The sequence below is a fragment of the Pecten maximus genome, chromosome 15 (assembly GCF_902652985.1).
Source record: "Pecten maximus chromosome 15, xPecMax1.1, whole genome shotgun sequence".
In the NCBI taxonomy this organism is placed as follows: domain Eukaryota; kingdom Metazoa; phylum Mollusca; class Bivalvia; order Pectinida; family Pectinidae; genus Pecten; species Pecten maximus.
Window position 1 is genome coordinate 29830269 of NC_047029.1, and position 144179 is coordinate 29974447.

At 33.8% G+C, this 144179-nt stretch overlaps 4 protein-coding genes across 10 annotated transcripts in view; 1 reads left to right on the top strand and 3 right to left on the bottom strand.

Annotated features, from left to right (window-relative positions):
• The first annotated feature begins 14972 nt into the window (after nucleotides 1-14972).
• LOC117343589 (polycomb complex protein BMI-1-A-like) lies at nucleotides 14973-45639 on the top strand. Of its 2 annotated transcripts, none has more exons than XM_033906019.1 (10): nucleotides 14973-15090; nucleotides 34447-34558; nucleotides 35785-35881; nucleotides 36934-36989; nucleotides 38460-38507; nucleotides 39501-39606; nucleotides 39883-39943; nucleotides 40931-41029; nucleotides 41216-41296; nucleotides 41709-45639. In XM_033906019.1, exons 2-10 carry the CDS (start codon nucleotides 34447-34449, stop codon nucleotides 42528-42530), a joined length of 1482 nt encoding a protein of 493 aa, XP_033761910.1. In that variant the 5' UTR covers nucleotides 14973-15090; the 3' UTR covers nucleotides 42531-45639. The 2 variants fall into 2 exon arrangements, with proteins under 2 accessions (XP_033761910.1, XP_033761911.1); XM_033906020.1 differs by lacking the exon at nucleotides 14973-15090 and adding an exon at nucleotides 29772-30085.
• A 24198-nt stretch (nucleotides 45640-69837) lies between these two features.
• Nucleotides 69838-115110, bottom strand: LOC117343809 (protein suppressor 2 of zeste-like). The gene is made up of 10 exons (XM_033906324.1): nucleotides 114814-115110; nucleotides 96259-96377; nucleotides 84624-84720; nucleotides 84148-84203; nucleotides 81260-81325; nucleotides 79475-79556; nucleotides 79132-79168; nucleotides 77625-77723; nucleotides 76848-76928; nucleotides 69838-74447 (listed from the first exon to the last, which is right to left on the bottom strand). Exons 2-10 carry the CDS (start codon nucleotides 96368-96370, stop codon nucleotides 73419-73421), a joined length of 1659 nt encoding a protein of 552 aa, XP_033762215.1. The 5' UTR covers nucleotides 96371-96377; nucleotides 114814-115110; the 3' UTR covers nucleotides 69838-73418.
• Nucleotides 115111-122938: 7828 nt separating this feature from the next.
• On the bottom strand, nucleotides 122939-129400 carry LOC117344335. The gene is made up of 7 exons (XM_033907066.1): nucleotides 129138-129400; nucleotides 128456-128570; nucleotides 127748-127899; nucleotides 127326-127410; nucleotides 126423-126496; nucleotides 124554-124680; nucleotides 122939-123397 (listed from the first exon to the last, which is right to left on the bottom strand). Exons 1-7 carry the CDS (start codon nucleotides 129281-129283, stop codon nucleotides 123347-123349), a joined length of 750 nt encoding a protein of 249 aa, XP_033762957.1. The 5' UTR covers nucleotides 129284-129400; the 3' UTR covers nucleotides 122939-123346.
• Nucleotides 129401-138867: 9467 nt separating this feature from the next.
• LOC117343979 (testicular acid phosphatase homolog) overlaps nucleotides 138868-144179 on the bottom strand; it is a 10597-nt gene continuing 5285 nt past the window's right edge. For 4 of the 6 annotated variants that reach the window (XM_033906569.1, XM_033906567.1, XM_033906566.1 and 1 more), the window contains 7 exons: nucleotides 144127-144179; nucleotides 143493-143573; nucleotides 142638-142761; nucleotides 142255-142337; nucleotides 141789-141966; nucleotides 139620-139727; nucleotides 138868-139262 (listed from right to left, as the gene is read on the bottom strand). The exon at nucleotides 144127-144179 is cut by the window's right edge and continues 40 nt beyond it. In XM_033906569.1, coding sequence (XP_033762460.1) covers nucleotides 139105-139262; nucleotides 139620-139727; nucleotides 141789-141966; nucleotides 142255-142337; nucleotides 142638-142761; nucleotides 143493-143573; nucleotides 144127-144179 — 785 coding nt within the window. In that variant the 3' untranslated portion in view covers nucleotides 138868-139104. Of the gene's footprint in view, nucleotides 139263-139619; nucleotides 139728-141788; nucleotides 141967-142254; nucleotides 142338-142637; nucleotides 142762-143492; nucleotides 143574-144126 lie in introns of those variants that run through there. The other 2 variants (XM_033906570.1, XM_033906571.1) reach the window with 2 other exon arrangements.

Genomic DNA, 144179 nt, shown 5'->3' on the forward strand with positions numbered 1-144179 from the left:
TATAGCTATACATTATATATATATGTGTAGCAGAAATATATTGATATTTACAATAATAAATGTATATATACGAAATGTATATATAAGAATGTACATCTACAGAAGCAGCATGTAATCTGAACTCGTCAAGGGCATAAACAGTAATAAGAAAACATACAATATGTGTTTATATATATTTATCTCGAAATATACATATATACATTTATTTTATTTAATTCTCTGTATTTCTGCATAAGGTGTTCACTATATTCAACGATTAATCAATATGCCTATAACATGCATACAATTAAATAATGAAAAGTAGAACAAAAATATTATCAATGATTTAAACATATTTATTAGTATAATCTCCACAATTCATAATGATACAATATAATATTGCTGTTCCAGCATAAACAAAGCCTGCTTGAACAGAACATTTGATTTCAAATATGTAACAAAAGTCACGTAAGCGTTTGTAAGCATAGGGAAAATGACTTAAACACCTCCACGGCGGCTGTTTCCACTGCAATTTACACACTGCACATCGCCACTGACATTGTGCATATGCCGAGAAACACACACAGTGCACGGACTACTGTGGTTGTTGTGTACACTCGTATCAAGCTATATAGCAGCGAACGGATTTCGCTTCCACAGCCTCAATAACAGCACAATTATCTGCAGCATGCATTGCTACAAAAATTGCATTGATATAATCCTCGGGAATAGTTTACTGCCTATAATTGGATAAGAGCACGTATGTGTTCACCAGCTATAACACACAACACACACACATAGCCACAACACTAGTGCTGGCTCCCTGGTAAATGCTTTGGGCTGGCCATACTGGAATGTCGAGTTGACGTATGTAGGTCAAAAGAAACGAGTGCATTTAGGGGTCATATTTTTGTTAGCGGGGGTCATAGGGGAGTTGGCTGAGGGAATTTTATTAAGGTCTATTTTTCTATGTTTGTTTGGCTAAGGCAAATTCTATTTCCGTCAGCTTTTGTCGGTCATTATCTAGGTCAAAGCTGTGCTTATACGACTTGACTTGCTACCAGCCTATCGCACGAGCTACTGTACAGGATAACATTGCGTATTGTAGTGTTGTAACGAGATAAAATTGTACAGTGGGAAATCAACCGTGATTTTTATTGGACGTTTCTGGGGCACCATGGGGAAATATTGAAGTAGATAGTCCTTTTGTTTATCTTCATATTGCAGAACCAACAGTGTACACGTATTTCTAAATCCTTGTTACAATAAATGCTATCAACAATACATCTATTTAAACAAAATTATGGCTTTGAAGAAAATATTTATTTCATGTAATGCTGGACATGTCAAGATTATTATTGAAGTCTTAAAATAAAATGTTGAAAATGCCCTTTAGAACCATAGCAATTAATATAGAGGCTATACTTTACATTATCATCTCAATTAACTGAATTGTTTCATGGTTATTGCGATTAAGTTACTAATGTGTTTTTCATTTTATCAATGTAAGAGATAAGAAATGTTTATATATTATTCATAAGCCTTGAGTTCATACAAAATCATTCGACAATATATAACAATGCTGCATTTGATAAATGATTCAAGTGATAGTACATGGCAAAATGATATCCAAATGAAGCTGTGGGTCCTGTGCCTTAAGACATATGTCAAGGAAATTTATCATGACAAATGAATTAAATTGAAATTAAATGAAAAATAAATCACTGATTTTTTTTTTTATAATTGACAAAAATATAAAGATATCAAAATAAGTTATAATGAAATGAATTAATTTGGTAAGTACATGTACATGATAATTTATATCCTTTTGTCTAAAAAATAGTGTATATCGTGAAGGGTTTATATAACCTAGCTTTCCATTATACCTAACTCCTGTCACTAATATCACCTGAGGTACACCTGTATGTGACTGACATGTTTGACAAACAGCATAATGACTACGTTACAAAGACAAACGTGCCGCCTACATGTAGTCCTTAGATATACCTGGTGTTACAAAATACAGGTAGATAAGTAATTATCTGTCATTTACCCTCGGGTCTACAGGTAATAATATGTAAACGCATGTATACATCTGTACATATGAACGCTAATGTTGATAATACCGGCACAATAAAGATATATTTTAGTAATTTTGTTTGCCAACAGTTACAAATGAAATGCACATCATACATAAGAATTATGCAATATGTCGGTATCTGTATCAAGTAAATATAATAGAAATAAGATATATAAATTGACATTTACTTTTGCAATTAAATATGGCAGCTTTTTCAATGGTACTGTAATTGACTTTAAGTGGCTGTCAGATATTAAAGGTACAACTTTCACTCAGCTTTAATTTAAAAGCAATGATACAAACCTCAATTAAGATATAGAGCTTAATGTATACTCAAATTACAAAATCAGTTTTGCTATGTCTGTATCATATCACACGCTATCCACCAGATTTTACAAATTCTAATACATGTATGTATATATTCATGTCCTGTCAAGAAATTAATACCGTCAGAATTTAAAAAATAACTACTTAACTCTCTGCAAGAGTCTATTAAGGTTGTCCTCATATATTTAGAAGACCGTTTGAAGGAAGGGTATTTAATTTGATAATAAAAACACCAATAAAAATATCGACGTTACCCTCAATATTAACCATGTTAACTAATAACTAAGTAGAGTATGACCTTTAATAAATAAAAAAAATTGCAAAGACAGACCTATTTATGATGTATATAAGTATATAATGATTATACATATGTTTGTATTCACTTCAAGTTCAGTGCAGTCAATTAATAAATTTGTGGACCATTGTGTGATAAATAGAACACGCACTTTAGTGCTTCACGACTTCAAACATATAGCTATGCAGCAGTCACCGGTCTCATCAAGTTCCTTAACTCAAAATTTACCATTGGAAAGCATGATTGAATTTAAGGGGGAAATCTTATTTAAGTAACCTTTCCTTAATTATCTAATGCTTTACTGTAGAAAATTTCAAGTTCAGTAATTTCCATACGTTAAAAAATACCATAGGAGATACAGAAATGGTAAATATATGATATAATACACCACCTTTCATACATTGCATATAATACAAACATGATTTATGTATAGGTAAATATATAATTTGATATACCATCTTTTATATCATGAAAGATTTAAACATGCTTTATGTGTAGATAAACAATATACTATAGCTCCAAATGATTAATATGATATAAGCATGCTTTATGTATAAATATACTATAGCTCCAAATGGTAAATATGATATACATTTTTTTATGAATAGATAAACAATATACTATAGCTCCAAATGGTTAATATGATATAAGCATGCTTTATGTATAAATATACTATAGCTCCAAATGGTAAATATGATATACATTTTTTATGAATAGATAAACAATATACTATAGCTCCAAATGGTTAATATGATATAAGCATGCTTTATGTATAAATATACTATAGCTCCAAATGGTAACTGATATAAGCATGATTTATGTATAGATAAACAAAATGATATAGTTCCAATTTACAAGGACAGAACACTAAAGGCACAGAGCTGGATATACAGATACCAAACCATGATTAAAAATCATAAAAATAGCTGCAGGGTCTACGACTGTCGAGTAAAGACAAACACAATTAAGCGTAATAGTAAGCAATGCCTTGGTTCTTTAAGGGCAAACTGTCACTTCCAGCGTGTACTTTGTTACATCCAGGACAACTGTCATTCATTATCTACTCAGTGAGGATTTCGTTATCCCAGTAACACCGAGATACCATCAATGTTAGAAAGCAGGTCATGACGAAATATAGTAGGTCAGAAATGAGAACAATGTTGTGGTCGAAGACATACATCAAATTCATGGATCATAACTTCATAGTAATATGGAGTAATATGGGTTCTTTGCTCAGCTTTAATTACTAACTAATATGATATCAAATATCTAAATTGTTCATTCAATATCTGTAAACCACACACTATACCATACGCTTTATACTGTTGTGATCAAGCGAGGGGTATATATAAAAATAAAATTAGTATCATGTTTAGTATTGTTCAACTGAATACATGTGATATAAGTAGGTTTATCATCATGATATAAACTCTTCCTGCTGTAACAGTATGTTTGTTTTCTTATATAATCTTATTTGTTACAAGCAATTTTATTGGCTTAAAATATATAGTGTCAGCCCATATTGTAAAAAACAAATCACGTTTGTAACGTCGCTTTTAATTGGTTTATAGAGCGGTGTCATAACGTCTAAGAGTAAAGAGTCCATGAATAAAAATGGATTTTCTAGGGATTGTGCACAGTGCACTCTCATTTCAAACCGTTTGGCGATGCATTTAGATTCTACTCATTCGGTTATTTTTCTTTTGATTTTTGATTTATTTATTTTTTCAATGGCTCAATAACATAAAACAAATATTCAAATTAAACCTTAAATAAAACATCTGTACCATGAATATGAAGTTTGGATGATGAATATACAAATTCGAATATATTGCACTATTATTAATAAAAACAATCATTCACAGAAACCATTCTTTTGCTATCTATATATTGCTTTGTATTTTGTGATAGGAGTTATTTCATTTCTCAGTAGAAGCACATGATTTCAAGCAATTATCTATTTGGTTCTTATAGCTATATCTATGGGTTGAAAAGCATTGTCAATATACATGTATCGTGCTATATATCTTGTTAAGCAAGAAGTAATTTGGCATATAACAAGGTCTGAAATAAGTCAGTTAATAAGATTATGTGTAATGTGCGTAAATTACGAGATTGTTCAAACTAAACCACAATTTGTCTCGTGAAATAAAAATGATGAGATTTCAAAAATAAAGAAAAAATTATTATCGACACAATTTAACCGATTATATAATACAAAGATTTTTTTTTTATATATTTCAACTACTTTTTATATATCAGATAATACAATATCTAAAGGCATAACACATTGTACAATTATATCAACATCACTTAAGAAGGGATGATACTGCTCTATATTACAGCTATCAGTATACATTTATTTTATATGCATTATATATTCAGACTATTGACATTAAACAAAAATACAGAGAATATCAATATTGTTTTCCGTCACTATATGAAATAATGCATATCATATGTGTTTTGTGGACAATTTATTAGTGACGTGTAATGCATGCGTAGCTAGAATGATTTAATTTGTTTTAATTAAGTGTATTCAAAGATATGTATTGTGCAATTCGTTTCTGAACCCTAATCTGTAGTATATCCTAATTAGCAACATTCATCTTACTCTTAGATCTCTATAGCCGTCATTCTTCTTTGCTTTTCTTTCTTTCTAATCATTATAAGTATACTGTATCGCTATCACAATCTTTGTAATATTTATTTGTAGAGAGGGCTTTCATAAGTTGTTAAAAACGTGTGCCCAATCAAATTGTGTCTGAACAATAAAATATGTTCAAATCAATTATTATATGCAATCTACTAGTGTGCTGCCTGTATTAAGATGTTCTGATTACTTGTATCATATAATTGTTTTTTCAATGTGTGGGTCGAGAGTATACTATTTGATAAAAACAATTAGTATGTTATTGTCATTGTGTGGGTCGAGAGTATACCATGTGTCCAAACTGCTAGTATGCTTCTACAATTGTTCTTTATAGCTACTTGTACAAGGTCTATATAAAACATTATTTGGCATGTACTTGGTTTTGGTTTTGTTTTTGTTTAGCGTCCTATTAACAGCTAGGGTCATTTAAGGATGTGCCAGGTTTTGGGGGTGGAGGAAAGCCGGAGTACCCGGAGAAAAACCACCGGCCTACGGTCAGTACCTTGGCATGTACAGAATATATACTTATGTAAATAGATTGTAACTAGCAGCATAGAGTTATGTAAGGCAGGTTTTGTAATGTATGGGATCTTAAATTATTTTTTTTATTTCATATGTGATTTTATGAAACGAAGATTAGAAGCATTTAAATTTACGACCTTGGCCAGCAAAAATTAAAACTTCGAGGCGATTTTTATAAAATCCCATATGACATAAAAACAAATTTAAGATATTTCTATCAAAAGTCTGAAAACTTCCATTTTTACAGGTTTAATAACAAAAATCAGGAGGACTTAATCAAACGCAGACAGCCAATTTGTTGAGCCATTCACAATTCATGACGTCACGTCATTGTCAATAATGCATACTGTATATGACGTCACAATCGATTTCTGACTGGCACAGCCAGTGAAAAACGCTCCCATGTATATAACACTATTTATTGCATTTTTGCCAGAGAAATATAGAAATTTATCCTACTAATAAAACTGATATTTTCACTGCAGTGATGAGCAGTCCGCAGCGATGAGCAGTGAAAATATAAGATTTTCCAGTGAAAATATAATATTTTGCTGTGAAAATATAATATTTTGCTGTGAAAATATAATATTTTGCTGTGAAAATATAAGTTTTGCAGTGAAGATACAAGTTTTTCGTTTTTGACCAATCAGAGCGAACCTTTGTATTCACCTCATTGAAACTTGCCGATTTTTCCAACCGATGTGAGGATAGATATATTGGATATTTTGTTTATTTCTGAAATATTCAGACTAGTTTTTGACAAAATACTCACTAGACGTTGGCAATTCATGTACAGATTCTCCGATAACACCAGAGAACGCTTACATTGTGTTGATCCGTCCTTTCAAAATGGCGCCGTCAAGTTGACGTGGAGTAACGTGACAAAGAGATGACGTCACGAATTATGTTTCCGATTCCCGCACTTTTTGACACTATTAGTTTTTCGATGTTTTTAATTTTGTTTTTAAGTATATAAAATACAATAAAAAGAAAATCTAATGGATTCGCGTTTAATATAACATATATTTCACTCGTATGACAGAATATTTCGATATTTTTCACAAATCGATAATCTATCATACTCGTGAAATATATGTTTTATTAAATGGGAAGCCATTTAATATCCTATATATATATATAGTGACAAATGCAAAACAAAAAAAAACCCAATAAAATAATTGAATAAGAAGAGCAAAGAATACCGACATAATAACGAAACCATAATTTATACTCAATGAACAGAAATACAGATTTGTCTGAAGACCCTTGACCAAATCTCAAGGAGGATAAGACCATGTGGCCCAGTGGAGTAAGCGTCCCCTGCTTCATAGTCGACACCCGCCATACAAATCTAGGTCAAATCCGGGTAACTTCACATTCTCAAACAAGAACTAGGGTGGTGACAATGGAATCACTTGGCATACCAATACACATCGAACACGTGTCACTTCATATCGATATAATTAATGTCATGGTAAATACTCAAATGTGATTGGTCGAAAAATTATTTTCATTCTCCCTATGAAAGAAATTCCGAGAATGGTGCGAAAAATATGACGTCACAATACGACGATTGACGTTGCGTATTGATTTGAGAAAAAGAATCCCATTTAAAACCAGTAAAATTGTACATAAAACATGTTTTAAATTAGAAAATCATTTTCAAAAATTAATTATAAGCGTTGATGTCAATTATTTTTTAGTTTCATCGGGGTATGAAACAAATTTTGTTTGTAAACTTCTGTAAGAATCCGCTACGCGGATTCATACAGTTTGCAAACAAAATTTGTTTCATATCCCGATGAAACTAAAAAAAAAATGACATCAATGCTTAATTGGAAAATAAAACACTTCCGAAAGAGATCATGCTGTCGACTAGATTACTTTCACTTGGTGTTTTTCAACCTGCATCTCTCGAGACTCCGTGTTGTTGATTTCTCCGTCAGTAGTTGACATCTGTCGTAGTGATACTGGGAACAAGTCCTCATGAGATTGATAGTGACGTCAAGTGGGAAACCTGTGATGAGTAGAAATATTAAATCAAATGTAGACTATATTATGAATGAACAATGTGTACGCAGACGCATTATTTCGTTGACATAAGATATGTTTGTATCATTTATGTTTATATATATTGTTATATGGAAATTGACAAATAAAACACAGTTTAAACTAAATAAAAGATTCTAATGAAAAAAAGATAATTGGTTTGGTTTGTATCGTTCTATCAATATAAGATGCACGCGTGTAGTGTATGTCTGTTTTGGAGGGCTGTGGTATGATCATGGCTGTCTCCTTGTGACAGCGCGAAACTGATGTCGACTTTATAGTGCTATCTCACTGAAGTATACTGCCGAAGACATCAGCAGGATACCCCACCCGGTCACATTATACTGAAAACGGATAAACCAGTCGTCCCATTCCCAAAATGCAGAGCGTTAAGCTTAAGTAGCAGCTATATTTTTTATAAACAGGATCAGAAGCCTTCCTCATAGGGGAGAACGCTTCACTAAAGCCAAAATTGAGGCAGTGTCAAGAGAGACATTAGGATGAAAAAAAAGCAAAGATCACAAATTTAGTCGCCTCTCACAGATCATGCTTTAGGGCAGCAAGTAGTACAATTCTTACTTACATCCTGCCTTCGCAACAGGCAAAACAACCAAGACAGCCAACAAAATGTGTATATTCTACATAGACAAAATATATGTTAGTTAACTCAATTCTGTAGAGTAAATATAAATAAAAAAATATGTCACCGCGTCTGCACAAACGAACACGATCTTATCTCAAAATCGATACGAGACAGACAATGATAACAAAGAAATGTATTCTCTCTGTATGAACTCCGACTAAACAGAGACAAAAGCGGAGGACCGCCACAATAAAACATCAATCGAGGAGAACCCCATCAAATCCATATTCAAAGACTAGAGTGTGTAATGTATCATTTTATTACTATCATACGGACTACAAGTGCCACCTTTTCAGAACACTTTATCCCTATCCTGTATGTGCATTCTCGCACTTAATTTCCTCGTTGAGTTATAGTTCGGATTTGTTTTCTGAAACACTTATTATCATTTTACACTTTTATTTGACTTGTTGACTAAAATCAGGTTCCAGTTTCATCGACGATCCTTAAATTGAGGAAATTCCTAAACTTATCCAATAGGAAGCAATGTTGGCTTTAAGGAAAATAATCTTTGTAAGGGAACTTTTTTGAATTTCTGTCATGATTCTTTACGGACACACAAGTTGAATTTTTTAAAATAAAAAGTAGTTTTTTTCTTCAGTTTTTTCGTGTTTTTGTTTTTAAGTTTAAGAAATATTGATGAAACCGGAGTTAAGATTTTTTTCTGGTTTGTTTCAGGTTAATTAAATACGTGTACAAATGGAGTAATTGCATTTCTTACTCAATATCAATTTCACTTATTTTCTATAACTGGCAAACGCATTCCCATATATTGTTACCGTTTTACTTCTATAGATAACTCCATTTGGACCGTGGTACTCGTATAGTTCACGTTCAGTTATATATCATCCGTCGAGATGCTGAGACAGGGGCCGGTCAATCTGCGCTGTCGAGACCCTAATTACACTTAATGGCGTACAACGGGCTTCATGTATGTTGTTCAGTGAGGTAGCCACCAGCTACTACAAGGAGACCCCATCTCAAAATGACTTTGGCTGTTCACGGGCCGATTAACCAAACAAACCCGCATACAAAAATGTGTTTACTTGTAAATAGTGCCAATTGCATGTGCTAAGTTTCGTAGTTTGAACAATCTTTTCTTGTAATCTGAATATGGTGGATTTTTATTATAAAAGATTTTGTTTGAAATATTGAAAAATGTAATTACGCAATGAATCCAATGATCATTGAGTTTATTGCTATACTTCTTTTGGACACATTGTATAACACATCTCAAAGATCTTTTTCGAAGTTTCTATTTTATATATATATATAAACGAATTTGAAAAATCTGTATGCAAAGTCAGTTTCATTCTATAATATAAGCATTAAGAAGTTTTCTTTGACAGTTGTTAGCTTGAACTTTCATTAAACTCATTGATACAACGTATCTATAATTAGAAAGCTTGACCAACCGTTTTGGGTAACCTAGTAACGAAGTCTGTGTAAAATTGTTATTTTTCGGCAGAGCCGTCTAATCTTCTTTTGTCCCCGGATATGACGCGACAGGTGGCGTTACTGGTCAAGATGAAGTATGTGATTGGTCAATGTAGCGGTAAATGCAAAATGCAGATATACAGTTAAAAACGAAACAAAGTTAAGATTGAATGCAAGCTGAATAAGTGGATCATCGGTATCTTTTCAAATGACATATTAATAAGATAATATTTCTGATTCAAATGCAGTCTTATTACCACCAAAAATGATTCAAACTGATATAATTTTGTTATCTGTGCTGAAGCGTATTACTTTGTTAATTTATTTCACCAGCAGTTTTACATTATAACCACCAGCATTAAAACTATGTCGTTTATCTTTTTAAAGATATTTCTTGTTTGGTAATGTTGGTGGTTTCTTTTACTTTCTATAATACAAAATAGAAATAGAAATAATTAAATGATTAAATTCATTGATTTAAATGTGTAATTAGTACCACAGGGACTTGACATAATTCCCAACCAAATATTAAGGTCCGTGGGGGTGGTCAGTTATTTAAGTCCGGGAAGGAAGTGGACTAGTATAAGCTTTCAAGCTTGTTTCCATATCCTGTTTCTGTTTGTTGTTGTTACAAAAATGTTGTCATATACTCTATCAAAAGAAACGAAATAAAGTTTACATCAAGTCCGGGTCGGTCCTTTTAGTACCAGGGTAATTACAGTACGATTGTACTATTTTATTTCTATAGTTGTAGAGTAAAAATGATATCTGAATACTTCGGATCTTGTATGACTTTTTATGATGACATCATCATTATCTAAATAAGTGGAATGAGTCACGCCAGTTCAAATCCATACACGGTATATTTATTCACTCATATTTTTTTTAATTAAACAAATTTTATTCGCTTTAAAAGCGTAAAGGATGAGGCACAAGTTATTATTACAACATTACTAAGGCACTCTCCACAGAAAAATAGCATAACAGGGTCATAAAGAATACTATATTATTCAAACAATTCAACACAGACACACACAAAAAAGGAAAAATATATATATCTTAGCATATTACCAAAACCTTTGGCTGGATTATATATAATTTTGCACACTCCTTAAAACTTTTGTTTTGATATCTTCCGTCAAATTTTCATTTCCATGGAGTAGTAAGTTTATATCAATCAATGACAACCTCCAGATTAAATTGTGTAAATTTGAGAAGAGAAAAGGATACGTCTTTGTGACATATAATGTGGGCGGATGAAATAGAAATGATAGGCATCCCCACAGGGATTTCAACAATACTCAGAAGTTTCAGTTACTCTATAAAGATCATAGTTGATTCACTCATTAGATAATATCGTTTTACCGAAGACTAATTACTGTATACATAAATACATTTCAGTCGTCAAACTGTTGTCATAGTATATGCATACTAGTATGTTAAATATTTTTGTTGGTTTTGTTTTAACCATTCGATCTGTCTTATCACAATAATTGTGTATTTTAGAACAAGTATAATTTATGTAAATCAGGAATGTGTATCCATGTGTAAATATAAAGCATATTTTTTTTCGTTCATTCGAAAAAACAAATCCGTAACATAATATATCAGATATTTATGATATACAGGGGACAGAAATTCCACCGTCAGAAAGTCAAACAATACAGCTTTCTGTACCAGGCGATTTCCAGTGTTAGGGAATTTCTAATTAATTTTATTTTTATTCTATTTTATGATTAAAAAAATTATCAGGTTTTTATGAATTTTATTTTTATTTATTTATTTTTCTATCAGGCTTCTGGAAACACTAAATGTATGTTATCCGGATTTTTGATGTTAAGACAGCTAAGTATTTACATAATGTTTCATGTTAATATTGATGAAAAATTTAATTTCATATTTTTCATATCAAATATACTATTATATTAAATTTCGTTAAAATGTTACTTTGTTACTGATATAACCTATGATATGTAAGATACTCTGAAATCACGTCGAGAGGATTAATTGATTCGGTCATTTTAATGTTCCTCTATATTGATGCGTTAGTTACAGAATATTAACTTTATCTTACTCTAAATAAATGTATAAATGTACCTATAAGTGTGTGTTATATATTATGGTATGAGGTACAGCCTTTCAGTTTTGTGTGTATAGCGTGATTCGTGCTAGATAAAACCGACCTGGGGCGGGACTTAGGGGGTCACGTGTCAAATACGAAAAGGAGACTCCGCCGTGGATTGCGTACGCAACACTCGACCTCACATGGGGTCGAGGACCGCACTCCTCAGTCCGGTGATACCCCCGATTACCATAAACGTTTATAGGTCAGACTTGTAACGGTTGTTCATTGATATATGAACGGCATATTATGAAATACAAACATTGTCCTAAACCAGGAGAGGCATCACACGTGCGTGTAAATATAATCAACAGCATCTATTGTAGCAGAGAAGCATATTTATCAATTATATAAAATTCGGTCGGGTCACGACCGTCGGTGTCCAATTATAAGTGTTGCTACTGTCGGCTAGGACAATATACTGGATATGTCAATTAGTATCAGAATAACATATACGTGGACTTTAGGTAGTAAAAATCCATGGAGGTATTCGTTACCACCTCCATTCCCCACACAGGGACGTACATATAAAGATATATACTTTTTAAGATAATATAACAGATTGGAATATTATGCAACTCCACCGCTAAACTTCACTACCTTGAATACCCCATTCCTACCCCTCACACTCAAACCCCAATCCGTGTCCCAAATTAAAAACAGCTCGCACTACTCCAACCTATATGTATATTATAACATACAAGGGTGTTCTAGATTCGAGATTCCGTTAACATGACCTACGGCTGTAGATTCGGAGCTTGTCTATTGTCTGTGATTTCGGTCCAAAGACAGGAGGCTCCGACTTATGTCGATTTGTCTCATGGATGCCACGCTTTTGAACACGTGATACGCCTAACGTGATGATTACGTTATTGGCTACAGTGCGGACTTCATATAACAGTAATATGTTCACGAAATTCGGTACTGTCACGTGATATAGTTCCAATTCAAATTCATGTGCGTGATACATGTCAAATAATGAATATATATATATACGTATATATGTTTTTTTTCCCCAATTAGGAAGCATACGATTGATATGATCTGCATCTAATCTACATCAAACAGTGACATTTCCGGTAATAACCGGAAACTGACGGAGAAACATGAACATCATGACATATAAACATGCTATGTTAGATCATGCATGTGAAACGGAAATCATGATATTCCACACGTGCATGAACTTACACATATAGATATACTACCATTATTTGCATGTGACCTCTGAGTAACCTTGCCGAACTTGCATCACGTGACAAATGGGAAAAAAATCGAAATAATATGTCTATCATTATTTTTGTAATCCATAAGATGTCGTAAATTCATATGACCCGAGCAAACCCCTGCTTTATCAAGTGCTGTGGATTGCAAAGCTTAATAGAAAATTTAACTATTTGGGATTCTTTCAAGAGACAAGTGTAATCGTTATGCATATTTCACAAATAGTAAAACTTAATTCAATATTGTTGGTAACAAGCTAAGTATGAAAAAATTGATATTAATGTATTTTTTTCAGTACAGAACTTTCTTTTACATGCATGTTGGATCATATAATTTTGTGGGGTTTGTTTTGTGAATTTCAGAATATGAAGTTAATACGGTTCGGGAAACTATTAAAACAATAGTTTCTATCATGAAAATATTCACATGTTCAGATACATGCAAAAATTTTACATATGCAAATTTTATCCTGTGTATTTTTAATATATTGTTTACAAATATAAATTTTATATTAGACTTGCTGTAGATTAATTGTTATTTAAATATGTAGCTTACAACATAATTTTTCTGTACACTTGTTTACTTATCAACGGATTAAAAAGTTAATCTGATAATTGAATAAATAAACAACTAAATAGATAAATATAATTTTTTTACTATGCATGACACTATTTATTGCATGGTCAACTTTAATTTAGACATTTACAATTCCTCTAATATTAACAATTGCTTACTTTAAAAAAATATATATTAACATAACAATATGTTAATGAAGAAATCACATGTTATTTTGCTATTAATTGATACCAATCGAGCTTCCCAAACTGATTTATAAATACATTTTATTGCTAGAATTTTCTTTTATTCAAATATTTTAAAAGAAAAAATAGTAAGTTATGTCAATACATTTCTGAACAATGTAGCTTTAATTATCAAAATAAATTAATTAGTAGTATTTTCTTATAAAAATTATATTAGCATATTTGAGTAAATATAAAAATAAATTAATATTATTCCACAACATTAGTTTAGGAAATATATTTATATATATTCAACCCAGACGTTAAACTATATTTTATAGAAATTTATCTACAAACAAAAATATAATAAAATGTGCCACTGTTAAAATATCCTCAAATATCCTAATCTATTTTTTATTTAATCAATTTCTTGTCTTCAGAGAAATCGACATTTTCTGACAAAAAAAAAATAGATAAATAAATATATAAGCATATACATCGCGTACATGGTCAGAATTGTGTTAACATGTATCTTATAAACAGATAGGAATTGTTATATTATTTCTAAAAGTATGCGATGTGTGTATATCGTAGAGTAGATCATCCGTGCCCGATGCAGGTAAATATTTCCACGACCCGACAAGCTATAATTAAATAAAGTATTTTTTCCACTCGACAGGTTCGACTCGCTCGACGAAGCTGTCTCAAGCACAGCGAGTATGTTTTTATTGGAAATTGTTGAAGCGTAAAACTTGGTCCCGGGCAAACCCACACCAGGCCGCATTTCATTGTTCGCTTCTCACGACGACCTGACATCTGAATGGCCAGCGATTTCTTGCTCGCCTCTGATTGGTCCGTAGGGAAAATCATCTATAAATAACGGCACAGCGCACATAATACCCCCAAGATAATGACACTATCACGTGATATGTAGCGAATTTTTGAGCCTGGAGTATATTAATTCGTTTAATATTTGAGGGTGATTTTTTACCAACTTGCAGCCTGATTAGGGATCCGAGGTAAGAACAGCTTATTTGTGATCTAATGTTCTTCTTAATTTCGTAAAATCCTGCTTTTTGCATGTGTGTTTATCTAGTTATGATCCGCATAACGAATTTGACCTCACACACACTCTAATCTGAACGTTTCAAAATGGCGTCACCAGTGTATAGTAGATCGCGGTGCGGAGAGAGCGACCAAGGCATTTCTTTGTGTGTGTGACTGGTGTTTGTCGTCAGCGGAAAACAGAGTTGATGTTGTGTATACTTACCTCATATAAATAGATACACGTGAGTCTCGTCATACGATAATCGTGTATGTGTGTGTAATTCAGGCTTTCCTGGGCTAGAGACCACACCGAACGATATCGGGCAAGCTTACAGGTCACCAACCAGGAGGTTCCACAAGAGGAACGGAGTGTAAACCGAAACTCCTCGTTTACGTCACAAAGAGTTAAAATGAATACAATCGCTTAAGATTATATTATGGATATACCAAGAGAAAGTTAGCTGACATATATCCATTGACGCAAGAACACATGCACATCGTTATAGACATTCAAGTTGAAATGTCATTCGAATTAACCTGCTGAAACTGAAGAACGTGCTGGTGTGTTATGAAGGGAAATGACGATTTCTATATCATAATTTTATGTAAGAAAATATTTCCCTATCAAATACCTAAATTATACATACTGCTAATATAATACTAGTATATAAGCCTTTGGCATTGGAAGTGCAAATCAAAATGAAAATAAAAGATACTAGATCTAATACAAGATATTGTTAAAAGCTTTTATGTAATATTAAGAACAAAGTTATAATAAAAATAGTTTTTGATTGATATTTGGGATGTTCTATATAACAATGTTATTGAAGAAAAAATGTTGTTTACTTATCAGTAAGAAAATGACAGGTTAAAATGTTACAACCAAATAAATTTAAACATGAAACTTTCAGTGATCATATATTTTTTAAATACATAAAAAAACTAATTAAAGCAACTTAAATATAGATAATAGTTTTCCCCAGAAACTTTCATAATGAGATATTTTTTTTACGTAAAAATTATCAATTATCATAATGTTAGTATAAAATTGTTAATATAATACACGGCCTTGGTAAAATCACTTAAAATTACGTAATAATTTTCAGAAAAAAATCGACTGTAAAAGTATTTTTAAACCATTTGCTATATATATATAAGTTAACAACGACTAGAAAAAATATCGAACCTTTCAAAAAATATATGCACTTTAACTATGAAGGTCATTATCGGTTGGAGGAAACGTCGCGGGGGGTAGAGTTACAAAGTGTGTCGTTTATATCGCTCAGCCTCCAGGTTCGACAATGATTCTCCACGCCCGAAGGATCCCGACCCGACTGAGCCGAGCTGAAGGACTCGCTCGTGATAAATGACAGCTGTGTTGTTTATAAAATAGCCGTCAATCGCTGGAGAGGTCGGCGGACAGACTCGTCCGGTATTGAATGAAACTGTGGGCTTTCGTGTGTCCACACAAAGCGAAATTAGAAACGAATTTTGCTTATTTTGTCTCGTTTCTCCTCTCGATTATAAAGGAACAGATGTGGGCTGAGATCTGGCGAACCCGAGAAGATGTTTGGTCCGTAACCAGGTGTGAATGTGTGCTTCCATAGGGGATTAGGGGGACAGGTTGACACGTAGCTGGAGCCATTGTATAGATGTTAAAATATGTTGAATATAAAAGTGGAAATTGAAGTAAAAATGAATTTCAATGAAGATGTTGACACTATATTATCAATCGATCATATATAACATAGTTTTTTTTTTTAATTGCATCAGTTATCAAATTAATGTCTCTGGCTCCGATAATTAGTTTTATTATACATATTTTAATTAAATATTTAAAACATACGAATATATTGAAATAGCCATATTCAAAATTTGTTCAACATAGTGTGTCTACCAAAATTAAATTGTGGTAATATATATATATATTTTCACGTTGGACACCTGTCTACCGAAATGCTATATATCCTTGCATTGCTATGGTAACGTAATGAAGCAACGCCATACAAAGCCCTCTGATTGCGCATGATCACGTAATACGGCGTTCCGCTACAGTGACGTACGGGCGCATATGGTGCACGAGGTTATCTCGTGCACTGAAAATACAACTATTTACTTGTATTCTACAGCCTGGTTAGTTTGATAAATCATAGGAGATAACTTTGATGGCTGTGTGGGTTATTTGTAAAACAGAATTCCCTCCATCTGATATAATTTAATTTCTGCACTGCAGCGCACACTGCTGGTGTATCGTGTATTGCGCATTGGAGCGAGGTGGAACTTTGTGACGTCACAACTACCAGAAAGATAATTCGTAGTGCAGAATCGATAATAATCTTATGCCGATTCATTACATATTTGATTATACGCTGCGTATGCACTTTACATTTGAGAACGATAATACTGAGGTGATTCTGTTTTCGTCGGTGGTTTGTAGATGACAATCCCATCTTGTAGCCAGAAATGTAGGTATAATACAATTATTGACTGACAATCAGCATATTTGTATTCTCGTGGAGTATCTCTCGGCATGGGTTGTTCGTCTGTTCTGTGTTCCGCATTTTGCTGGTTCCTTTTTATCCGTTCTTTGTATCGCCATCTACTGGGGTCATCGTTCGTCCGTTTTAGGTCTCGACCTCATATAGGGTCGGTTTTTGTCGGTTCTAGGTCTCGTCATCTTCCGGAGTTTTTGTTGTTAATTCTAGGTCCCAACCCTTATTAGGATCGTCGTTCGACAGCTTTTAGTCTTGACCTCTACTACTGAAATCTCTGTTCGTCCGTTCTAGATATTGCCGTCTACACGGCTGGTCGTTCGTCCTCTTAGTCTTGACCTCTAATACCGTAGTCTTTGTTCGTCCGTTCTAGATAACGACGTCTGCTCGGCTGATCGTTCTTTCTCTTAGTCTTGACCTCTAATACCGTAGTGACGTAGGCTTTGTTCGTCCGTTCTAGGTATCTACGTAGTCTTTGTTCGTCCGTTCTAGGTATCTACGTAGTCTTTGTTCGTCCGTACGCGTTCTAGGTATCTACTCACTCGGTAGTTCGTCCTCTCTTATACCTCTACTGCTGGAATCTTTGTCCGTGCGTTGTACGTCTAGACTTGGGCAGTCATTCGTCCGACCCAGATATCGACCTCTACCGGGACGTTTATTTACTGGCCGCCTCACGAGTCGAAGCCTCCATTTCGAGTAGCGATAGTTTCTACGTGTAACGATTGCAGACAAAACCACTCTTCACTCGGCTAACAGAGATGGTCGAGTTTGACAGGTTTCGCGGGATCTGAAGCATACATATTAGAACTCGGTAAATTGATTTCAATCAGAATTTGTTAGTGTTGGCACCATTTATATAGCCCCCGGGGGAGAAACTCATGACATTGTTGACGAAAAGATTCAATTCAAGCACTGTCATATATGTACAACTGATGTCTACACACGAACACCATGGAAATAACGTATATATATATAAATATATATATATAATACTAAATCAAAATGAGGAAGGCCCGGCTTCCTAAGTATAATGATTATATAATAATATACAAGGCTGAAGTATGATCTTTGTATTGGATGACTAGATCACTGAAAGTTGGGTTAAAGATTTCAGCAATCTGGAGATCAAGAGTTTCGGATCTAACCGATTGGTTAATTGAGCAATAGAAATATAATTGTATGCACCATTAGCTGAATTTACAGGTTAAACATAGTCTTTGCTTTCTGTGAATAGCTTTTTAATCTATAATCTTCAGCTATTTCGGGGGCATGGCCATACTCGCTAAACTTATTGAAAAGATTCGTGTATATTTTTATTTTAAGAAAAATTGTTTGTGTTTATTCCCGACTCTCTCTGTTATATTGTATCTCGTTCCAGTTAGATGACGGAGGACGTATATTTGATTATCAATTATTTCTAATGAATTGTTTTCAAGTGAAATTTGAGCCAGAACGTGGCTTTTGTCGATGTAATTTTCTCTCGTGACGTCATCTTCGAGGGTCTCCGGAGTCCGATAATTGTATGGGTGGGCTGCCAACACAGCTGGACATCACAGTATCTCTTTCAGCGCGAGCGGTCAGCCCAACTGGGCGAAGAGATATCTAATTTATGAAGTGTGGGGACGTTTTGTAAGCTAAACGTGATTTAAAACCAAGCCGTTTATTCTCCAAACTCCATTATTGACCTTCAACTGACGTTCAGTTGTACACTAACTAGCACAGGAGAGAATGTCTTTGTTAACTTGCCCGTGTCTGACTTCGAACCTCGAACTACGCTGAAGAGGAAATTCCCTCTAGTCTGAGTTTGTGTAATGTGTCTGATACTCTCCGGGTTCATTAATTACCTGAGTATGATCAATATACTTAAACCATGCATTCATAATTTTATAACTTTCTTTAATTTTCTGATCAGCATTATAAATCTTTAGTTTTGTGAATCAATTATTATTGCATTAAACAGTCGATCGATTGCAACATAATTTTAAAAAGAGTTATTTATGTACAATGCACCTATATATAATTATTTTAACTAGATACTTATATTGTACTCTATAAACTGTGATAGAATAGTCCTAGGTCATGACTGCCCTTCTCTACAAAGTGTTTCGCCCATTATCATGACAAGATTACTAAAATATTACTGTGACGTCATACAATAAGAAATATATCAATGGTTAAAAGGCACCGTTAGAGTTTAATAGCAAGTGAACATAATTGAATTTTTTCGTTGTCTCATCAGTTTTCGGATAAATATGTTTTTATCTACAATATTTACAGATATCAAAACCATCTGATCATCATAAGAGTTTTAAAAGATGATTTTTCATATGACACGGAGCTTAACTGAAATGTTATAATTAAGTGCCGTTATTGAAAGAAAGTTCACGTATACATATAAGTTCTGCTAATAAGGGAAAACATATGGTTTTATTGTTGTACTATGCTGATCTACTTTCGAGACTATACCGTGGCATGATTATTGTATTCATGTAAATAGGACGAAACTGTTGCATGTGAAAAAAAATCTACATTTCCAAAAATCGAATCAAATCTTAAATATGTAATGTAAATAATGACATATTCAAATCTAATGTTAGGCGCGTCATAGTTTGCCAATTAACCCATATAGTCGTCATAATATGAATAACGTCATAGTCTTTCAGACCATTCTATAGCGTCACAATGTAGAATATTAAATTGGGAGAATATTACAAATCGTGTCCTTCAATTTGGAGAAAAATGCATCTGAAATAATTTATCTAATGTTTTCGTTTAGTTGTGATTTATGGAGGTTGTCAAGGAATAGTCTTAAAATCTTAAATCTGATTTAAATAAAAAGACTGCCAGTATCTATGTAAAAAATATGTTATTTAACCGAAGGCAATCTATACTTATTATCTACTGCTGAGAAACGTGATATGAAAACATGAACAGATCCAATGAATGATATATAATTATATAACTAAAAAAATATTATACTAAGGACATGGTAGGTTGTAACTCGACAGCCTCATTTAAAACAAATACTAGGTATTTCCCAACATACTTACTAAATTTTACATATGGGTTTAATCTATATAAGATCACATTATATACTCTGCACTTTATTTCTCTCCTCTATTTTTCACGTCTTGCTCAGTGGAACTCTTGGGTAAAAAGGTGTGCCAGGTCCCTGTGAGATTTTTGTGTATTTTAATAATAACTTTGACTATAAATCTATTAAGTGAGCATATTGCTGACAACTTTATCCCATTTGCGGGATCTTCAAGCGAAATTACTTACCTCTGTATAGTGTATATAAAATTTGATACAAAACAAAAATAAACAAAATAACAAAAACAATAATTCCACAACTATAGTAAGTGGTAATTTAATGAATTATTGTTAAAGCTACTGCTAGTGATAATTTTAATGATGTATTTCTATAGCTAGTGGTAATTTTAATGATGTTTGCTATAATTAGTGGTAATTTTAATGAATTATAGCTAGTGATGATTTTAATGAAGTATTGCTTTAGTTACTGGTAATGTGAATGAAGTATTGCTATAGTTACTGGTAATGTGATTGAAGTATTGCTGTAGTTAGTGGTAATGTGAATGAGGTATTACTGTAGTTAGTGGTAATTTTAAGAGGTATTGCTATATTTAGTGGTAATTTTAATGAAGTATTACTATAGCTAGTAGTAATTTTAATATTTGAGTATTGCTATAGCTAGTGGTAATTTTAATGAAGTATTGCTATAGTAAGTGGCAATTTTTAATGAAGTATTTCTATAGTTAGTGGTAATATTAATTTGGAATTATTATAGTTACTGGTAATGTGAATGAAATAATGCTATAGTTAGTGGCAATTTTAGTGTTGTATTATTTAGATAATTGTGCAAGTATTGTACATTTCAATACCGAATGGTTTTTATTGTACTTTATATAGATCAGTGTTGCATAATGACTGAGTATCTTTGGAATTAGCAACATGGTCAATTTTGAAACTAAATTATGAATATTAGGACCAGTTATAAATTAATAATAGTATAATATCCGGCGTTTTTTTTATCCCTGTTTAGATATATCGTTGATTGACCATTTTTATTTTTAAATGATCTGGCTTTAATTGTCAAATTTCTATGATAATGAAAAAGTATAAAAACTAAATTTAAAAAATTGAACGCTTTATTTTGTCCAGTAGAAAACAGCTATTTCCTTCAAATAATCTCAAGTCATTGTTGATAGTTACAAAATGTCAAGGTTCTTCACAATGTCCATGAGTTGGAGAACAAAGTGGATATAAAGCATCGCATCCCGAGCAAACGAGAGTAAGAACGGACAATTCTGATTCTCACCCCGGTATACACAGAGTAACAGTTTCCTTACACAAGTATTTACACTTGTTATCACGTGTAAAAGATAGGGGTTAATAAATCTGTTTGTTGACCTCGCGTGGGTGTTCGGCTGGTGTAAAACCATGAGTTGTTACGTTGTGAGAATGTTTACCTTCCGAGGCGCCAATGGTGAGTTGGTGGAGTAACGATTTTGACTTAGAAGATAACTGGACTTTGGGATTTTTGAACTAGACAAATCGCCATGCATTTATACAATACAGTTACACCCGGATTGACCTCAATACCATCATCTTTCATATCATTGCTGCTGGAAGAAACTACCTCGATTCCACTCTCCGGAGGAATCCTTTGTTCTGGGGGTTTGAGATAAACTACGGGAAAAGTCTCGCAACTATATACTTTTCGTTCAAACTAGAAAATATCTATGTTTGACATGGTCAAGATGACCATCGCGATATGCTGCCCTGCCCTGATGTCATTGCTATTCTATTTTTGTGAACGCGAACTCCACATTCGCGGCACAAGCTGTACCTACTACCGCTTCCCCTATCGAGCAACACTTTATAGTACAGACTACAGAGGTACTTGATTTCAGGTTCCGCATATTGTACCGGACGGTAGGGGAGGGGGGGGGGGGGGGGGGGGGGGGGGGGGGGGTTCATTTTAGATATAATTATTAGCCATCAAGCATGATGCGATAACTGACCAACATTTAGACATATGATGTCATGTGACCAACGAATCACTGTCTCGTATCGAATGATTCGTTTGTGTATTGGCAAATGAAATCACTCTAATTTGAATTGCTCGGTCACTCAGTTCCGTCAAGGTTCAGAATCAGAACTTGAATGTTTGTTTCATGCAGTATTATTATGCAGTCAATATATCCAATGTGTATCGATGGAAAAAATGCGACATCCATAGACACGCCACGGCCCACGAGAAAATGCCGGCAAAATGTTCATCTCCAGTGTGGTAGTGAGCGAGGGCAGTCTGGACATGTCTCATCGTGACATGTATGTACACTTTTCGATTCCGCCATATTGATTTCATTAGAAATACAGATGTATATTGAACGGGTTACTTCCGGTAAAGGAAATGTGGCGATTACATTCGAGGTTGGAATCCGAGCCTTGACGGATTAGACCGAGATGATTACGCGGCGATTCGCAATTTGCTAACGAAAGGTACCGTCTAAAATTATAAATCATTGCAACCCATGATTCGTCATAGTTTTCAGCCGTGCGTGTCCCCTTCAGTGGTGCGAAGTGACCGTCACGTGATTACCTTGAGGCTGACCCGGTCGTTACCATGTCGACACTCTATTGTGAGAATAATAGCCTATTTATCGCCCATGTAAATATCATGTCACACCGGGCTCCGTACTTCGTAACCGAGTTCATTAAATAGACATCACTTCTTCATCTAAGCGTCATAAACGCTTGTAAATCATACAGCAGTGCGGTACTTTACAAGCTTCTCTGTGTATGGTGCGAGTATCATAAATCATGTTTTAACATTATGTAATATACGGAGTGTAACATCAAGTTCTGATCAAATTACACCGTCCTGACATTATTAGAGGTGTGTAGATCGCCATGTGATAGACAGACCGGTGGGTTTCCGAAGTTTACTATTGAATGTTTAGTTTCTGACCGAATTAAACTTTAATATACATCTTATCTGGCAAAAAACCCAGTAATGATACGTAATTGAACTTTATAAACTAAAATTTTTGAATTCCACATTCAGTTTTCTGGGTTTGAATATATCTGAGTAGAATGCTTACCGGAGCTCATCAAATCAATTTATAGAAACTAATAATAGAGAAACGAGTTATTAATATTTCTACCAATTAAATCATCACAGCTGCTAATTATTATACATTAGGTCACAGTTTATACCAGACAAATGCATGTTACTTTTGAATTAAATGTTGATAATCATATGTCCATTAGTTTGCTATATTTCTTGTGTATGTAATTCCGGACAAATTAAATCTCGAATTATACTTTAAATGACCTGTATTTTTTTTCTGATGTTTGATATTTAATATTTAAATTTAATTGAGATTGATTTAGTTTGCCTAGTCAGCGTGGCGGGTACTACAAATGTGGACATTACAGGCTTGTTAGAACTGGTGAGATCGTCTAACAAAATGATTTATATAAAATTAATTGGGATGTATGACTGGTTTGGGAAATTTGACAAATAATTAAAATTTTGTGGTTACTGAATAATTGCTGAATGAATTAATATTTAGAGTATTACCGCTGATAGGACATAATTTCAACCAGGAAACTTTCAAAATAAGGAAAACAAGTCTAGGAAGTTACAAGGTAAAAATACCCCACTCAACACCGCTTAGGAAGTTAGACACCTTCAGATCATTATACAAAATGTTTATTTTTTTTACTCGGTCAAGTCCTGAGATGTGACCTTGGTCCATTTTCCGCAAAAAAGGGAGAATGTAGATGTGAAATGCCATGTACTATGTATACTGTCATTTTATTATATATATATATATATTTTATGTATTTTCATTATTTTATAGACAATGAGCTTTCATATGTATATATATATTATATACAGAAATCTGTAATAGATAAAAAATGTAACCATTTACAATAGTTTTAATTACCAGAACAATGTTCCATATTTTACTGTTGAAGCTATATATTGCATCAGTATATTAGATAGGTACATTTTTATGAAATCATGTTATTTTAGAAATACTTGCCACCATTGTTCTCTAATTCATGATATTTTCCAAAGATAAAAAAATCAATATAATTATATTTTTTCAAATGCGTATAGACCTTTTATGAAATAATACTTAAACCATTTGATTTATTCCTCTGAGATATCTGTTAAAATGTTAGGAAACAAGATATAATTACTAAAGAACTCACCAAGGTGAAGTTTGGTACCACCAAAGAAATTATTGTTTTGGCTTCATTTCTTTTAAATTATTGAAATGAAGGTACCAATAAAATACATCAAGTTTACTTCTGTACCTGATATGTTGTTGGGCTATCTACATACACACATATGTGAAATACAACCAAAGTAAGTGTTTCTACAAGCAGAAATTGGAAAAGGGACAGAAATTATCATTTAAACTAACTATAAATATTTGAAAAGTTATACAATTTTGTTTGAATATTACTTTAGTTTCCTCCAACTCTTTTGAATATTGGATTATAAAAGAAGAAAAATGATAAAAACATAGAAAATCCGAAAATATACTCCAATGTTACAGTATATTTATTGATAATTAGTTTCGGATTTTTTATTTACGAAGTACCATTAGATTTTCAAGTTTGTTGTCAAAAAATAAAAGAAATTAACAGTTGAACAATTACTGAAGGTAGCATCTGAATTATGCATTAATCAATTGAAAAGCTATTGGAATAAGACTACATAATATCGCACTGCACCGATGCAGACAAATGTATATATTCTATACATGGTTTATATCTAAGGAACGTAAGATCTGAGCAAGCGTTACAAAGTTTCTGAATCTTGGGACTGCTTTACCACACCGTTGATTAAACAGTGTATAACCGATATGCACCAGTGGTGTGTCCTCTCAGTAGACACACGAATAAGCCAATCAGCGCACAGCTCAGTCAGGGTCCTCCTCGCAACGGCCCGACATTTGCTTTACAGAGTAATTTGCATACAACTTGTGTTTACCTGCTCTATACTGTGCTATACGGATCTAATCCTAGTAGAACGTCTTTGTTATGTTAATTTCAATACACAGCGACTATAAAAAATACACACGGCTTAACTAGATATATATTCATTACCTTCCCTTCAAGCAGAAAGATATTTTTGTTCACTTAACCTGAGCCATAGTTAGGTGTCTGAGTTAACTATGTCGATGTTTATCTATAATTTTCGTTAATCGTTTAAGCCCGGACAATAGTTATGGAGTTATTATTTAATAACTTTTTTACCAACCGTTGATACATTCACACGTCAGAAACAATGGTTGGATAAATAATTCATGAATATCCTATATATAGTATTCAATCAAATCGGATTAATTTCTACGACGAATCATGAATATTCACTAGATTGTTAAAGGACAGACGAGATGGCCGTAACAAAGGAATTTCTGTCTCCTTGTCACCACCCAGCGGGAATCCATGGTGAACTGTAATCTGTGTCATGACCTCACTTGACCTCTCAGGTTAAAATCAAAATTAGAATGGTACCGGAAAGACGGACTGTATTAATTTTTGTGTTTTAATTAAACATTTTTTTGAACATTTAATATTAAAAAATGCCACGCGTGAATTGACCTATTATGAAGCCATTCTTAGAAAAGACGTGATTTACATTACGCATATAAAATATATATGTTTATGTAATACTATTTTTGAAAAAAGATCATCTTCACTACTGCAATTTTTTTCCGGATTAACAGAAGTTTTGTGATGCAAACATTCAATAAGCTGAATTTTCATGCGAACCGCTGTCTGACATGTGTACACACAAGTTTTAAATCATTGCATGTCATTATAAAAAGATCTTTCTACGAATACAATAAATACTGCTTTAAATGGGAATGACGTATGCTATTTGACCATGCGTAAATGTTGTGTTTAACATGTTATCGATAGCCTGATTAATGGTGACAAATCCACTCGGCAGTGAAAATGCCATTATCCTGGTGAAACATAGAAAATAGAGTCGATCATTACACTTCCAAATTCCCATTTCTACTACCTTCCACCAGAAGCATATACAGTATTCTATAAATATATATATAACCCACGTTTTAGATTTCTAATAGGACTCCGGGAGTCGACTCAGTCGTTTTGTGGTTAGATTTTTCTAATATAACCTCTCTGCGGCAGATCGCTATCGGCTGGGTTGCTAGATCACGTGGTATGATAGATGAGAATTTAATGCATTGCCACTACAGGGTGGTCAATCGTGGCGACAGAAAGAATTGGTGTTGTTCCAATACCGCTGGGTGACCTTGCCTTACAAAGGTCACACACATTATGACGGAATCTGACGATAATTCGGGATATGATATTTAATTGCTGTTCTTGATTCAGCGGAACACTAGTTTGTACACAACATGCACATGTTTACATAAAAGTGAATATTATGGAGATTAGAAGAACCACGTGACACGGGATTTGAATTTGATTGGTTGCACATTCAATACAACAACTAAACTGGATATGCGTAATTTGCATACCCACATTACCACAGACGGAACTTTGTGCTGGTAATTTCAGATGTTGAAGGATTTAATGGACAATTTTAAACTAACCCACAGCTCTCCATTTTGGGTATAAAATTCGAAAATAAATTCGAAACTACGGGTGTAATCAAAGAGGCATATTGCAGGTATTTATGAAGAATTCGTGAACTTATACGAGATTTCTGTTTCATATATGGTTTTTTTTTCAATGAAGTTGTGCCTGTTTTATGGTTCAGTAATATAACTTATGATATATATCTTTAAGCTGCTGCGTCGCTTATGATTCCATATGATCGGCGACGAAATAAAATATGTATGATGTAGTGATAAAACATAGAAATGTGCAAGACATGTTTAGTTCATATAATGACCTAAAATGACGCTTAATGGACATATCTGAGGATTACTGGTAAAATGTATATAGTCGTAAAATAGAACTTGATGCATAGAAAATACACTTCAATAGGTTTTAGTATAGAATGATACATACAATATAATTCATAAGCATTTCTGAATCTTTTTTATTTGCTATAGTTTTAAAACAATATTTTGCAATCTAAGATGGAGTTTGGAAATGGCCTGATGTTAACTATTTATTCGTTACAGAGAGAATTCCACTTTTAGGAAATTTTATAAGTTGAAATATTTTCCTTCAAATAAGTATTGATTATCTGTCATATCCTGTGCTTGTAAGATGAATGGATTCCATAAGGCTCTGTTCATGATGTAATGCATGGAGGAAAATATGAAACATAAACGTTTGTGCTGTGGTCTGGTCTTAAAGTTCTACTCAACCACTCTTCATTTAACGAGTTAAAGTCTGTCTCTTAGAAACGTTTTAAATATGCAATATTAATGGGAGAATTTTGTGTATGTGTCCTCAAATGTTAATAAGAATTTTTGTTTTCTTTTAATATTTCATCAAATTATGTGCTGTTATCAATAACAAAGAAACAAAAAATCAAACCAACACCAGCATATTAACATTTAACCTGTCATCTGGTTATGCTTGATACTCACTCATATTATCTCCCAAGAGGGTCAATTCTTCAGTTTTCACTAATCTACTAGATTTCATATGGTTGGCCTAATATGACCAGCTCGGATGGGGGAAAATGCTGGAATCACCAAATATTTTTATTAATTTTAATCAAAAATAGACAATTTGAGTTCAGTTTTGTGTTAAGTATATCATCAAAATAATGTTTAAATACTGCAAGGAATATAATCTTAATACACATAGATGCCATAGGTCTACAATAAAATTGATTTTAATTCATTTTTGCCATGATCATGATCACCCTTTCAGTCTTGACTTTGAAGGCTGTGGTCAGAGCATTTGAAAGTTAATTGATAAGGCTGTGATTGAATATATGATCACTGCAGATTCACGAGTCTAAAAGTGTATTATTAATGTAGAGTTACACTTGATTTGTCCAAAATATAAACCACAGGGATTAGGCACAGGTTTCAGTTGTTTGTTTATTATATATAATATATATAATATATATATTGTCTATATTGGGAATGGGTGCCTAGTCTCTGTGATATAAACCTTGGACTGGTATTGAATGGTGACTTAAATGTGACTGGTATACATACTATGTATGTAAATATATATCATTTCATCTTAAATGTTACTAAGTTTTCATTCAAGCAGATGGGTATTATTTGTTAAAAGATATGCTCATATAGATTTGGTTTATCAACTTCTAAAGATAAAGTTTCTATTTCTTATAAGGTATTGCATTTCATTTAGAAAAAAATATCTTCTATAATTTCTTATTGCTCTTACATAACATAAAATTAGGAGAAAGTGAAAGAGGAATACAAAATATACAAAACGTTTTTTTTTAATTCATGTCAGTTCCACAATGAAATCACCAAGAAAAGGGGAAAAAAATAGTAATGAACCAATTTAAATGAATAAAATGAATTTTGAAAAATATAAATTTACAACAAGAAAGAAATGAATAGAATACTTTTTTATGAATAAAATAGAGTATTTTTTCAGAAGAAGCAACTCGGGTGAACAACCCAATACAAAGACACAGGATGAATATGTCTCCAATCTTTCTTTATTTATGTTTGACTTGGGCACATTAAACTTATCCGGGGCATAAAATACACACACAAACGTCAAATTGACTACATTTGTCTTTTATCTTTTCCTTGAAAAATGTATTTTTAATTTAAATTAGTCTGTCTGATGTCGATTGAAACAAACATTAATCAGTGATGGTTTTTTTCTCTGAAAAAAACCGAGAACTATTTGAAAATACCTCTTATGTTCTCATTTATGCTCAGTAAAACGTATGGCATTAGTTAAAGCAGGGTAGCCTGGGGTCTCTTGTGAATGCTGGTGTGATGTGTGTCCCGGTGTGTAATGAGCCTCGTCCAGAGACGGCTTTACCTATATATACATATATATATATATAAGTGTATGCTAACTCCTCGCTAAAACCACACACGCATTCGACCCCACAAATGGAAAAATCGACATTATGTAAATTTTTGAAATCACGAACCGTTGCTCCGTGTGTATAAAGTCTAAACGCGCTGTTTTGCCATGCCCAGCCAACGTAGAAAGCCATTAACAAGATAAAATACATAAATATATATACACACACATCTCGGGAGTAGCAAGTCCCCCACTAACTGCTAGCGTAAAACTTATCATAAAGCGATATCGAGAGACTTTTCATGCTCCGTCAATCCACGGCTTATTATCTCAAATTCGCTGCATTTAATAACAGTGCCATTCATCATGTTAGCGTTCTATGGTATGGAAATCTCTCTCCCCGACGTAAGCTGGCTTCTATTCAGCGTAGAAACCTCCGGAGGTGCTCACGCACTACTTTCACAGCGGAGTGCGAACGACGGAGAGATGGTAAATCGTCTATCAGGTTAGTAAATATAGCACAGGGAAACGAATCTTACCAATATCTCGTCATTTAGAAGCCGTAAACTCAGTACAAAAGTGTCTTTTTGTCTCGTCGCGAAATTGTATTTAATTCTTGCTCGAAATTTAAATTTAACCGTTTGTCTGTCGAGAATACAACGCTGTAACTTAAATTACTAATCGTATTCCATTATAGAATCATTGGATTTCGTAAATGCTTATAACCAGACGGATATGAGAATCCTAAATGTCACTGGATTTACGTATTTGACATAATAATTCCCGTGCTATTTTGTTACACTTCTAGTGCATACACAGGGACCCGATAATTTGTTACGGTCACTTCTAGGCATATTGCGAAATAAACCATTGACTAGCTATCCTGATATGTTAAAAGCATTATCATTAACCTTTTAGAGGGTTAGATCGCCATTGACGAGAAGTCACATCCGTCTATGACACAGGTGCTTGTGATGTTTAAAGCAATATGGGTGTCGAGAACAAAATCATAATTCATTATCTGACTTTTACATTATCAAAACGCTTATATCAATTTACAAGGGAGTGCTTTTATAGTAAACATTACGATAACATTTATAATGACTAAGATAAGGCGTCTTTACTGAATGAAATAAATGACATTAAGGGATAAACCACATTGAGAGGCTACTTATACCAGACTACCACATTGAAATATACCAGACAACCACATTGAAATATACCAGACTACCACATTGAAATATACCAGACTACCACATTGAAATATTCCAGACTACCACATTGAAATATACCAGACTACCACATTGTAATATATCAGACTACCACATTGAAATATACCAGACTACCACATTGTAATATATCAGACTACCACATTGAAATATACCAGACTACCACATTGAAATATACCAGACTACCACATTGAAATATACCAGACTACCACATTGAAATATACCAGACTACCACATTGAAATATATCAGACTACCACATTGAAATATACCAGACTACCACATTGAAATATACCAGACTACCACATTGAAATATACCTGACTACCACATTGAAATATACCAGACAACCACATTGAAATATACCAGACAACCACATTGAAATATACCAGACTACCACATTGAAATATACCAGACTACCACATTGAAATATACCAGACTACCACATTGAAATATACCAGACTACCACATTGAAATATACCAGACTACCACATTGTAATATATCAGACTACCACATTGAAATATACCAGACAACCACATTGAAATATTCCAGACAACCACATTGTAATATATCAGACTACCACATTGAAATATTCCAGACTACCACATTGAAATATACCAGACTACCACATTGAAATATATCGGGCTACCACATTGAAATATACCAGACTACCACATTGAAATATATCAGTCTACCACATTGAAATATACCAGACCACCACATTGAAATATACCAGACTACCACATTGAAATATACCAGACTACCACATTGTAATATACCAGTCTACCACATTGAAATATATCAGTCTACCACATTGAAATATACCAGACTACCACATTGTAATATACCAGACTACCACATTGAAATATACCAGACTACCACATTGAAATATACCAGACTACCACATTGAAATAAACCAGACTACCACATTGAAATAAACCAGACTACCACATTGAAATATACCAGACTACCACATTCAAAATATAACAGACTACCACATTCAAAATATACCAGTCTACCACATTGAAATATATCAGACTACTAGTACCATAATGAAAGACTTCTTATATCAGGCTACGATTCAAGAAATTGTTAGTGCAGAGTTTGACCAAATTTCGTACATTATTTCCTGTCACCTGTGTTACCAGATTTCGTACATGACTTCCTGTCACCTGTGTTGACCAGATTTCGGACATTATTTCCTGTCACCGTGTGACCAATTTCGTACTGATTGTTCTGTCACTGTTGACCAATTGTACATAATTTCCTGATCACCATTGGTGAGACCAGATTCGTACATTATTATGTCTGTGTTGACCACATTCGGCATTATTTCTGTCACCTTGTGACACCGATTTCTGTACTCAGTTGCCACATTCACATTATTTCCTGTCACCTGTGTTGATCAGATTTCGTACATGATTGTCTGTCACCTGTGTTGACCAGATTTGGTACATGATTTCCTGTCACCTGTGTTGACCAGATTTCGTACCTTATTTCCTGTCGTCACCTGTGTTGACCACATTTCGTACATGATTTCCTGTCACATGTGTTGACCACATTTCGTACATTATTTCCTGTCGTCACCTGTGTTGACCAGATTTCGGATATTATTTCATGTCACCTGTGTTGACCAGATTTCGGACATTATTTCATGTCACCTGTGTTGACCAGATTTCGGACATTATTTCATGTCACCTGTGTTAACATCGGGAATCGTTGTACTTGTTCTGGGTAATTCTCGAAAACCTAAATTAAAATCTCACGAATAAGTTACAAACGAGATTTATTGTCTTAACATGAAATCAACATATGAAATTTCCTTAAGACATTTGTATTCAATATTACTGAAACATAGGATATTACTTATTAGAGAGAAAAATAACTATGCATTTTTTTTTTAAATCTATTAAAATACAACAAATAAACAATAAAACAACACACAAAACAAAGGAATTCAATTGCAGATCTATCCAGTAAAACATTTTTCAGTTCTTTCAGTGAAAAATTAGAACCTAACCGGATATACAGACCAGTAGTATGAAAATTGAATGTCTGTGTTCATGAAGTAAAACGCGATTGAAAATTCTGTTTGATTTTTTTTCCGGACGAAACGGATCGATTATTGGTTCCGCGTTTTAGTGACGCCCTCGTAAACCAAACCCAATTAACGCCAGTTCCACGATAAATAGCGCTTTTTTGTGCTATTGTCAACTCCGCTGGGAACGATTTCCAGCTCTTGGCATGCTGACATAGTAATTTCATCGAAAATGATGCTTCCAACCACGAATTTCCATCTCTAACTCAACTAAGACACATTTCTTGCATGGAATTTTGCGACATGTCATAAAACGGTCGAGCAAATGGTGCTGTAACGGCTTCCAGTAACGGGAAGTAATTTGTTTAAAACGCCATTTTCTCCTGTCTGATATAAAATTGTCAATTTTACAGAAATATATTATCTTTGTGTTTTACAAGATGTTGCAGTTTGTTTCAGCTCCTCACTTCGAAGTTCTGGGTAAATCCTAAACCTTCGACTAGTCTTACGATGTTTCTACGTGTTACTCTTTAGGAGATAGTTTGACATTTAGTGAGGGTGCTCTGGGTTCTATCATTAGAATGTTTTCCCCTGTGTAACTAGTATTGTCTAAAATTCACTGTCTTTGTTATCAGAGATGCTGCAACGTGAAGACAATTTGTTCTTTGTACCCAAACAACGGTTAGTGTTGTCATTTGTAAAAGTGGTTGTGGAAATGGCGTTGCTTTTGACGGTCACTGTTTTATTGTGTGAAGCAGAAGGACGCGTGTTGTTACCGAAAGGTTAATCTCCAACGTTAATATGTTACCATATATGTCGTACGAAGAAAAACCCAAACAGAGGATATCTAACAGTGTCTTCAGTTATACCAAATATATTCACGAGTGGGCAAATATTTTGATATTTTTCACGTGTACGTAGCAGGAGTGATAAATATCAACATGTTAGCCACACGGGTGAGATACATTTGGTATTACTGAAGATACTGCTGGATATTCTGTTTATTACATTTAATAACAAAATCTACTTTGAAGTTCTCCCGTTGTTGTTTATAAAATCAGATTTATAAGTGTTGTTAATATCAGAAAAAGTTATGTTTTTTCACCAGTGAAAAATATGACTTTTGTAGAATAAATAAATTTGATAGTTCATTGGTAAACATGTAATTAACAAAAAATACATAAGTCATCAAATTTTATCTCAAGTTCGCTGCCATTGTCATTTAAAGGCCGATTTAATTATTATCTCAAGGTCAAATTAATTGTTATTCAGAGGTCACCATCATTGATAAGAAGGTCATGATTTTAGTTTAAATGTCACAACTATCACTATCTGAAATCTCGAAGTGTTGTAATCTGAAAGTCAAGGTCATTGGTATTATCAGAATTTGACCATTCTTTAAAGGTCACTATTCATCCGAGGTCACCGTATACCTATGTGTCACTGTCATAAAGGTCACTGTGTAACCTTGAGTCAATGTATCCTAACGCCAGTGTATACATTAAAAAGTCACTATATTTATCTGAAACTCACATGGAGTCATTACTCCAGGAGGCTAGTAGATAACATTAATATGACGATGGTTTCTTTTTACGGTTTCAGATGCATAGAACGACCCGGATAAAGATAACGGAGTTGAACCCCCACCTGATCTGCGTGCTGTGTGGGGGGTACTACATAGAGGCAGCGACCATAATAGAATGTCTCCACTCCTGTAAGTACCCACCCCGGCAATTTACGTCACCGGACATTTGTACCTGCCAATAGCTGATTACCACATTATCTCCCCTTGCTTTATTGTTGCTACAGTAAGGTGGCGCTACTAGTCTATAGTTCCGACTCTCTTGGCCAACTGAAGTTACCGTGTTCGTTTTGTTAAGATATCTAGGTGACGAATGATAGACTTTGAATAAAACAAAAAGACAATTAATGTATATATATACGCGATTGCTTATTTACATATCCCTACTATAACACAATAGTTATCAATGAAAAGTGTTTTTGGTCCTGTAATGGACATAATAATATTTCACATTACAAGAACTCAGTTGGATATGTCTCTTTAATCACAATCGCGAACCTCGAATATGTCTCTTTAATCACAATCGCGAACAGCAAAGTTGATGTTAGATCTTTACATCAGTCCCTATACAAGAACCTTTACACAGGTTATACTGTAAACTATTTATAATCGTGCCAAGCAAGGATGGAGGTCTTTCAGAATCTGCGAAAGGAATATGATACGTAGTCAAATTGAAGAGGACAATAATTACACTTTCATTTTGGGACAGTTTAGAGAAATAGAAAAGATATTTCAAAGCTATTCAATGACATCAGAACTTTAGAACATTAAAACAGTTTTCAGAACAATTAAATTATTATATTTTGGAGGTATTATCAATATTTTGGTGACATCGAAGTGATTTTAGGGTAATTTGGACCTTATACACAGTTTTTAATTTCACAGTTTCATAGTTTTATTAAGACACACAGACAAATGACTGGAGGAACATATCAATAAGTGATAAGCACATTCACGAGATTTCAGAACAATGACGAGATATTGGAGAAACTGTGGGAACACAAGGCTGTTCAAAAATGATATGTTCTCCCCAAAATATTTGTTGTCGTCTTTTCCGTTTCCACATATTCATGATCAGTTGCATAGACCTGATATTTGCATGCTAAACCCAACCTTGTGCAAAGATATTTTTAATGGGAATGTTCGATCGATTCAAGCGCCTTTGAGATGGGCGCTAGTCAAAGAATATGCAAAATTTGTATGGTTGACAATAATATCAAGTGCATTCTTCGAGGGAACAGCCGGAGAACTTTTTCATCCCCTTGTTGCAAAATGTTGCATTTGTGAATAAAAGTCTTGAATCTATACAACAGACCGTGTTACATTGATTATTTCGGATTTCCTTTGTATTTTTTCAGTTTGCCGTACATGTATTGTTCGCTACCTGGAATCAAGCAAATACTGTCCGATTTGTGATGTCATGGTGCATAAAACCAAACCACTACAGAATGTAAAGTAAGTGATACGAACAGAAAAATAACTCCAAAATCCAAGGTTTCCAGATCTTGCCAATGTAAACTCTTCTGAGCCCCTACAATATGTTATGGCAAATCTAAGGCTGGCGTTTTCCATTCGTGAGGTTCTAGACACGCTTTTAACTCTTTGACTTTGTTTGTATCTTCACGTTTGACGCTACAGAGATGCTACATCCAAATAAAATACGGCCCGTAGTACTTCTATGTAAACGCGTGACACCTTTTATCTTTATGAAAGAGATCACAGGTATGCAAGATTCCTAAACAAGATTCCAAACGAACCAACTCGCATCCAGCAAGATGGCGCCTGCACTAGCTACCAGTTTTGTATGAGCTTTTCACCCATAGTTTGAAACTTAGGATCAGAGAGATCTCTAAGAGATCAAAAATACAAGTCTTGCTTTATTTGTGATTATACATATTTTAGAGACGGGCCAGTCTGGAGAGCACGTATATACCCTTCGATTTGCTCATAATTCAATGCAATACAATACAATTCTTTATTAACGAATTCCGGTCCACATGGGGCAATATAGGAAATACAATCACAAAGAGGTAGAGTGGCCAAAAGACAGATGAATGGACATGTATTTATACTAATATAAATTACAAACACATAAACAAAATTGCTTGTAACATGCTCATATTGTAACCTATGACGACTTGTAAGTCAGCTAGATTGGCTATTACAAAATCAATACAAAATGGATACAGAAATAGATTGGATTATTTAATACATGTACATGTGTACGCCCGAGAGAACAGAAAAGGCGCACATACCATACGGTGGATGAGCCATTGGATACAAAGACGACGAAAATGCAGACGGGAAAAAGATAACAGCATTGAAATATCACACACAAATTGGGAAAATATATAGTATGATTTTCACGAAAACAATAATTGTAAATGTGTGTCATCCGTAGATGATTGAAAATCTGTTGCATACATATTGGTCTTTATAAATAATTTGATGTTTCTTTAGTTAATTATTACTAATTATCTTAATTATTTAGTTCAATTTAATTTCAGATCAGACAAAACGCTACAGGACCTTGTGTACAAGTTAGTTCCTGGGCTATACAAAAGTAAGTGATTCTTTCCGAAAAAAATATGGGTATAGAAAATAAAAGGTGGAAACTGGCATTGTTATCGCCGAACCGCGTCCGAAAACCTGATCCTGACAACATGAATATGAACATACATGTAAGATAAGATGTAAGATACCACGGGTCGACAATAGGTACAATAAACTGGGTTTTTTTTTCTTTTAATACTTTAACAATGAATCATATGCAATTAACAAAGGGCTATTTCAATGGTAGAATTACACGAAATGGATATTCATAGCAATTTAAAAAAAAATGTATAGAGTAAAGCAACACCATGTAATTACACAGCGAGCTTTATGTAATAAGCTTCAACTTGATTCAGTTGCAAAGGATTGATTGGGAATCCAACTTGTTCGCGAATATCCTGTTTAAAATAATTAAACAAGGCTTGAACATTTGAATATGTAAAAGCTATTATGTAAATATGAAGACACGGGAAGTCAATGAAAATACCATCTATTTTGTTTTTACTCTTGACTTTGTGACGTCATCATAATTGTACTCATGACGCCACAATCTGATACCTGGTATTTTATGTTAGATGGCGAAAATGAAGGAGATTGCACACAGCTATCTTCAATTAATGTGACGTGCATTCAAACGTAAATATTCTGAATTACCTTTTTTTTTTGTGGGAGATTCGGCAACTTCCAGTTTATGCCGGTTCCACTTAACTTTTAATCGGTTTTGTATTGAATTGCTTTCTGAAGGGCTATATTTTTCAGGAACTTGTCCAAAATAGTTCTTTTCTTGCCTTAAGTAAAGGCAGATTGGGCACTTTTTGTTCGGTCATTTTGATGGCCATTGTGAATGTACGGGTCATTTGAAATTTGTTGTCATTTGTAAGCCAGCTGTAATATATACCAGGGGAACTATTGTCACATTGTAATTACCTACATTATGAAGCATGCTTAGCTGTTCACAAGAGATAGGTATGATTAACGTCCGTGCCGCCCAAAGGGTTTCTGACTATTTATAAACATATACGAATCGTCCCATGCCATGTACCGTAATTAATGCGAGATGTCATTCAAACTTTGTAGAAGATACATGCGTTCTTTCAAACTGGAATCGTGGTTGTCCATACACAGTCAATTACACACAGTGCAGTGTAAACCGTAAGAACCACAAGCTGTCACGTTTGATTAATTGGGTCGTCCCTGTAGGTTGGTCATATCGACAAAAATATATGTAAACGATCGGCCTAGGTTTAATAGTGGTGTCTTTTATAGTATAACAAACACGTCCCACGATTCAGCAAAATTTTTAACCTTGTGATTTAACGCTAAGTTTTGTTGTTGTAAATTGCATACCTCGTAGGCATCTAGGAAAAAGTCACTCTAGACTGTCATTTACCGGTTCTGATCTGGGGTATTTCCTTAGAACATCGATCATTACGATAAATTGTTAATGAGACGTTTTCATAAGCACGCTTTGTTTTTGCAGGTGAGATGAAACGCAGACGTGACCTGTACAATGCCCACCCAGAAGCAAGTAAGACTGGAGATATAATTTCTAAAACATTTTAATTAGCTTTCATTTGCATACAATTTCAATAATAATTAAAATGGAATTGATATTCTCTGTTTTGAACAGAAGCATAAATAAAAATTCGAATTATACGGAAAATGTCGAAATGGCACGATTGTGAAGTTAATTGTTTTGGCACTTCCGCTTCAACGAGTTGTACTTTGTTTATGCCATGACAGAATGACGAATTGTTTGTTTATTTTATGTTAGCGGTTACGTAACGTAACACGTGTGTCTGTAGGAAATCTGATATAAGTTTATGTAGACAGTGATGATAAATTACTGTGACATGTTAGTTAGATTGGTGTTATTTTCACCACCCAGGCTGTCGATGTAGGCCGCACCACTAGTCACTCTTGACCTGGTGTATAAGTAATATATTTGACGATAGTATAATACTACTAACTGAAGGGTCCATGTTGCCATTTTATCATTCAGGATTTAAACGTAACACTTTATCAAACGTGTGGAGCGACAAGAATTATTTTTCAGAGAATTTGGAAACTGATTATAAATGTATTAATTAATTTTATGAAACAGACTATAAGTTCATTGATGTTATCTTCAGTAAATCCATTTTTCGTCGTTTATATAAACTTTGAAAATGCTGAAAAGCATAAATAATTGAAAATATTACCAGTGTACACATTATGCCATTCTTATTCGTATACCTTTGAAACTAGGCATCAGTCAGTTATCTGAAACCTGATTATTTTTGATAATCAAATATCTATATTTCTCAGGAGTTTTTTTTTGTAACGGCGATTATTTTTAGGGTAAATTCGTACTTACTCTTAGAGACCCTAGAATTGACCCGACGTCACCGAAGATTTATTATACATGGTTTTGTATATCGTCTAGACATGATATAAAACACCTATAAAATCGAATACGATTCCATCGTAAATGAAGTTTATATGAGAAGGTAAAGACAGTTTTATATGTTTCCATTGCCAGCTCATCATTGCACTGGGCCGAGCGAGGAGAAGGGCGATGAAGATCAAGACCGACTCATCTACACGTACGATGAAAAAATCAGCCTATCGCTTGAACTCTACTCCGAGTAAGTGTTCAACTTTTTTTGGTAATTAAACACACGTAGACTGAAATTGGAAAGATTTTCGTCATCCGATATGATGAAGTTTTAAATTTCACTTAGAGACAAGTTGATAAAGAGAGTCGATTGCTGGATTATTACAGTATTATCAATTACCCTGACACTAAAGCAATGATACTGCCAGCATCATCAGAATTTAGATTATAGTCAACACCAAACAGGGTATAGTTTATATTATTATTTATATTTCAAAAGGACTGAATATTTTCCATTTCTTTAAAGATGCGTTCCGGAAGAAGTTCTTGGTACTTATAAAGAGGAGGATAATCCCGACAGAATGAAGGTACAGTCGATCAGTATAACATATAGGGGCCGCGGTGACCCAGTGGTTAAGGTGTCCCGACACTTTATCACTAGCCCTCCACCTCTGGGTTGCTAGTTCGAAACGCACATGGGGCAGTTGTCTGGTACTGACCGTAGGTCTGTGGTTTTTCTCCGGGTACTCTGGCTTTCCTCCACCTCCAAAACCTGGCAGGTCCTTAAATGACCCTGGCTGTTAATAGGACGTTAAACAAAATAAACTTGACCAAGTATAACAAATAGAAAGTAAGAATACGTGACGTATGTCGGTGTCTAGGATTTCCCTAAGCAGGACTTGAAAGTGGGTTCAATGTAAATTGGGGAGATTCTTCTGTGACATCTGAGGGCATTGGAAGTGAGCAAACTCGAAACGCTGTTCCCATGGCAACATGGTATGTCTTTCTGTACTTTGTGTTATTGTTACTATGACACGGTGTTTGCTTTGCTGTTGCGAGGACGTCAACACTCTTAAAAGTAAAAAAAAAAAAGAGATTTCTACATTAACCAAGAATATACATCAATACTTATATTGCAACTGAATCATCAGATAACTATCACGAATTAATCAATAATCGATTTCCTGGCATAACTTGTACACTGATAAAAAGGAAATAATGTCGTAATATCATAATATAAAACACATTTTTAAGGAGCTTGTATTTTCCATTATCATGTGGTATTTATAGTGCATGCCAGATTGTATGGCATATGTTATCATTATTTGGTTTTAAACATACTTGTAAAACTAGTTCATTTACCTGTATAGCAAAAATCTATTTTTGTATAGAAAACTTACTTTATGTTTTGTCACCCACCAAATGACATGAGTAGGTTTCCTTAACTTTTCTCAAGCTAAATCAACTCCTAGCATTAGTTTTTCCGGGATACATGTTTATCAGATGGTGAACTTAGTATCATTTAATTTGTTTCTTTTTACATCCATATGTAAGTCATTATTAACTTGTTCCAGAAAAGGGATGTACGGTATCTGCAGTGTCCAGCGGCTGTGACCATTGGTCATCTCAAGAAATTCATCCGGATGAAATTTGACCTGCCATCACGCTACAAGGTACTTTCAATGTTTTTTATTTACATGATATATAACAACTTGAATATGAGACATCTATAAAAATCCAAAGATGTCACGTGGTTATGACATCCAATCAGATACAAGGTAGTAGCCGCCCACCAACAAACGTTTATATATCTTGGTCAAACAAGATTTTTATTGTACCGTAATTATTTGTTTTTCTAGATCGACATTTTTCACTCGTTTGAACCTTTGGATGACCTATTTACCTTGATGGACGTAGCATATATTTACACATGGAGGAGGGTAAGATTTTCATAACAAAATATAATTAACTGTCATCATCAATTGTTCTCTAATTAGTATTTATTTATACATTGATTAATCATAACGACATTTCTGTCAATCAAATAAAGTATCATTATCTGGATCAAATGAAAACCGTTTTATTTGCTGTCTTGTGTTAAACTACGCAACGTGTTGTAATAATCTTGTCCTTCAAACGTTAATCCTATTGTTGTTAAGCAGCAAAGCATTTGTCTTTCAACAAAAAAAACTGCATTTAGAAATAAATAAAAGATGTTGGGGCACACTTGTTTGATAATTTGCTAATGTTTACAAATATTTAACATCTACTTTGATCCGGAGGGTAGATGTACTGGTTTTTGGACAGTAGTTTTATACTGGTACTGATGCATTGGTTAATATTGTATTACAGCAATCGCCCTTAAGACTTGTATACACTGTGTTCGAATTGGCCAGAAACTACAAACGAAAATGCGAGGAAGTGCAGACCCCATGCATGGAGAAACACGCATCCGTCCAAGAAGACCTTCCGAAGGACACGCCAGTTGGGGAAAGAGACGCATCCCCTATGGAAGCAGCCACCGAAGCAAGTCCTCCGTCACAGACGACGCCGACGCACGCGTCCGCGCCCGCGCCTGCACCGACACTGTCGCCTGTGACGCGAGATGAGACACAGCATTCAAAAGAATCTCCATTACCATTGAAACAGAACGAGAAAGACCCCCCGCAAAAGGAAGCGAGTGCTCCGGTTATCAAGAAAAATACATCTAAATACATGGACCGATTATCATATCAGGCACCCACTTCTGTTAGCAAAGGACTCTTGAATAAACACACATTAGACAGTGCTGGATTCAAACCTTTGGAAGACGTTAACAGTTTCAGCAACAATGGCGGAAGTGTTTATGACTTTAACGATGGCCGAGATAGTCCTGTTTCAGCGTTCACAGCGCCCTCTGTTGGCGATGGTGAAAACGGTAGTAGAGGGGCTTTAAAACAGACATCGGGAAAGAAGAGGAAGATAGGCAATGGTAAACTTTCGTATATAGCTGATTCGCGCTTACAGGACAAAGTTATCTCTAGTAAGACAAAAGTTACGAAAGATTTTACAAAAACAAACAAACCACCAAAGGAAAAGAAACAAGGCTTGTTCGATATCAGGGGGAAAGTGAAATCATCCAAGTTCAATGGAATTTATACTCAGCATGTGCTGAACGGACACGTCGGTAACTAAGTCATGGCTGTGTGTAATGGTAGATTCAAGAACCATGCCCTGTGTGATTTAATGAAAGATGAAGAGCAGCTATATATTCGGATCAATCGTGCTTATGCTATGAGGAAAAAGTCTTTAATGTTATGTTGAAAATTCCTGGTTGGATATACGTTTCAGTTTCCGCGGGATTTTTGTGAGGATATATTTTTTGCACATTCATCATTTCGATTTATATCATTGTTTAATTTTCGTTACCTTGTTTTGAATGCTTTGAATAATTCTTACTAGATTTCAACCTGAGGAATTTCACAATCAATTTTGGATTTCTTCGCGGAAGTAGATCTTGGATATAAACTTGAGAAACATTGGCAGCAACTGGACCAATCCTGTTAAGTTTTGCTTTGCATGGCTGTTCTGTTTAACCTCCTTATTTCAATATTATTGCTAGTGCTAGACATATTCCTCGAACCCTCTGGACTACTCATGAAAGCGACAACAATAACTTGACGTCATATTGTAATGTTGCGAATACTGCAATTCAAATCTGATCCTTCAAAATGAAGCAAAAAGAAAAATGAGTAGTCAACTGTCTATCATAAGATTCTGTTCACGCCTATGTTGAGCGATGTAACTAACCTTTCATGATTTTATCATGAGCAGGAATTTATTTCTCTACACATATACTTGATTTGTGTTGATAAAATAAAAGGTGGGTCAATTAAAAATAAAACCTACGATTTCAAATATTTTTTTCGCTTTTTTAGGATCTTTATTTTGTATCAGGAGATACATTTTTTCCCATAAAATACTTAAAACATCAACCAAAACATCATTTTAGTGAAACCAATCATTATTTTTTACTTTCCATATACAACGACCAAAGATTTCTTTTACATTTCATTTAATGCCCGAAGTTGAATAAAAATTATATCAATTATTTGATGGCGATACAATATTCCATTTTCAAACCATACTCGGCTATTTTTGGGCTATTTATATACATATTTACAGTTAAAACGTTTTTAGAATCTTCTTATTTCATTTTACATCCCATAGTTTATTTCAATGTCCAATCTCTCGCTTGTCTTTCGTTAAAAGCATTAATCGTCATCAAACGTCTGCTGGACAAATAGTAGCACGACATAACGTGCACGTTCAGATGTCTTCATCTTGTCCTGAGCTACTGCCCCTAAGGTATATATAACAATGACCAACTGTTAGATGAACCTGTTAATGCATTGGTGAATGAAGTAAGGTGTTAGTTACCGCAATGCTGTCCGAAATTACTTATGTTAAAGATATATAAGTGAAATAAGTACCATCAACAAACTTAAATCTTAAACTACATATTTCAACGCTGTACTGTATATGTAATGTCAAGGAAATGAGACCAAAATTATCCAAACCGACGACACTAATGGGAAATTTGGTGATGTCGTTCTTTTGTTTACTATAGAGTGTCGAATATTTTAGTGAAGACCTTAAAATGCATTTAATAGCATCGTGGTAGGTACGTCATATGTAAAGCAGACCACACTGCGGTCTGTGATAACATTATTATTAAAATATAACTATAGCCAAAGGCCCTTACGACATCATGCTGCTACCAAGAAATACTTTTAACAACTTAAGCTTTTGGTTTCCACCTGTAGAGTTTTTACCTGTTCACTGCACATGTCGGCATTCCGAAAATTCTTTCATTGTCATAGACAGATCAATTTTCTTTGAAGTACCTTTTTAGAGCATTTTAACGATAGCTGCGTTATAAAATGGAACGAATGCCACCCGGGATGGCTATTTATAGATAAAGGACCAAAACAACGCTCCATATAGTGAGAATGGTCTGCGGTTTTAGAACGTAGATTTAATGTTTTGCTGTAATGGGGGTGGTATAAAACCTGAAGTGTTTTTTATCTATCTTACTGGTGCTCCATCACCTGGATATCATAGGTAATATTCGTTTGAAATGAATATGATATACATATGTATTTATGTTTCTAAGATCAGTGTTACGAGGTTAAACTGAAAGTGCATATTTCAGAATTTTTTTCTAGGTCATAACAAGATCAATAATACTCGCGCCCTATAAACAATTTTCTATTAAACACCAAAGGTGATTTCAACTAGTTCTTATAGATATGTCTGGCAATGAAAGGGTAAAAATTGCAAAGAAATTTATGAGAAAATATGTTATGAAATACGGACATAACTCGATGAACAGTTAATAGATTTTACTTTTAATGAATTTACTGATTTAATAGAATGACATGTTAATAATATCAAAGTTTACTTGGTATTTAATAGATTTAAAAAGAAGATCTGTTTATGAAATTATCATAGTTTCCTTATCAATTCCAAGCGAAATGTAATGGAAGGTTACACAAAGCGAGAACATTTCATCATAACTAAATGTTGTTCGATACAATATACCGCATTTAGTTTGTGCTCTGTATATTTGACTTTTTATATTGCTTCATTCTGTGTTCAAATAGCACAAGTAGTGCTTATATATTTCAGTACATGCAAAATTGCTTTTGTGATGAAATACGCTGCTGACAACTTTGTGATGAAAAACAACACGTGGTTATTCTAATCATGATTATATATTCTTTTTTACGCTTTCTCGCGGACCAAGATATTTTATGTGAAAATATGATTTTATGTTTAAGGTTGTATGGTTGGTGTTGTTAAATGATTCTTTGTGATGTTTTTCCATTTGATATTTGTGTTACAGAATACTTTGCAAGCTGTTTTAAGTCACGTGAATACTTTGCAACATGTTTATATCACGTGATAAATCACATGATCTTTGTATTTCTTAATGTTAATGTTACGTGAAGTTAAAAATTGTGACGTATCTGTTATTCTGTGTTCATCACGTGATTTACCATGAAGATCCCATGTGGTGCTATACGTCATTCGATTTAGACATCACATGACATTAGTGTAAAGTGATATATTAGTTGGCACTTGGCTAAATCGTCATGTGATGTATATCTCACGTGATACTTCAGCTGTATTTCAAATCACGTGGTTTGTAATGTGATACTTTGTATTTTACGTTATAAGATGTGTAATGTTCACAAGGACATAAATGTAATTAAAGAAAGATGTGGTGCCAATTTCGAGACAGATAGTTCTTGTTTTATTTTGTTTTATGCCTGAAACAGGACATGCGTGCTGTCAACGTCTTACGTTATAGAGCGGGACCAATTTTATATCTACTACGATATCTACGATCGTTCAATATCTACCCATCATTACAACTAGGTCATACCCAATCGAAACACGAAAAGGCCTACAATAATAGAGACTATAAATAAATCAGTTGAGGTATTCAGACCAGGTAAGTGATGGGGATACAAGTTGTGGAAGCAGTTTGATCACGTTTGGTGTTACAAACTAATTTTGTACTATATGTGTTTACTATGCAGAGAGCACGGACCGTTTTTATTCCTAGTTCTTGTATAACACAAAACGACTATGCATAGGTAGTAGTAGACTGGGAAGCCATTAAATACCCTTTAAAGAAGGTTGTGTTCGAGGGGTATCTTATATAATGAGCAAACATCACCTGTGGTCTTTGTTCTATCATAAAATGCTGTTTCTCTTTTTTTTTTTTTTTTTTTTTGGATAATCGCGCTCTTTTTTAAAGAGATTTGGTCATACTTTCGGTGTGAGTAAAGATGGTTTGATCAGCTGAAAATTAGCATATTGACCTAAACGGATCAGCAGATGTGAAGCGGAGTATAGATGACCTCTTTGGTTGCCATATATTTTTACTTTCGACAAGCTACATTTTTGCTAGATATGTAACATTTAATTAGGACAATCCATTTCTTATGGAGACCTATTTCTTTTCAAGATAGACAACACTCGTGTCAATACTAACGACAGAAATAATGATTTCTTAGAAGTCCTCTAAAGGAACGACAAATTACAATTTATATATGATTTAACTAAATTGAACATAGAACATGTAACACAGTTCGTTAATTCCACCATCCCATATGTAGTAGCAAAAATCGTATAGGGTGTTATACCCTGCCGGATGTAGGGACAAGCATCATTGTATAGGCATACTGTAAAGAAAGATAATGGGACAAATCAATATGATTGTCCTTAAGCCCTCCAAACAGCCGCCACCGAAAGCATGCCTTTATTCTCACATTATGTGTAATGTCATTGTATGCACTTTCTGCTCCTGCTAAACAGGTCATAAATAATCTATGTGTTCTACAGCCTGACCATTCTATTTGGTCAGCAGTGCCACGAAGGTGACTGGACTGTCTAAATAAGGACGAGATGCCAGGATTATCTACTAAAAATGACATTGTCTGCCTGTCTTGAAGAATTGCTATTTGGGACGCGGGTGACTAAATTTAATAATAGAAACAAACATGGCCGGAAGATCAGCTGGGGTGATTTCGGAGGAATACTGAATGTTCTACTAGAAACAGTTGGTTATCTTCTTAAGCCGATTGACTGAATATTTCGGGTTTTAATATTATGCTGATTCAACGACGTTTTCACGGCTGGGGCGTCTGGTGGTGCATCTCGTATCTGTTAGTGTAGTTCCAGTTGGGCTACGTAACAATCTACGAATATCATAGATTTGATGACTCCGGTGGATGATCTGGCCGTAGGACTACTTTATAGTGAAAACATTCCGAAATGACATAACACGGCAACCTTTCAACAAAATATCAGACGAACCAGTTTGTAGAGTTAACATTTCAGGCATAGTAATGTAGGGGTCGATCAGATAACAGAACCCGAAACGGTTCCCATCTCGGGCGGAAGATGGCCAAGCGATGCACCAGGAAAGGAAATGTTTCCGAATGACGGAGACGAATGTGACTGATGAATCTTTATGTATTGATTTTTAAGTGTTCGAGAACAAAATAAAAAAATATATATATTCATATTCATACAAATATTTATTTAGCTTTTTGGATATTTTACACTTTTTTTCTCCAACTGCTTCCCTCCATATTTGTTAGTTTCTCTTATGACCTTATTAAGGTCTACAGTTCAGGATTCACGAATCAAAATAAATTTCTTATTTCTGCCAAGTCGTTCTAGGCCTTCTGAGTAGTACAACATTGAAGCTATATAGAAGTGTGGGCTATTAAACATGGCCAAGAAATGTTTAGATATAAACGGAAAATGTATCTATCCCGAATTGAATAAATCTATATTAGATATTGGCTGATATTAACAACTCGCGTTTAATTTTTTTATTTAAATCCAACAAGGGTGATATAATTACATACATGTCTGAGACACTTGTTCCTACTTTTTATTGTTTTCTATATATATTCTATTGTTACAGTATTGCTTGATTTATTCGAAATACAACTTTTAACTAATTTGAAATACAAATAGACATATGTTAATGATACGCATGCCAAACTAACTCATAGGGTGAGATCTGCATATGAAATGTGTATATTGCGTTTGTGGAATGAAGAAATAAATTATCCTGCAGGGAACCCCAATGTATCATGTTCAAGTTAAAGTACACATGCACTTTAAAATACTGGTCGATGTATTCTTAAAATATCAGCATGTAGTTTAGGATAAGTACATATATATATATATACAAATAATTATTTCATGGGATGGTTTCGGTGCAATTTCGTATTACGATACTCCACCGGCGGCGATACAGGACGTATGCTTCCAATGAATGTGATGTTCCACAACACAAGTATAACCAACTCTAGCACCAAAATACCAATTATCATGCTTTCATATCAAAATTACTGACATGTGGTTTCTATTACAAAATGATGGCAAGAAAATGATTTTTGTTTCAAAACAAATATCCATGCATGTACAAGCAGAATGTCATTAAGTGATTCCAAGTACCTTTAAATCTATGACATCATATAGCCACATATTTATTAATTAGTTATTATCACTATACATACTGTTTTTCTCATTACGGCGGGCTAAGATTGCTATAAGGTATCTAATATCTACTAAATGTTATCAATGTACAGTAGTATACGATAAATTGTTATTCTAAAGGAAAATAATAAAAACAATCCCTTTGTAAAATGCGGGAAAATTTGAACCACAGAAAATATAACTTCAGAGTATTTAAACAACTGCAATGTCACAACTAGGTCAACCAAACAAATAGTAGAATACGTTGACAATGGTAAGACATTATCGTGATCAGTATCACAAGTTACGTTAAAGGCATACTTATGACCTAACGACATTCCCATTAAAAATAAATGTCTAGTTTTCAGTCAAACGAATTTCAAAAGTGAATAATTGATTTTATAAATACCTTACATTGTTTATTTTTCAATGTCATAATCGTAACTAAGCAAATATTGTTAATAGTTATCTACCAACTCATTTTTATCGTTTTTAACGGGCCGCGGTGGCCGAGTGGTTAAGGTGTCCCGACACTTTAACACTAGCCCTCCACCTCTGGGTTGCGAGTTCGAAACCTACGTGGGGCAGTTGCCAGGTACTGACCGTAGGCCGGTGGTTTTTCTCCGGGTACTCCGGCTTTCCTCCACCTTTAAAACCTGGCACGTCCTTAAATGACCCTGGCTGTTAATAGGACGTTAAACAAAAACAAACAAAAACCAAAATTTGTCGTACTGATATCATAAGTACAATTTCTCGCGTAATATTGAAGATTTTACATGAAAGTTTTCATTAAACATTATATGTTTAAATCAATGGAACATAATCTTGAGGAGATCCTACGCAACCAATTTATCCTGAGAAATATCACAAAAGTGAACGTTACAGATACCTTTCTAAAGAAATGATGGAAATCAGCCTATTTTATCTAATGGTTTATTCAACAACTTACCAGAAATATTAGGGATTTTTGCAATTACAAAGAACTATTCTAATAGCTGCAGTAAAACCTTTAGGCCATGGACGGAGCTGATGAACATTAAAAGAATATTACCAGATATTTATATTAATTACTGATAACTGCTTGCTCAATTGCACTATTTTGCACATCAGATGCTGTTGATAAATTACATATTCTTTCACCATATTATTTTCTTAGTGCTGGACAATTATCATATCATCCTCATAAAGTGTCACATCCTTACACACACCCATTGTGTAAATCTCATATATATGCAGCAATAGAAATCTAACAGTTATTTTGGTTTTGTCAACTTAAACAAGGTGACTACAAACGTTAAACTGCTGATTTACTGAAGATCAAAGACAATGTTACCGTGTATGAGCAATTACAACATAAAGAGAAAGCTTGTAAGCGTATTTCGTCCTCTCTACCTTGCACTACTGTTATATCCGGTTCGACACCTTGGGAATGTTTAATAATGACATCACATACTCTTGTGTGTTGAATTTGTAAACCATTACAGCTGAATAACACCAAAGTTGTAAGGAACATTGTTTATTTATTTTTCCGGCATATACTGTATCTATTAATAAATTCATATTCAAAAGTACTGTTGACATTTGTATGACGTATAATTTCTACTGTTCATCCTGTGTTAAAGAATTGACAACTTTGTTCAAGATACACATTCCCCCTAAATGTACTGATAAGTATTCTCTTGTAATACTTATGCCAATGATCAAATGAATATTTTATCTAAAACACATAACTTCACTCTTAGAAATGATGACTGAATGTCATACCATAGTGACGTCACACGGATGCTTCACTGTTAATGTACATTCTTAAAGCAACTTAGATACAACATAAGTGTTATATTGCTCTGTATACATTGTTGTATGTGCTCAAAACACCTTTAAAGTGAACGTTCACATATCCTTCTGCATTACAACGCATTTATTAAGGTCACGTGACTGAAGGAATTGTTGGAACGAGATTATCTCAAAGAGCAACACCTAAATCACTTTTTGACGATGTGGGATCATAATCAACAGAGAACATCACTATTCATACGAAAACTGTGCAACTGATTAATTTTATCGTTTCATTTTTAAAATTCTCGATTTATTGTTGGAAAAAGGTCCAAGCACGGCATTTGTAGCTGTGTAGTCGATATTTGCCAATATGTCACAGAAAACACCCATGTGCAGCAAACGCTACACAAAGGAGTTAATTTCCTTTCCAAGAAACCTTGTGGTATCATATGTTTATGTTAGATACAAGGTTGCACTTTTGGAAAAAAGACCCATCGATGTTAATATACAGGTTCCGATATTTGAACTCAGTGTTTAAGTATGGAAAAAACGTCGTAGAGAAACGAACAAATATTAATAAACGAATGCAACGGATCGTCGAGAACGTTTTCAGCTAGATAACTGTAAATATTTTATTTAATATTGATGGTCTTTATCATTTCCATGACAGCCGATCACGGCTACGATAAGGAATGTTGTGAAAGTATAGTAGACATCTTATGCCTAACTTGCCGCTTTTCGTAAAACTACGTTCATGCCTTGCATTGGTTAGTTTAAACTGTATCTTATTTTTGTAAATTTCAATAGTACACACATTAACAAACATGAACGGATTCATAAACAAGTACTGTACTGAGTACGTATGTAAGTCTGTCTCCTTGTGTTTATAGAATAGCTATAGAACAGTACTGACAATCTTATATGTATCATACAGTATATATATAACCAGTATTGTTTGATATGGCTTTACTAAATATCATTAATTCAAACATAGAAAACTAACAAAAAACACTGAAAACGCAAAATGCAGCATTCATGTCAGGCAGTACAGATACAACGTGGAACATGTTAACAGTATGACGTTATCGGAATTTTCAAGTTTCAACAATGTGCAACATTGTATATATTACATGAAGACACTAATAGGCAACATTAACAAACACATGTATTTGTTATACTTTAATAACTATCTAACGTCCACATTTTGCCCATTTATAGTAGGGAACGTATGTACCCTTTCGGAAATCATAACATTTTTAGAAGCATTTTGTTTCTTTACTTTTTCTTTTTGACCCCGTGCATCACCGAAGAATCAAGGAAGGATGAAGCAGGTATGTGGCCCAGTTTTACATTATCATTATTTTTTTGTGGAAAGGACTTACATAGATATGCAATCCATTTGATATACAATGTATTAAAATTCAATACAATTTTGTTGAAATCGACAATTTTATTATTTACTTAATATCTTAAAGTACATAAGAGTTTTGGTGTTGGGGCATTTGTACAAGGCTGTAAACCTTTTGGCCTGTTATTCACCGAATCGAATTCCTTCGCGTATTCATTTCCATAGGTAACTAGTGTTATAAACCTTAGTGTTATATACCTATGTGGTTTTTTCATAGTGCCAATCAGTAGGACGTTCCGTCATAAATTGAAGACATTAAAAATGCCATAGAGGATTTAAATCAGTTTTCATTTGATAGGAGATTTTATGAAAATTCTCCCGAAGTTTTACTTTACTTGCCAAAGCTCACGAAAAATAGAAACTTCTAAGAATTGATTCATAAAATTCCGTATGAAATGAAAATTTATTTAAAATCTCATATGTACTGAGGAAAAGTATATCATATCTTGTAGATACTGGATACCTGTATCATTGTAATGATGACCGTTACATAATAGGTCCTTATCCGTTTCAACACGATGATCAATGGCTAACCGCTACCGCTAACACCTATATTCCGCGAATATTTCAACATTTCTGTGTTTTTTATTATAGAATTTTAATGAATTTTTCACATGTGAATATCATCGATCTTTTGTACTTCACCATTTACATCACCTCCTCAGCAAAATGATTCTTAGTATTGTGTTGATGTTCCTTTAACATATTTTCCCTTCAGTTTTCAATAAATGTTCCATGATTATTTCAAAATCAATTTATTCAGTTTTACTAATAAAGCATTTTACAACCAGTTTATGGAGTATGTTGAGTCAGCGACTATTTCAATCGTTAATGGTTGAGAAAAAAAATAGATTAAAAAACCCCACGTCACACCACCACCATCAGAAAAGGATCCCTTAATGTTCCTGAATTCTTTCTGAATCAATATATTCAGTTTTGTAAATAAAGCATTATACACCTAGTCAATAAAGCATGTTGAGTCAGCGACTGCTCAAATCGCAAATGGGTGAAAAATCATATACAAAAAACATACAATGCATAGTTGCCTTACACCTCCTCTAGTGTTAACGATACCTTGAAGATATTGCCGATATCCCCATTACAAAGAATTACTAAACGTTATACAGCTTACAGTACGGCTAATATAAAACAGTTGTGGACCTCTGTTGAGGTGTATACACAGCATGTACTACCTACAGGTGTATGATGTGTACCTCAGGGTTTGCCCACACACAGGCAGAAGGTGAGAAGAGAGCCGGTAGTGAGTTTGTGGTTTTATATATACACATTATATCTACATGGATCCACAAGGCCAATAAAGGCCCACCCTCACCTGTATATATCGTAGATTATTTCTTTGCGCGACAGTGCGGAAAATTCAATGGCTAAAAAGGCGTCAAGGGACCTTCTATAGTCCAATATTGTCAACAGTGATGGATGGGGTATGTGGTTTTAGTATTTTTGATACATACTGGTAGGCATTTTCTATATCATTTTATTTCTATCTTCCAGATAGCCTAAAATACAGTATTAATAGAGGCAATAATAAATAAATAAATAGATAAATATATCATAACTAAGCAGTGCATTGATATATTTTGATTGTAAATAATTATATTTACATGCACATAATTGTATTAATCCAAAATGAATTATTTTATCATTGAATCTACTGAATATATCATCTGATATTTGTAATTTTCTGTTTTATATTATATAAATAAATATCAAAAACAGGCTTGATAAATTATGTTAAATTATATATTATATATTTTTGCATTCTTTGTATATTTTGAAGTATGCTTATGGAAATTTTACTAAAATTAGACATTACTAATATTTCCTTAAATTTAAAGCAATATATAGTATGAAACCTCAATAAATGTAAGATATTATTTCCTTGCAATATGTATAGTTTAATTAGTGTTTAATTTACAGGAATTTCAATTAAGATTCAGGTCTACATCAGTGATGTTAATTCTTTCTTAGATAGAAATTTTAAAACATACATATATAAATGGCAAAATTTGTGTTTGCAAACATATGTCCCTTTAAGATTATTATACATCCCTTCTGACATGAAGTTATTTACCTGACTTCTGAGAAATAAATAAAACACTACTTAAGCAAGATTTTAATGCCACCTTATTTATTGGCAATTTATGTTGAAAAAGACTAACACGTTATTCCATCATTCGGCTATACCTGTCGGCCTTGTGACTCTTAGCTATCAACTTTCCTCTACATGGCAAGACAAAGAGGCATTGTTGACTCACAATAATGAACAGAAAGTGCAAAAATGCGAACACGGTGACTGTTTTTTCCTAAGTAATTTTTAAAAACACCATCGCAATAGATTGCATAACTTTCGTGAATATGTAAATGGAGTTGTTATCGTATTTTTTTTCCAGTTTTGACAAAACACCTTTATATTGTAAAGCTGACACGTCATATTGTCTCAGCACGGTTTGATCCGATTCATAGCTAATTAAGATTAATTAAAGATAATGTGTATAAATTAAGATAATACAAAATTAACAACTAAACAAAGTCAAAGTCATAAAATGGGAAATATTAAATCAAAATCAAAATATATTTTTACCGCTACTCATTCATATTTTTCTCCATTGAAATTTCACAGTTACTGAGCAGGATTTTACAATAACATAGCGTCAAGGAACTTTATTATGACTTCCTAGTGAAGCGTAATTAAGTGTATTTAAAGACATATATTGTGTACATCGTTTATGAACTCTAATAAGTAGTATATCCTCATGTAGCAACTTTTATCTTACTCTTCGATCTCTAGATCTATATTTCTTCCTGTCTTTCATCTTTGCTTTTCTTTCTTTATAATCATTATAAGTATACTGTGTCACTATAACCATCTTTGTAACATATATTTGTGGAGAGGGCTTTAATAAGTTGTTAAAAATCCAATCCAATTGTGTTTACACAATGAAATACGGTCCAATTAATAAAATTGTATATATAGATATATATTTTTAAACATGGTATTTGAAACGTTTTCGTTGCTATGAAATAAAGAACATTATACCTGCTATTTTTGATCTATGTTACTATATCAATATGCTTCCTCCAAGGAAATGGCAAACACAGTCGCTGTAAAATACTGAATTTAATATTAATAGGTTTCCATAGCAGTACTGACACATATGTAGACTTTTTGTCCTCAGTGTTAATTGATATGGTTCAAATTTACAACAAAAATGGGTCTCCCGCTATAATATCAAAGATAAGTTAGACTGTATTTTCTTTTAAAATCAAAATATGATTTTTATCTTTATCATCTTGGTCCCACTGTCTACAACATACGACGCTCGCATGAATATTTTGTGGTTAACCTGAGTTAAACCATACCGGTCGTAAATATATATATTTAACGTTATTCGATAAAATCTGAACCCTTGAGCTTTTAGACTAATTTATGAATTTCATTTTTATGAAGATTTTGATAAAGAAGCTATACTCTAAAACACATTAATCAATACAGGTGTGACGGCGTCTTTTATTACCTGTATTCTGATTATAGAAACCAGGTAATTTCAGGAGCATTATTTGAAATATACAGACGAATAATGGAGGTATTGCATATTACATAAAACGTACAACATATTTATCGCGTGGAACTTCAGGTATTTAAAAAAAAAAAAAAAAAATTCATACGTCGATATCATATAACAGTATTATTTTTAATTGTTATACAAAAATACAGCTATATATCATATAGATAATGTCACACGTTCTATCATTTATGAACGTGCATATATAGATATTTGGATTTTAAGTGATATATTTAATATCAAGTAAATACTTATATTAATATGCTATATCGACAATGTGTTTCTATTTTAATGAGATGTTATTGTCTTTGTAATACCTTGTAAGTCCGATATTTGGGATAATTTATTCACAAAGCTTTATATTGGTTATATCAGAGATGTAAAAAAAAAACCAGATAACTTATGCAATGGTAAATCAGTTATATGTATTTTGGTATATTACTTAAATGCAAATTATTTCTTGTTTATGATGAAAGCCAACCTTTAGTTCTGCGAATTGCGAGACTGATGAACTATTGAAATGATATTACTTTCATCATGCAGTCCACCACGGCATTTGTTGACAACACAAAATATACATACATTTTGATACCCATTGACACTTAACATGTTGATATTAACGTGTTATGATACACCACATACCATCATAGCTAATATTGCTTTTATAGTCAATGCATATTACACTTACTATAGGCTCCAAGTATTTGTTGTGGATCGACATATGAAAATAGTATATTATTAACTGTCATAGAAATGTTACAAATAAAAAAGATATCCACAATGTCCTATCAATAGACAAAATACGAAATACAAATATTTAAGTATGGATTTGAGATGTTACATAGGTTGGAGTTCGTATTGAAGGCAGAAGTCAGACAGTTTTTACAGAGATGCTACCTTAGGTCCGGACCATATTTTATAGTTCCTGACGACAGCCTCAATCTGGAAGCTTTGAACAGAGATGTTACCTTAGGTCCGGACCATAATTTATAGTTCCTGACGAAAGGCTCAAGCTGGAAGCTTTGAACAAAGATGTTACCTTGGGTGACGACCATATAGGATACGTCTGAAAGTATGAAACACCAATAATACCTAGGGTGCGGACCAAAAGATTCCGATGAAGAACTAAATCTGAAATCTGACAGAGATTCCTGATTAAGGGATATGTGTGAGAGTTTGGAATAAAACATTACCGAGTATGATTACCATACAATACGTGATTCATATATATTATCTAGGGTGAGGACCATATAACTGCTGTTGTTTGGCTAAGCCTGAAAACTCGGAACACAGTTATTGCCAAGAGGAGGACAATATGATCCCAAATGAAGGGTTTAGTCCTATATTTTTATTATAAATATTACATGTAACCAATTGATCAAATTACGACAAATCATTTTACAAAATCAAAACATATTTTCATCAAGATTATTGCTTACGAACTACAATATGATTATGGAAAAAAATACATCATTTCATCATGTTTTGAATTTTATATGCTAAAATATAAAATTATTAATAGAAATGTTGTTAATAGTTATTCTAGCCTACAGTGTAGACGTTTAGGTCAAATTAATATCTAGCATCTGTCTACCTGAAAGATGGCAAATGAAAAACGATTTTATATATACACTTAATTTTGGTCTTATTTATAATTTAATTTTACTGCTTGATTTATTACATAATCATATCATTGTCTTGCCTTTATTGCCGACTTATGTTCTCTCATCTAGAAATGGACTGATTATCTTATTCCTAGAAAATGTCAGTGACTGATAAGGTAGACATATAGCTGTTAATGGTTTTCTTTAAGATATGCTACTAAAGCACTTAAGTTAAGCTACCAAAGGATGTAGAAAATATTATTGCATTTTAAATGTCGCGTTTCCTTGGGATATTTATATATAAAAAACCATATTGCCAATGTAGAACCGAAATTTAAATATATACTTCATACTATGACTTTATTTCATTTTTATTTTTGTTTGAGAAATTTGGGAAATAGGAAAATAGTGTACGCTGAATACCAAGAAAATACATTTTTATATTCAATGCGAACCGTATAGTGTTGTGTTTATAACATTTAGTTGTTTCATTGTTTTTAAACATGACTTTGGTGATATGCGTCAAGCATTTATGACACTAAATCACATGTTTTATTTGATTAATGTTATGTCATGTCCAAAGAAATCCATACAGAAATGTTAAAATGATAAAAACAATTTCCAATAAATAATCAATGTTACTTTGCAAAAGGATCAACCGAGGAAGCTTTAGTTCTATATTCATATATTAATCCTTTCCTGAAAGGCTAATAACATTTTTTACAGACTAGTTTTGCTGTGTCAGCAGAACTGTTATATTTATATCACTTGTTTTCTGCTCAAAAAAACAACAAACGTGTGCTTTCTGATGTAGGTACAAGGTGAATTGAAGGATTAGACTAATTGATATACATGTATAGTGTTTTTCTATTTCATCAACACGGTAGTCGCCTTGTTATCGTCTGTGGTAATAGCTCAGCTCATCAAGACATCAATTAATCATTTCTATTTTCACGCCATTGAGTAGAATTATATTAATATTGATATTTGCTGTCTGCACTCACTATAATTGTGTAGAGACACATTGCACATCCTTTATTACGTTCGAGGTTACCAAGAAACTAACTGAAATTTATTCGAGATATACTATGTGCCTTCTGTAACTAAAATATTATCTACAAATGATCACACACTTATTAAGTCGTGCAGTATATAAGAGTGTTTGAGGCAAGTGATGAGATATATACTACTGTAAGCAATATAGCCTGCTTTGTGATTGAATTGACAACGATGCAAGGGCTATATTGTACTGGGGTAGATCCAAGAACAGTTACTTCAGGGTAATTTTTACCTAAATTCTCATTGTGAAAAAAAAAGAAAAGGAAAATTAGAAGAATCAACTTACATTATTATTCTTCATATTTTGTCTGATATAATTCAATATAGAAAAGATATATAAGTATTTGCCAGCCCAGAGTAGCTATTTCCAGGGCATATCAATACGTCTTATCTACCGTATGTGGCAATGTTTTTACAAATAAACCAGAAATGTCCTATATACATATCTTAATGCCTATTGTATGAGTCTTTTGGTAATGAGATGCGTATTCATGAGCGTAAATTAATTAGAATAATGATAATTTAATATGACAATTTTGAATTAAATATGTCAATCAATATTACTTAGATAAATATTGTTTTAAAACATAACGTTCTCAATATCAACTTCTTAATTAAAGTAATTTCGTAATTAAGACGTCAATCACAAAAGTGATTACCGACATGTCAACTGGAGCTTAATTCAAAACAAAAATTCAGAAAATGATGGCTAACATGGTGAATCCTTAAGAAGATTGAGGAAACAGATATTTCCGGATAGTCAGCGTCTTCTGCTTCCTCGAGAACACACTCATAACACTAAAATGGAATTGTTCAGAAGCTGATTATTGAAAATGACTTCGAATTCATTTCGTATAATTACTCAGCTGAAGCGTTATGATAAAAACATATTTGTCTATTTAGACACACGACGTTGACAGGCAATATAATTAAGACTTATGAAGTATTATGTATGCAAAACATTAAATTTCCTAATCATGTATATACAATTACGTACGAAACGTAAGGTCATATGCTAATGTGTTCAGAACGAATGAAGTCCATTCTATTGTACAATTGTTATTTACATTTTATAAAATATCTTACATATTCAATTTGTGTTATTCTAGTTCAGTAAAATGCATAAACTATGTTTTGTCTTTATTCATATTGTAAGATAATTATTTTTGTGCTTGCTTTAATCTACGAATCCTTAATTATTCACGTATTATATCGCGATTATACATTATTATGTATTTGGTTTACTTATTTACATGAAGTAATATCAATAATATGTTAATGTCTTGGGTACTATTAATCCACTTACGCTAATACCAGAAAAATGATTTAACGCAAACATCGAAATTTGAACCCCGCAAAAATAGCTGATCTTACAGTAATAACAGTGAAGTTATCACTTAAACAAGAGCAAGTGTTGTAATTGTTATTCAAGTGTAAGTTTACCTGGTGGTCACCAGGTGTGTCGTGGCTGTCTTTCATACGACACGGATCCTGACTTTGATTAAGGTTTAACAGGAGCTCGTAAACCACACACGTTCGTCATCAGCGGAGTAGATAGACTGTGATTGTCACTACTATTACCGTAGCTGTCCAATTCACTAGTCCGTCGACAACATGAGCTGGTAACTGACACTTTAAGAGTGTTCATTTCACACTTAAAGAAACATATTCACTGATCTGTTTATGCGATAACTAAAATTTGATTATGCAAATCATCCCTAACATATTTGATGTACTACTTGTGACAGTGTTATAAACGATTGTATTATAGAATAGAATGACTTATTACAATTTAGTGCTTAAATATGCAAAAACTTAATAATAATATTTTGATCACCGAGATGGTGCTTTACAAATGTCTTATACTACATGTTGCTAGTAATATAATATAGCCATATTTAAGTAAATATATTGGTATTATTTTTATAATTCACACAATATGTCTATTGATCTCTTTCTTACGATACGATGTATCATATTAATTCTAAGACATGATTTACAGACAATTACAGCTAGATACTTAAAGGAATCATCACCTCCTGTAAGTTGGCAATTGAATGGCACTAAAGTTAGGCTACATCAAATATACACATTATATATTGACAGTGAAATGAACAGGAAAGGGGGAGGAATTGGTACAAAATAAAAAGACAAAGAAATAGTGAAATGAAATATATTGCTAATGAAACGAATACAAACATTATGTTGCTAATGAAACGTATACAATATGTTGCTTTTGATATTAAATCAACAAATATATAACAAAATTTTCATTTACTTACTGAGCTATATCCGATACAAAAACCCGTATTTTGTATCCGATATCTAATGATATGATTGTTAATTAAATTAAGTAATGTTGACTGTTTTATCATATATTTTACTAAGCATATAAGTAAATACTTTGATTGATTTGTTAATAGGAATTCATCAAACTTTTTAGATGATATATTGATTAATCACGTGTTAACGTTTTTATCCATACACAAGCAGATAACTATCAATTCCTAATTAATGTTTTATCGATACAATTTTTATTACATGATCTAACAGATGTGGGAATTATTGTTAAGTGAAATTCTCGGTATTAAAAAAAGAAGTGTTGTTTATTCCGCTAAATATAAAGGATGTTATACTTAAATAATTTGAAGAGAAATGCTTAAATGTATTTTACACATGTAATTAAATTAAGATTGATTGAGAACCCTTCTCATCTTATTATCATCATTATGCCAATTTGTAATCGGGAGATGTATATCAAATGGTTGATATTGCACATAAATAAAAATGTTAACTGAAACATGTTTCTGAAGATTATTTAAGATTATCTGAAGAATATATGCAAAACAAGCAAATATGACTAACTATTATAAAAAATACATGATATTTAAATTTGGCATCATTTGCAAGATATTTTATATCATTGTCAAACACACATCATTATTATGATTTATACGTAGCGATAATATATAGATATGTATGATATATATATTTACTTATACATTTCCTTTTCTTTCCGTTTGATATATTGCTATTTCATGAGCCACTGATACCGTCTGAGTCTTTGGTCTCCATATTGCCATTGCATGATATATGCGACTGCTAAATGTGTTACCATGACAACGTATTGAAATTTCCAACGTGTCAATACTAAATGATGATAGTACATGTATGATAGTTCGCGTATGTTTTACCAGAACATCGTCGTTTGTCGTTTTATTCCCTACAGGCCTATATATATATCACAACATAACGATATTTATTGTTGTTTATATCCACTATATTTGTGTCACTGTTCCATGTTCTATGTCTATATGTTATCGTTTGTAATTAACCTATGTCTTGATAAAAGGGCAGATTGCCTCGAAAATTCGACAATTTACTTGTCTGTACTATAGTTATTACTACTTGACAATTATATATATAAATATATATAGGATATTGAATGGTTTCACGGTGAAAATAACGAAATATTATGTCATACGAGTTAGATATGTTGTATTCAACGGGAATTCATTCAAAATTTTTTATTGCATTTAAATGATTTCATGATTATTTTTGGTCGTTTACCTCGAAAGGCGTAGGGTTAGTATCAACTTGTTACTGTTGATGTAGTAAATCTCTACACTTACATTCCATATGATATAGTTATAGAAGTTGTTAAATATTGGTTGAACAACAAAGGAGAAAATATTGATTCCCGCTTTAGAAGTGATTTTGTACTTGAGACTATAGAAATTGCTTTTAAACACAATACTTTTTTTTTATCAAGTATTTTTTTCAGCAGATCGAAGGTATTGCAATGTGAACTAAAGTAGCTCCCACATATGCGACTTAAGTCTTAGTATATTTAGAAGAAACTCTTTTTTTCTAAAATTGAATCTAAGATTGGGGATACTTTAACTGAATTTGTCAAAACTATTGATGTTCCTTGATTATTCTTTCATTATATGACCTCCTGATAAGGATGTACATGAATTTCACCATATGTTTAATACTCTTCATCCATCAATTTGCTATACAATGGAGTGTAGTGAGATTTCGATACCATTTATTGATGTTTTAATTCAGATAGATATTGATGGAAATATTACAACTGACTTGTATTGTAAAACCACTGATTCATATAACTACCTCAATTTTTACTCAAATCATAGTAAACATACTAAAGTTAATATACATGTACCATTCAATATAACTTTGAGGATTATAACAACTGGCAGCGAGAAGGAAGTATAGGACATTAGACTTTGTCAATTAAAACAGTATCACAAGGCTCAATGCTATCAGTCTTAGGTAGTAGAATGTGGTATAAGAAAACCTATTGAAAAGGGACCTTTTACATTCCGTGTATGTAAACAAAAATTACCAATTTAATATCATTCCTTTTGTTTGTACTATTAACCCTGGGAACTGCAATATTGATCCCGTGATTAAAACATAATAAGAGGAGCTAAATCAAAACAGTACTCGTAAGAGAAATATTTAAAAAAAAAAAAAAAAAACACCATAATATTTGAATAATAGACGTCAACCTAAAACTTTAAAACAAATGTTGACATCTTCTTAATTTGACAACTGAAGTGGTAACCCCTGGGTGTCCAAACGTAAGACACCTTGGTGCGGTACATGACCAATGATTATTGAATGCAGTACCTATACGTTTAAAACTGGCCTACACTTGACTGTAAAAGCCAATATAAATTGTAAATCAAAGTGTGTGATCTATGCCTGAGGAGCAGCAATAGCTGTTAAAGCGCTAGTAATTTTGCCGTTCATTTTTTATTTATTTATTTTTATATATATCCAATTCTACAGAGACAGATTGCCTCGAAAATCCCACAATTTACTTGGCTGTACTGTCGTTATTACTACATGACTAAATATATATGACTACATTAGGGCTATATGAACATTTTATATTATTTATTCTTAATTTACCTTTAACGTAACAGATGTTTCAAACATTTTATAGGTATATTTTCCGGAATTTTAATAAAAAATGTTTTCTGTTTGGTTCTTAGTAATGAACATTTTTGGAAAAGAATTACATTTCACTGGAAACTAGTACTTAGGATCGATGCTATTTATCACAATTGAGTCGACTTTTCGCTTCTGTAACACCCTTACTATTGCACCAGAATCTATTAAGCATAACTAGGTCCTGTGTCTAGTAAAACATATTGAGATTTTTGTATCAACTAGAATCAAATCTTTATAACGCAATTCTACCTGGTTACAGACAACACGATCAGGGCAACCTGGTGATATATCATCAGGTGTCAATCGGTACATTTGACATAGCGCCTTCCAGGATTGCTGTAAAAGGAGTTCCATCGACGGCTTGTGGTAATACTATTCCTGTCGCTGATGTCGAGTCGGGGATTGGTTTTACATGCTAATTAAAAACGAGAAACGTGATACAGGTGACGATATCAGTCTGGCAGTGATACGAAACCCAGGCTTGTGAAAATAAGGATGATTGTCTTAGAATATCGGTTCATCAGATTGCCATTACATCCAGATTGCTGTTTTTGTTTTTGTTTATTTTTTTTCAAAGCGTTAAATTTTTCGTTTAAAACGACAAATGAAAATTTTTAAACAAAATATTAACCACCATTTTGGCAGCGTTGCAAGAAATAGGAGAATTTACAATTTTAATATGTAAGTTGAATTAAAATATGTGAAATGTGTAATGATTTTTTTCTTTGATCCAAAATGATTCCTGAACTTGTCGTCAATGTATATAAAAAGTTATAATCTAAAACGATACAAAAATGTTTTCTTACTTAGAAATTGTTAGAAGCTGACGCTCATATGTAATAAAATGTGAATATTTTCGCCCTGTTATGTTATTTCGTTTATTCGCTTCATTAATTGAAGCAAGGCCTAGTCATGAATGTTTTGCAAATAACATATTGACAGACACGCTTATTGAAGACTGCATATTGTCGTTAAGACGAAACCTTAAACCGTAGGTAACACCTACAGAACACTGACTGTAGTCGGTGAGATAAAAATTAGCAATAGGTGAAGTTGTGTAGGCGGTTAAACCACTGGCTAAATACAGTAACTAGCTGAGGCTGACAGAACCCAACAATAGGCAAAGTCATGTAGACATTAAAGTAACTAACGCCGACAGAACACTGGCTGTAGTCGGTGAAACAATTAAACCTAGCAATATACCAGTAACTAACTAAAGCTGACAGAACACTGTCTATAGGCGATGAGATAAAACCTAACATAGACGGAGTCATGTAGGCGAAAACCCAGTAACTAACTAAAGCTGACAGAACACTGTCTATAGGCGATGAGATAAAACCTAACATAGGCGGAGTCATGTAGGCGAAAACCCAGTAACTAACTGAAGCTGACAGAACACTGTCTATAGGCGATGAGATAAAACCTAACAAAGGCGGAGTCATGTAGGCGAAAACCCAGTAACTAACTAAAGCTGACAGAACACTGTCTATAGGCGATGAGATAAAACCTAACAAAGGCGGAGTCATGTAGGCGAAAACCCAGTAACTAACTAAAGCTGACAGAACACTGTCTATAGGCGATGAGATAAAACCTAACATAGGCGGAGTCATGTAGGCGAAAACCCAGTAACTAACTAAAGCTAATAGAACAATGACTATAGTCGTGGAGGCAATAGGCGGAATTCAAAACATAATTTCCAGTTGGTATATAGTTCATGAAATGCGTAATTATTTTTTCCTACATTCGGTTATAATACGAAGATAAACTTCAACCACGGATTTCATAAACAGACGGGAAATTAATACCCAAAATGAAATAATCCATACCACTTACTTCCGCAGAAACAAAAATGTAAATTGTCAATATATTATGTTGCGATTCTGAAGAACCTTTGTTTGCTCATCCATGTAATACCTTATATCGATATGCGACATGTCATCTGCTTGAACTCTCCACCATCATACTCAAAACTTTTCTGACTGGTTAAAATACTGTGAAGAAGCAAATATATTTTACAACACGCCGCTTTAAAAAGAGTCAGACATTAATTGTTGGAAGAATAAACACAAAATCATCACAATAGTGACGACTGATCTTATAAATCATCTTGTTATACTGAAAACAAGGACCAAGCAATCAATCGCATTTGAGTTGATATATATTCTACCCGAGATTAAAAGTCGCCGCTGTATCCTGTTCCCGATAACCCATAATCTCGTACATCGCTGTATGGACTTCAAACAAGTCGTCTTTATCTGCAGCAAGCTGGCTTCACATCAGAGCCAATGCGCATTAAGCAGACCATAAAGGTCAAATCGACTAATGAACAAAGACCAGCATGTAAGGCGGCTGATTAGAAGAACTGGTTGTTCGTATTGGAATATCAATTATTCTGTAACGGAAAACCAGAGGTCGCGACTAGATCATTCAATATCCTGTAATTTTTGTATCAAATTAACAGCAAAGGGAGCCTTAACAACCATGTTTCCAAGATAACGACATATTAGGAAGAATATCTCAATATTAATACAGCCTTGTGTCCATTAGGTGTGACTCTTACGAGAATATTTGTCTGTTCTCAGAACCTGAATACATGCATATGGCGCAATCGATAAAGGAATGTTGATGATGTTGTTTTAGGTCAGAAATGTTGTAAAATAATGTAAAATGCTACAATATTCCATCATGTTATTGTGTCGTGATAACAAGACTTTAACATAAGGTACATCAATGATATACAGTGGGTTGCTGTATAATGATATTCGACCATGACACTATATTGTTATTGCTGTGTGATAAAAAGACTAACATAAGGTACAACAATGCTATATTTTCTTTATATACAAAGTCATAAAACAACCATTTCAAAAATAATCAAACGAAAAAAACCCCACGAAAACCAACATTCAACACCATTTAATTATCAATATTAAATTAGAAAAAGAAATTAATTTAATTTCAAATGAAACATGGACGATATTTTTTCTTCGTATTCTGTGGTTTTGTCACTTTTGGGCCGTTTTATATTTGGTTTATAAATATTATCATATTTTTTATATTATTTATCTATTTATTTTTTAATCTATTTATTTACTTGTTATTATTATTATGATTATTCTTTATTTTATTATTTTTATTATTATTTATGTTTTGCTTTTTGCTTTTTGTGTTTTCTCTTCAAATTAATAGAAGAATGTAAAAGATTTATCAACTGTCATAATTTTGCGATTAATTATGATATGGTTAATTAGCGGATATCAACCAGAATCATAAAATGACACAGCAGATAAGGAAACGCCTAGAAAGATAACACTATCTTTGGTAAAAGATTTTGATTACCCTACATGCACTGTCACGGCACTGCCAGACATCGATGTAGCAACGTTGTATAAGGATTCCGCCTAATGGCCGACTTAATCATTAGCACTCATGCGAGAAAAATCAAATGAGGACAGCAATGTTAACTTTAATTCCTAAACCCGCGAATGTAGTCGGATCAATAGCGAAATAATGCAAAACTCACAAAATTCGATAAGGGCCGAATTCAATTTGAGCTGAAGGACTTGTTGTTTTCCTTTATCAAATCACAATCCATGAAGGGATTTTCTGATAGACATATTTGGTAAAATGCAAATCATGTGTCAAGCAGTAATGAGAGAGCTGAAGTCCCAAGCACCACCGATTCTCCTGCCGAGAGGTCTAATGCATCCTTGTCGCAGTAAATCTTGTATTGGACGATGAAGCAGGAAGTCATTATTGACGAGGAATCCCTCGCGAGCATCATGACTCATCGATCAACGGAGTCCTGTGAAAGGAATTCGCAATATCACTTGGAAACCTTGAGCCATATTGGAGAGACATTTATCTATTTTAAGACGCATGAATCAGCTGACGTCTTTCCTTCCTTTCATCCATAAGTTTCGGAGCTCCGTATCAAAATGAAATGGAAACATATAGAAGTGTGCTGTAAACATGTGTATTCTAGTATGACCAAACCAGATTCTACATTTGTGTAGAAAATATCCATATTGAATGAATATCATGGAATGTTATAAGTAGGAATACGTGCATAATGCTAATACCCAAAAGCATAACGAGCATGAATTCAATCTCTCTTTTCAATGATTTCTCATACAGTCAATATTAGAGCAATGTCTTAGTTTTCTATAATAGATTAAGTTTGGATTCATGATAAAATATTGTATCTAAGACACATGATGTTAGTACCTTTCAACCCAACTTGAGGGTTAGATACAACTGCGTAAAATGAATTAGACCGCATTATAAAGCTGTTTTGCCCTATGATTCGTCAGTGATGACAGGGGCATCTTATAGCTGTATCAACCTTTTAAGGGTCCTCAGTAATGATAGGGGACATCATACAGATGTCTTGCCCTTCTAGGACCCCTAAGTGATGATAGGGGACATCATACAGTTGTATCGTCCTTCTAGGATTCCTCAGTAATGATAGGGGACATCGTACAGTTGTATCGTCCTTCTAGGATTCCTCAGTAATGATAGGGGACATCGTACAGTTGTATCGTCCTTCTAGGACTCCTCAGTGGTGATAGGGGACATCATACAGATGTCTTGCCCTTTTAGGACTCCTTAGTGATGATAAGGACATTAAACAGTTGTGTCGTCCTTCTAAAACTCCTCAGTGATGATAGCGGACATCGCACAGTTGTATCGTCCTTCTAGGACTCCTCAGTGGTGATAGGGGACACCATACAGTTGTGTCGTCCTTCTAGTGTTTCTCAGTAATCATAAGGAACATCATACAGTTGTGTCGTCCTTCTAGGACTCCTCAGTGATTATAGGAGACTTCATACAGTTGTGTCGTCCTTCTAGGACTCCTCAGTAATGATAAGGAACATCATACAGTTTTGTTGTCCTTCTAGGACCCCTAAGTGATGATAGGGACATCATACAGTTGTGTCGTCCTTCTAGGACTCCTCAGTTATGATAGCGGACATCGTACAGTTGTATCGTCCTTCTAGTACTCCTCAGTGATGATAGGGGACATCATACAGTTATGTCGTCCTTCTAGAACTTCTCAGTGATGCTTAGGGACATCATACAGTTGTGTCGCCCTTCTATTACTCCTCCGTAATAGTAAGGAACATCATACAGTTGTGTCGTCCTTCTAGGACTCCGCAGTGATTATAAGGGACATCATACAGTTGTGTCACCCTTCTAGGACTCACCAGTAATGAAAGGGGACATCATACAGCTGTATTGTCCTTCTAGGACTCCTCTGTAATGATAGCGGACATCATACAGTTGTGTCGTCCTCCTAGAAATCGTTAGTGATCAATGGACATACAGTGTTGGCTAAGAATGCGACCAAAGTTCGAAAGTTGTCGACAAAAATGTCAAAATCTAAATGGGAAGGGAAGGTATAAGGTACATGGTTTGTCATTAGATATCCGTTAGTTTCTATGATGTTATGTATATTGTTTTCGCTTATTCTTTTGATTGCTCTGATTATTTCTGACATATAATGTTAGCTAAGTATTTCAATTGCTATATAAACAACGGAAACACTAATGAATTATACCTTATTTTGCGGATATCTCCACGAAATCAAATGAGTTTGGTTTGACGAAATTAACGTAGATATCCGATGTCCATATTAGCGAATCCCGAAAATAAATGTAGCCGTTTTATGATCTCACTGGCATGTTTAAAAGGTCCAGTTTAAATCTATACATTAATATATCAATTTAAATTATCTAAATACAAGTACTCCTTACTTTTGGCGATATAGGATTCCCTATTTCTGCGGTTCATGGAACAGTATAACGTATTCTGAAGGCATGATTCTTCTTTTAGTTTAGTTTCCTTTAGGTAGAAAGAGGGATCACAATTCAATTACGTTTGATCAGCCAAAATAACCTATATCCACTGAGAAATACTGTATTACGCCTAGGCCCTGAATGCTATTCACACTTAAAAGATGTTAATCCTCTTGCTAATAATATCTAAGTTTAAAACCAATGATTTATACTAACAAAAGTGTTTCAGGAAAGGTTATCTATAATAACGCGATTTCAACAAAATAGAAATTTTAGCAAATTAACAGGTATTGCAAGAAGACACTGGAAAGAGTTAGAAGTAGAATAACGCCAGGCGTAAAGGAAGGTTTATGCTCATATTACTTTATTTGCAATACAGATATGTTGTTCGAATCAGTGTTAGGGCATATGTTTTGGAGAGGGAACTGTGTTTGTGCCAGCATCAAAAAAAGTTTCACAATCATCACGCATGAAGAATTGAATCGACTTAATTCAATGTGTTTTGCAACTTATCTTTGACGGAGCTGTATCATGCCTGACTTGCTTATATAAGAGGGTTTCCTTTGTATCGACATTTACAGCAATAGGCATCAACTGTTTGCGCCATTCTGCTACGCACTGGTATCATATTTCCTTTCGAAATAATAATACAATGTAACTCACGTGCCACCTGTAGCCGCCACATCATCCGTCCATAAGCTCTGAGACCAACCCACTAGCGGTATTCTCATACTTTACCATTAAATGAAGTTTGGCCAAAATCTGTTTAAAGATGAAGTTGTAAGAACGCTGACAGTGATTTTCTATAAATACCAACAGTGACCATATCCTTGGCCTTGACACACTGAAACTCATTGAGGTACATATTCTCTTGCTTGAATAACATATGTATTGTGTTAGAAATCCGTTTAAAATGAAGGCGTTAGAGCACTGATAACAGGTTGTGAGGAAATCACATATATTACAAGTTATATTTTCTACCGAATGCAAACACGATAAGTGATTTGATCTTGTCACCTTTTTTCAGTTAATCAACATTTCTTTGTGTAGTTGATTTGACAATTGAACTAGACTATTCTTTCTGATAAATATATTATATCTTAAAATCAAAAAGAATATTGAACATCGTGTAGAATTGATATTAAACAATATTCCACCAACATGTTTCATTATATGTTGGTCAGGCATGGGGTAAGTTCAATAAACGACAACTCTTTGAAGTTGAATTTTTAATAATTTTTTATTCTAAAATATTCAACAAACAAACAAACAATAGAGATATTTGACAATTAACAAAAGCCATAATAACTACGATGAAATAATCACCCCATCTGCTATAATTTCGGAAACAAAAATACAATGTATCTAGTATATGATAATGGAACTAGCAACTTTTCTCTGTGTGTTCTGCACATAACTCATATACATGTGTGTACTAACTACTAAAATGATAGAACAAACAATGTACTACAACGAGGATATGTCTCTATGCTAAATATAGCAATGGCGGCTTTGAAAAGGATGATTAAAGTGAGGACATCACTATTCTATGAATGTTCTGCATGGGTGGGCTACCATGTGTTTGCATTGTGTAATATGTAATATCATATTGAGCAAACAGTGTAGTGTTTCACTGTTTCTGGCCGAATTGCATTGATGGGCTGCCATAATAATAAATGCAGGTGTTGTTTTGATATTTTTGTACAGAATAATGGGATGCTTACATTGTTATATATGGTTATGTTTACGACACCTCGATAGAAATCACCTAGATGTCACGAATACTTTATTTCCTGAACTTACCTCTTCAGACAGACATATTTGCGAATGCATGCTTTCGCGAACGCTGATCTAAAAATAGCTTTAAATTAGTATATGATGAGCACTTAGGGTCATGGACACCTCATGGATATATCGGTGGCCGCCATCTAAACATGTTATTCACGTACAAATGTGATTATTTGACATGTTAACCAAATTCCACGATATGGAATGAAACAAAAGTTTTAACAAAATGTGTGATTTGTTTTTGTATAATGCTTATTTTATGTACGATGACACTGACAAAGTGGAGATATTGATACCATGAATTTAAATTGAGTTTATATTGATATCCCTACGATAAATTAGGATTGCTATATTTGAAATATGTTACTCTGCTGCAACTTACTTCCTCACTAACGCAGAGGAGAAAATGTGTATGCTAATTCTGTCTTGGTGATGCAAAGGGGATTTTTGTTAGAAGTTGGCTTTTGAGAATTCCTAATTTGTTATTGATAACATATCATTTTGAGAACACTTTAATACAAAATAGCGTGGTTATGTTTTCATTGTTAAACGTATGTGACATGTACATGTAAACAGTTCAAGATGGTATTTAAATTTCATCAATAATATCTCATGGTCATTTTTGTTTATTTGCTAAAAAAAGACAATCATCTCAGCGATGATCATCCACGTATGTGTCTGGTTTGCTTACAAAAATATTTGTTTAATTTGGTATTGAGAAATTAAGTCAATATGTACAATGATTTTTAGAAACATAAGTATATACATAATATGATTTCGAAGGTATTAAAATATCAACATAATCCAGACTACTTTCTATTAGCACCTTCTTAGCGTATATATTTTAAAATTGGTATTCTGCAGGAAAGGCATTAACGATGAAGATCATATTGTTATTGAAGAAAAGATATATGATAGGTTAAAATATTCAAGTTTCAAATTATTTTAAGCCAGTTACAAACTATAAAATGCATTATATACAAAGGTATATTTTTACGGAGAGCATAATTTGATAAGAATTGAGAAAAAAACAAACAGAGAACCTTTTGTTCAATTTTATAATTCCAGCAAAAATGAATCTTTTTTTTGGTACAACCACTAGAAATTATCCATAGAAATACCTTTCCAATACTAATCCTTGCAGTAATTGCGATAAATTCTATTACAATCGATATATATATATATATACATATTATACTTTTATGGTGAAAGGAAGCTTCTGATCTCTTTTGTTAACCATCATTTTATATTTCGTCTTTAATGAAAACTGTTGTGTATTTGTCTTGAAGAAATGAATCCTAAATTAGTTAAAGCAACATATATGTTATTCTAATTGAACAATGAAACAATAAAAAAGTTATTTGACACATTTTCAATAAAATTTACCAATTAATTTTTAACTATGTTTATTTATGCAATACTATTTCATATTTACAGAAACCGAATCTACCAAAAGTAGGTACATGTAGAAGTTATAAAGAAGATTAAATACGATTGAAAATCCCAATGACCAGGTATCATAATCCTATAATATCCATACTATGTTGTTTTGTTTTAAAATTGAAAATAACATGTTCAATATTTATTTTAAATTGATCATAACTTAAACCTTTGAACTGTTTTCAACAGGTATTTTTTACTTAAACGTAAAATACCCTTTTATTAATCATTACCATCACTTACGTATGAATAATATCATTGAGGAGAGCTTATCCACATCATTGTCATTTTAAGTCATTTAAATAATTGGAATTATGTAACAGTTTTATGAACATGTATGATGCTATATAAAATAATCTGCTTCGTGCAACCCACAGAATGAATAAACATTTTTACGCTAATAGGGTTTTTAAAGGAATGTATTCTAAACTATATGATGACTAAAACGGGATGTTGAATACATCAATGTAATAACACGATGTTTAACAATAGGAGTAACGATTTTGTTTGAAGTATTGCTTTCTCGATGTAACATTGTGAAATTTAAAGTTACTATGTATTCAAGATATTTTCATTGGACACACATAATGTTAATAACATCGAAAAAATAGTTATTTCATTAGGACTATATACATTTATACATTACGGAATAAAGAACAAAAAACTAAATAGTTTGTACACTTACATATTACAAAGGGTGATATCTTTAATTTTGATTTTCTAAATGCTTCAATTTCTGATAATCTGTGAATGAAAGACAATAGATTCTGATAAAACGAAAGTAAATTATGGTTGAAATGAATCTAAAGCTTTTAGTGTACTTAGTTCCTGTGAATAATATTTAATTTCAGATGTCATGTAAGTATTACAGTAACATGGATGATACATTACAGGACAGTAAGGGAAACAACTCCTTGGAAGAAATCAATTTCAAACTCGATTATAACATGTTTGATGGGTATTCTCTTACGCTTTAAGTGTTTGACAATAGGGAGGTGTGATTATAATTCATACTATGTTCAATCTATACAATTGTTTTTTTACTAGAGGCAAATATCATTTACTATGCTCAAAGTGAATTGGAAGTACAAACAAGGAGCATGAAATGCATTTGTGTATTGGTTTGCCTAAATAGATTTAACAATTTCAACAATCTATACTTCATTTATCAATATCACGGCAAATAGCACTTCATTTATTATGGTATCATCCTACACCATGGGAACATGTGAAGTAAATACGAGACACTTAGTTGAGACTCACCTATAGATGATACTTTGTATGTGTTTGCTATTAATTTTTGTAGTTGAGCTAATAATACAAATATTCCTTATAAAAAGAAAACTAAAAAATCATGCGTATTTCTATTTTTAGAAATGAACAAATAGATGATGTATCAATTCCATCATTTGCAAAACAGTGCAACAACTGTCTTAGTTTTTAATCAATGTTCATGCTCAGACCTATATATAGTCTTTGGTTTCTATTTTCAAATGATACACTTACATGTTACCTCTACCTAACTTTATCACACACGGACTCTTTTTTTAACAGTGACGTTCATATATGGTTTTCTATGAAATTGTCGCCGTATAAGATTCGGAATCCTTCTCCTTGCTGAGTTTGACAACTAGTTTTTCGTTCCTTGGTTTTACACTGTGACCATTGCACACACCAGAACACGACTTATCTGATTCCTTGCTTCCTTTATCATCGGTCTTGGAATGGGACTTTATCTTGTCCGGCCGTTCGGACTCACAACCGTTGTGCTGCGTGCCTTTATCCTGGACACTGCAAGGTTTCGCGGGAGAAGAAACTGGGGTAGTTTGCATCCCCACATCGGTAGAACCACCATTCGAACCGGATATACTGTCATGCGTCTGCGTACACGTATGCGTTTGTTCCACACTAATAGTGAGACCCAAGGAATCACTACAACATTGTACGTCCGTTTGAACAGACACACTCGAATCATGTGTTTCCGTTTCGGTTGAAGCATTAGAGAACCTCCTAACGTCTATTGTCTTTTTTTCCACGGAATGATCCACGGCATCGGTCTCATTGTCCGTCTCGGCGATAATCCTATTCACTGTTTCGTCTAGTTTGTCAATAACCACATCCTCCTCGTCCTTGAATAATGACTCCATCGCTTCCGGGCATTCGCCACTACCGGAAGTACGATCATTCGTATTGCTAACGGATGTTAATGATACGTCATTAGAACACATGTAATATGGCGCAGGATTTTCATTCGGAACACTTTCTTTATTTAGATCACACTTGTTTTCGGTGTCACTGATTGTCTTACTGTCATTCTGTTCACTGACAGCTGGCTCGACTGTAGTATTGCTTTCGTCCATAGAGTTATCAGCAGACATCTCTGAAAATTTCAAATCCTCGCTCTTACTCATGTCACACTCAAGACCCTGTCCGCTGTCATTAAGCAAGCTTGTATCGGCGCTTGGACTAGACTCGAAGCTCTGGTTACCATCCTCAATACCAGAATCGTCATTATTACATCTGACATTATCAATGGATTTCGCCCTTTTTAGTCTCTTTGCTGGGTTTTCATAGATAGCGTAGCAGAGCTTCAAGACATCTTTCTGCAAAGATAACTCAGACTTTTATTCAATCATAAGTCGGCATTATTCGATAAAATAAGCTATGACTCGATTTAGAAGAAACGTTATTTAAGGGAATTGCCTTCAAAGATAATAAAGGAAGATGAGTACGATGGGTAAGCAGATTCAATTTGTAATTTCTATTCAAAGACGAAGGTTATAGATTTCTGATGGAGCAAATTACAGTTTAAGGTATAACGTAATGGCAAGAGGGCAATCAGTACTGTCAGCAACAGACCTAATGATTATTTTTTATGGATCAGACATTAGCGATCTTCAAGTGGAAATAAAATTCTATCGAAAGATATCTCGACATACGATGCACGGGAACTAATCAATAAGGACGAACGATCTAATAGCATCCCTGCGTTACCAGGTATATTAAATTCATCAAATATCCGTCTAAGTATCTTTTGATATCACCTGTCTATAGCAATACATTGGCAAATATGCAAAGTATTACTGAACTGTTTCACTCAGATGAGAGCAATATTACTAAAACTACTAATCGAAATACTAAATGATATTGTATTTCACTCACAATATTGATAAGTTTTGAAATGGAAATACTGAACATATGTAACTGAGATGAAAGTAATATTACTTATATTCATCAATATATTTATCCATATAACAGAAACCGATTAAGAGTTTTAATTTCTGAATATATCAGGTATTTGACGAAAATACTATTTTTCAGTCGTGTTTAAGCAAAATTAGGAGACTCCAATACGCTTTAATTTCTTTATGCGTGAAATGTTTTTTTTTTCTGTAGGTCCAGATGGAGCTCCCGAAGGAAACGAAAGTACACGATAAAACCGATGTGGTTGGTCAGGTGAGATTTTACGCTACAAGACTGATCGAACCCAGTGAGAGGCGGGTACGTTACCACTGCGCCATCCGAAACCTCGACTATTTAGTGTTAATTTCACGATAACTTTTCAGTGTCATGATAAAATCTATACTGTTGTGCAGAGAGAACAAAACGCCCACAGCCTTAAGTTACGATATCTATATATTAAACTGCTTTATTCAATGCAATCTTTTTGTTGTGTTCATTGAAGCAATACAACACAGCACAGTATGACGCATTTGTGGTTTTTATCATGATTAGTAAACATTTGTGGTGTTTCTTTTAATCAATGTTACCTAAGCACGCCTCGTCTGATTGAAAGAGTGCCTGTCAGGTGGTGTGCTATTTTAAGGAATCTCTTGATAATTTATATTACCATGTTTTGTTTGATATTTACCAAAACGTTGCCTGTAGCGCTCAACAGTGGTGCAGTTTTTTAGTGAAAACTTTGTATCCAATTTCAATAAAGTCATCATTACCATATATTTTTCATGTATTCAAGAACAAATAATTTGAAGATTTAAACACCAATGACACATAACCTTATTTTTCAAATTGAAATTTTACACATCTGACCAAAGTGACCTTGAAAGTAGATATGAATCGTTTAAAAATGGTAGTATTTCATCCTAGCATTCTGCTTGACCAAAATGATTGCCATGATTCCCGTGGTCAAAAGAAAGATGTCAATTAAGGATTGAACACATCTGACTCCTGCGGTTGTGAAAGTGGTTAAGATAATTCATAGTAACACATTTGGCGGTATTTCATTACTGCATGGAACTGGTATTATATCTTTGGTTTGTTGTATTTTTTCTGAGAATATGTTGTTTAAATGAAGATGAAGGAGACAATGGTTTGACCGACGACAAACGCCTCACCATTACAAAATATCACTTACTCTTCGGACAGGTGAACTAAAACATTTTAGCTGAAATATTAAGCTTATCATCATAAAAAAACAACAACATTTTAACATTCAGAACAACAGATTTACAATTAGCAGTTTGACATACATGATAATGTAAAGACAAAGTTTTTATTGTTTTATCTAGAAAAGCATTATAATGTACGGCATAAGTGATTCAAGCAAGACCAAACGTTTCTCCACTTTCAATTAGAGAAAATTAATATCGAAATGTGTTACTAAATGGAAATGTGTTCCACTATTGAGGAGAAAGGTAATGCATCAATTTATCCAATATCATGTGTAACAATAATCAGATACCAGTCATATAAATGAAATCGTATTTCAAACAGTTTGTATAATCATTCAATTATTTTTCCTTATTTCAATTGCCACAAAATTAAAATGTATATATTATAAGGGAAATAATGATAGTAAAATATTTGAATTGCTGCTTATTTGCTGCTTATTTTATTTATATCAGTCATATAAATGAAACAGTTTGTATAATCATTCAATTATTTTTCCTTATTTCAATTGCCACACAATTAAAATGTATATATTATAAGGGAAATAATGATAGTGAAATATTAGAATTGCTGCTTATTTTACACCGCCTTACCCCGTTCCATGTAGAAATGTACGCTACATCCACCAAGTTATAACTGTCCAGTAAAACCTCGTCTTCATGGTAAAGATCAATCTGTAAAAACATACCACGCATGTTGTCGGTACACAAATATTCGAAATCTAGAGGACAATGATCGTGCTATTATTTTATGAAATCCCATTAAACGATTCTTTTTTATCATTTCGATATTGAGGTAAAATGAGGAAAAAAAGCTTCAAAAACCCGTTGCTAGAAAGACAATAAAAATTGTATAAATCAAATTAATGAAAAAAAATAAATAAAAGCTAATGGGAGCGAAACGAATGCAAGATTCTGTTTATCACATAATAACATGTTGACCGATATATACTCCAACATAGCGACATGCTCAATCTATTTTCATTACGTTTGTGACGCCAGTAATATATCACGTCACTATCAAAAAAGGAAACGTGTTTCTACAAGTGTATCCGTTAAAAATCCATGTGATGGATGTTCTGCCAGTAACAAAAAGATAATTATGTGATAATGAATGATATTAAACAAATTTTTAATGCATATCGATGGAAACTAACAATTAAAAAGTTCTCGTAATAGAAAATAGTATGAAATATACTAGTATTACATTTTTGAGATTTCATACATTAATATGTAAGTGATATACTGTATCTATGCATTATATATTCAAAATATTGTTTATACATGTATTACCCTTCATCATCATAATAGCACAATTAACGTTACATGCCAAAAACTGTAAAGTACAAACTAGTTGATAAAATATCTTACAAGATAGGTGTCGGCCAACGAAAATTTCAATCTCAGAAATTTCTTCAGATTCCCGATGGTCACTGCAGCCGGACACAGCAAGTATCGGACATCTATTGTCTGTAAAAAGAACTAAATATATTATAATTGCAAATCAAAAGAATTATAATCGATTATTATTAATTCAACGAGCCAGTAATAGTAATTGATGAAGTGACTTTCAGTATCATGTTTTCCCAAGAATTGAACATAAAATCACTCCTTACATATTTTGTTTCCGACAATCGGGAATACGTCATAATATGACGTCACACTGCATGATATTACTATAATGACGTATCACGCTCAGTTGTTCCCTAACGTAAAGGGTTCACGACATTTGGATTGATGGCATTTAATGAAATATATTTTAAGCTGCCACTATATCGGAGACACTACAGCGAGCTGTTTGGAGACATGTTTTATATCATGTAATATTTTCCCTTCACCTTACAAAGACATATAACACCATTGATTTCATACCGTAGGCGTTAAATAGGCCCATGATTAAATGCCTTCATTTTTTTCTTCAATCAATCAATCAATCAATCAATCAATTAATCAATCAATCAATCAATCGAGCGTCCGAACGTTAGTCGTGTTTAAAAAAAAAATGGTATCCAAAGTAACCAGTATTAGCTTTTGTATAGTTTCGATTTTTCGGGAGTTAAAAAAAGCGTCTAGGGAAATCTTTATCATGTTGAGACTGATATTGCTCCACAACATTACTTCACAATGTGCATGCATTCTACTTTCATTTGAATTTTATAATCATGACTTAGTAAATTATCAATAGTTAAGGGATTCATATATCTTTATACCTTCACAATGATTATGCAAATGATATTAGACATACCTACTTATTGGGTTCTCAAGTAAGTAACGATAGTGCAACCATGGTTGGGACCCTTAGTCGAATATCAATTCAAAACTACTTATTTCATAAGGTTAATGTTATCTGTTGTGTTGATATCACAACTTACAGTAACAATCATATCTATATCCAGGTGTTACCTGCTACTGACACATATATAAATCATTTTAAACAAATGTTATGCTCATTTGGCGATAAAGCCACAGATGTGCAGATGTAAGTGACAGGAGATTTGTCATACATGTGCAGATTAATTTCTCTCAAAATAATAATTTTCATAGATATATTTTCATAGTCTTTATTTAACTGACCAATATGTCTTTGAAAGTAAAACAAATGCATGTCGTCCTCAGTGACACGTGATTCATTTATGCGTTACCCCAATACTGCAGGTATACAACAAATTAAGGACCACTTTTCAGTTTTTTAAGATGAATTATTGTATATAATGTACATACAATTATTTTTTCCATTTTAAATATACATTGTCATCTGTTTATCTTTTTACAGTGCCCTAACATACACCAGCCTTCTGAAAGAATTCCCTTTTTGCCCATAACATTTTCAATAGAAATAATATACTGCGTCAACAAATTTCTTCAATTGATGGTATACCTGGTTTTCTCCCTCAATATCCTCACAAGATGTCAGACTGCAAAAATATAAAACAAAATTATATGTTTATACTGACGAGAGTTGCAATACAACACAAAGCGAAGTCAATCATGATGCCAAAAAGGAAATTGGGTCAATGTATTAATACAGACCGCTGTGATATATACAAAGGAACAATTCCTTGTGCACGCATTTTTTACGATCCTTTAAACCTTTTAAAACTATGATCAATTATGTAATTTATACATGTAAATTCTACCTGGTGATAATATACCTGTATATCTTGTATCGTTTACATCAAATATATATTTATTCATATTTACTGTAGTAGAAGGACACTTACTTTGTTGAAAATTCAAGTGAAAGACTAATTTTTTCTTCAGGGGAGATAATTATCCGTCTGCCGATCTCTACCGAGCGTTGACCTAAATGTCAGAGAAAAATCAATAGTATACCAGGCCATAAAAAATCGGAATTTTTATTGCTTATTTGTTGTTATGTATATAATTCATCATCATCAACACATTTCAAGCGTCAGGAAAGCTCTTCAAATAATACTGAATGAGGATATGTTGACTGTTTTGACATATGTGCTGACATGACCATTATACTCTTCCATGGTATCGAAACTGATTGTTACACTCGTTAATCATGCAGTCCAAAAAAGTCAAACAAAATCCTGCATGATGACTGCTAGGAATACAGTCTAATTAAATTCATTGATCATACAAGAACTGCAGAGATGATTTACATCCGGAGGTAATAACCTGCTTATAGGTATCTGCGCATCCAATACCCCGATTAGCAGGACGACTACAAACTGGTATCGGAAATGACATGTACAACATTTGATTGAGGTCAGAACACTTAAGCACTATTACATTTGCTATGTGAAAATATCACATTGGTATTAAAAGATTAGCAGATGCAACAAAAGATATTCAAACCATTAAGGAGTGCTCTACCGTAAAATGGGCGATTATGTTTTGCCTTTGGGAAGATGAGAGATAAATCAAATTAATGTTCTGTTATTTTTTTTAGTATTCTTTCTAAAAAGAGAGAGGAAATAGTTGAGACTTTATTTTTTGCCTAATTGTAAATGAAGAACATGCGAGTTCTATTCAAGGGTTAATCTTTTAAAAGATATAATAATTGTACATCAAAATGTCATTAGACTAATGAGTTCTTATGTAACTTGATCCTGGCCGAGGATGACAGGCAATTAATCCATCTAATTAGATAACCGCGCCAACCATTTAACGTTATCATCAAACACATATGCTCATCTCTCTTCATTATCATATCTACAATGGGATTTGTCATATTAGCGTGCAACCATATCCCAAAGATTATTTTCCATATGATGTTGTTAATACGATCAATTTTGTAAAGCATAAAACAGATCAAAACGTTATATTCCACTTAACATTGGAATTTCACATGCATAAAGGACAAGTGTTTTGAATTTGCACTGAATTAATCACGCTTAAGTTATATTTCGCGTTTTGCCTAAGGTTTTTAGTATACGGCTTAAAATTTTCATTTGAATTATTCCTGATCACCAGTTATGCATTCAAAAATATGGAAAACGTTAATTAATCAATTAATATTACTTACAGTTGAAATCAGAAAAGAACGGAAAGTGGGGATTGTTTGCTTATTTATTAATCTATAAAACTTTTCAAATGAGCTGAATAGAAGCTCTAATACAAATTTTCCGTGAACATTTTAGATATGGAATAACGTTCTTCAAATATTTAGACGTCATGTATTAGTAAAAACTAAAAAAGTAAGTAAATAAGTCAATAAATAAATAAATAATTCAATAAATAAAATTAGAAAATTAAATTTTCAAAATTGGAAGACTGCAAAGTGTGCTTTTACTTAATTCTCGCCCAGTAAACAGCTATAGCCATTTTGATATTGGGTGTCTCTTGTAGTAGCTTGAGGCTACACCACTTAACAGCATACAGGATGTCCATCGCATGATATCAAATACACTTAACGAAAAGCGTCCTATTAAGGGACACAGCACAAGAAAGCTATCAGCTTCCGGGGAAATGCAGTCCGCCCAAAGATAATGAGCGGACACCTTACATCCTAAATATGGCATAAACCAATTTCTTACCCACGATATTGATTTCTGTTTCTCGGTCTTTGCTTTTATAGCAGGCTCGCCTTCTATTCATCTCATCTGTAAAAAAGAAATTTGATTGATTCTTCTGTCTATGATGATAAGGACATGTTTCAGAACAAGTTTGTCGCATTAATATATTATTATCACTCGGTGAACACTTTAAACGATATCAGTAAGGTAATTCAAATTAGCGCATAACTAAATGTAAACAGTATAGTGCAATGTTAGAAATACGTCCTTATATGCCATATTTGTGTGATGTCATTCACGACCGCTATTTGCATTTCAAGGTCAAAGTAAAAACAGTATTTATACATATAATAAAGTCAAATCTGGTCAAACCAATGCTCCTATTTTATGCTTTAGGCACTTATGAGCCAACCAAATGGCTAGTTTGTGCAATATATGCGATACAAATGAGCTAATTATGTCCTCCTGAAACATGCATTTTTCGTATGTTTTGTTGAAATTTACAAACAGCTAATCAAATTACATGTCAACAGCAAGTCCCACGGTTTGCAATGATACATATTAAAAGTTCATAAAATCACTTCTCTTAGATTGCACCATGGTAGGAATTGATAGGCTTGTAAAATATCACTGTTTTGACTTGATTTTCTGTTTAAATGCCCTTAACGTGAAAAACGCTAAAATATAAAGTATTACATAATGTTTTTGAAATACTAGATTCATTTATTACACTCATACACATAAATCGACTATCCCATTTAGGGACGAACGTCGAAAAAGACTCTCTGTACTTTAGTGCATTATATTTCAATACATTGTTTAGCTTTAAAACCTTACTTTGAATTATAATGTTTCTAGCTAATCGATTAATATTTCAGCAAAAATATGTTATGTTCCAATAACACGCAATGTTATCGTTGTCCGTCTGAATAAAGTTATATTTACCAGGCTTTATTAAGATCGTCAGCGATAGGGTTACGTGTCTTAGGACCATATTACTTCTTTTAAATATTCATTACCTATATATTTACATTTCAACAGCGTAATTATTTTTGTTTAACTATTTCATACTCCTGACATAAACATTCCAAGGACAGTGAAGTCAGTATTTCAAAAACTAGACGTAGCATGTCATATGACGAAACACTCTCTATGCACAGCAATAGCAGGACAATCTCTATATGTAATATGTGTATGTAATATGTGTATGTAATATGAAATGCAATATGTAATCTTTAATTGAACAGTATGTAACTGAATACATCCTGTTATGCTCCATAATTGTTAGGTATATTATTCAGACAAACATTTTTACGAATTTAAATGCATTTATCTTTCTTTTTTCCATAATTCACAAAATCTTAAAATTGTTATCCCTAACTCTTCCATATGACTCTTGTAGATGTAAATGCATGATATAAATCAATATTATTAGTTTTATTTCATTCATTTAGATATTTGTTGTATTCTATTATATTTGTCCTTTTGTTTACATATTAAAGATTATATTTACATATATATTGTATATTTTGGTATTTGATGCAAGATACAGTGTTAAATAGCCATAAATAAATGGCATTATTTCAGACAGTAAGATATTATCCACAAGGTAAGCATTTTGTCACAGCTTTACAATTTTCGTGATTTAGCCAAAATGTACATTTTTCCACACGTGTGTGTGAATACATTATTTGATCACAAGTGTATCGTGTTGCATGTTTGTTTGAAATCTGTTTACTTGACAAACTTTGATGTTGTTTCAAATTCACATTAATTCTGTCGGCTTTAGGAAGTTAATTGGAATTTATATCGTGGCACCTATAATGTCAATACACCTTGATAGTCCTTTGGTTAGACACCATGGCATGTTGACATTTAGGTGGAGTTTCAACACGTGGTGTGTTCAGGTGAATAGAGTATTGTCGACCTGGAAGAGTACTTCTATATTTGATAAACCGTGTTTGGCAGATCAGTAAGACTGCTTTTTCGACAAAAGTGCATTTTTCGAGGCTAAAAACACTCAAACAACATTATTCTTATCACGGGACTTCGAAGTACTTTTCAAACCTCTGCAGATTGGGATAAAGAGAAATTCTTTCCACTTTGTACTCAGAAACAACTAGTTAGATGGAAGACAACTCAAACATAATATCCATCAGGGGCAGGTAATTATCCACAAGGGGCAGATATCTTATTCAGCTTTCACAAGAGTGCAAAAAATGTTCGTGCAAACATGGTTAAGATTTTAGTCGAACTACAAAATGATGGATCGTGGGTATAGAAAAAAATAGTCGATGGATGGAGAAATAATCAATTCACTTTCGCCGTTACAAAAATGTTGTTATACAGTGAACCGATATAATAAAGGTGACAACAAAATCAGTTTGCCCTGTTTCGATGCCCATTATGGCGTTGTCGCATAATATAAAACTGGCATATGTTGACCTTTACATAAACCAACAGCAGAACAGCATAGACGTAAAGAACTCCTTGTCTATCTATCTAACTTCATAGACGGTTGGCAATCTCGTTTTGTTTGCTGGGGTAATCGCCTAGTGAACAGCCCGTCTCATTTTTAGGTGCAGTTTCTTTATTGTATACTGGTGACTACCTCAATATAACCAAACAGAAACCCATCGCATAAGTTCTTGAGAAATTGGGGTAAAGTATATCGCCCATGACATGTAGGCAATCTCAATATTAAATCTCAGTATCCATGCAAAACACAGTCCTTGGTTGGGCCCAACCGCACACTTCGGATCTTCCTGGAGCTACCAGGTTTTTGTTCATAACATTCACATTTATACTGTAATGAATCATAAGGATGAAATCCATTGGTCTTTTTCTCAAAAATCGCAATTGTGAAATGGAATACATGTAATAAGAAAATTGGTGAATATAGCACAAACCTGTGAACAATCCAGGGACAGCTTTATACACAATGTTCTGCAGAAGATGGTCTGATCTGATAAAATGAAAACAAAACAGTACAATTTATTAAGACTTGAATGTGTTAAATCTCGGACAAAGGGTAATTATGATCAAACAAAAACATGAATAGGTTGTTTCCCATTTTATACAATAACAAAACAAACATAAAACGGAATTAAGTATTTGCATACTAAGAAATCATATCGTGCTCCTCTTTTTGTGAGCAGTTATTTTTCCAATGCTGCTTTTATTATCATCTATTATTTCCTGGATCTAGGAAGATATACTTCTGTCATTATTTAGCATAATTTAGACAACACGGCTTAAAGCGACATGATCAATAGACATTTATTGTCTATGAAATATGAACAGGCATCGCTTTCATGACTTTTGAAATATAAAACCAAGTTAATGCGACGTTCTCAAACAGAGAACCGGGTGGGTGGTAACTCACCTTAGTTCCGAGAATGGATTCTTCTTGTGCACCAGACCTGTACATACTGGACAATAGTGACTCGTTTGTAGATAGTGGACAATACACGTTTTACAAACTGCAACAAATAAGATAAAAAAACAAATATAATGAGCAGCTTCAGAGATGTGTCACGTGTCCAACAAGATTAGCATTGCTATGTTTAGATTTATCGTTGAATTTGATATTAAATCGTCATAGTTACACAAGTTTTATAGTTTGACGTGGCCGTTTTATTTTTCAATATATTTGTTTGCGTAATTTCGTCTGCTGTGTTATCAGTTTAATTTTTGTGTAATTTTATTTTCCCAATAAAAAGCCACTTTAACACAGTTTTCACTTATTCTTATATAATACGCCCAACGGAAAATCGAAACTATTGTAAGGTCTTGATATGATTCCAATTGTCAGTGACAATTGCAAATTCAAAATGCTGACTTCTCGAAATTACAGTGTTTACAGTGCTTATATGTTTGAAACATTACACTGCTAAAAATATAATACCTCGAGTACTTTCTTCTCATTGAAAACAAAAAATATATATAAATTTAGCAATTTTTGACAAATGCAACATTAGCAAAATTCTCATGATGGAGATTCATTTGTTAAGTAATCCAGGTATGCAGTCTTAATTGTCAGTTGAAGTATCGAATTCAAACGGCAGTATATTAACCTTTAAAGTTACACTTAAATGCTTCTATGATAGTTTTGTCCTCCTGTAAAAGTCAAATATTTCAACTGAACATTTGGAGGACACGGTATTCTGTGTTTTTCTTAAGAGACATTATCTCCCGACAAAGCTGTACTTGACAAGCTTTATCTCAACATATATCTCTAAAACAATTATGCATATTATCGTTTTGTTGAGACAGAAAACAATAGAGTATCTGTGCTAGGAGATGATAGAGCGAGGGAGTACTGCCATTGCAGATTACATCCTTAACGACGATGTCAGACGTTTCTGAGGCATCACGTAGTTTGCCAGTTTTCTCTTTTGAAAAAATCTATTTTACATCCCTTTTCTTGGCTAGTATCCCAGTTCTCTTAGCGAGGCACATACGATGCATGGGAGGTTTTTTTATTTACGTTATTGTCTTTATTAAATGCAACATGTTCCCATATGTATTTATCTTTTATAGGAAAGAGACTGTGCGGTTTTGCTTTATTTTCATTTTAAATTATGTTCTTAATTGAACGGTTTCATTCATTTGCCAAGGTAAGTTTTTTTTTTTAAATTGTATACAAAACAATATTGTACAGTCCAGATGTATACATGTATATATATTACAGGTACAGATCAGACACAAAGAAATTAAAAAAGTTATTTAGAGTATACAGGATACATAAAATAGCACTCTCAAGATTTGTATCAATACAGTTAGACTCTTTATAGTATACTACGCGGACAGATTTATTATAAACCATTTCATTTGTAATGTTAAATTGGCATTATGTAAACCAGAATACCATTGTTCTTTTATGACGTCATTAATAATGAATCAGACGTTTCTATAAAATCCTCTAAATGCTCGTTTTGATCTAAAGTTACTATTTGTTTGATATATATCATATACTGTATATATGGAAATGCTATGTATTCATGCTGTTTCTATAGTTGATTTTATCGTACGTCGTAAAAACTGTTCCAATTAAACCCAATTCGAGGGTAAATAACTAAAATGTTATCAAAACCATTATTTAACACACAATCGGCCTGTTATCCAGTGTACTCACTTTTGCAATATGTTTTCAATTGACTTTCCATGTGTAATTAGCGTGAATAACTAGCATTTTTCCTGGCTTCGCAAATCAGGAATTCATTGTGACTTCGTAAAATGAACAATGCCGTTGCGGCAGGAATTATATATGCAGCGACAAAATGGCAGACTCCAGCTTACTTTTCCCTCCAAAATCTGACTTTAAAATCTGTAAAATGCCATTTGATTGAGCTTTGTGTTACAAACCCAAACTATATGAAAGGTTCGCACAACTAAAAACACTTTAAAGACTCTCTCATGAAATGTCGTATGGTATTAAATGTAATCAAGATACTACATGTATATGTAGAATGGTGCTGACGTTGATTAAATCAATTGATTGTATCGATAGTATGTCTTCCTCTTGTTATCCAGATACCGACATAAACTTAATTAAGGCGTAACTACGTAGTTCTTGGTCATATTTAAAAGGTTCCTTAAACAAATGTGCTGTCATAATCATCTCGCAATTCCGAAACAGAATTTGACATACGTCCGGGCTTCACTGTCATATTTATTCTTTAAAACGAAATTGATGAAATATCTTCACATGTTCGGAATTTCTTTAATAACACTAAAATGTAAACATTGAAGTATTTGAAGGAAAACAAAACATCAATTTCCAATTCCAAAAATATGGAACTTCCTCAGAAATGATTAGCAGCGCCAGCTACATTTAGATACATTTTATAGCCCCATAGCATCTCAATGAACCAGTAACAATAATGATAGTTTAAAGGTACACAACCTTAATATATTGGCAATATAATATACTAGAATATAACCATTGATGTTTGTGAAAAGATGTTTCCATGGTGAAAGCGTGCAGTGTACGTCAGCTATAAAGACAGACCTCATAAATGTGTAATATTTGCTTTGTTCAGTATCAAAATACGCGTGTAATTCCCCAGAACCTTGAAGTGAATAGCAGAAAAGGTGGAAATGTGCCATAAAACCGCCTGAAAGAGAGAACGATACATCTAATCTTTCATGAAACCAGTAAAATCCTATCTGTGTTTAAAACAAGAGGCCCATGGGGCCTGCATCGCTCACCTGGTTGGATTAGGCCAAATGTCAAAATAATGTTCATATTCACTTTGTTTTATTTGTTAATCTCTAACAATGCTATATAAGGTTATAGTGTGGTAATTCGAACTGCTTTCAGATTAATGAAGTCCAGACTCTCTAAGGTCTGAAAGACCTCAAGAATTGCTTTTAGAACATGCATTCATCACTTTATGACAACTAGCGATTCAAAGGAATTACCTCTATTTCACCTATTGGGCCCCGCCCCTTTGGCCCCTCGGGGGTCAGAGTCACCATTTATGCAAAATCTGTTCCCCTTCCCCAAGGATGTTTCTGACCAAATTGGGTTCAAATCCATTCATAACTTTATGACTAGTAGCGATTTAAAGGAATTACCTCTATTTCCCCTTTTGGGCCCCGCCCTTTTGGCCCCTCGAGGGTCAGAGTCACCATTTATGCAAAATCTGTTCCCCTTCCCCCAAGGATGTTTCTGACCAAATTGGGTTCAAATCCATTCATAACTTTATGACTAGTAGCGATTTAAAGGAATTACCTCTATTTTCCCTATTGGGCCCCGCCCCTTTTGGCCCCTCCGGGGTCAGAGCTACCATTTATGCAAAATCTGTTCCCCTTCCCCCAAGGATGTTTCTGACCAACTTGGGTTCAAATCCATTCAAATCTTTATGACAAGTAGCGATTTAAAGGAATTACCACTATTTCCCCTATTGGGCCCCGCCCTTTTGGCCCCTCGGGGGGTCAGAGTCCCCATTTATGCAAAATCTGTTCCCCTTCCCCCAAGGATGTTTCTGACCAAATTGGGTTCAAATCCATTCATATTACTTTATGACTAGTAGCGGTTTAAAGGAATTACCCCTATTTCCCCTATTGGGCCCCGCCCCTTTGGCCCCTCGGGGGTCAGAGTCATCATTTATGCAAAATCTGTTCCCCTTCTGCCAAGGATGTTTCTGGCCAAATTTGGTCAAAATCCAATATGAACTTTTTGACTAGTAGCGATTTGAAGCAAATGTTGACGGACGGACGGACGGACGGACGGACGACGGACGACGGACGACGGACGCTGCGCCATGACATAAGCTCACCGGACCTTCGGTCCAGGTGAGCTAAAAAAGATAAATAAATAAATAAATATTTTTCCAGAGACTGATGCGATGAAAGTCATGTAAACCCATATTAAATTAGCTTTTTCGTAAGCTTCATGGCACATATAATGTAAATAGATTTACGTCTAGGTAGTTTTAAACTTTGAAATGTAGACCTGCGGGATCACCAAGTGACTTTTTATGACAAACCGATCAACATAATTCCTACTTTATGACTTTGTTATTAACTACATCTGGGTCTAGTTACCGAAAACTCTCTCAACTTAAGAACACAAAATATTGAATTTTCGAATTTACATTCTCTGAAAATTAGGCCTTCCAGAAATGGGTATTTTCGTATATCTAGCAAATTAATATCATTTCGAATCATTGGACATGGATATATACTTACTTTTACATGGTGGTAGAGTATGATTCATTCACAATTCATGTTACACTGTAATACATCCGAAGTTGACAATGCTTGACCTAATTGTTTGTTTAACAAAGAGGAGCATTGTTACTTTGCTTAAGCTAAAACTAAACATGTGGACTTGTGTATTTTTTAACGAAATATGTATGTACAACAAACTTTGTAAAACAGAAACAGAAAAGAATGGTAAACTCATTATTCAAAATGAAAACATTCATAATGAATTCTGGATATATCGTTAAGCTGACGGAATATATCTCGATTCCACGGCAGCTGCATAGATCGATGATCCTCTTATCGTACCAAATTAATACATTATGGAGCGATATTAGGCACCATGCGAAGTCTGTGTTTTACTCGTGAGTGTTACTGAATTACAGCTGTTAAACTCGTTCTACAGCGTCCGCATACGCAAATATGTACATTTATATATATAAATACATTTCACCATATGTTACAGCCTAGTCAGAACAAGGGGAAATTGCGTCACAGTTGATAAGTGCCACAATACTGGACAAAAAATATATCGGAAATCTCGGCAAATTAGATTAAACTAATTTTTCTAATAAATAAAGTTGGCCCTTTGACTCATCTTTACTTTTTTCTTATCTTCCTGTTTTTCTCTCAATTGACAAAGATCATTCGTAATTATATGTAATAAAAGCAGGCAAAATATGAACAAAATACTGAATTATATGGAGATGATTGAAATAGTACATCGAGAGCAGGCGTTCCGCAAGAATAAGCGTTTTCGTTTTAATGTCTTTTTCTCAAATTTGAATTCATACCCCAGAGAAAATTAAGTATAGCTTTGAATATTGAATTATTGAATATAATTATACCCACGTAAAAGATATTTTCCCGCTGACATTTCCTAAAACAAGGGTAGCATATTTAATGGACAGATTTAGATTGACGTTCCTGGTTGCGGACAAACTAAACTGTGACGACATCTGATTGTGGTCGCCACCGTATAATTTTATCTGATAAAAAAATCCTGTTATTTTACTGAATTATTTAAACGTTATTGTTGCGACTTTTCAGACTAGGTGATATATACAGTATTCACTTACATATAAACATTTCCACTGACAATTACCTTGATATACACTGATCATCATAGTATCAGATACAGGCATTTAATTAGCTTATATATTCACAGACAATCATGATCGTCTTAACGACGTATGATAATAGTAACAACACGTGCATCATTTAACCCATATAATTGCCGCCTTTTCCCAGAGTTGACCGCGATTGTGATACGCACAGTAGACCCATATTTCACCCAATACGGCATCACATTATTTGGACTGTTGAATGAATCAATACCGAAGTCGTCTGGCAAAAAGACAAGGGCCTTTCCGGAAAGAACCGACCCGATAATGTCCGGCAATTACATGTACACTTCCCGTACAACCCATGATAGACAAATCTTGTTACTGACGCGGGAGCTATAGAACAAAATCGATAAAGAGTTCTAGATTGATAACAAGGATTTATTAGTTTGTCTTTTGTTTTACATAATTCTACAAATGTGATTGGTGTTATTAAATCCAAACATTCTAGGGAAATCATATCAGCGTTACCTTGTAGATAATAGATGTAACATGACCCGAAGCCTGTAGTGAAATGACTTTACCATGATAAAGAGTACATTGCCTCATTGCTGTACGGTATAAATGAACTAGGATCACTTGATGGGGGCAAATGTTATCACATCATCACAGCCATGGAGAATACATTGATGAAATGAAAGGAGAAATGATGACAAAGAATATTCGCACAGAACACACAATCAATGCTGGTTTGGGTGATCAATGGCGTAAGCTAAAGTTTTACCTAGACCAATTTAAAGCAATCTTTTCGCTTTCTATAATTTCATTTAGATCAGGCCAGATTGTGTCATTTTCGTAAATGACGACATTTTTTTTTCTGAAAGAAACATCAATAACAAGTATTTTCCCCAAACAGGTATAATATATATTACAGCGATTCTATTGTCATAGTAAACGGTCACGCACGCACAAATCTAGCTAATTCTACTGTGGGATGTATACATATACGCAAAGTCTTATTAATTATCAAATTGACAAACACGTGTAAAAAAAATCACAAAACACATACATAAATCAGAAGACAAATAAAAGTAGAGGCAAAATGTAGCTTGTATATCCATATCCGATTCTGAGAGTGGCACGCTAGTGGTAGAATGCAGGGCTTTACATTATACTTCGTCTTGTTTCAGTCGATGTTGTAGGGCAGTGAAAGAAATGTACTGTGTGAGCTATTAGCGCTGAAATGGCGGCTCCGACTGCACGCTCCCATGGGAGTTGAAAAAGATATTAGCTGATTGCCGAAGACCAAGTAATTTATATTTATGAAAAAAAAATAATGTGTGAACCACTTTTAGATGGCTATGTTGCTGTGGTAAAACGGTATATAAAACTAAAAAAATATAAATTATGTAATGAATATCAATAATGTTAATCAGCCGCTTTGTTAGCTTTATCTAACTAAGTCTCGATTGATCAGTCTCTTTCATTCTGTACAATAGATGGAACAAGAAGGAAACATGTTTATTCTGGAGCATCCCACTTTGTATCCGACTACGTCTGTACATGCAGACAAATAATCCGCTTACTGTTCAGAGCGGATAACCGACTGGGCAGTTCAGGGTCATGGCATGTCCGTATTAGGAAGACAGAGTGTCCATGTTGCCAGGGACATTGTCCGTGTCCGTAAACTCAAAGTAGGTCACACAAGAAAGGAACGAACCCTGATAAAATTAGTTTAACGATATTAGATTGTGAAAGCTTGAATATGCCATTTTTCTAGAAGAGGAATATTTCATAAAACATGTTTATGTCTAAGGATTATTTTTAATTTGTGCATGCATCGAAGTTAATCCAAGATGCATATTCTAATCTAAGATAAGTCTCGGATTCGCGGGAGGTCGCATGTTCATGTCGTCAGACTCTAACAGTGTTCTTTCAATATTTGACAACTTCTCCCAATTCAGTTAAAGCCTCAACACCCTCAATATTGTGTTTTCGTCCAGCCTTTCAGACATAGACACCTCCGAAGAGATCGGTCGCAGCTGGATTCACGAAGTCAATAAATATATGCTGCAGACGACAAAATAACTCTTTCGCTTCTGCTTAGAACAAGATAGTTTTTATTTGTAAATTACATTTTATTTTCTTTACCCTCAGAATGATTCATTACTATTTTCCAAAATATGACACATATCTTTATTTTCAAACTATGTATCCTATAATCTATAAATTGATATATTTTTGTTACAAGTGCCGATTTATTTTTAGACAAGTAGTTCTGTTTATATCCGCCTTTAGTGTTCTTGCGCAAGCCCTAATCACCTCTCGTAAACATCGACTATTACACGCATTGGGTTGGGTTATCTTCATATAGAGACAATGTCAAAATATGATATTGTACAAAGAACATCTTTTCTTTATTGTCCATTTAACCGCATTGAAGAGTTTCCAAATAAGGCGGCGGTGGTTTAGTTCAGTTTACGATTGTCAACTCTTTTAAACAGCATATCATAAATCATTAGCTACTTCATATAATAATTTATATATGTAGCAAAACGTGTAATGAGTACTAGTAGAAGGTGATATGATAAAGAATAGAAAGACATTCACATCCAATATCCGTGGTCATAAAAGCCCATTCGTTAAAACAAACAAATTACATTATGAATGCACATGAAATGGAACGGCTTGTCTTCCGAACCAAGGGTACGGAGAGGTCATGTAGTTCCTCGAAGGAATATGGCGGGAAACACAGCAAAATAGATAATGACTAGTGTATGGCTTGTATCGGGCTATCTGCAAGGTCAGTTATGATGTCGGTTGGCGATGAGTTGAGAGATATCGGACTGGTTAATGACCGGCTTTATGTAACCCCTACCGCTGTGCCACTACATTTTCCGTGACATGTTACCCTCCCCCTCCAGTGACATAATTGGAGAAGGACGATAATTTGGTGTCTTAGGTAGACATACATATAAATTACAAGTGTGGTTCCAACAAATAACATTAACAATCGACTTCCACAGGAAAAACTACTATACTACTCCCAACATGGCAATACTATCTCTAAAACGCAATAAAACACGTACAGCAATAGAAAGGACGATTAGAAGGGCAATGTTGTCTGTATGAATGGCTAGCCAATGTCGAATGCATTCGCTATAAGATATCAATTAAGATAATACGTATACTACTGTATATATATATATATATATATCCACCCTAAACGACAACACGAAAAGTCAACACAAAAGGACAATACTACAGAGAGTTATATCATAAAGCATACACGATCCCCCTGAAGCGAAGTTAAGTGTTATGGAATTGTAAACGTCTGCTGTAACTCTTTGTCTCTTTATGAGTGTTGTTCGGCTATCCGTCTATACATTGATAGACATATATGTTATCTAGTTCAACTTTTAGGTATATTCTTTCATTGCTGATTATGCTCATATTTCGTATTTCAATAATATATTGGAACATATACTAAAACCCTTTTTCGAAGTAAACTGAATTTTCTTCGTACCTAACCAATCGGCCAAACAGCTTGTCTGGTGAATGGGTTATCGAATATTCATTACGGATTATGACTGCTAATAATTTAATCATAAGAATCATGGCACTATCATTGTCTTCTATTGTTAAACGAAACAAATAAACTGTAAAGTTTACACTATTGTATTATTTCTTGCGTGTATAAAATGAAGGTAGATATGACATATACGTGGAAAGGACCTTTAAATTCAAATAAAGTAACGGATCGTTTATAAGACAATTTTGTTTCGTCTTAACAAGACCAAACAGTGATCGATAGAGACCAAACGTGTGAAACCCCCAACGGGAGTATGGAGAAATTGAAATGCTTGAAAATAAATATCACGCGAATATATGTATGGTGAATCACAATCTCTGTGATTGTATTTTAAGTGTATATGTTACTCAAATGTTTCAATTAGTTAACAAATGTATGTAAGTAGTTACACAAGAGAATGACTAAATTACGTAACCTATAACTAGTTATAACCAGAAGTGTAATCTAAAACAAAATACAAACATTAACCCCAAGCTGATTGAATAAGTGCACTAGGGAGACGGTTTTTTTGTAAATTGAATACTTAACCCGGATAACATTCAATTAAAAAAATTGAAATATTTTTCAACCTTTCTGCTGGTTCTATAACAATATATTTCTGATTATAAACAAGAATATGTAGTTATGCATCATGTCTCACCGTATAGCGAAACATTAACAATGAGTCTAACAATATTTGAAACAAATTCGTGTTTCAGTTCTTGCTTTCATTCACCAAGTTTCCATTATGTATCAATATTTCATATTATCATTATCCGAAACAGGTTACAGTACATTTAAGGTAATGAAATTAATAATTCATTGATTGTGTTTTGTGAAGATGGTGCTGTATCTGTCACAAATTCCGTTTCGTGAAGCTGCAAAAATTTTCATTGTATGATGCTGATGAAAATCGATAAATAAATAAACAAGTTAATAAAGATACTTATCTTATAAATTTGTTGAATACCTTGGTTACACTTGCGTAATAGGAAACGCCTACTTCAAAGGGGACTGTGATTAAAACACTGTCATTACATGTCATCTAACCGCTCTGCATGTCGTCCAGATAAGTAATGTAGGTAGGTATCCTGGTTATTGCCATTTCCCACGTTATCTATATAATCAATGTGTATTGGGGAGACAGCGGTGTGCTTTAAATATTTATGAGTCTCGATAGTAAACTAATATAGATAATATCAAGATATTGGCATCGCCCAATTATAAAACACCAAATATAGCGCTATATTTCCCCAAAGGACAAGTAAGGGGATATATGGAATTAAACTGACCCCGTATACAATGCTAGACAGATATTAAAGTTCAGTCTGAACTTAATGAATGTGTTTTAGTGATAACTAAGTAACCCTTAGTAGATTATAGGTGATTTTATAAACAGTCCATGTTTTATTAACTTCCCACGCTTCCTTTGTACTGAATACATAAACATGTTTACCGGTGAGGTGAATGGTGTGCATATTTCTCTTTGTAATCTATATATCTACTCTATTAGTATGCATTAATAAAAGGACGACATCAAACGTCACAGAATTGTATTCTTTCCTCATTCATGTTACATATCTAATCATTAATACAATGTTTCATCTGCACCATGTGTTGTCGATCCGAACGTTAACGATTTGGATTTCCTGTCGTAATTGTATTGTGTTGAATATATGTAATATCTGTACAATTCGCCTTCATGCATGTATATACAGTGTGATCCAGGTATCATCTAACAGACGATTTGTCACTTTGATCATGTCAGGGTATCGGACTTACCATCACTGCGCCATTGAATCTTTCCTTTAAAGAACGTGGATGTGGTGCAGTGGTATAGGCTGCGAGTATTTCTGGCTAGGCGATTAGGTGCCGAAGATTGTCAGTTCGGTGTCAGGGACACGATTCCTTAAAATTGTCTTCCTTTGTCATTAGCGTTACTATTCTTAAAATCTAATTACCAACACAATGTATCATATGCACTTGGTCTTGCTCAAGACCAAGTTGTTTATAAGGTGATTAGGCTCATCACAGTTGAACATCAATTTGAAAATCCTAATGAAATAATTTCTGGTAAAATTAGCATGGCAAACATTTTGTGAAAGTATAATGCTCGTCAGCCTCTTCCTACCTGTCTAATTCAAGTAATACTCACACTCACAGTTTTTAAGTAATGAAAAAGGAAGTTTGCAATAATCGCCTTATGAAAGTTAGATATTTAAATATCTTTTCAATTGGTATTGTGTTGAATATAAATACTATTCAGTTATCACGTATTCGGTTATGCTTCCATGTTACCATTACAATGTATGTTCCGAGCGCGTATGTGATTATATTGTAGCTGCGGTAACATCTGCCGCAACGAAATAGACACGCTGAGATTATTTCCTACCTGAGCAGTTAGGAGCAAAACGTTTTATCAGATCGTGTACGACTACCTAACAACAAAAATGGTCACCGGCATTGCGGTAAGTAATCCTCACCAATCTGGCGTCCTTTCATTAGTACATGATTGTCAGTAATTCATAAGCTCGTATAATCTCTTTATAAAATTTTGATTGCTGAAGTACGTACTTCGGGAATTATTTATATTCTGTAAATAAATATCTATATATATTTATAAATCCGCCAAACAAAGGGAATGTTATTTTTTCATTGTCAGGATTACTCACATGAATGTAGACATCGCATTATGGTCGTTGCGTCTATAAGATAACCGCCACACAGGACACATATTAGATGTGGATTCAATTCCGACAACTTCATTTTGGCAGTAGGTAGCATCTTTTACCTAAAAAACAAAACAATACATGACGTCTATAAATAAAGCGAATAGTTTTTGTATGTAGATATATAAATGTAGCACCTGTATATCAGATAGCATATATTCCTCGGATATCATTATAAAGCTAAGTAATTTATTACCTTTATTAATATACATGTATATCATAATTGTAAATATCAAAACCATAATACATTGATCAAATATTTCCAGCAACATATTGCGTTTGATTATTACCAGCAATATCTTTCAACATCTCAATGAGTGACATGCACGAATGTAAAATCTAGTGGAATTTCAAATTTATAGATAAAGTAGGCTTAAAGATTTAATTATACTTATATAAATATCCCGAATAATGACTAAACGTTTAAAATCAGGAAGGTATGTCAGGGCAATTTAAACGGCCTTAATGAATGTCCTTGTTCCTTATTGTATCAAAATATATAATATTTGGCAAATAATAATTATTTAAAGTACATTAAATACTCGTGTAAAACTTGGCATACATGGTAACGGCTAGACTGGCCCCCTGTCTCTAGAATATTAAAATTATAAATAAAATTGAGCTTTATGATTTTGATCCCTAGGATATGTCTGATTCTAAGTTTCAAACTAGGGGCAGATAATCTAGTATTAGAATTTAGCTTGGCAATTCTTAACAAAAAACTTAGGGTCTGGTGGCCAGTCTAGGTAACATGGGATAATTTAAGTACACCAGCAAAGTTTAGCAGCCATCAATATCACAGGGATTTAATCTCTAAGAGGACTAGAGCGTCGACAAAAACGTACAATATCTGGAAACTGTGGAAATCAATACGAAAGCACAACACTATGGGGACATAAAAACACACGAAAAGAAGTATTAAACTAGGATAACAACCGGAGACAAAAACAGTTTGATTTGGAAGTGGTTCAGCACTAAACGAGGAAATTGTCATAAATTGTACCATAACATTCGTGAAGGTATTCGACTGTTACCAATCAAATGGATATGTTATCGACAGAAATCAGGTCATGATTATGAACATATATTTTTCTCATAGTAGATTGAAACGTCTTTGGTAGTAAACCTTGACTTAGCTTAAGAGTCTTCTATCACAGGTAGGAGACCATTGTAGTGTGGCCTTTTATCTGGCTTACTCTAGCTAGCTCAGTGGTTTCCTCTCTGCACTGAAAACATAACATTTTAGCTACTGCCTTGGTATCAATAAATCTCAACCAAGTTACTGTAAACGTTGCACTTTACGCGAGGGGGAAATTTACGCTAATTACGCGGACTCTTTTTGTTCGTGAAAATCCCCCCACGCGTGTTATTTTGATATCAATTTGCGTAATCTTGAACAACAAGCGAATGTGGATCGATCGCGAAAATTACCCCCACGTGTATAGTTTACATATTGAAATCGCAAAATTAACCACACACCCCCCCCCCCCCGCGAAAATAATTAAATAATTACGTTTACAGTAAGTAAAGTATGTATAAAGTGGAGGAATATGGCTTAGTAAGGTAGTGCTCTATTTCCCCGGGGAGCGCATCCAGCGAAGGGCAGTGGTAGAAATCTACAAGTATATCAGTTAATTTGTATCGGGGGGAAATGTATTCTATGTAGGTAATATTCTATTGCAGATGAAAAACACTGAAAATACATACTGTATGCACCAGAATACCTGAATAACGTTCTCCTCATTTCATTGCACAAAATATGCATTAACAGATGATTGGCCTTCCACAGGTAGACATATATAGCTATATTCGGCTTCAGTTTATCTAATCGTCCGCGAGATATCGACACTACCATACGCACCTGTACAGTATTACAGCATAATAAACAAACCTGATTATATCCTGATATACACAGGTATAGCTCGGGAATTCTCGTGAATGAATCATCTTACATTATTGAGAACAAACAACGCTGGAACAGCTGTTTATATGACTTCATTAAGTCTCAGCGCTGTGTTAACATTCACGACTTATTTATTTTAGTTTAACATTATCTACTGAGGTGTAAATATTTAAGTTGTATTTTTATATATTGACACGTGACAGTTTGTTGAAAAGGAGTATTATTAGTATTTATTTGCATAGTGCTTTGAAATATCGTTCGACATGTTCCGATATATGTACACCTCATTTTATCTCAACGCAATAAAACATTTCAATGTTTATGTGTGTATAACTTAAAAAATGATATATAATCTATAAAATTTTGCAGCAGACAATTCGGCATGTGGTTCACATGCTGCGCATATCTGATCACATTCTACATATTCTTATTACTTATAACCACTTGGTAGACATCGGGATCACATCTCAGGGAGAAGCTATTTTCCTGTGCTATATGAAGTAAGTCATGATCAGTACTCCTCGTTATGCCTGATGATCCCGTTGCCCTGGTTCTCTTTTTGGGAATGTGACATTACTATGATTTTGCATAGGCACTTATTCCACGTGTACGTTTCTGGTCTCCCTTGTTTTATCAATTCTTTGTTAGACTTAGGATTTTTTTTACGATTTACTGGACTTACGATTTAGTTTACATCATAGGTAAACTCTCTTTTGCCTTGGCTTAATATTTTTGATTTTTTTTATCAAACATATATGGCAAATCGCTCAAATGACGCCTTACCAACCTGTAAAAGGTAACTTTTTCTCACAGAATTCCAACATGCATTGCTAATGATAATATATCAAAGTTCCAATTTCATCCCTGAACGGCATTTCTTTATGTTAAGTTTATTAATGCCGTATACATGAAACCGATATCCTTATTCAGAATCAATAGATTGAGAAAGGTTATAAACAAAAGGCACATTTATACGGCGGAAAACGTGCGACGAGAACAGGTGTTCAAGAAAGGTAATAATTACATTGGATATATACAACAAATTCCTGCGCATGTCATACAAAGGTAACATGCCGCAGCATCGTTCTTCCTTTGACATCACAAACTGATAATATATGTTAGAATCAAAACTGTGATTATGCAATAATGATCTAAACTATACGGCTGGTACTAACATGTAAAGGTCTGTTAAAACTAAATTTAACTTTAATCCGCTACAACGTCAATGATTGACAGCCAGCTTTTTCACTGTTTCTATACAACTTTCTTAAATAAAATGTGTAATAGAATGTAAAAGTATAATTTTGGAGATCAAAATCATGACAAATGGTACGCCGTAAACCACACTTCTAAAACACCTGATTACAGTCCGAAACACCTGCTGATTAACGTTCATTACTCCTATGTATGAACTCGTGTTGTCGTTCTGATTGGTTTGATGTCTAATATATTGCAGCAACGGTTTGTTTGTATCAGGATTGGCTTTATATTTCCTTTCTTATGTATGTTTTAAATAAGAACTTAAAAAGACATGCTTACTCTTGATCTTCCTATTCTGTCGTCAATATTATGTAAGTGTGTGATGCTTTACGTGGAAAATATGCAGTAAACTAGGCCAACAATGTCCAATATCCAAACAGATTTTAATCTATGTATCAAAAGACTTAAAAGCTCTGTAACAGGTGGCTATGTAATGACTCTATCATTAGAGTTCAAACATGGAAAATGCATCAAAGAGCTCCAGTAAAATGTCGCATGTATCGGTAGATTGAATAGCAATTAGGCAGATGTATTCCCAGCGGTCTCATTCTCTACCCTCTGCAGGAGGAAGCAGATAACATAATTGTAGAGTGAAGGCATGCAAACAGGTGCTACGATTTCACTCTCTAACGTACGCGGAGCTGGGCTCTCGTTTGAAAGCGACAATATCTGAAAATTGCATCATCGATTGCTGGACCTGCTGCACATTACTGCTTGTTTTGATTGGTTAGTTCTCCCCGGTGTAAACAAATGCAATTGCTCTGAATTAGGCGTCAAACCAATGCAGGCGAAACAGTGTCACAGCTCAATGCTCTAGTACACCTTTCACATTTGTATTTTGAAAGTATACACAGCGAAATCTTAATTAATAATCTTATTTCTTTTTAAAATATATCTATATATTCTAAATCTGAAGTAACATAAATTGATAATTAAACGGTGGCGTTTGATTTAAGTAGCAAAACCACACACATACACACATAAAACAAACATAGACATACACGTGCAGTAACGCTTGTTTGTCACTGGCATGTTTCGTGGAATGACAAACAGGTTGCATATTGCCTTATGGAATTGCAGACACAGGATCAATCGCTAGTTTGGTTTGGAAGTGTAGTTCCCTGCCTCATCAATAATGATTGTGATAAACAAATAACTTAAAATGAAAGCTTGTCCATTAACAGTTTTGTTTGAAAGTAGAGTACTCTACCTACCACGATGGATAATGTTTCCAGGAAACCTGCCGGAACGGAACTCAAGTCAAAGGCGCCCTCTATAATTAACACCACACTATTCACACAAACGAATCCTCAATAAAATATGTTGTGTCCATAATAGGATATAATGTACCACAGACAGTAACACTTGAGGCAGTGTAGTCTAGTGCCATGATTAATTATGCAGTTTACTTCTCCACTCGCGTTCAAATACACACATTGTGATAAAGTGATTTAACAATAAGATGACCCACAACACAGACAGACTTTTCTTGGCGGTCAGAAGTTCCATCAATATAGCGTGCTCCCGAGCGCGTGATCGGCGCGAAGATCCATCAGTAGTGTTCCCCCGTCAGGGGAGACGGTATGCCTGACAGGGTAGGGTGTGTACGCATGGCGGTGGCGGTGGGATAAACCAACCAGTCAATCCTATTGCATGACAATGTCTTGTCCCATGTGTAACGCCATTCTCAGAGCTGGTTCCACATTCCGTAAAGTGGCTTGATGTATTTCCAAGTGAAAATTGCTCGCGGGGAGCCATGTAATTTGCTATGCTGTGAATACCATAGGATGACAGCGCAATAACGAATGATTTTTTTTTGGAATCGATTACGGAGGGAAAAGCTTTCAAGACTGGGAGATCCAGCAGCCGCACTGGAAGGGCCTGTTATAGGGAACAGCAGGGCAGACACGAGTGGCTAAAAGCATGTTAGGGACAGGCGATAATAGTCCCTGAACTGGTCATAAACCTGACTCGCCAATGGAGGAAAGCCATCGCAAACTTGGATGAGTAGATAACGTAGAAAATTGATACCAATAAAATTGTCAGTGGAATAATTAACTGTGTAAGGTACTCATCAAAGGCTTTAGCAGTATTGATTAAGACATATTTTATTTGTTCTTTTAACTATCCTTTAGAATTGTTCATTTCTTTCTCCGATGGTCCGATATATACTACTGGTTCCGTGAAATACACAACAGTGTCACGAGAAAAGCAGATGAAATATATAAATCAAAATATTCTTGCCGAAGTAGAGACAATTACATTCTAAAAAAAACAATAAAATCAATGATTTTTTTCTTTTGGAATGAAATACTTAAATAATTCATTAACCAATCTGCGGATTTTATTCAATGTGATAAGGCACAGGGTATCAGTATATAAAATAAATCTGAACTTGGCTTAATTTAGAATCACTTATAGGTAAAAAAGATTGAAAAGCAAGAATTACAATTAGTATTTGATTATACAATATTAAGAATAATACCGTCTTGTTCGAGAGTAAATACTGCCCCTCCCTTACCCCAATCTTCTAACGCTTCTTTGTTTACCTCATTTCCTGTGCCTTCTCAGGATTTGATAAAATTGCTTTCCACATCCTTTGTCAGCGTTTGTAAACACAATCAGCTCATGCCAGGAAAACGTCTAAAGTACAGGCACGTTTTAGCTATTTATACTTCTAACGAAAGTGCCTCTCGAGACAGTCCCCACGTACAAAAGCCAAAATGCCTTTTAATGCAGTTTGACCGTCTCCGTCATCAGTCAAAATGTCAGCTTCATTGCCAATTAGGGCCCCTCCCAATCATGTCCAATCTACTCTCCCTAGATCGTCAAACTTATCAGCGTTGAACAGCCCCTCCTGTTATCGCCTGGCAAAGGATCCCAGCCTTGGTCGTAAACATACAAAATTAATGAACCATTTCGATATGCATTTGATAGAGTGGTTATTAAAATATTTTCAAACTTTAGGTTGTTTGTTTATCAATGCTTAACCATTATTTATGTGTGTGGCACATTTGGCATGTGTGTATATATATATACAAAATACCAATCTAACGCTAATCAATGACATGACAATGTTACGGGGAATTTTAATCAAATTTTAACACTCAGTTGAAAACACATAAATATAGATAAATAACATTTGATAAAGAATCTTTCCATAATATACTTTTTATTAAGTCATGCCTATTATAGTAATTCAATGTTAATAGGTGGAATACTCTAATTGATTATCGGTCAATTTTATTGCAATACATTTCCGGATTTTATTTGCAGACCCGTTTCTTTCCTTTTAACGTGATACTAAGGCTACGAGAACCCGGCGATATGAATCCATGCGTAATTCAAATCAATGATTTTGCCCTCAGATAGCCCTGCACGGCAGCAATAAAACGGGGGAACTATCGCTGTGAAGCACATTCCGCAATTAACGCGATTTTCACTCGTGAGGTGAAAACAAATTTTACAGAAGAAATAAATCTTGTCATACTGGTAACTTCTCTCTGACGTAATCAGTACAATGAGTTGAAATGCGATAGCTGTTATTACTGGATGATTATTTCCTCCTCTATCACCTACGTCATACATCGCCCCTTTTAAAAAATTCCATAACACCGAAGACACCTCATGAGTGGAAGTCTTTGAAGATAAGACGTCACCAACTTGTAATGCTGCTGAAGTTAACCTGAAAGTGCTGTCCAGTTTAACTCTCTACATTCAGACACTACACGAATTAATTTCCTGTGAGACATAAATCAGGCACCTCTGGGTATACTGATATTAAAGTGCTTTGAAAGTTATTTCATGTGGTGTGATTCGAGTACCTTAGAAATTGCGCAGATTATAATATGAACATATAATACACACATCGAGAGTAAGTAGTTTTCTGTCATTCACTATTAACTACGTTACTGTACTACACAGATTATCGTTAAGACATTCCTATAATGACGTACCTCGAGATTAACTACGTTAATGTACTACACAGATTATAGTTAAGACATTCCTATATTGAGGTACCTCGAGAGTCCGCCGTGTTCTGAGAGCCACTATTAACTACGTAACTGTACCACACAGATTATAGTAAAGACATCCCTGTACGTTACTGTACAACACAGATTATAGTAAAGACATCCCTGTACGTTACTGTACAACACAGATTATAGTACAGACATCCCTGTACGTTACTGTACCACACAGATTATAGTAAAGACGTCCCTGTACGTTACTGTACCACACAGATTATAGTAAAGACATCCCTGTACGTTACTGTACAACACACACAGATTATAGTAAAGACATCCCTGTACGTTACTGTACCACACAGATTATAGTAAAGACATCCCTGTACGTTACTGTACCACACAGATTATAGTAAAGACATCCCTGTACGTTACTGTACAACACAGATTATAGTAAAGACATCCCTGTATGTTACTGTACAACACAGATTATAGTAAAGACATCCCTGTACGTTACTGTACAACACACACAGATTATAGTAAAGACATCCCTGTATGTTACTGTACAACACAGATTATAGTAAAGACATCCCTGTACGTTACTGTACAACACACACAGATTATAGTAAAGACATCCCTGTATGTTACTGTACAACACAGATTATAGTAAAGACATCCCTGTACGTTACTGTACCACAGATTATAGTAAATACATCCCTGTACGTTACTGTACCACACAGATTATAGTAAAGACATCCCTGTATGTTACTGTACAACACAGATTATAGTAAAGACATCCCTGTACGTTACTGTACCACACAGATTATAGTAAAGACATCCCTGTACGTTACTGTACCACACAGATTATAGTAAAGACACCCCTGTACGTTACTGTACCACACAGATTATAGTAAAGACATCCCTGTACGTTACTGTACAACACAGATTATAGTAAAGACATCCCTGTACAACACAGATTATAGTAAAGACATCCCTGTACGTTACTGTACCACACAGATTATAGTAAAGACATCCCTGTACGTTACTGTACCACACAGATTATAGTAAAGACATCCCTGTACGTTACTGTACAACACAGATTATAGTAAAGACATCCCTGTACGTTACTGTACCACACAGATTATAGTAAAGACATCCCTGTACGTTACTGTACCACACAGATTATAGTAAAGACATCCCTGTACGTTACTGTACCACACAGATTATAGTAAAGACATCCCTGTACGTTACTGTACCACACAGATTATAGTAAAGACATCCCTGTACGTTACTGTACCACACAGATTATAGTAAAGACATCCCTGTACGTTACTGTACCACACAGATTATAGTACAGACATCCCTGTACGTTACTGTACCACACAGATTATAGTAAAGACATCCCTGTACGTTACTGTACCACACAGATTATAGTAAAGACATCCCTGTACGTTACTGTACAACACAGATTATAGTAAAGACATCCCTGTACGTTACTGTACAACACACATTATAGTAAAGACATCCCTGTACGTTACTGTACAAAACAGATTATAGTAAAGACATCCCTGTACGTTACTGTACCACACAGATTATAGTAAAACATCCCTGTACGTTACTGTACCACACAGATTATAGTAAAGACATCCCTGTACGTTACTGTACCACACAGATTATAGTAAATACATCCCTGTACGTTACTGTACCACACAGATTATAGTAAAGACATCCCTATACGTTACTGTACCACACAGATTATAGTAAAGACACCCCTGTACGTTACTCTACCACACAGATTATAGTAAAGACATCCCTGTACGTTACTGTACCACACAGATTATAGTAAAGACATCCCTGTACGTTACTGTACCACACAGATTATAGTAAAGACATCCCTGTACGTTACTGTATACAGATTATAGTAAAGACATCCCTGTACGTTACTGTACCACACAGATTATAGTATAGACATCCCTGTACGTTACTGTACCACACAGATTATAGTAAAGACATCCCTGTACGTTACTGTACCACACAGATTATAGTACATACATCCCTGTACGTTACTGTACCACACAGATTATAGTAAAACATCCCTGTACGTTACTGTATACAGATTATAGTAAAGACATCCCTGTACGTTACTGTACCATACAGATTATAGTAAAGACATCCCTGTACGTTACTGTACAACACAGATTATAGTAAAGACATCCCTGTACGTTACTGTACCACACAGATTATAGTAAAGACATCCCTGTACGTTACTGTACTACACAGATTATAGTAAAGACATCCCTGTACGTTACTGTACTACACAGATTATAGTAAAGACATCCCTGTACGTTACTGTACCACACAGATTATAGTAAAACATCCCTGTACGTTACTGTACCACACAGATTATAGTAAAGACATCCCTGTACGTTACTGTACCACACAGATTATAGTAAAGACATCCCTGTACGTTACTGTACCACACAGATTATAGTAAAGACATCCCTGTACGTTACTGTACCACACAGAGTATAGTATAGACATCCCTGTACGTTACTGTACCACACAGATTATAGTAAAGACATCCCTGTACGTTACTGTATACAGATTATAGTAAAGACATCCCTGTACGTTACTGTACCACACAGATTATAGTAAATACATCCCTGTACGTTACTGTACCACACAGATTATAGTAAAGACATCCCTGTACGTTACTGTACCACACAGATTATAGTAAAGACATCCCTGTACGTTACTGTACCACACAGATTATAGTAAAACATCCCTGTACGTTACTGTATACAGATTATAGTAAAGACATCCCTGTACGTTACTGTACCACACACATTATAGTAAAGACATCCCTGTACGTTACTGTACAACACAGATTATAGTAAAGACATCCCTGTACGTTACTGTACCAAACAGATTATAGTAAAGACATCCCTGTACGTTACTGTACCACACAGATTATAGTAAAGACATCCCTGTACGTTACTGTACCACACAGATTATAGTAAAGACATCCCTGTACGTTACTGTACCATACAGATTATAGTAAAGACATCCCTGTACGTTACTGTACCACACAGATTATAGTAAAGACATCCCTGTACGTTACTGTACCACACAGATTATAGTAAAGACATCCCTGTACGTTACTGTACCACACAGATTATAGTATAGACATCCCTGTACGTTACTGTACCACACAGATTATAGTAAAGACATCCCTGTACGTTACTGTACCACACAGATTATAGTAAAGACATCCCTGTACGTTACTGTACAACACAGATTATAGTAAAGACATCCCTGTACGATACTGTACCACACAGATTATAGTAAAGACATCCCTGTACGTTACTGTACCACACAGATTATAGTAAAGACATCCCTGTACGTTACGGTACCACACAGATTATAGTAAAGACATCCCTGTACGTTACTGTACCACACACATTATAGTAAAGACATCCCTGTACGTTACTGTACCACACAGATTATAGTAAAGACATCCCTGTACGTTACTGTACAACACAGATTATAGTAAAGACATCCCTGTACGTTACTGTACCACACAGATTATAGTAAAGACATCCCTGTACGTTACTGTACCACACAGATTATAGTAAAGACATCCATGTACGTTACTGTACACAGATTATAGTAAAATCATCCCTATATTGAGGTACCTCGAGAGTCCGCCGTTTTCTGGGAGCCCCTACTAACTACATCAATGTAATACAAAGATTATAGTTAGGACATCGTGATATCACGTGATGTCACAGTTATTACGTCCTTAGTGCAACAAAGTGATAAGTGTAAGGGTATCCTCATACCAAAGTACTGCAAGACATCATTAAGGTACTACTGCGCACAGTTAGTATACGGGCATAATCATATCCTACCCATGTATTGAAGAGTGCCTCATTTATTCGAATGTCGATTTGCAAGTAGAAAATTGTGAGTTATAATTTGGAAAGTGCGAGTTGTGAAATGCGAGGTGCTAGCTGGCGGTTGAGCTGCGAGTTTAGTTTCAAACGAAGATTGATTCATTTACTGTGCGGCAACTGTATATATATTGTTTATGTCTTCAATTCAAAGTGAATATTTAGTAATGTTGCATGTCAATAACGAAAACTCCTTATTTTATTTTCATTTTGTATGAATTAGATATGATTGACGGAAAAGAACTGCACACAATCCTTTTAAGAGAAAACGCAGTTCCTCATAAGTCTTTCAACCTTTCAACTGAAGTACATACTAAACAACTATGCTGCATTGTTCATTAGTGAGGCATATACAGAACGTGTAATTCAAATTGTCTGCATTAAATGTCGGATCTAACATATACAAGTGCAACGTGATGACGAGAATGATAAAGTTAGCGAGAGTATGAAAATGTATCGCATTGTGTAGTATGTGCACGTGTTTTGGTAGGTATATAGAAAAAAATGTGGTGATATTAAGTCCATTTATATTTCATTTCTTGACAGTGTGTGGAATATGCAGACATTACATACAAAGGGTAGCTTATTACATGGAGTTGGTTTTATGTTAATCTAATAAAACGTATTTACATTCTGCACGTGCTGTTGACATAAAACTAAATTGAATTGAATGTAGGGCATGAAATACTCTTTATATTATTCCCTACACTGCACAAATGTTCAAGGTTATATGTTGTGCGTTTAATGGGTCTGTATATTTCGATAAAATCTTAAATATATATGTTGGTTATTTTCAGAATCAATTTCAGTTAGCCATCCAGCTTATATATCACACTATATACTATTACACGTTTATGATATTGTATATTTGATTATTTCGCTTCAACTCAATTTGTTTCTCATAAGTCTGCGCTACAACGATATTATTTTCTATGATCTTTAATAATTCAACAAGATGTAACTTCCGTTTGTTGACAAGGGAGAGAACTGTGTGGAAGACGGATGGATTTATCAGAAACAGAAATCTATAGATTAATGTCTTCGAAGAGCACCAGAGACAACCTGGTAAAGTACTCCGTGAATCAGAAGGAGAACACACCAATCAATAGTGTCAATTTAAAACACGTAAAATAAAGTCTCATGGATCAATACTACGAGTGATCGTTTATACGATATTTACAACGAGAGATAAAATGGGTTGCTATTTTAATGATAACTTAATGAATAATTGATTCATTCCTAACGAGAAAACTAATGCTCAAGGCAATTCATAGGAATCTGTTGAAATTGTAGCTTACTTACTCAAAAGGAAATAACAATGTCCTTCGGGTAAATACCGTTGAGCTTGTATAAAGTGTAGTTGGATATTAACACCAGAAAGCGAAAAATTGCTAAACATTGTCATTAGCTTTGTCAAGCGATAGAATGCCGTCATTGTTCCACGTAATAAGATACAATGCACAAGACAATGCCCCCATTGTATTTCGGTTGATAATACACCGATTCTTAACAAGCCCAAACGTTATCATTGTTTATTTTACACAACACTTGTCTAAGTTTGCGTCACAACCGTCAGTCATTTAAATGAACACATGCAGGGCTTAAAATAATCCTGTTTTATTTGACGAGGATTTATTTAGGTTGATGCATCAAAGGTGTTGATAAAGAATGTTAATTTGATATTCTCGAATTGATACAGTACATGTATGTATATCTGGATGTGTGATCATGCAAGATTGATTCAGTGTACAGAGGCAAGACAGAAGCTTCCATCCAATAAACCATATACGCTCATGTATCCATAGTACAAACAAATTCAACCGTGGGATGGAAATCTTAGGTCATAGCCGTGTGATTAAGTGCATATATGTGCGTTCGTAATAACGAGGATCTCCATACATATATCGGTACACACTCTGACAGACAAATACTGATGTGGTATTGTTACACATACTTTCTACCACAATAGGTGGGTGTTATTCAACTCCAAAGGCATGGAATAATATTACAACTGTTAAATAACATTCACTTTATACCACACGTGGAATAAACTCTTAATGCGTTTAGATTGGTTGACACGGCGACCTTTGGAAGGGGCTATTTTTAAATAACGTGGTTCAATGCAATTTGATTGGCTAACACTTGAAGGCCGCTTCACGATGTCCTGGAAATGATAACGCACAAGAAGAAGTTCGCAGTTGTTATGTTCTTAAAAATATATAAAGATTTTTATCAATTTGTTGCTTTGAAAGAATAAACCTACGTATGAATTTGTTATGATTTGTAATGAATTGTAATATTTCCATACATTTTCGAATTTGTCAGTTTTGCATGTTCATTAGCAGCATTTCAAATTAGGTCATATCCTTACACCACACCTGATATTGTGAAAAGAACACACGTTGACACCAAACAGGTAAGTTCATCCTCAGAATAGCTTTTCTATTTTGGTAGAAAACAGGTAACACAAATCATTAGTTATTTTTCACAAGTTGCAAAAACACCCATTAAAGCTCCTGTTTTTAAACTATTGAAAAATAACTAACTCGAGTGAAAAAAATACCATATGCAACAACCATTCGTTGTGTAATCCCTACATATAATATACGATATTCCTTTAAGAGGAATGTATAGTAGAGACAAAATTCAAATTCGTTATTTCGAATTCTGACAAAATATTCAAATAACAGAATAAATGTTCATTAAAAGAAAATGAACAAGGAATAAATGAGTAAAGAAGAGAATTGAGCATAATCAATTCCAATAAAACCTTATTATCTCGAACTCTGATAACTCGAATGCCTTCCTTAATTCGAAGTAAATGTTCAATTCAGACGGTTAACATTCTAAGTTAAATAAACTTGCTTACCTCGAACACTCTGGCAATCTCAAAGGTTTTTCATTGGACCCTTTTTGATTCGAGATATCGAGGCTTGACTACGAAATGTGAATACCGACAAGACTAAATCATAATTGTATCTCAAAATCGATAATACAATGGCAAGATATAAACAAATTCAAAAACGATTTACCTAAAACCTTAAAAATTGCAAGGATCTGATCAACAGATTAGGTATTCGAAAAAAAGTAAGCATGTGCGCGATTCTTCCGACACACTCGCCAAAGTAACCCGAGTCAAATCAACGTAATGGCATGTTCTCAACTGAGAACTGGAGAAGTTAGACACCGGGCATATTAACGAACATATATAAACTGATATCTCAGAAGGAAATGCAATAATCCACATGAGCTCATGATGGCGAGTATTTGACTTCCCCACAGGCCTCATCAATCAAATAGTATGGTATTGGTGATTGATAGTTTTTTTTATTGATACATTTGGGTTTTTTTCTCAGTGAACCATGCTAGCTAGAAATCAGCATTGCTACAAAGATAATGTTACCTGTTAATCTTTTACATCTTATCCTGAGGCTGCTAACTAATACTGCCGAAAAGATCAAATATCTGACCTTGAAATATGCAGCAATTTTAAACTGAATTTCAAACAAACCAAATTTATGCTCTTAGGCGTGATAGTTCCCAATTATTACCATCCTATCGCACAACATCAAGATAAATGGCTACGAATAAAAAAAATGGGTTTTGTAAAATGACATTATTAAGCTGTGACATCATAGTATGTTACCAACCTAGAGAAATGATTTATGTATAATGCATTTGTACATGTGTTGCAGAAAAAGAAGTAATTGGCTTTTATGGCATACCGTAAAATTACCAATATATCTAAACGACCACGCTTTAATAATATGTATTAACGATAGGCATTGTCTTCAACATGATCACTTCATACATCATTGTTGTTTTAGTATCAAGACAGAAATGTCCAATGCTTCAGTGAGGTAGCACTATAAATCGGCAAAAGTTCCGGCCTATCACAAGGAGACTTAACACGAACATACCGCAGCCTTCCAAAACACACATACGCTCTTACCACACGCATACATGTCGCACGCACGGGAGGCCGTCCTTAAATGACCTTAGCTGTTAATAGGACGTTAAACAATAACAAACCAAACAAACCAAACTACATACAACTTTCTTATCTCGAACTCTTATAACCCTGCTTAATTTGAAGTAAAACATCATAAAACCCAGGGTATCTCGAAGTCTTTTTATGGCTACACTGACTCTGGAAACGAGTTGCAACTGAAGTCCGCAATAAAAGTGGAAAGGACAAAAATAGGTAAAATATGTTTTCAAACAACATATATACAGATAAATCACCGGAGAAAGGTCGACAATAGGAAAAAGATAAATGGTCTGAAATATGTCTTGCTCCGATAATTTTCAACAAAACGGTAATCTGTTTCACATGCGCGAGAGGATAGAGACGATCTCACAATGATATATTCAGTCAATATTGTATTGTATCATGCGGAAAAGAAACCAATATAATCCTGCAAAATTGATATTACGATATATAAATCATTTAGCCAACTACATTTTCTGTTAAAACACAGTGATTTATATATATATTGCAATGCGTGGTGTTTTAGTAGGGCCATGCTTTAGATCCTTTCGGCATGTTTATTTCATGTTTATTTATTTTTTGTTATTATATCTTAACTGATATTTGTATTTGTTGTTTTACATAACTTTGCACAGTTTGACATAAATAAATCTAGCGGGAATGATACGGTATATCTTTCCATCTCTTTACGTCACTGTTTGTAACGTTAGATTTATTTAGCTAGAAAAGTCACGTAATTATTTATCAGAGAAAAAAGTCCTCCAAAGAAAGTAAAAATAAACTTAAGTAGGGTCATTGTAAATCAAATTATAACTTTAATAAAACTATAATGATGATTCACATCATGAAGTAAAACATAACTGAAAACGACTGGACATTACTCTCTTAATAAACCATTAATCATGTTAAAGGTAGTGACTTTCGTCATCTTTCGCAATTAAAATTAAGAGATCTCGTAATTAACCGAAAAAAATAGGTCAAGGTTATATATACCTCCCAACACATGTTCTGATAAGACTATACGGTATTCATCCGCAGATGAAATCATAACTCGTAACATAAATGTCTTCTGATTTTATGCCACTGCAGTTTTTTTCTTGGAATGTTTGAAGTGAAGATATATCTTAATATCGACTGTGCACTTGCTTGTTATTTTCTCGCGAGCCCTTGCCAATAAATCATTGTCTGTTCTTGTTAGGAGTTAAGTTATCACTCCAAAGAAACGTAATCATAAGATAATTGAGAATAACTAATAAGCTAAAAGACGTGTTTAATTAAAACTATATTTCTGTTTTCTAATATAATGATACTATGAGTTAATGTATTAAATTATTAAATTAAAATCATCTAGTGATTGATAAATCATACATATTCTAACTCCTGCTTTCCTTACCTAATTAGGGTTGAGTGAAAAGGTTAATTTGAAGCATTTGTCCAATTATCTAAATATAAATTTCATTAAATTTCCAGTTGACTTTTTATAGCATGGCAATTTGGATATGTTATGTCAGTCATGTGTCTTGTGCAATACATCATAAAGTTGTCAACAAGGCAACAGTGTTTGTATTATATGATGCAGGTCTGTCTTCAAGCAGGAGGATTGACAGTTGACGCAAACGACGCTTCCTTTTGCACAATCTGACATGAGGAACATTTATTAGAATATGACTGACATCTATAACCAATCGTTGGACAGTAACACACCTTATCACCACGCGCACTATAAATAATCGTCTTTAATATCCGATTGCGTTACAATAAATTAATGCGCATGTTGACTTACTGCAGGAAAAAAACTACTTATTCCAAGGTAAGCTATTTTCCTATATGTAGTGTTGATGCGCTTACATGTAAGGTGTTCATAGATTATTAACATCCTATTGAGAAATATTTATCTGAAATAATGCTTGACACACCGTGACAGTCGTTCGCGAGTCGGGAGTTTCGTGTGATCAATATTTTTAGATGTAAAAGGGTCCCGTCTGATTTCCCCAAAAAGCATAAGATATCTCACGTGAAGTTGTTCTTCGTTACCGACATCAAGATAACAAAAATATATTTGATAAAGCTATAATTACTCTTCGTGAAAAACGCAAACTGGAGATTCATTATTAGGACAGCGTCAGCAAACCAGGAAAAACATGTGCAATTTCCTTTTTTTCAATTTATAATGGCGTGAGCAGCAGAAGAGTCGACCATGCAATAACTACATGAACGTAAAACGCGTAGACGACTACGACCGGCTTAGATCTAGGTGGGTTAGAGTTCTGTAATATGTGTTTTACAGTCGAAAGGATGCGTAATCTACCATGAAGATGCAACTGTCAGAATCCTGCTGAAATGGATTACGGCACGTGACCAACCAAGTGCGCACGTGATCGTCTTAAATCCGCATTCTGTAGGAGGTCTCGGTTTCCGTTTTTAGAATACCTCTATTAAACTGCGTTAAAAGAGTCATTATTAAAATAGATTTCGCCCAATAATCATAAAAACGACCGCATATTTAATGACTGCCATGTATTACCAGAGCAAGAAATTCCACTTTGAATTAGATAACACTAAAAACTTTATTATTTGGTCTCTGTTTCATCAGGATTTGTTGTCATTATAAAATATCAATTTATTTTCCCTGTGAAGTTTTCGCGGTTCCACTTAATTTCTTGGTGGTCATGAATTGAATTTCACAGTGCATTAATCCGAAAAATGTTGTTCCCCTCGACATAATTAGAAATCTGAATTATTCATTGGCGTGCAGATTGTGTCCACCGAGTTGCTGGTCAATAATGCACGAGCCCTGCACGTGTATAACATGGCTATCATGCCGGTTCGTCAAGATAGAGCGGCACATGCCGTACATACTTCCATTTATTACATATCACTCCATCCTTTACGAACTACCATCATATATGCTGTAAATAATATTATTTAAAGTTTTAATTAATTATGATTGTATAATTATTATGACAATATGATATATAAATCCTACTTTTGTTTAATATGTTATATTTTAATAAGTAATATACATTTTAATTGAATTGTCTCGCAATTGGCAAATCAAAATAAATGGAAAAATAAACTATTTTTTTAAAGTTCTTAATCGAATGTATTTTTATTAGAAATAACATTATTTATAAATTCATTTACTCTTAATTCTCAAGATGAAGTATTCGTCTTTTCATTATAAGTATAATATAAGATATGACAAAGAGTTTCCCGCGAAATAGCTGAAAGCGGGCCACACAATGTTATCAATCGAGGACGGTATGTGGGGCCCGATCGCATACACACAAGCTCACCGCCGCCATGTTTGTTATCGCTGTAGACCGCAGACCGCCGTGCCTTCACACCTTCTGCTGGTTCATTCGGGGCCCTGAAAACAATGTCATACACATACATATAACAACAGTTCATTTGGTAATTACATCTTACCTGTCTGGCGTTCTTCAAGCTAGAAAACTGGACAAATTTGGCTCCAAAATCTGCATATCCTTTTCATTTTCACGTCGAAATGGGTCGATATACAGGCAGGCAAGTCACATGACTTGGCGGTAATTTAGCCCACAAGTTCGATACAGATACACAAGCGACGGAGACTAAACGAAGGCAATTTTTGCATGCGGCGTTTTAAGTTCTATGCATTAACTATGCAAAAATTAGGCCTCGGGTGAGCATTGCCAGTTTGTTTTCCCAGAGTCAATCATTGGTGCCCTCAGCACATCTGATCCATCGGCCTGCTACGCCACTAGTCACATAAGTAATTACATCAAACGGCTAGGCAAAGAAGGATGCGTAGGGAGGGGGACATCAACAGCCAAGCCTTGGCGTAATTAAACGAAATTTGTTTGAAGGAAGAAAATACGGGTCTCCGGAGAATTTGACTCGAAATGTCTATTAATGTCGTATTATGTCACCAACAGCTCTCAATACAGGTTTCGTTTCACTTTGAAGATAATAAATTGCAACAGCAGAGAGGAGTACGAAGATTTGGATTATGATTTGTTATTTTCAAAATGTGTATGTTATTAGTTGTTCCTAATTGATAACAGGGAAAAACGGCATCAATAATTATTTTCTTATTTTTTCGTACATGTTTGTTTGCTATCTTTTTAAACATTTTTTTCACATCTATCTGGGTTAACAAAAATGAAACTATACAGGTAAATGCGACAATAAATATAATTGAATAAAAAAATAATAAAACCAATATGGTTTACAAACAGAAATGTACGAAATCAATTGATTTGAAAAATATTTATCGAAACAAGGTTTCTCTGTCAGTATTTTCGAAAATTTCTAATTTGTTAAAATCATAAAAACCAAGTTTTTGCTTAGATTCTTATTTTAATAAACAAACCAATTTTCCGGCATCTATTTACATTTTGTTGTAACCGAGCTATTCACTACTTTAATAACTACAATCAGATCCCTTTAATTATGTTCCCAACTCTCATAGTATAATGCAGAATGTATATTGTTAACACAAAGGGGTTTTTTTTTTCTCCCGCAGCACACTATTGTTCCGGCTATTCAGGGTGACCTTTAAAAGTCTATCCGTATTTCTTTGTAATGTATATCTTTTAGTTCGATAAATATAAGTATTCATTAAACAGTTATGTTCATACTTTACAAATAAAATATGTCAAAACCAGAACTATACAACCTTATGTATATGAACTTTGGGTTTCTCATTGTAAAGTATAGAATGAGGATAAGAAAAAAATACCACACTCTTATAATTTAAAATATATCTTGTACTATTGATATCAAAGGATTCCATCATTATATATCTGTTGTTTTAGTACATAAAATTTAGACATAATTGCGTTGCTTAAATGTATAATGTTATCTATATTGAATAATAAATGAATAATCAACTCTACACACGGTTATACTATAATATAAATCCGTAAATAAGTTTTAATAATAGAACAAAGCTTTGCATTGAATACCGTGTAATTATTTATATTAGCGCGGGAACGAATCGCACTATATGCGTAGTAATTAGATACAGCGTGAAAAAAATATGTTTATCATGCACACACAAAATGTGTAGACGTGTTAACTGCAGAACGTTTGTAAAGATGCGGTGTTCCTCTAAATTTGAAACAAGTTCTGACCGGGACAACCGGGAAATATTAGCCCTGTGAAATTTAACAGCTTTACAGTATTCTCAAGTGCTGATGTTTTGGTTTGGTTGCCACATACATGACACATTCTGAGATAGGTAATATATGATAATATACAATAATGTTCAACAAATTACACCAAAATGATGACAAATACTAATAGAATATATATAAAGACACTGTTGCTTTTGGGTGCTTATTAAATTGCTTCTTTTAATATATTTTATCTTATTTTCTATATTTTACATTTACGACATCTTGTTCAAAAGTTGATTGGCTTAATCACCTAATCAGTAAAAATCTCATTTCCCGTAAACTTCAAAACCTATACGTATGCATTTAAAAAAAATTGTCAGATACAAAGAGAAGGTTGTCAAGTTAATTTTACCACAAAGTATTTTATTGGGATTTTTAATTTTAATCTAAAAAAAAATTGTCAGATACGAAGAGAAGGTTGTCAAGTTAATTTTACCACAAAGTATTTTATTGGGATTTTTGAATTGCTGTTAAGTTGTTATTACTTAGCTATTACTATGATGATGATGAGGTTATGATGGTGATGAATATGATGATGATGATGATTATGATGATGATGATTAGTATGATACGATTATGATTGTGATGACAGGCAAACCATACCAATTGGAATTGATGTGTGTTTGTGTGTGTGTGTGTGGTTCTTATATACTTATGTATTAAAAATGTCTTAAAAAATAAAACAAATATAAAAAAAAATTTAAAAAAAGTTGTTATTAGCTTAATCACCTTTTGAACAGATTGGCCCATATGTTTAGTAAAATGATTCGCTGGAGAAAGATGAGATGTTTGTCATAGCCTTATTGTTGGTGGTTAATACACGAATTTTATTTTCAAAGGGACAGCAGTTTTTTTTTCTTATTTCAGTACTTATTGTAAATCTTAAGATAAATCAAAATATTTTCCAACTAGTACGTTTATGATTTGATGATTTGAAGGTGCATCTATTTAATATACAAACCTGCCGTAGTGACCACATGATTAACAGACTCACATACATGACCATATTTCCCCTCACATTGTTATCTACTATACCAGTTACCTGAACCTAGTTTAAGAGACCACCTGTCATGTGTGACCTTTTCATTGCCTTCCTTGGAAGGTCATTTATGACAGGTTTTATTATATTTGTAAATACAGCCTGTGAAAAATCACAGTTGCATCTGCATTGAACATATTAGAAAAATTATATTATCGTGATCATAACGTTCCACAAGGCAAAGCGTACGAAGGTAAAGTTCGTCTTGACTGTAGTATTAAAGATAGCCCGTATTCTTCAGAAGAGAATACAAGATGTTATGTACTGAAGCCCAAAGGAACCATTATATATATATATATTATGTTTCATTATCTAAACTTATTCTATAAACACAAGCAGACGGATTTACGAAGTATTTTGTAAAATGTGCTATTGCAATTTACAATAATAAAATAAAGTTTAAACTAACCTGATAAAAATACATCTACGTGTATAAGGGAAAATTAAGTTTAAATAATGAGATACCATGTGTATGTCCCAAATTAAGCTTAATATTCCCCGATAAAAAAGAAAATGACATGACAATAGTGTAGTATCCTTGTAAAACAAATAAATTCATTCTCGGATAAATAGAAAGGAATGGAAACACTGAGCTAAGCAGTCATAACTAGAAAAGTAGAGATTATTAGGGAAAATATATTAATCTACCAAGCCAGTTATCAGAATATTTTTATTTCATTATATCAATACTATGAGTGTTTTATTCATCGATAGTTTGTTTAATGTGTAAAACATATTCCATTTTAACAAAAAATGATAATAATTGTAATAAAAACAAGCCCGTCCATAACAGACCTCTTTAACTCAATATTAGTTTAGCTATCTTGTAATCCATATATTGATAAAATCTGTATCACTTTTCAAACGAGAAAGAGCAAGAAAATGTACTAATACATGCATTTTAATGTTCTTTCAAAATGCACTAATACATGATATGCATGCATAATGTGTTTTTATTTTGTTTAACGACTGGGTCTTTGTAATTTATACTAATTTTTAGTTGTTAGATATGATTGCATTTGTTCTGTTCATTTTTGGCTCGCATATATTCTTATACCTATAAACCACTGATTTCATTGCTTTGCATCGTGATATTTTCAGTTCACCTGTATGAAATATTCAATCATTATGCCTGTATGCATGTGTGCATTCGTGAATCATTCTGAATTGAGATAGAGAGTATGATATGCTTTATCAGATTGTGAATCAGACTGTCATTTAAATGTGATATGTCAAGGTATAAAGGTGAAGTTGCTTGTTCAAATGTTGAAAACCTGACAGCATGCCGACGTTATTAATAGATAGGAATACTGCACATCAACTACGGAATGTACCTCTTAGTTTGAATGTTAAAGTATAACAAATAAGGTAACAGGCATAATGTAAGGGTGGAATGGGGGTGGGAAGGGTAAAATAGGGTAGAGGAGGGGGGGGGGGGGGGGGGGGGGGGGGGGGTTATAAGGATGGATAGGAAATGGAAAGCGTGAAAAGTGAACAGTTGGAAAGGAAATGTAAAGTGTGGAAAGGGGGTGGAAATGGAAAGGGGGTGGAAAAGGTAGAAATGTGTGGAGTGGAAATGTTGATAAGGTGGAATGGAGGTGGAATAGGTAAAGAAGGAGAGGGTCGAACGGGTGGAAAGGAGATGGAAATGGAAAGCGGGGAAAGGCGAAATAGAAATTGAAAGTGTAGAAAGGGGGTTAAAAGGGGGAACTTAGAAAAGGGGGTGAATGGGATAAAAAGCGGATGGGAAGGAGGTGGAAAGGATGGAAAGGGATGGGAATGAGGTTGAAAGAATAGAAAAGAGGTAAGAAGGAGGTGGAAAGGATGGTAAAGGTAGAAGGGGGGGGGGGGGGGGGGGCTGGGCTGAAAGTTAGGAAAGAAGATGGAAAACGTGAAAAATTGGAAAAGAAATAGAAAGTGTGGAAAGGGGATTGAAAGGGGTTGGACAAGGTAAAAAGGTAGTTGAAACGATGGAATGGAAATGGAAAAGGAAGACGGAGGGCGGAAAGGAGGTGGAAAAACTGGAAATTAGATGGAAAGGATGGAATTTGTGGTGGATAGGAGATAGGAAGGGCAGAAAGGGTGAGCAATGGTAGGATTGACGGAAGGGTTGAAAAGGTGTATAGGGGTGAAAATGGGTTTGAAAGGGTAGAGATAGTGTGTATACTGTAGAAAGGTGGTGAAAAGGTTGGAATGGGGTTAAAAAGAAGGTGGAAATGGTGGGAAGGGGGTGAAATCGGTGGAAACGAGGTGAAAGGAAATGAAAAGGGTGGATAAGGAATGCAAAAAGTGAGATGGTGAGAAAAAAAACCGCCTCGAGGAGCAAGAAGCGATATGACAAAAAACCCAAAGCGACACGAACTTGTTATTCAATGTAACTGAAGAAAAAAACCATTAGAAAGCTGCTCAACATGAAATATTCGTCCCGTTATACATAAACTTTGTATTGGATTCATATCTTTATTCTTTTTTTGACATTTAATATATTAAATGTTATGATTATATTTCATTTTAAGAAGATATTCATTTATGTGTATGTAGTTACTGAACGAAAATTAATGTCCACAAAAATTGCATTATCTGCAGTATGCGGGAGTGAATCGTCTAGATGGTGGTGCAAGAGGGCTACTTATAGTCTGAATCGATACGACATTACTATACGGTGTATAGTAATGTAAAATTCCATATGACAGAGAAAGTTGATATGACAATATGACCAAAACCTAAAATACTGTATAGCTGATAATTCATCTGACCCATAATGACAGGATTACCTGTAGCCATCGTGCTCTGTCCGCTGTCTGTACGTTCTACCTGTGAGATTCAAATCCAAATTCCCTGAAATATTTCTGAGATGGTCCTGACCAATTGTTGCTATTTTGTCGGTCAAAAATCTAGGTGGCCACCATGGTCGTTATCTTCGAAAACGCGTTTTAATCTTCTTTTCAAGTTCCTGTCATTGAGCTAAACATCGATGCGGGTGTTTGAGAAAGAAAGGCGACAAAAATTGTTTCGGCTTCGTCAAAACCCCAACATTGCTAACATTGCGGCTATTTTGTAAATTGGTTTTGGAATTATGGTTTTCCTGAATAACGCATATTCAGAAGTTCAACGGGTGGGAAATGGCTATAATTTGTGTGATATGATCCTGCGAAGTTCCCAACTGAGTTCTGTTGTTTTATGGGTCCGAAATCCAGGATGGACGCCATGGTCACCGTTTTGTTCCGTTTTTTAAGTGCTATTCAGCTGAAACTTGGGAGGGATGATAGAGCAATAACAGCAACAAATTCCGAAAATCAAAAATGGCCGCTTAGGCCGCTCTCTTAACAAAAACATATTGGAGCAGCTTTTCGAGTTTTCTGAATGTTTGATATAACGTGATTTCCAAATTGTATACGAATAACTTCAAATAATGATTTGATTCTCAGTTAGGGAGATCAAGTGTGTTTCCCATGAACCCTGATGCCAGTGGTCTTGTGATTGTGTCTATTAGCAAGATATTCTTCCTTAGTTGTTGTCCATAGCATGCGATAGTTCATTATGGTAGCTATCAGCTACTACAAGGATACATTCCTCAAAATGACACTTAATATTTACGTGAAAATAAACCCAGCGGACAGACACAATATATCCAGCGTTCAACGGAACAGATAGCTATCAATAATGAATAATATCTTCAAAATAATCCGATGAAACTAATGTCGGTGACCTGGAAAACACGCAAACTATATATTTATGTCGATGTAATTGTATGGCTTATTAAACATGAAAATTTATTTCATGCAGTGCGGACACTAGGTTTGGTTTTGGTTTAAGATTGGTTTAACGTCCCATCAACAGGTTTACTTTAGGACGGTCTTCCCCTATGTGCGAAATGCGGTTTGATTGTGTTCGGGGGTTGAGATATATTCGTGTCTGTCTCTTCGTACTAGTTAACGCGAAACCGAAATCGACTTTATGGTGCTCTCTCACAAAAAGATCACTGATAAAGACAGATAAAATGTGTTAATTACAATCTGGACAATGTCATAAACAATCTATTTTACAGCCTTGAACAATGGCGACAGGAAATCCTGCACATAAAGGGAATAGGGATTTATGATGCAAACAATCCGTTAATTAGATATAACTAACACATACTATTTGATATAATTATGAAGTCTGACTTTTTAATGAAATACATTCTTGACTATTACCTATAATTTAAGTAGTATTATCATAGCCTTATAGCGAGACGTTGAACTTTAATATAGGAAAGGTTGAAACCATGATCTCACTGGGAAATAATTCCGTTCGTTTGTATACCTCTTGGTGTGGATGTCATCACCCTGGTTCTCAATCAATCGGGATTTCCCACATTAGCATTTCGAGTGTCGTCGATGAAGTAGAAGACGCTCATCCTTTCAGAACGCCTGGTCTCAAAATATCCATGTTCTTGATTAAATGCAATATGTTAATCTGAATCATGCCCTTTTTCGCTGCCGTTTTATTTTCACCTGTCGGTATTATCCGTGTTGCGTTTTTTTTTTTTTATTGTTTTTTTTTTTATTGTTTGGTTATATTTATTATCAAGGTATATTACACACAGGTCCTATTACGTCACAGCTTTCAATTGGAAAATAATTAAAAACACTTTTTAGTGTATGGTAATATTTAGCTAACGGTTGTGTTATAGATATACAATATACAATTGAAAATGTCACAGGTCTCTTCAATTTGTTGCCTGTTTAAGTGTTTGATTTTAAAACTGACTATTGTAGAAAAAGGCAACGGGTTTTATATTACAGGAAGGCAAGCATTACAAAATGTCCATGAGAAGATTCCACGAAATGTTCATAATATATTGACATGGATTAGCTGGATTGTGCGTTTTCTTTCAGAATAATTAATTCCTATAATACTATATAGTATTGTTTATTTTCACCTTGTTTACACACAATTGTAATATTGAAATTCTCTAAGACATGCCGGAATGTGATACTTTCTTACGGCTGGTGTTATTATTTAAAAATACTGAATTATTCAAATATTGACTAACATTTATAAATAAATTTTATCATTATTCAATTTACGTAATATAAATATTGGTTTCCATTGTATCTTAATCTTTTGTTATTTAAAGTAAGGAATATAATAATAAAAATTATATAGATATATATATATCTATAAAGAAAAAGGAAAATTTCGACAAAACGTCTTTAGTACATTCGTCGCGTCTTGGCGAGTCTGAAAAATCTCCAAGATGAGAGGAAAGTACTACAGACGTGTTGTCGAGTTTTTCTTTTTATTAAGGAATTACTTCGTCCGTAGGTACCACACTGAACAAGTTTATTATAACAAATCATAAACCAAGTAAACATGTAAAATATTTTATTCATACAATAAGCATTTCTCTTCTGCTTTTGGTCAAAGGGAAATAATATAGAAAATAGTCATTCACAAGTTACCTCCCTTGTTATAACAAACATGATGGACAGGTTATGCTGAGTTATATCAAGACATATCACACCATAATTATACGCGAAGAGGAATATTTTAATATCAAAAATAATACAATTTCTAAACATACATTTTAACGTAAACTAGTAGTACATTTTCTCCGATTAAACGGTGTCAACGGAAAATACATCCAGTAAACGGTGTCAACGGAAAATACATCCTGTAAACGGTGTCAACGGAAAATACATCCAGTAAACGGTGTCAACGGAAAATACATCCTGTAAACGGTGTCAACGGAAAATACATCCTGTAAACGATGGCATTATTTGAGTGGGTGATACTGTCCTCGCTTGATCACAAAGAATACACCATCCTGCAGTAAGCAGAAAAAATAATGAATCATTATCAAGGAAAATTATTCATCTATTATTAATATTTAATTCATTTTTATTTTAACTTATGCATACTGTTTCGCACCAATTGAATGCTATTATCTTTAATAAAGTATATTCTGCTTACGAAGTAGATTATGAAAGACAACAGAAACTGAAATGATACTAAATAAAATGAATACCGATTCCACCATGACAAAGTTAAAACGGAAAGCAATTTCGAATATTGAAACGACACCAAATCTGACATAATCAACTGTTATTAGGAGGAACACTAAGACAAGAATCTGTTGCATCCACAAGAGACATTTTCGTTGTTCCCTTCAGACTTATATAATATAATAGGGATAATATTGATTTAAACTCAGGATTATGTTGTTTTAATACATGACTTGTAACTTTAATCGAAGGATGTATTAAATACAACCTTTGTCACTGTCTCTGAACAAAGAAGTATTGTCGGAATACAAACCAAGACACCCTCACCTGGGCAGCATTCATATTTAGATTAAATGTGTATATTTTAGATACACCGACGATGATAAAAGCAATAATTGCGTTTTCTATTATGAACATCAATTTTTATTTTTCTATTTTTTTGCATGTACACTTCCGTTGAAAAGTAGGAAATCACCATGTTTAGCAAATATATGACACGGTGAAGAATTCTATACAAATAAGCATATCATTATTATCATAAAATTAGAGAAATGCACATTTTTGCAATGTACATTTCGTTATCATAGGAGCTATATTTTGCCGTACAACTAAATAACAAGTTTGTATTTGTATACCGTGCATACATATACATTATGTATAATGAATATTTGTCAGCATCTTGTAGTTTTTGATGAGAAGAAGTTTGAATGAATATGTTATTGAAAGAAACGTTTCACTTAAAAATCTTAATAAACACACGAAAACAAAATTATCATAATGTTATAATTAATATTTCTAAACGTTTTCATAAATGCTTTGCCTTTTTCCTGGAGAAGGGGGGGGGGGGGGGGGGGGGGGGGGGGGGGGGGGGGGGGGGGTTTAACATCATGAACGCACTATATCTATATTTTCATTTTAACTAGACTGACCATACTTACAATGTTTTAATAAGCAGACAAATGTGTTAAATTGACTGACCTTGACTAGGCCCGGAAGAGATACCCAGAGCTGCCGTTGAGGTATAAGGTCCTTCCCGCTATTTCCTTTCTTTATTTTGTTAAATAAGACTCCTCCTACAAGGTATATAGCTAACAGACAAACAAATCTGAAAAAAGTGAAAGTATGTTGTAGTTTGCATTATCTGTTCTCATTTAAGAGAGATTGCGGTATGCAATGTAGACTTTTGTAAGGAAGTACAATATATCTATCTTAGCTACTGTACCAAAACGTCTGTTAAAGACTTGAGAGACTTCAGAGCTAACGAAAAACATCATAATCCATTAAGACAAGGCGACGGAATCAGGTGGTTCACAGCGATAACTATATAAATGTATCGAAACCACGACGTGTTATCTGTTTTTTTTTGTTTTTTTTTAAATGTTTACACATCTATTGGTTATTTACAATTAAAAAACAAAGGCATCTGTAAAGAATTGAAAAAGGAAATTCAATATCTATATATCTTTGTATGTTTATAAAACATTATACAAAATCAGATGAAATTTTTCAAAAAGAATTATTCCAAGAGTTATTGATGTGTCTACTGCTACATTTGTGATATCCGCCGTGTAAACCATGATTTACTACATTATGTATAAACTATATCTGTGATATCCGCCGTGTAAACCATGATTTACTATAAACTACATCTGTGATATCCGCCGTGTAAACAATGATTTACTATAACTATATCTGTGATATCCGCCGTGTAAACCATGATTTACTGTAAACTATATCTGTGATATCCGCCGTGTAAACCATGATTTACTATAAACTATTTCTGTGATATCCGCCGTGTAAACCATGATTTACTATAAACTATATCTGTGATATCCGCCGTGTAAACCATGATTTACTATAAACTATATCTGTGATATCCGCCGTGTAAACCATGATTTACTATAAACTATACCTGTGATATCCGCCGTGTAAACCATGATTTACTGTAAACTATATCTGTGATATCCGCCGTGTAAACCATGATTTACTATAAACTATATCTGCGATATCCGCCGTGTAAACCGTGATTTACTATAAACCATATCTGTGATATCCGCCGTGTAAACCGTGATTTACTATAAACTATATCTGTGATATCCGCCGTGTAAACCATGATTTACTATAAACTATATCTGTGATATCCGCCGTGTAAACCATGATTTACTATAAACTATATCTGTGATATCCGCCGTGTAAACCATGATTTACTATAAACTATATCTGTGATATCCGCCGTGTAAACCATGATTTACTATAAACTATATCTGTGATATCCGCCGTGTAAACAATGATTTACTATAAACTATATCTGTGATATCCGCCGTGTAAGACATGATTTACTATCAACTATATCTGTGATATCCGCCGTGTAAACCATGATTTACTATAAACTATATCTGCGATATCCGCCATGTAAATCATGATTTACTATAAACTATATCTGTGATATCCGCCGTGTAAACCATGATTTACTATAAACTACATCTGTGATATCCGCCGTGTAAACCATGATTTACTATAAACTATATCTGTGATATATGCCGTGTAAACCAGGATTTACTATAAACTATATCTGTGATATCCGCCGTGTAAACCATGATTTACTATAAACGATATCTGTGATATATCTTTATTTACTATAAATGATATCGCGTCCACAACATTAGTACTAGACTTGACTAGAATTAGACAATCAACTATACGAATTAACATCGAACATATCGCAATGCAGTCATCAAAAATAACGATATTTCTTATTCGATCAAACTGGTGTTAAACATTTAAAATCAAACCTTCGTGGGTAGTGACAGGCCATATTTTGAGAACATTTAGATTATAAGTACTCACATAATTATCAAAACACTCCCTGCGCTTAATCCTAAAGGCTTGAGACATGCATTAGGCGTGGAATATACGAAAACCTGGAAAAAAAACAAAATTAATATTATAATTGTGTTGTTATGTATCTTATCTTTCAATCTGGTGGATGAGTAGAGAAAAGTTTGGAAAATTGATTCCTTTCCCCAAGAAATTGTATGTGAAATGTGTTGTGAGAACAATGATAATTTATCAGAACAAAGCACAATAATACCTATACTTACAGATTAAATCGATAAGGGTATGTAACTATAAGTAAAGTATAGCAAATATCCCAGCAGGCTTTATACTTTAACATGTTTACATATATATATATATCCCAGGATGCTCTATACTTTAACATGTTATCATATATCCCAGGATGCTTTATAAAATTGTACTTTAACATGTTAATATATATCCCAGCATGCTCTATACTTTAACATGTTTACATATCCCAGCATGCTCTATACTTTAACATGTTTACATATATCCCAGCAGGCTTTATACCTTAACATGTTTACATATATCCCAGCATGCTCTATACCTTAACATGTTTATATGTATCCCAGAAGGCTTTATATTTTGCATGGTTACATATTTCTCAACAGGCTGATAGTTCATAGATGCAACACAATATAAGGTGTGTAGCTCATACCGGTATTTCGTTGTTTCGTCCTATGGTTTAAAACAACGAAATGGCAAGAATGCATGTCATGAAAGATCGATTTTTCTACCCGTAAAAGTCAACGAATAATAGGAGTTAAAATGTAAAAAGGTGATGTGAGATATATCGCCTTTCGCCCCAATATGATGCAATAACTAATTAAAGAAATGGAAACAAATCAACAACTATTCGGTTATACGTTTTCTTCTTCAATAAAATACACATACGTATACTGGTGGCTTTGAATCTGGGATTTCGCCAACCGGAAGGAATTCTTCAGTAGAGTCACATTGAAGTATAACAGTGGTTGTCCTGAGTAAAAAAGAGCATGTATTGTTTATATTTTGATCGGGTACATCCATAACGGTTACAAACCCATCTAAAAATCTTAAATCAAAGGATGATGACTACCGTCATATTTCCATGTTATAGGAACAATCGCCGAGAGAGCAACGACAACCTGGCGAATTTGAAGCTATCATTGTTGCAAAAATTCAAATCAGGTACCTAAGCTAAAATAAACATAATTAACTTAAGGTTGATGTAAACGTAATGTTTTCTTGCAATTTCATAACAAACTGAAACAAAGTTGTAGACTTCCCCAACATCGACAACTATATTCCTCTATGATGATCATTATGTTGCGTACCTTGCATTGTCTGTTGCAACGTAATTTACAGTTAGAACCTCCCCAAGATTTGCTTGGCCTAAGGAGGCTCCGTCCTTGTAGCTGAATGATGCACTTTCCTGGGTCCCAATATCATACAATTGGATTTGCTGGCCTGGGACAAGTTGACACGCCTGCGAGATTAGGAAAATAGCATGATCATATCTATCGATGTGTAATGAAAACCATAAACCTTGACTCGAAATATATACAAGACAAAATATGAACAAAAAATTAACCAAACAAATAGTGCTAGGAAAATAAGAGCGTGTGTTCTGGAAGCGTATTCTTCTTAAATTACGTCATCATTCGTGTCGATCTAGATCCCATCCAGATAGAAATACTATCTCAAAATGAGAAGTGAATTGATCATAACGAAACTACCAGGTGTATCAATGATAACTACATATCAAAATGATTTACAGTTAGATATAACGAGTTTTGCAATCGTGTGGTTACACTACATGTATTTGCGTTTATTGATTAAAGATAATGCCTTATGACAACATTTTGATAAAAACTGAAAAAGTTACTCTAGTTTAAGGTTAATCAATAAGGGAAGTTATGAAAATATGTTCCCCATTTCAAACAGATAAATCTAATAACGTATATTGAGAAATGTGACAGTAAACCTCGCTCTCTCCTACCATGTACCATGCTTTATCAGGGATTAGTTGATAATCTACTTACCGCAACGGATTTACAGTTATCAAACTGTGGCGGTAGGGATGGATCCGACTGGTCGAAGCTATAACAGGGATTATATGAGTAGAGACTACCGTCTGTTGAAGCAACGTCTTGAAATCTGAAGAAAAAGAACAACCGCAAAACGATTGATCGAAAGTCATGAAATTCCTTTCTAAACCTGCAATCGGTACTACCATTGTCTGAATACATGTCTTATGATGCATTGTGCTATTTCCCGGCATTGATAGAGGTAATTTAATGTAAACGTTGTATATTTTACAGCAAATGAGAAACATGTTCTACATGTATTTATACTACTCACTATTATAGACCCGGATGGAGGCCCGTGAAAGTTCTTACTATAGGAAGAAACCGTTGATTTCATACCGTTTCACTTCCGATCGGCGTATCGAACACCGACCGCCAAGGTAGTGTGTTACTACGGTGTCGCGCCACCACGCTGAAATTACTGTACAGTATGCACGTTTCGTCCATAGTTTATCAAAGTGTTAATTATCATGCTTATGTACATATTTTCACTTTTCTGACACCTTCTTTACTTACTTTTGCGTGAAACCTAAGAGTATTCTTACCTGCTTACAGCTTCCGGGATGAAGTACATTGCGACTTTTAATTAATGATTTGGCATACATAATTGTAAACAGAAGCTTTGTAATAGACTTACTTCGTCCCCTGTATGGCCCCTGGTTTGAGATCCATCGCCCCACCACTGCATTCACACGAACATGATGATGTCTTTTTACATGTTTTGGCATCTAGTTCCTTAAAACATAAAAGGAGCACTGTTGTGACAAACACATAACGTTTCATCCTTAACGCTTCTAATGTTCACACCACAGTTTCATAACACTGATAGTTACATAGTAATCCGTTATATATTAATGACTATCCATAAGCTTAGGTAGTCATGATGAGTTTGTTTACATACGGGTACATTTATCATAGAGAGTTCACCTTTGTACTGATCGAGCACAACAGTATTGTTATCTATAAGAATGACATCACCAGTTTTAAAATTGTATTTACCTTCTCATTTCAGGTATCATTAAGTAATCTATTTTATCACGTGTTTGTAAATGATATATTGCAAAGGCAATATTGTAAATGATATAATCTCTAATATTGCTTTAACTTAAATCATTTCCCCGATTATATATATATAGCGCATGACCTACCCCATGATAACATGATTTTGTTATCGCCCGTTATCTGTATCTAACTCGCCGATCGTTACACATGGTCAGCTGTTACATTGATATTATGATGTAAGTAGGGATGTGTTAAAGAAATTAAAACACTAATAACATGTAACAAAAGGTCTGTTTAAAGGGGTCATCTCTATCAAAATTACGTTCGAAGGTTTGGTTGGTGAGAGCTATGCCTCTATCTTGAAAGCATATTGAGATATGATGTTTGCACTGAACTGGGTAGACGTCCTGACGATATCAATATTGAGAGAATCATGTTTACAGTGAACTGGGTAGACGTCCAGAAGATATCAATATTGGAAGAATCACATTAACAGTTTCCTAAGTAGACGTTCAAAATATATCAATATTGGGAGAATCATATTGAAAGTGTACTGATAAGACGTTCAGAAGACATCAATATTGGAAGATTTATGCTAACAGGGATTTAGGTAGACGTAAAAAAGATATCAATATTGGGAGAATCCTTTTTACAGCGAACTGAGTAGACGTCAAGAAGGCATCAATATAGGGCGAATCATGTTAAAATTGAACTTCGTAGACGTCCATAGGATATCATTATTTGGAGAATCGTTTTTATAGTTAACTGAGTAAACGTCCAGAAGATTTCAATATTGAGAGAATCATATTTACAGTTAACTAAGTAGACGTTCAAAATATATCAATATTGAGAGAATCATATTAACAGTTAACTAAGTAGACGTTCAAAATATATCAATATTGAGAGAATCATATTTACAGTTAACTAAGTAGACGTCCACAAGATTTCAATATAGTGAGAATCCTGTTTACAGTGAACTGGATAGACGTCCAGAAGATATCAATATTTGGAGAATCATGTTCAAGTAAACTGGGTAGACGTCCAAACGAAACAACTATTGAGAGAATGATGTTTACAGTGAGCTGGAGAGACCTCCTGAAGATATCAATATTGGGAGAATTTCCCCCTTTCTTAAACGTTGGCCCCTTTAGCATTAGTAAGGGCTAAGTCGTTAAAATGATAAAAAAAAAAAAAAAAAAACAATTATCATTAAGTAAGACTTGCATGTGTTTGGCAAAGCGTTATCAGATTTGTAAACAGGTAGGATATCTAAGATTTACATCCTAGGACGCCTCTTTCAATAAGCACCAGTTGCTACTGTATATGAAGTGTCATAAATCATATGGAGTCCATCAAAGCAAATATAGTGATGTTAAATCACGGAGATAATATTTCAAAAAAGATGCATCGTATTAAGACTTTTCTCATTGGCCAGATTGTTGCAAACTTTCTTTCGGGAATTTGAATAAATTATGAATCAAGAATATATATCCATGTACCGCATTGCTTAAACATTGATCTTGCTACAGTCGTTGACATGATTCTTAAGTATTATAGGGAGAACGTAATCCAAATAAAAGAACTTTTGGTAAATACATTGCTTATCAGTTATTTAGGTTTCGGGCAGGTAAACTGTTCTTCATATTACCCGAACCGAAACTAAATAAGAAACTAGTTCTATCTCGCATTCCCGAAATAACGTGACAATGCCCAAAACTTAAACACTTTTGTTAAATACATAATCAGTTCTGAAATACAAGTCAGTGGTAACTGCTTTCCTTGAAGCATTATTTCAGCATAACCCCGAAGATTACTCCAGTATTACAAAGAGAAATACTATTTCTATATCGATATGTTATAGTATTGTTCCGTCTTTGATGGTTGTCTTTCTAGTAAGGTTAAAAGTAGACTTAGCATGATTTGCCTACTCTATCACGTACACTTAGGTGGTTTAAATACAAATTTGCTGTTGTTGTTGTTGTTGTTGTTGCTTTTTAAATACATATTTCATTTCCCCCGGCAAAGATTAATGGGCTGCCATGGTTGGGTGTTACTGTCGTTGTTGATAACTAGAACTAATATCAACAATATCATCATTAGACGACTATCACGATAAAAAGGATAAGTTAAAACCCAGTAGTTAAAGTTGTTTCTGTCGACAGAAAACAATTTGCAATCATTTGATAGTAATTAATTCTGAAATATCCATAGCATTATCACATTAAAATATTCACAATTACATATGTACCATCACACATAAATCCTGAACGATCGATAGAAGGAGATTAATAATCAGTATAGATCGTACTGTTATTTACCATGTGTTTCCATAATTAACAGTCATAGAAAACATATATATATGTGCATATGCAAAGCTCTATGCCAGAAGGTGATATTTTTCGCTTGGAAAATATTCACGAGTCTTTTTTTTTTTATTTCATAACTACAAGAATGGATTCTGCTCGAAATTTGACGAATAACTAAAACCAGACGGTAAAGTAAGCTGTTTTAAGATTTGCTGTCCTGAAAAATGAAACATGTATCCAGTCTAGAGTATTGCCCCCGAAGACGGTCAATGACCATTCACTTAATTAAATAAGCGAACGAAATTGACAAAACGAAGAAAAACATATTGAACTATTTGATGACACATTCGACGGTAAAATGTTTTATTAAAACAGCTGTATAACTATTATCCGCAGCATCAGTATATCCTTTCATTTCTTTACAATTTAAATTGGGTATATTTTGCTGAAATCGATGAAAGTTAATTACCTGACTGTTTGATTCGTTTAATCATCCTAGCGTGAAAACTCACAGGTGTCCTTGTATTCCAGGGACACACTTACCAAATAGGTGAGGTTATATATACATATTCATTATACTTTCTTATTCGAGAAATTATCCTGTGAAATGCAGATGACTTAGTTGCCATATTGTGAAGAGAAGTATGTCTTCCAATTCAATGGAGCGTATTTCCCTCAATATGGTCGATTTAGACGATAAATGCCAGAATGAATTCAACTACTCAACTCTGAATGAACATGAAGACGCCAAATCCATGTATCAGAAAGATGGATCGAAGACAGAAGACGACGAAACTTTAACGTAAGTGGTTTAAGAATGTATTATTAAAAGAATTTCCGCCTACCTCGAGGGTGTGACCGAGACATATCTAACCCTCGGAATGTTGTTCTTGTTTGCATAACCAAAGGTCACGGTCAAACAACCAATAATATCACTCCGACTATTTTTATACTACACCAGCAAGGAAGAGGATTTTCTGTTTTTGTTTATTCATTTGTTGGTTTGTTTTTTGTTTTTTTTGGTTTTGTTTATTTTCATACTTTCTTATTTATACAGGGTCCATTTTACGCCCATATAGGAAAACATTACAGCAATGCAAAGCAATTTCGGCGTGATGTGATTCAAATGTCGGCGTCATTGCACAGTTGTCCCGGCGTCATTGTTAATAAGACGTCATATTATTATTGCCAGCACATTTTTACTTTCATTGAATTAAATTATTGGATGACTTTGCCACGGCATGTAATCGCTATTTCACGTTGTTATAGTAGTATGTACCATACAATGTGTTGGTTCTTTATATTGCCATAATGCGTATGTTCATCAATCACATAGTCGACCGTTATATATTGAATTGTGATTTGTGTAAAACAAATTCGGTTTACGCAACTGTATGTATCCTGAAGGGATTTTCATTGGTTCTCGATTGTCACATTGTGGACAATGACGTCAGGTCACTTATTGAACCTGCCAAAATGTATATTTTCTCAGTTATGTGATAAAACGTATATTAGATATAAACTTGAAAAATGAAAGTATTCAGATACTCGTTTCATATAATCTCATCTGAAAGAAAACTCATTTGATATTCTGTATACATTGTATGGTTTAGAACATGTATATTATTTTCTCGTAATCTTTTACCTACAGAGATATCCAAGGATTTATGCTGCTGTTAAGATCGTACATATGTACTTCGTTTCTTGGACTCCCTTACATGGTGAAACTTCTGGGATTATGGGTAAAGTATTCGACATTAGCAAAGCACATATTCAAAGTCTCATTGATCAATTTCTGTCATTTTGTCAATATGTATTCATTATACAAGTTGTTTTACTTAAAACGGAAAGACAACTGTTCCAGAATTTCGATACTGCTCACGCTCAGCCAGGCCAATCAGCAAATTTGTAAATAAGGATATATTTGATGAAGCAGATGATGCTTACTTTTCCAGAGCACATTTAATTATCTAATTGTCATATCCTCTCTTTGTATGAATTTTGATTAATGACTACGGTTTCTGTTGGTATTCACATGCATGTAGCATTCGCGTCTTAAAATAACAAGTTGATTCTTATTTTAGAGTGGAAGTGCAGGACTACTTCTTGCTGGATTGATAAACGGAATAGGAGCGTTGGTTTTAACAGGAAGTTCACATAAGATAACAGAAAGGTAAACATCTTTGTTTTAAATATATATCTGTCTGGATGATTTACTGCGTATATTATCAATTTATCAATAGTTTATCCATTCGCATTATATCTGTTTTTGAAATTACATATTACAGAACAGGTGAGGGGTTTAGTGACATGGGAGTATTGGCGGAGAGGAGTATAGAGCTTGGACCTCAGTTTTTACAAAGTTATGCAGGGAAAATAAGGTTGGTGTCTATATTTAATTCTATATTTTATATAAACTTTTATGTTTTACACATTTAGGTTAATTTTGTTTCTCTATCTTTTAATCACAACCTGGGGATAATTGGATAGCCTCGCCTACCAAACTCCATTACATTCAAAGTTGTAAATTTTCTGAATTGATGACACATTTTATAACCTATTTGGCATAGTGATATAACAGGTTATTCTAGCGAGATGCAAATTTCAAATGGCTTCCTGGAACATTGGGGAACCGTGCACTGAATACGCATACTTACACGTCAGTCACAATTATCCCATGGTATAGTGAGAGGTAACTTAGGTGACGATAAATGAAGAAGATAAGACAAATATGAATTTTAAGTTGAACAAACTAAAATTAAACATTGTAAAGACCCAAAACTTTTCGCGGAACATGGAAAAGGGAGACAATTGGATAATCTATGACGCTATCCAAGATAACGCTTTTCTCGGGAATCGCTGACATTCTTTCAATATCCTTTTCAGATGGTATGTTAACTGTTCTGTATTACTGACTTGTGGTCTTCTAATGCCTGATCTGATTTCCATTATGAATCTTCTTGCACAAGACGTGAGTATTTTTTAAACTAGCTCATTCGTTTTGAAGAATTGTTATGATCTGTTAATACGTACCACTGTATCTGCTGACCATATCCCTTCCTTTTTCCTATCATTATTCATTAATCATTTGTAAAGATGTAAGCATCTGATCAAAAATGCGTCAAATCAAATATCAATACCTGGATAGCGAGAAGCAATTACCTAATAATTAAACAGTTTTAAATCCAAATTCTTCCTATCCAATAAGAGAAAGATATTTATAGTATGTATTTTGTTAAGCATAATAGCCAGTTTGTTATATAAGTTACATTGTTCTTTACAGATTCTGCAAAAGTACATACAGATCCATGATACATTGTCTATTATTGGTATTTCTGTAATGCTGTTACCCGTCTTCCTGACACGGAGAATGAAGTTGCTGTCTTATTTAGCGACGGTCGGGAACGTTGTCCTTATTGGGATAAATATAATATCCTTCCAGTACATATGCCAAGATCTCCCGGATATTAACACGAGGCCAGCTGGAAAGCATGTAGATTTCCTAACATTCACTACATTTGCTAACGATGTAATGTTTTCATTTGGCGGAATAGTGACGGTAATATCTACTAATTTCGTTTTGTTAAAACTAGTTTCATTCAAAAAAGGTGACGAAAAGGATGTTTGTTTGACAACAAACATATCTAAAGAAAAAATTAGCATATTTTGTTTTCTACGCTTTCAAATTAGGACTTTTTCAGCGATGCTTTTTACATTAAATCACAAGGTTGTTTATACCAGGTGTTCCAGAAGGAAGCAATACTGTAGGAACAATCTTAAGTTTGCAGATCGTTACATATATTTCGTACCTTTTTACCGGAGTTAGCCCCCAGGTATACATTTGTCTTTATATTATTCCGTCACAAATAAAAACAAAAACAAAAAAAACCTCTAGGTGAATTTTCGATTATTAAATCATATATTGTATAGAGCCTAAATATCTATCACTTAACATTGAAGGTGGTCGACATTTCAGATAAATTTTCATTCGCCAAGGTTTATCGTGAACTGTTTATGGCGTTTTAATTTATTTAAATAGGACGCGGTCCGAAGATCAACATTTTACGCTCTTAATATCACCAAAGAGTCCGCGCATCGCAATATCTTAAGTGCTTTTGTACATTTCATACACATTTTTCTCCCAGATTGACTTCTTGTTCTTGCTGCAGGTGTTACCAGTACGGAATAGAATGAAGTGTAGAAAACACTTCGACGGCTGGAACGGACTTCTAGGACTCGCCCTTATCATTGTGATTAATTTCCACGTTGCTTGCGGATTTTACGGATACCTTAAATTTGGGGAAACTACCAAAGTAAATTTCATCTTGAACCTCCCGAATGATAATAGGTAAGGATGGCAGTTTAAGACTTCCTATGAAATTTCCCAGACGGAATGAAACCGCTTTAAAATGTTTTATCTTATGTGGAGTAATTGTATATCGGAACATGTGCATGTTTTGGAACAATTTGTAAAAGTATTATTTTTTTTTTTCAGAATTAATTACATATTTTCACATTAACACATTAATTCAAATCAATTTTTAAACGCATTCACTAAATTATGCGTAGTACTGTGTAGAAACAATAAACTCCGTTATCGTGTTAGTAATTGTGTAAAATGACATGTATACTGCATTCTTGCGCATGGTTGGATGCAAAAAATACATTATGGGAATCATTTTGCGACGTGATTGTTTTATACTTCTGCAAATAATGGCGAGAAGGCGTATAAAATGTGGACAGTAATAAAAATCGAGAGAGTATTTTCATTTTATTAGTACTTGCTGCGAATTACTTAACAAATGAAATACATGTATAAACACATACCTTATCACGTAGGAAAAAATGAACTGTCAATCTTTTACGGGGAACGTATTGAACGAAAATTGTCCAATTTTTACACAAAACGCCGATATAGAAGGCATCACTTGAAAAAAGTTAGTAATTGACTATACAATGAACATTGGTATACGATTTGTAGAGTAGTTGTTTTCTTTCTTTCTGTTGTCCTTTCAATTCTGAAGAATGTTCCTGAAATTCAAATACTTTTTTTCAGGATATACAAATCCTTGAAGATTCTATGTTTTGTGTCCAATTACTGCACAATGGGCATGTTTGTGTTTGTGGCAGTTGAAATCATTTGGACAGACCTAAAGGGCAGGTTCACCATGGAAATCGTTCATAACTATGGCGAATATATTTGTCGTATTATCCTATTGATTTTTACTTGTAAGTATACCACAAAAACGTCCCTTCGTATGAAATATAAGCTGGAAAATGAAATCTGATTCTGTATTATCCTCAAGCAACAACTTGATACAGCTAATAAAACAAATTCAAACATTTCAAACAAAATCAAACATGTTTATAAATTTATTCTTCTTTTGAAGGCACATTTACTATTTTGGTCCCAGAATTCGAACTACTGATGTCATTGACGGGATGTGTTGGATCATATTTTCTATCAATCTTTGTCCCTTTTATTACATTATTACTGGTGCTACACGGCGAGGAAAAATCAACATTATATATTGACGAAGTGAAACGAAAGATAACAATGTTGGGTAGTGTGTTGATGCTTATATTGGGGGTTTACTTGATGATTTCGGGAATCGGAGTTGCCATATATACAGCTTTGTTTGACGTTGTACTTTGAGTTTATAGTATAAACATACACACGGGAAATGAATGCAATATACAGGCTTAATTTGTATTACTTTAATCAAAAGAGACGGGGGGGGGGGGGGGGGGGGGGGGGGGGGGGTAGGAGGGCTTCCGTAGTAATGCGTAAATTCCCTCTGAAAATTGTTCTTAATGTAACCTGAAAAAATCTGAGGTGGCAATCCTTGTTTTACTCACATAGTATCAGTAATTATTGAATAGGCAACAGGAAGTCAACATTAGATTATTTTGTTCATTTTTCTTCATTAAAATTATTTTTTGTTAATGTTCTATAGGAGCTAACTAGGTGATACCATATATGATATGTAGTCATAGGAGCTAACTAGGTGATACCATATATGTTATGTAGCCATAATGTACACGATTTGTTGATGTTACATTTATAGAAAAAATGTGGACTGGAATATATCTTTTTTTCCCTCTTCTGAACTAAAATCGATGTCACTTTTATTAACCGATATGAGATTATATAGCATGCAATGGCAACTATTTTGCAGCAACTGATTGCGGTGAATTTGTGATGACTGCAAAATGTTCTCTACTTGAGCGGAACCTATACGCAAGTAAGGTTTGTGAAAGACCCCAATACTCTACTGCTGAATTGATTCCAAACAACTAATCTCTTTATTAATGAATTGTATAACCGTTTGCTTAGAACTGGTGACACATCCATATGTTGGTATAGCTGTGGTCGACATAGCTTGTGTATTAAATTAGAGTTAAATGTCTTGTTAAGTCCTGTACATATGTACATGTACGTGTTGTATATCATCTGGTTTTTAGAGATAACAATAAATTCAATATATTTTATAAAAGTCTTATTGTATATTTTTATATTAATGATCACAATCGGCAGGTTTCAATCAATAATATATGTATATATGAAAAATGTGTACATCTGCTAACCCAGATGTTGCAAGGTTGTAAAATAATTACTTTATAAAGCAGATGCTACCATTTTTCAACGTTACATGTTAATCTGAGTGTCAATACCACCCATCTACAATATATCGGGCGGTATTTCAATCAACACCGTATTATATACATAGATGGAGTACTATATACTCTTGCTGAACACTAATTCCTGTACTTTGTCATTGGTCTTAGAGTAGGCGTTTTCTTCGCTTCAGTTTGACTGTCCTTTACGTCATCTCTATTTGAGACTTACATCGTAGTAAATTCTTTCGATATGTATCTTAGATAACAAACTGAAGTAGCGATACCTTACCACGCGTATATTACATAACTGACGTACAAGCATACAGCATCTGAAATACTTAACTTTCAAAAGTTATGAACCATTGATGTGGGTCGTGGTTATGGTTCAACTTCGACATCTGATGTGAAAGGTATATTATTGATTTACAAAGAAAATCATTGTTATTTGCTAAAATATTTTATTTTGAACCCTTCATACCTTCTGAGTAACCATTAAAATCAAACAGATGGCACTGAATTCCTTGATTTAAATTTTAGCAAATGTCTGTATGTCAATCACTGAAAACACCGAAAGCACATTATTGTAACATATTCGCCCTTGACATCAGCTGTTCTGGAATCCGCCATTTTTTCATGGTATTCATTTGCATTTATTAGGAGTCATATTGCATATTTTTAAAGATACCCGTCCTCGGTAGGTACTGTTTGATATACTGCCGTGACACGACTGACTCTGTATGCATGTATAATGAGTATGGCAAGAACGATTACTAGTAATATGACTATACAAATCAGAACAAACACTCCAATTCTGTTGTTGTATATTGAACTTCCTATAAAAAACAAAGACAAGAATTATTTACGTTATATTCATGATAATGTATAATCATGAAAATTATAATATCAACAAATCCATAAGCAATTAGTGCCATATATCACAGACAAAAACATTACCAACGTATCAATCAATTTATCATTTCATCTTTTCAAACCTAATATATGTGTGTATATGCGATTCGTTTTCATTTTTATACCTAGAGTTAATCACTTTTAATTAATATTTATATATGTATGATAACGAAACGTAATAAGCACAATGACTCAAGTACTGGTTAAATAATGTTCATTTAATTATGTGAGTGAAGAGAAAAATATACCAATACACCAATCAATATATCAAGTTTTCATACCTAATAAACTCGATCGGTTTTCATTTTTACAATCTTCTTTGATATCCTTTGGTATGCTGTTGGCTAGAATACTGACGAAGTCGTTAAAAGGGCAGTCTTTAATACAGCCTATGTCGAAAATTAAGGTAAATCCTATCATAAACATGCATTAAAGAAGACGTACATAATCTGATAATCAGATTCCATTGCAAGATTGGATTTTAATTAAGTTCTTTAAAATATTAAACATATTAAGACATGTTAGATTAATTGTTCTCGATCAAAGGAAAAGGTGTTTTCAAAATGAGATCATGAGAGCCTTTACAGAATTAGATAATGAAAATATCTACATAATTAGGTCGTGAGTGTATTTAAAAAAAAAAAGATTATGAGAGTATCTACAATATTAGATCATGATAGCATCTACAGAATGAATTAATTTGAGCATTTAAAAAATGATATCATATGAGGAACTGCAAAATTAGATCATCATAGTATGCACAAAGTTAGATTATGACAGTATCTACAATATTAGATCATGATAGCATCTACAATTTAGATAATTTGAGTATCTAAAAATTAACATAATGATAGTATGTACAAAATTAGATCATGGCAGTATTTACAAAATAAGATTATGAGAGTAACTACAATATTAGATCATGATGACATCTACAAAATTAGATCACATGAGTATTTAGAAAATAACATCATGAACATATCTACAAAACTAGATCATGAAAGTGTTACAGAAAAAAATCATGAGAGTATTTACAGAAAAGATCATGAGAGTATTTAAAGACAAGATCACGAGAGTATCTATGAAATTAGATCACGAGAGTATCTTCAAAATTAGATCGTGATAGTATTTAAAAACGTAGATTAGAGTATCTACAAATTAAAATCATGACAGTGCTTACAAAATAAAATCACTAAAGTATCTACAAAATTAAGTCAAGTGAGTATTAGAAAATTAGATAACGATGCGACTAGTTTCCATGGAGGTAACCTTAATAATTTTAAGAGTAGCGGTGATAGTTAAACATCACCACTTTATGACCAAATCATAATGTTTTGAAAATGCCATTTTTGATTTTAATATGAAATTTGTTCAAAATGACACGATTTTTTTTACGGTTGTCAACTGTTTTCGGGAGATGCATGTTAACAAAGATCATGGAAATGTTTTGTGGTAGTCATCATGGCTTGATTTAGAGATTAACAATATGAAGTCAAATATATATCGATGCTTGTTGATATTGCCGGTTTTTCCGTTTTCACCACCGTAGTTAACATTTTGATGATGTGATATAACCTGAAAATGATAGAGGATATCTAACAGTGTCTTAAGTAATACCAAATATATTTCACGAGTGGGGCTAATATTTTGATATTTTTCACGAGTGCGCAGCACGAGTGAAAAATATCAAAATATTAGCCACACGAGTGAAATATATTTGGTATTACTGAAGACACTGTTAGATATTCTGTTTATTACATGTTTTATCAACGAAAAACCTACCCCGTATGCTACATGTAACTAGGCCTACAGCGATAATTTGTTAACAAAATAAGTAGTTTCCCCTGTCCAGGTGCTGACATATATGTCGGGCTTTCTGATTGGTCAATTATTTTGGTATTTTCTAATCATTAATTTGATTGGTCAAATCAGCAAAAGTGATATTTTTCACTAGTGAAAAATATCACTTTTATAGAATGAATACTTTTTGATATTGCACTGGTAAAAATGTAATAAACATTGATATGCACGTCGAGTTGTAGTCGATGAAATTATATCACATCTACCTTTCGGGAACACGGTATCATTATGATTGTAAATATTAAGGGTCTCTACGAACATATATTTATACACGTTTTATCGATGTGGAGTTAGGATTATGATTTCGTTTGTATATCTGTAGTGTCTTCTTATTTTGGTGAGTGATCGCATGCTCTCTCATCTTGTGTCTCATCGTGTATAACCTTCGACAGTATCAACTGGCATCGTGCTCATCGATAAACGATACATAATGTGTGGTTAGTTTCCTGGATTTATAGTGATGAATTGTATTAACAATGTGAATGCTAAAATAACATTGAATCGCTGTCATTCATTCTGCTGTTATATTGCTGTTTTTAATACATAAAACATTTTAAGTAAATGATATATATATATATATATATATTTACCCGGTATTTTTAGAATATTGATGTTGTTGTTTGTTTCATTCTTATGTAAAATCCTGACAAAGGGCATTTCATTTTTACCACTTTTCCACAGTTCCACAATTACACAAGCGGAATAACTCGGATGCCTTCTATCAAACACATTCAATATCTGCATCAAAGCTATCAATGTTGTATCATGCTAAAATGAAAGTACAAGTCTTTTGTTATAACATATATATAGGTCAAACTATATATCACATTAGGATCGTCTAACTTAAGAGTTAATTAAATATTTACAATATATATTTACAATTTCAAATATTATATCAAATTTCCAAGGCTGAAATCTTAGTTAGTGCTTTATGATTACCTTTGTCAATCTTATTTCAAATTAAAAAAAATATTTAAAGTCACCTGCTTTCAAATTTGATATCTATTAATGAAAGTTATGGAAACTTTAGATACATGTATTTAAATAAAAACTGACCCCAGAATATAAGTAAACCTTTCTGTTAGAGTCGGTATTCAAATTTCTTTTCATATTTTCTATAATTTCCTTCAATAACGGACCTGAAAATGCATCAAAGTATTAATGATACTTAATCATATGTTTTACACTGCATTAAACAATAGCAATATCGAAAGTTTTTAATTCGTAAAGCTGCATTTTTTATTATTAGTATTTTATTTTTATTTTTTTTATTTTTTAATATATAATAATTGGATACGGAAGAGATAATTATATAAAAAAAAAACGAAAACATAAAGCTATGTGGTTTTATTATTATTAAGTATTCTGAAATATTCATGTTAGTGGCTTGTACAGACGTTCGTAGGAGGAAGTCCATATACTCAACCCTTTGTACTTACCTCCCCTCAATTTGGTAGTTTCTTGTGTTGGAAGGAAATATGACGCAGATTCATCACGTAAGGATGTGACAAGGTTGAATGGCAAGACGGACTCCCATTCTGGCAAACTTAGGTTGTGTACATACTTAAACAAACATATTTTGTTTATAGTATTCAGTGTATTGTGTTCAAATTCTCATTAATTTACAAAAGACAACAAACCTACAGTATTTCAAAGTGTCGAACCAGGAAATGTACTATAAGATTCCACAGTTCAATTTGATACTCCGTAAATTCATTTTATCCACAGAGGATTATAAGTAAAACTTCCATTTTTATATGGCGTTACCACGAATGGAATATAAATGTATACGTGTATTTTATGTTGGTACCATAAGAATTGTTCTCCATATAGATTGTAAAATCTTCACGCAAATTCAAGCAAGAATGATCATAACAACAAAAAACGTTTGTTGGATGTCGTCGTGGTTATAGTACAACTTAATATCACTTCATTTTAATTGCATGTATATACGAAGTAAATATAATCATGTTTTCGTAATACTTGTTCATTAAACTTAACATTCTGTGATAATTTTAATTTTTGAAAAATAATCTTACTTTTCAGATGTTGATGAAACAATATATAATATTAACTTAGCATCAATCAAGACAATGTGTAAGAAACTTTGGTTAAATATGTAAATGGCTTATCTTGTGTTACTGCTAAAATGTTAATATTTCTATTATATTATTTTACAAATATTGATCAGTAACAAAAACAATACACCAATTACTGGCATTACGGAATCGGTAAATGATCTAGTTGGCAGTATAGTATATCAGCAGCAACCCTTTATACTCTATATAACCAACCTGACAGTAAAGAATGTCTGCTATGTTGCTCCATGAATCCTTGGAAAGTCCTGAAATGTTCATGATTTGTTCTACCAAATCCTGAAATAAATATAACATCTTTACAACATATAACTAGTGTTCGATATTATTGTGTTTACTCAATTATCGTATCCCCAAGTTATTTTACGTTGTTATAATTAAAAGAACCTTATAGTTAGTAAACACATGTTGTCTGATATTAAATGCCTTGCTCGTCTTTAAAAAATACCGCTACTGCAGCTGTTCGTCTAAATGTAACTACAGGAGATGGTTCGGGTACAAAAGTGACAATTATTTCCATTTATTTGGCATATTGACACTAGTACATGTAGTAATATGGATTTACGTTAATGAAAACATTATAAAAGAAAAATACGAGCTGTTTTTGAACCGTGGATATTTCAAAATCGTCCCAGGCGATTTGCTACTCAAATGCACGTTAACAAATACACCCAGCACCAGTTAAAGTGACACATGTAACTTCAGGTAAAAATGTCGATCTATATACATATATATACCACACTTAGTTTTTTCTTTCTTTTTTCCCATGTGAGACCATTTTATATTTTGTTGTTCAAGGAGCCAGTCGGTGTAGGGGTTCATTTATAGTTACCTGGTGTGTAGCGACAAAGTTACTCATAGTGTTTTCTCCCCTGTAGTCCTGAA

Bases quoted from the DNA above. Each gene is read 5' to 3' on its own strand.
- LOC117343589 (XM_033906019.1), top strand. From the start codon at position 34,447: ATGCATAGAACGACCCGGATAAAGATAACGGAGTTGAACCCCCACCTG. The intron at 34,559-35,784 runs GTAAGTACCCAC...GTATTTTTTCAG, and splicing joins AATAGAATGTCTCCACTCCT to TTTGCCGTACATGTATTGTT. The intron at 35,882-36,933 runs GTAAGTGATACG...ATTTAATTTCAG, and splicing joins AAACCACTACAGAATGTAAA to ATCAGACAAAACGCTACAGG.
- LOC117343809 (XM_033906324.1), bottom strand. From the start codon at position 96,370: ATGCTACCTACTGCCAAAATGAAGTTGTCGGAATTGAATCCACATCTA. The intron at 79,169-79,474 runs GTAAGTGTCCTT...ATATTTTTGCAG, and splicing joins TCACTTGAATTTTCAACAAA to TCTGACATCTTGTGAGGATA. The intron at 74,448-76,847 runs GTAAGGCGGTGT...TTATCTTTGCAG, and splicing joins ACATTTCTACATGGAACGGG to AAAGATGTCTTGAAGCTCTG.
- LOC117344335 (XM_033907066.1), bottom strand. From the start codon at position 129,283: ATGAAACGTTATGTGTTTGTCACAACAGTGCTCCTTTTATGTTTTAAG. The intron at 127,900-128,455 runs GTAAGTAGATTA...CTAATCTCGCAG, and splicing joins ATAACTGTAAATCCGTTGCG to GCGTGTCAACTTGTCCCAGG. The intron at 124,681-126,422 runs GTGAGTACTTAT...CACTTTTTTCAG, and splicing joins GGGAGTGTTTTGATAATTAT to ATTTGTTTGTCTGTTAGCTA.